Source organism: Thunnus albacares, chromosome 13 (genome assembly GCF_914725855.1).
Source record: "Thunnus albacares chromosome 13, fThuAlb1.1, whole genome shotgun sequence".
In the NCBI taxonomy this organism is placed as follows: domain Eukaryota; kingdom Metazoa; phylum Chordata; class Actinopteri; order Scombriformes; family Scombridae; genus Thunnus; species Thunnus albacares.
Genome location: NC_058118.1, coordinates 31,371,818 through 31,511,817, shown reverse-complemented (window position 1 = coordinate 31,511,817; position 140,000 = coordinate 31,371,818). Strand labels below are relative to the sequence as shown.

Below are 140,000 nucleotides of genomic sequence, written 5' to 3'. Positions count from 1 at the left end.
AACTGTTAAAATATTAAAGTACATTTTAAAGAGGAAGGGAGTCAATGCATCTGTTACTGATAATATTCCACAAACATCCGCTTTACAACAAACAAACAAACAAACATCTTTTTCTCAGAGCATCAAACTGAACAGTTGATCAGATAAGAAGATGCTGACGGTTATTAACAGAATGAAACTAAGATGTTTATCTTCAGATCTTCTCAGTAAAGAAAACAGAATCTGGATTTTAGTTTCTGACGAGACTCGAAGGATCTGAAACATAAAGTTGAAGCTGTTTAAGCAGCAACATTAACAGAGTCTGTCTGTGTTTGTGTCTTCAGTCATTGAACGCAGCAGCAGCATGAAGGTTGTTGGTCGAGCAGGTGAGAACATCACTCTGCCGTGTAAATATGACATAAAGGATAACGGAGCGTCGGAAGTTTGCTGGGGTCGAGGAGAAATACCATATTCAAAATGCAACAAGCAGATCATCTCCACAGACGGACATAAAGTGATAGACTCAACCAGAGTTTCCAGCAGGTATCAGTTACTGGGACGACTGGAGGATGGAGATGTTTCTCTGACGATCCTGAACACCACAGAAGAAGATGCTGGACTGTACGGATGCAGAGTGGAGATATATGGGTGGTTCAATGATGATAAACATCACATCGATCTGATCATTGAGAAAGGTAAGAAATGATTTCAGAAACGATCAGTTTACTCTCCAGGCAGAATATTTGTGTGAGATCCATCAACTGTCTCTGACTCGAGACCAGAACAACCTGTAGAGCAGCAGCCTCACACTAACCTGATATAACAGCTACATGACTGTCATGTTTTACTGGTTTTAATACTGTTGTTCATCGTCTGTGATGTTAAAACAGATTCACACGGTCAGAGAAATAAAAAGTGCGTCCTGGTTTTAGTTCAGTTATAAAGTACCAAAAACTGCAGTTCCTCAAATGGTCAGTTGAAGCCTTTGTGTATTAAAAGCTCATTACACAAAGATAATAACTCGACAGCAGTTTTACAGATGTCTCTTTTATAATGGAGGTCTGTGGGGAAAATAATGTTATGGCTGCAGTACTGCAACTGACCACCAGGACAAACTGCCAGTAAGGCTGAGTGGAGGAGCCCTATCAGATCCATTAATACATCCACTGTTAATATTCAGCACCATAATCAATCATTTTGAGAATTTCATAAGAAAATTATCTGATTCCAGTTTCTTAAATGTGAATATTTTCTGGTTTCTTTAGTCTCTATGACAGTAAACTGAATATCTTTGTGTTGTGGACAAAACAAGACATTTGATGACATCATCTTTAGGAAACACTGATCAACACTTTTTCACATTTTCTGACATTTTGGAGACTAAAAAAGTAATTATTAATCGAGAAAATACCCGACATTTCAATCAACAATGAAAATAATCATTAGTTGCAGCCATAAATGAACAGCACCATATCTGCTTGGTAAATCATGATGGCGCCTAATTTTACATTATTTCGATTAAATCTTGTTCCATCATCTGCTTACATCACTGGAGTCTTTATTTCCATACATCCAGTCAAATCTTTAATAAAGGATATCATGTCGTTCTGTCATCGGCAGACGGTCACACTGAGCCTGACTGCATCCTGCATCACAACACAAGAGCCACATTAGCTTCCTGCTAAAGTCTCCTTCTTGTTAACTTAAAAACATGAACACATGTCTTGTCCTTGTTGAAGGAGCCACAAACATTATTCACCAGGGGAAAGTGCATGGCTAATGTCAGTTAGCAGGCTAGGTAGCTAATTAGCTGCTCAGCTGCAGCATATTAAACTGCATGTAAACATACCTGCAGATGTCATTTCAGACCTGTTAGCTGCAGGTTTGGTTGTTGCTTAAAATCCCTGTTAGTGTCCATGACTCGTAGCTACAGCAGTTTGTTTACTTTGTGTCCGTTCATATGATGTTACACCGGTAGCCTGACAGCTGCTGTCAATCAAACACAGACACCGACACGCCCTCCCCAGTCCAGATGTTCCAGATGTTGGATGACGTAATGTAATGTGACTGATTTCAGATCCAGCTCTTCAGTCGACAACGTCAACAACAACAAAGGAAAAGACGAGTACAGAACAGACGACAGACACTTACCCAACAAGTACGACTCCAACACACACACACACACACACACACACACACACACACACACACACACACACACACACACACACACACAATGATTTACATATTAAACTGTATTTACTCTCTTTGTTGGCCAAAGTTACTTTCACACAGTAATTAGTAAGTAAATATGTAATTATTGTTTAATCCTCTAAAGTAATTTTTATAGACAGTTTAAGACATAAACATGCTGATAGGCTCACTGCACTGAAAATAAAATGTCCTCTTTCAGCTTTATTGTACATTTGTAATAATAATAATAATAAATGTATTTATATATCACTTATTAAAATTAGCAGTTACACAGTTGTTTACAAAACAGACATAAAATACCAAATACATTCATTCATTCTCACATATATAACAATGAAAACAAATATAAATAAATCAATAAATAAAGATTATTTGTACTAGTTTGTTTAAAAAATGTTTTGATGATATATGATTAATAGTTTATACTGATTAAATATATCTATGTTTTACTACATGTTTGTCCATCCACATCTGGAAATATCAATATTTATCTTATATTTATGTGGTTTGGTTACATTTTTTAGCTCCATTTTGTTGATATTATAAATTCCATCTAATGTTTTTATAGAAATTGTACATTTTAGTGGCCTAATATCTTTTATACAGTGAAACAAACATCGAAAGGTTGAATTCTGGTCTTGATAAATAAATCAGTAAAATCTTTTAACTTTTGCACAGCAAGTCAACATATTATAACTTAATCTGAAGAATCTTGACAAATCTAATTTAATCTAATATATTTTATAATAGTGACTTTATTCCATTATTTATTCTAATCTATTACATCTTATAGGGTTTAATGTTTAATAACAGTTCAGTTGTTTGTACTGAACATTAATTCAAAATAAAGTTTAATCATGTTTGACTGATGGTGACTCTTCACGTCCTCCGCTCTTCATCTTCATCATTAATCTTTAAATCCAAACCAGAAACCCTGAAATAAAGTCCAGTCAGATGTTTTTCCTTCATGAACTTCATGACATCATGCTGCTGCTGACACAGCTGCTTTCATTTCCTCATCCTGCAGGTCATGTTACTTCTACAGAGAGCGTCTCAACTTCACCCCCGGACAGCACCGAGGCCGAGGTGAGAGAGACATAAAGACTTCCTGTGTGAAAGAGCAACATGTGACTGTGAGAACATCGCTGTAGTTTATACGCTTTGTGTCATAAAACACAGACACATTTCTACAAGAACAAATATATCAAAAAATGTGTTCCAGAGCATTTAGCTGCATTAGAGGCAGGTAATGAGACGAAAGACATTTACATGTTAGCGTGAATTGAAAATATAAAAGGACCGAGCATAGAACCCTGAGGAACCCCACAAGTTATTACTGACACAGTTAATGGGTTGACGGTGTTGCTCTGTCTGCTTTATAAGCTGATGATATGTCAGATGTGTTTACAGACTGTTTGATTAATTCTGCTTTAACACAAAAGTAAAAGTAGAAAAACTGCAGTGTAAAATAAATATACTAGAGTACGTCCAAAGTTTTACATATTTGAAGTATTATCAGCTGAATTTACTGATGGTATTGAAAGAAAAAGTACCTTTACTGTAGGTCCATTCAGTACACAGAATGCTCTTTTTCACACTGTTATATTATTATGTATATTCTATTATTATTATCATTGATTCATTCATGTGGAAGCATTGTTACTGCTGGAGGACGTTCTTTTAACTACTTTATATCCTGTTTCATAGTTTAATCTGTAACAATAAATCACATTTTATGTGTTTTATATGTAAAATGTTTAATCTCAATCTGTAGCCACTAACAGAAACTAGCTGTCACAGAAATGTAGAGGTATGAAGTAGCAATAAGTATAAATACATCCAAATTTAATCAAAACTCTGAACCAAAACAGACATGTAGCTAAATGCTAATGTGTATGTGTGTGCGTACGTGTGAATTTTTATAGCTGCTGATGACTCAGCAGGTGTTGAAACAACATGAACCAAAAGTCTAGCGGTTATCAGACTGTTTGAAACAAACTGTGTTGTAACGTCGTTCATTGTAAATGTCTCACAGTTTATAGCAAAAAGGAATAAAACCTTCTACTAGTGTAGAAAATACAGCGTGATCTCGGCCAAACTTCCACCCAGAGTCTCGACTCTTAGACACTGGTTCCACAAATATGTTTTATCCTCTAAATAGTACAATACCCAGGAGCCTCAGCTGTCGTTGCTATGGAGATGAAGCCAGTTAGACGTGCTAATCAGAGCAAATAACAAATTCAAAATGTTGCATTGTTGAATTGGGGAATAAAACACGTTGCCGTAGTTACCAAATTAATCAAAAACTGACCCAGAAATCAAAATTTCATCAGCAGGTTGTATAATTAGTTTTCTCAACATCACAATCATTAGCTTCAGCTCACCGTTACGTTAACGAATAGTTGTATTATTACAGTGCTGTGTATTAACAATATAACTCCATGTGCAGTAAGTTTGGGTTAAAATTACATCAAACATTAGCTGAGTTGTGGCGTCCATGTTTGTTTGGTTTCCAGGTTCTTACACATCATTAAGCCCCAGACGGTTATATTGATATAGATCGATATATATCCGAGTTTCCCAGTTAACATTACAACATGAATTTTGATGTGTTGACACTATTTACAAGTTGGGAACTCGCAATTCAATAACTCAGATATAATGATAATAATATTTTATAGCAAAACAAATGTTACAAAGTGCTTCATAAGGCAGTAAAAAAACAGATAAATGAAGCCAAAGTTGTGCTAATAAAAAAGTATATGTAGTATATAATATGATGGTATGAAAATTATGTGATTAGAGGTACAAGTAACACATTTTAGCTCTGTGATTGGATGCTTTTTTTTTGCCAAAATGCAGCTTGGGAGTCGTAGTTAAACCCTAAAATTGTTTATGTTCACAGTTTGTAGATTTTATGAAAGAACCAGAAATGTTCTAACACAGTTTTTAATCTTTTATACTGATGTTTTAACCAGGAGAGTTTCATGTATGTAAAGACGTTTTTGACCTCCTGAAGTGACAGTCAGTGTGTTTCTGTTGTCATCAGCCTCAGCAGATGAGCAGCAGTACGACTGTGGTTCTGGTGTCTGTTCTGTTCGCGTTGATCGCTTTGGTCACAGCAGGTGTTATCATCATCATCGGTAAGTCATGTTTTCACAGCCACAACAACAGAACTGACTCTGTGTTTGAGGGAAAATGTTCCTTAGTTTTAACCCTGAGAGGAAGCAGTGGTCAGTCGGCCATGATGGAAGTCATGTGAGCCGTTGACGTCTGTGACTTCTTCATTTTAGAGATTCTTTCGAATGAATGAATCATAAAAATGTTATTTTCTGACCGGAGCTGTGAGATCACTTCAGCATCTGTTCTACAATCACATGTTGATTTTAATTTCTGGGAACAAGTTGATTTGTATTTATAAGAAGTTTAATAATCCTTCAACATGTTCAGCCTTTCAAGAAAACAACACTTTTAGGTCTCAATAATGAATTCTTTCTGTAGTGTGTGATGTTACATAAATGCAACTGAATTAAAGGACAATTCTGGTGATTTTCTATATTTTTCTTCATGTTTGGATCCAAACCAACAATGAACTGATCTACTAACAGGTATTGCGTGTGTATCAGAGGGATTATACTGAAGTTCTCTGAGAAATCCATAGTGTAGCACAAAGTCAGAGGTTTTGATCTGCAGCAGAACAAGCTGGCGAAGCTGTAAACAGAACCGTGTTCCTGCACATGCTCAGTAGCGTCTGCCTTACACAGAACTACTCTCTGGAGACTGAAAACATGATGCTGTTATTAGTGTTTGGAGCTGTTTCTAATCAAACTAACGTGACCGAACTCTTCATGATGAAGGAACATGTGACCCAGTGCAGCGGTGTGACTCACTGATGTGTTTTTAATCAGATATATCAGCTTTGATACACACACAATACTTGTTAGTAGATCAGTTCATTGTTGTTTGGATCTAAACGTGAGATTTATTGTTTTATATTTGAGTTCTATAAAGAGAAAGAAATGTCCTTTTATGCCTTCTGCTCATTTTCATGATAAGTCGTCCTTTAGAAGGGATTAATCATTTACTCATGCTTTATAGATCATTCATAAGCCATTAATAAAGGCAACTTTTGGGTTGCCAGGTTGTGGAAAATCCTCTTTCAGCATCAAAAGAGCTAAAAAGTATGAATGAATCCAGTTTATGATATTTTGGGTTTTGTTGTTGTTGTTTCCTTTGTTTCTATCAGTTGTGTGACATATAAAACAGAACAGAGTCTGTCAGGAATCATGTTGGTTTAATCCAGTATATCAGTGTTTGACTTGATTCTTTATTAATGTTTTTATTTCTGATGTTTTTCTGTCTCTGCAGCGAGAAGATGGAACCGACTCAAAATGTAAGTTTCATTAATGACTCACTCACATCGGCTCATTTAAACTTCTTTTATTTTTAATTGGTCAACTTTTTCTGAATTTCATCTCCAATTAATCCACACTGGATCTCTGAAAAAGTGAAACTATAAACTACAGACAGCTGCTGCTGGAGCGTTTTAAACCTGAATTAGAGTCCAATAAAAGATCTGAATTGATCTCTTTGGTTTAGAAGTTTGTGGTAAATAAAACGTCGTTGGAACAAACTGCAGTTATGCACCTCTGATGACAAATCATGACTCAGTGGAGACTCGATGAGTCAGCAGGGAGACCTCAGAGTCGGGAACCTCATGAGGTCTCACCTAGAAAACGTTTGACACACTTCTGATCATCATTATCGTCATCTTCATCCTTCTTCACATTCACACTGTGATGTGTTCAAACTGAAACTCAGCAATGAGAAAAAGACCCGAAACCACAAACCACACGACAGATTTCAGGATGTAAAACTGAATATTTAACATTTTCTTGTAACTCCCAGTTCAACCAGTTTAAACCTTATTGTTGTTAATCACTATAAAACAAATGTACAGGTGGAAGAAGAATTCAGATCCTTTACTTAAGTAAAAGTACCAATACAACAATATAAAGTATTATTATTATTAGCATTGCAGTACAAGTACATAAGTATTATGAGCTTGATGTAGTTAAAGTATTGCAGTAAAAGTACATAAGTATTATGTGCTTGATGTAGTTAAAGTATTGCAGTAAAAGTACATAAGTATTATGAGCTTGATGTAGTTAAAGTATTGCAGTAAAAGTACATAAGTATTATGAGCTTGATGTAGTTAAAGTATTGCAGTAAAAGTACATAAGTATTATGAGCTTGATGTAGTTAAAGTATTGCAGTAAAAGTACATAAGTATTATGAGCTTGATGTAGTTAAAGTATTGCAGTAAAAGTACATAAGTATTATGAGCTTGATGTAGTTAAAGTATTGCAGTAAAAGTACATAAGAATTATGAACTTGATGTAGTTAAAGTATTGCAGTAAAAGTACATAAGTATTATGAGCTTGATGTAGTTAAAGTATTGCAGTAAAAGTACATAAGTATTATGAGCTTGATGTAGTTAAAGTATTGCAGTAAAAGTACATAAGTATTATGAGCTTGATGTGGTTAAAGTATTGCAGTAAAAGTACATAAGTATTATGAGCTTGATGTAGTTAAAGTATTGCAGTAAAAGTACATAAGTATTATGAGCTTGATGTAGTTAAAGTATTGCAGTAAAAGTAGTGGTTTGGTCCCTCTGACTGATATATTATTATATATGACATCATTAGATTATTAATAGTGAAGCATCAGTGTTAGAGCAGCATGTTACTGTTGTAGCTGCTGGAGGTGGAGCTAGTTTACACTACTTTATATACAGTTAGCTAGTTTAGTCCAGTGGTTCCCAACCTAGGGGTCGGGCCCCTCCAAAGGGTCAGCAGATAAATCTGAGGGGTGGTGAGATGATTAATGGGAGAGGAAAGAAGAAAAAACAAAGTTCTGATACACAAATCTGTTTTCAGTTTTTTGGACTTTTTCTCTAATCTTTGATTTTTGCTGAAATATTGAATCATTTGAACATTTATTGAAATGAAAGCATGTGAGAAGTTTAGAGGGAAAAATCACTATTTGGTGGAGCTGTTAACAACTCATAGACATGTGAAATGTGACCCCGACTACACACTGCTTTTTGTAAGACGTCAAAAGACAAAAAGGTTGGAAACCACTGGTTTCCAAAGTTTTCAGTTTTGAGTTTTTCTTTCCTCAGAAACAGAAACTAATTGACGGATATGAAAGCGTTGAGAGGAAACCGCTGACTGATGTAACGCTCAGAGCGCTCAGGGTGTTCGGACTCGCCCTGCAGCTGTTGCGACACTTAGTCCAAATGTCATATCTTAAATGTCACATCTGAAGCAGAAGGTCATGTGATCAACTGGTGAGATGCATCTTAGAAAAACTGCATCTTAGATCAAACCACAGTGTAATTATAATCAACCAGCATAATGAGACCAGATCACTAAGTTATAACTATGAATACATGTGTTGTATTAATGAGACATTTCAGATTTTTAATTTTTTTAAGCTTAATTAGCATCATAACTACTTATATTGAACTGAGCCTCAACAAAACAGACAATGATCAGAAAAAGATCATAACAATTAATTTGTCTTGATGATGTTATTTTGCACTAATTACTGCACATTTTCAATTAATTCCCACTAATTGATACCTTCTTCAACTGAAGTCTTTAAGTCAGACCAGCAGATCAGCTGAAACTGCAAAAATTTGTACAATTCAACAAACATGAAGAGATGATTGAAGAGAATCCTGATAATAAAAATCATATTAAAGGGAGTTTAAGTGTCTTTAGTTCTTCAGTTAAAGATCCTTGTGGAGAACAGAGCAGTTGGTCCAGACGGTCAGATGATGCAGAAGAAGTTCATCTTACTTTCTTCTGCTATGAAATTCTGCATCTACAGATTTTGAGGAAACTTTTTCTTTTTAAGGATCCGACAGACAGAAAAACATTTTGGTGATCAGCTGAGATTCATGTGAGGAAACAGGAGGAAAACATCAAACTGATTCTATGATTAATGTGGGGAAAGACGCCCCCTTGTGGTTTTGGAGAATCTGCCTCACAGTTAGATTGTTATATGAAGTCTGAGTTTGTTGATGTGTAAAAACAAATAAAAGACAAAAAAAACAACAGAAACATTTATCATGTTTCACTGAAAACACATAAAATCAACTCGTCCTCTGAAAAATAAACCCGACTGTGAACTAAAACCAGCTTTCAGATTAAATAAAATACTTCCAAACTGTAGCTGAAGAACTCTTTAAAACGTAGAAATAGTGACAGAATTGAAAGTTTGGTTTGTTTAAAACTAAAACTCATCAAACCAGATGATTTAAATGAACTTTGCCCTTTAAAAAAAAAGATGTAATTTGAGTGTAAAAGAGAAACCAGTCCGATGAGATAATATTCAGTATGTAAATTATTAAATCTAAAATGTTTTTGTATTTGCTGCAAGTGTTTTATTTAATATTCTACCAACACATGACCCTCAAAACTCTGCTGGTTTCCCTCATCTTCCCCTGCTATCAATCAATCAATCAATCAATCAATCAATCAACCAAAGAAAGTCTTGAATAAGTGAACAGATGACTGATGTGAGTTCTTTGTGTCTTTCAGCCCTCAGCCGCAGCAGGTCTTCAGTTCGGTCCAGTTCAGGTCTACTTCAACCACCCTGCAGCTCCAGAGTCGAGGTTCTGCGGTGGAGAACATCTACCAGATAGACGGCGACGGCGACGGCGGCGGCGACTACGAGCTCTGTCCCTGAGACCTGAGAAGATGAAGAGCTGAGGACAAACACAAACTCTGTAAAGGGTCGAGCAGGACGTCCGGCAGGTATCAGCTCTGTGACGCTGAGCTGAAAACATTCTGCGACCAGAAGAAGAGCTTTGCTGCGAGAAACGTCCAATCAGAGAGCTTCAGACCGCGTTCAGGTCATGTGATGATGGATATTAGAGAAGATAATGATGATGATGATGATAAAAACCTGCAAGCGTTCAGGTGATGAAGGCGACTGTTTGATGACAGAGTTGTTTATTAAATTTGGGTTTAACTTAATATCACATTAAGTGTTTCTGTGTTATTATTCAAAGACAGATCAGTCATGTGATCATGATGTTTTCATTGTATCAGTCTCAATTCATCTTTAAGATCTGTTTCTGCTTGATATAAATAATATTTAAAAGCTCAGAATCTTTTTTTCTCTCAGTTATGTCTTCATGTTAAGAGTGTCGAGTCATTACTGGTGTAAATATAACGAGAATTAAATGAAGCTGCAACTTAAAGCAGCTTCTGTCTGTTTGTCTCCATCTAGCAGCAGAAACCTGAATCACAGTCTGATGATTTAAACATCACAGCTCAAATAACAATAATAATAATAATAATAATAATAATAATAATAATAATAATAATCAAAATAAAATTATAAAATAACTATTAAGACAGAACAGCACTGATGTAGATCAGTAACAAATATAGAATATTACAGAGATACAACAAGCTAATAAAACTAATATGTGCACACATGGATAAATATCTCCATATAACATTAATATATATGTATATATAACACACACACATTGATTTCATCAGGAAAAATTCATGAATTTCAGACTATGAATGTGTTTCTATAAGAAACTCTGAGCTGCATTTAAAGTGATTTCCAGTCAACAAGCTGCTTTTCTTTACTGTTTAAACTGTATTTAATCAACTGTTTTCAAAGCTGCAACACACAGAATAATATTCAGTCAATAAAACACAAGCTGATCTTTGTGTCATTTATCTGTGTTTTAGCACTAATAGCAGGATTTCAGGAACTTGAATGATTATCATGATAATACTGTTAATCATGATATTTTGACCTGTGATAGTCATAGTGTGATATCAGCACATCCTCAGTCCAAGTCCTGCTTTAAAGGTAAGTAATACAATTTTAAAATCAGCTGTAAAATGTCAATGAAACCAGTGAAATGATGCTGACGGCTGAAACGTGTTTTCTGAAGACATTAAAACAGAAACACAGTTTTAAAAAGTCCAGGTTCAGGTTTGGATTTGAGGTTTCATTTAGAGACAATAAGTAAAAGTTCTTCTCTGTGGCGTCGATAACAAACTGTCTGAGTGTTCGGAGCCTCCAAACAACAACAAAATGTTATCAGGAGTAAAAAATGAACCGATTACATCAATAAAACACACAGTTAGTTCAAAAATGTCAAAATATCAATCTGTATACTTTTTCTTTTAACCTTCAATTCATTTTTAAATAAATATAAATAAAGATAATAATATTTACATAAAGATAATTCAAGATCAAATAACTTCAGATGCTTTATTTCATTTGTTATAAATGATTAAATGTTTGTGAAATATGGAATAATTAGAAGAGTAAACCAAATGAAGTTTTAATTGAAAAGTATAAAACTTTATATTTCTTTTTACTCTACTAAGAAGTTTTGACTGTTTTTCAGGTTTCAGGTCTCTGTAGTTTAAAGTGATTTATATATAATATATATAATATAATATATATAAAGTATAAATACAGTATAAACTGTATATGACAACATTTCAGAAAAAATCAAACTTTGTCTCCTCCAGGCTGTGAAAACAAAAAGACAATAAAGACTAAATCTATTGAGAAAGAAAAGTGAATATAAATCTATTGTAGATGTGTGACACATGTTTTTAAACTAAGGGGTCAGTGTTTGTTATCAACTGGATGTGATGTCATGTCGTTGTCATTTTGGGCATACATGTTGGTGAAGAGATCCTGCTCCTAGTTCAGGGTTGCCAACTCTCACGCTTCACGCTGCCCAAACTATTCTCACACCAAAACATCGCCACAGCAACAGAGATGAACAGTCACAGTCTTTTTGCTAAAGAGTGATGCTTAAACTACGCGGATTATTTTTGTACAGTTATACACAGCGCTGTAACGGAGACTAAACGCACATAAACGCCGTTTAACCACCTCCTAAACTCTGAAACAGCGTTTACACAGAAAGCTGTTAAAGGCTCAGAGCGGCTTTCTACCGCAGCTTCTGTTGTATCTTCTGGGAGCGCTCGTTTTGTTTTCCGTTTGAACTTTGTATCCTTGTATGAGACACGGAGACAGCTGTTACTGTTAACGAGGGGTGACCAACAACCCACCGCCCGCTCCTGCTGCGCGGGTCTTTTAATCAAACAAACCCTCCGTGCTGAAGCCAGCAGGCAGACGAATGAATCAGAGTTCAGAGGATCATATATGACATTAACTGACGCGCAGCATCAAATAATAATGTCAGAAAAAGCAGCACAAAGTAAGAAGCTAGAAAAACTCTTCAGCAAAAAGTGGAGCTAAAGTTCTTTTAAATTGACATCAGTGATTTAAGCGTCCAGTTTATCTATCTGTTGCTGCTTTAGCCTGACTGTTACTTTACAGTAACGTTAATGTTAATGTAACGTTAGCTTGATAGTTTAGATAGATGGGCTGATGATGCATCCCCGCTGTGTGTTTTGTCCACAATGTCTGTAATTAACATCATACAAGTTAAAGTTCTGCTTCATGCTCACTCAGATTTTTAAAGGAAGGCTTTTTATATTTTCAGAGTGAGTGAAGGAATCAGGAGAGAGGAGACAGAAGTGAGGAAGAGTTGCAGGATGTAATAATGTTGAAAGGAAAACAAGCAGAAAGTAAAGAACTTTCAAAAAGATTGAAAGAAAAAGTTTAAGGATGAAAGAGAAACACAGAGGCCACGCAGGCGTCATCTGATAGACACCAACACATTCAAAGCAGGAAAACTGGTGAGGAAATTACAGCTGTATCTAGATGAATTACTGTTCTGGTAAATATTTTAAAGGCACAATCTGTTATTGGAATGTAGAGACATCCCACTAACAGAAGTCAAAGAACAAGATTGAAACCTGCTATAAAATGACTTTTCATTCAGGCTGAATGAAATGATTGGACGGGATTATTACAGGCCTGCAACCGTCACACATACTGGACTTTCATTTGATTTATTGATGGCTGTCGGGATGTACAGAGAATTTCAACAACTATAACAAAAATGCTTCTAAAATACATTAGATACCCTAGCTTTAAGGTAAGCCTATAATTCAGATTGTATTGGCTGCGTTACATATTGTATGTCATGATATGACAAATTAGTTGGCAGATTTACTTCATCTAAGTGTCCTGCCATGAAAAAAATAGTGAAGAACACTGATGTACATATTTGGCTGAGTGACTGTGTGTGTGTGTAAACCCTTGTTATTGCCTTTTAACTTGTGAACATTCAAATAAACGTTGTAGTTTTGATATCGGGAACAACACATCTTTGACTTTCATTAGTGAATGAACCTGTGTGCCCTTTATTGGATTAGTGTTTGTCTACTACTGTGGTGTAGTCAGGCTGTATCCTTAAATCTGAGACCTCCCGCTCCCACCACATGTGTAAACTGCATACTGTTTTACACCCTGATGGTCAACTGAGTCCAAATACGTGCACGTGATTAAGTGTGTGCACGTAGTCCTGATTAAGCCCATGGCATCAAAATCTCCCTCCAGCAGGGACCCAAAGTTGGCAACCCTGTCCTAGTGTAACCGGTGGTTTCTAGCGTTGTGTTATAAGGAAGAGGCTCAGACCAGGGTGTCTTTGGAGGCGACCGTTTATTCCGGCAACTGACGACAGAAGTAGATCAACAACAAAAGGGGAGAGGTAAAGGCGGGGGACATCATTTATGGGGGGGGGGGGGGGGGGGGGGGGGGCAACCACAACAGTGAACATAGGGGTACAATGAACTGAGTCTTAAATGTTCCACCTGTTGACCCTGGAGGAATAGCACGTCAGGATTTAACTATTTACAGATTTTGTGTAATTCTAATACATATGCTGCACAGTTGACCCTGTTACACTAGTCTGGTTGAACTTTTGAACTTGTTTCTATCTGAGGGCTGCTTGCTGACCTCTGAGGTTAGCTAGAGATATCTTTGTCTTAACCCGACTGTTTTAGAGACTGTGTGGATCATGAGGTACCTCGACAAGCTAAAGTTGAAGGACGTCCATGTTTGAAGGTTTTGATCGACCGTGAGGTCTGTTAGATCGTATGACTATTGTGACGACTCCTCCGCTCCACTCGCTGCTCCTGTGTTTTGGTTTGTTTGTTTGTTTCAGGGCGGAGGATCGTCATTGACTTCATGAGCCACACCTGGGCCCGGTGTGGTCTGGTGTATAAAGCATGGCCTTCCACGGAGCTTCCTGCTCTCTTCTCCTCACCACTTCCTCTCCCAGCGCGGCGCGGCACGGCTGTTTGTCTTTTGTTGCTGACACACACACACACACACACACACACACACACACACACACACACACACACATCCATACATGCCTACACTACTGATTACTGACTTCCACATTTTTCCGTTTTCATTTGTTATTTTTGTGAATAAATTTACAGAGCTGCCTGAAAGTTTGTGAACGCTTTAGAATTTTCTGTATTTCTGCATAAATATGACCTAAAACGTGATCAGATATTTACACAAGTCCTAAAACTAGATAAAGTGAACCCAATTAAACACATGAGGAAAAAATGTTTTCATCTTTTTCTTTTAATGTCACATATTTTTGTGTAGCAACAGTATGTGAACCTCAAGGATTATCATTTCACTTGAAGGGGAAATTAGAGTCGGGTGTTTCAATCAATGGGATGACAATCCAGTGTGAGTCTGGGAGGCCCTGCCTTATTTAAAGAAGAGAAATCTGGGTCTTCACTGTCACTTTCTGAGGACCTTAGAAGAAGAGTTGTTGATGCTCACCAGGCTGGAAAGGGTTACAAAACCATTTCTAAAGAGTTTGGACTCCACTAGCCGACTGTCAGGCAGATCGTGTATAAACTGAGGACATCCAACACCACTGTTACCCTCCCCAGAAGTGGTAAACCAACAAAGATCACACCAAGAGCAGGCATGTAATAGTCCAGGAGGCCATAAGGGACCCCAGGGTAACGTCTAGGAAACTAAAGGTCTCTCTTGCAGTGACTACAGTCGATGTTAATGAGTCCATCATCAGGAGAACATTGAACATCAGTGGTGTTCATGGCAGAGTTGCAAGGAGAAACCCACTACTCTCCAAACAGAACATTGGTGCCGTCTGCGGTTCACTCAAGACCACGTGGAGCCAGAAGGTGATTGGAACAATGTTCTGTGGATGGATGACACCAAAATCAAACTTTTCGGCTTGAATGAGAAGCGTTATGTTTGGTGATGAGCAAACACTGCATTCCAGCGTAAGAACCTGAACCCATCTGTGAAACATGGTGGTGGTGGTATCATGGTTTGGGCTGCTTTGCTGCCTCTGAACCAGGACAGCTTGCAATCATTGATGGAGCTGTGAGTTCTGAGTCGTACCAGCAAATTCTGCAGGAAAATGTCAAGATATCTGTCTGTGAACTGAAACTCAACAGAAAGTGAGTCATGCAGTCGACTTCCTCTGGATTTCCACAACAATAAGATCCTGACTGATGTTACAAAGTCCACCTCAGTAGATGTGCTGCTGACAAACCTCATCAGGGGGAAACTGCTTCCCTCTGCTCGCCTCTGGATAACCACAAGACCTGCAGCAGCCAATCAGATCCCTCCTTGGTGTGTTGACATGGTGACAGAGGTCAGAGGGTTCACTGATCCACAGAAGGAGGAGTACTTCAGGAAGAGATTCAGAGATGAGAAGCAGGCCAGCACCATCATCTCCCACATCAAAACATCACGAAGCCTCCACATCATGTGCCACATCCCAGTCTTCTGCTGGATCACTGCTACAGTTCTGGAGGATGTGTTGAAAAGCAGAGAGGGAGGAGAGCTGCCCAAGACCCTGACTGAGATGTACATCCACTTCCTGGTGGTTCAGTCCAAGCTGAAGAATGTCAAGTATGATGGAGGAGCTGAGACAGATCCACACTGGAATGAAAAGAGCAGGAAGATGATTGAGTTTCTGGGAAAACTGGCTTTTGAGCAGCTGCAGAAAGGCAACCTGATCTTCTATGAATCAGACCTGACAGAGTGTGGCATCAATGTCAGAGCAGCCTCAGTGTACTCAGGAGTGTTCATACAGATCTTTAAAGAGGAGAGAGGGCTGTACCAGGACAAGGTGTTCTGCTTTGTCCATCTGAGTGTTCAGGAGTTTCTGGCTGCCCTTCATGTCCATCTGACATTCATCATGTCTGGAGTCAATCTGCTGGCAGAAGAACAAACAACATCCCAGAAGTCTGAAACTAAACAAAAATACACCAAGCCACATTTCTACCAGAGTGCTGTGGACGAGGCCTTAAAGAGTCCAAATGGGCACCTGGACTTGTTCCTCCGCTTTCTCCTGGGTCTTTCACTGCAGACCAATCAGACTCTCCTACGAGGTCTGCTGACACAGACAGGAAGTAGCTCACTGACCAGTCAGGAAACAGTCAAGTACATCAAGAAGAAGATCAGTGAGAATCTGTCTGCAGAGAGAAGCATCAATCTGTTCCACTGCCTGAATGAACTTAATGATCATTCTTTAGTGGAGGAGATCCAACAGTCCCTGAGATCAGGAAGTCTCTCCACAGATGAACTGTCTCCTGCTCAGTGGTCAGCTCTGGTCTTCATCTTACTGTCATCAGAAAAAGATCTGGACGTGTTTGACCTGAAGAAATACTCTGCTTCAGAGGAGGCTCTTCTGAGGCTGCTGCCAGTGGTCAAAGCCTCCAACAAAGCTCTGTAAGTGCACAGATAGTTATTTATTGATTGATTTATTGATTTATTAAAAAGATATTCAAAGAAATATATTCAAGATGGGAGAAAAATACGTTTTTAAGTATGTTTCCACATTTGTTCTCCAGACTAAGTGGTTGTAACCTCTCAGAGAGAAGCTGTGCAGCTCTGTCCTCAGTTCTCAGCTCCCAGTCCTCCAGTCTGAAAGAGCTAGACATGAGTAACAACAACCTGCAGAGTTCAGGAGTGAAGCACCTGGCGGCTGGACTGGAGAGTCCACACTGTGCACTGGAAACTCTCAGGTTAGAATTCATCAACCTGCACAACTGATCACCATTTAAACTGTGATTTATATGACTTATATTTAGACCCTGTGAATAACTTTCTATTTATATATTTTCATTAGTTTTTTTCTGTCTCCTGAAATACCAGAGAGGATTTTTAGATTCAAAAACTGAATGAAGAACTGTGTAATTGGCCCAAAGTAACACATACAGACAGTAATTCAGTTAACAGTGTTTTGGTAACAGTTATAATTTCTTTTAATTTCAGAGCAGTATCTGTGCTGGGATGATAGTGATTTTTAGGCACAATGGTGATATGACAGTGCATGCCAGCTGTTATGTGGTTAACTACCATTTGATTCTTCTTTTGTTTCATACAACCTTTAAACTCTGGATGATTCCTGAAACTGTGTGAAGTATAGTCAGTGAGTATGAGTGAAGGAGTCAGAAATGTTTTCTTACTGTTCCACAACCTTCAGTCCTTATATGCCGCATTAGTTGGGATTCCTGATCTGTATTCAACTGCGAGCATCTGAGATGGAGTCATTTACCTCTGTGATATGTTGGAGGTTTGATCTTCTTACAAACTGTAGTCAGAGCTGTCACCTGCAGCTCTTCATCTTAGCAGCTCATTGTGGCTGCTTCTTCTTTTACTATTCTTTATTTAGACCTATTTTAGCAGTGAAGAGCTAGCAGACGCTAACATCATGTTGACTAAGGTTACAGAAAGCTGGAACTGCCTCACAATACAAACCTTACTGTGGTTTGCCATTTGAATTTAGAAGTAGTGACTGGAAGTATTAAGTTTAACTTTAAAGATTACAGAAACATACTAGTGATGAAAGTAATAAAGACACTACCTTCCAGTCCTGCAGTGATCTCAGATCATGTGACATATATGTTGTTTTGTGTGTCTGCAGCCTGTCAGGATGTCTGATCACAGAAGAAGGCTGTGCTTCTCTGACCTCAGCTCTGAGCTCCAACCCCTCCCATTTGAGAGAGCTGGACTTGAGCTACAATCATCCAGGAGACTCGGGAGAGAAGCTGCTGTCTGCTGGACTGGAGGATCCACACTGGAGACTGGATACTCTCAGGTATGGATAGACAGGTGGACTCTCTCAGGTATGGACCAACTCAGTCTCACAGAAATTCATGAAATAGTCATGTAATGTCATCTATCTGTTCGTGTACATTGACACGATTTTTCCATTTATTTCGTGACAGTCAGCACACCTTTCAAACTAATGTATTTCAATTGGAAGCAGGTTTTGTTACTGCAGCAGGTTTTTTTCTGTCAGTTGGGACTCGGGAGCTCAGAGGCTGTATTGTTTGTTTCTCATTTGTTATTCATTTTTAAATTATAACCGCTACATCACTCAACATTTAATTAAAAGATTTTTTCCTTGTTTTTATTTTTTTACTCTAATATTACCAGTCTGGTGGGACCGGGGTATTTTCCTCACTGTCGATTTTAATATCTTTAACATTTCTCAACACTAAACAAGAAGGTGTCCTTGATAACTCAACAATATGAAAGGTTATAACCATCCGTTTTTATTATTTCAGCTTTGATTGTGAGAAATCAAGTTTTCTTGTCAGTTTTGGACGATAGTGGAAGCAGTTACAATAGCCTACCCATGATCCTCAGCGACCGTTACTATGGTGAAGACGCCAGCTAAAGCCATGACATAAATTATATTCAGTATAACATTATACAGTACTGAAGATTGGTGGTTACAATCAGGAACAACATACTGTACTGTACATTGAAATGTAAAGAATATATTTGAATTTGAAGCTTTGTGATTGGCTGATTTCATGAGGCAATGTAGTTTGGGACTTGTTGTTGACTAAAGCTTTGTCATGTAGCTACACAGTCCTCTAGAGTTTTTATTTCAACGCAGTTGTTATTTGTTTGTACCGATGAACTGATCAGCTGGGAGAGTTTCAGGCCCATTAACTGTTGGAAATGTTTAAACAGGACGTCATGAAACAGTTCATCTAGGAAAATAAATGAGATTACTTTTTCTACTTTTTCTACTTTTACTGTTTTTGTGTGACGATTGTTATCACAGCTCTTTGTTGATAAAAAAAAGAAAGCTTTTTTAAGAAAAGAATGAGATTACTTCCCAGTGGCCCAGAGTATCTCCTCCAACTTTGCATATTGAATTTATTTGTAAGCCTACTTTTCAAGTTATCATTATTATTATTATTATTATTATTATTATTATTATTATTATTATTATTATTATTATTTGTGAGCCAATGGGCTATCTATAGGAACGTGTGAATTTTGTGATGATTAATATATATATATTCTTGATCAAAAAATTCATACACATAGACACACACGCACACAGATATATATATACACTATATTGCCAAAAGTATTGGCTCACCTGCCTGGACTCGCATATGAACTTAAGTGACATCCCATTCTTAATCCATGATGAGTGTGATGAGTGAATGAGTGTGCAGGAGGTCTGGCTGCTTGTTGTGACAGTTTCTTCAGTTGGTTTTTAAGCTGAGTCGTATATTGAGTAATAAGCTTAAAGTAACTAGAATAACAAGTGTTAACATGTCAGCTTTGTAGACTATATTTTATATGTGTAAGTCATGTTTTTGATACATGCATTAATACTTTCTGATGTGAACCTACACTTTTAGATCTGTGAATGTTTTTAGTGGTCAGTCTTTCTAGTATTCAGCACTGATCTGTTCCTGTATCACATTATAAGCTTTGTGGTACTTTATATATTTCTGTATACTAAGAAAATACACGGGAAACACGTGTAAATCATGTGATTTGTTGTCTGTTTCTGATGAGAATATAAATCTGTTGTCACAATAGAACAATACTATAGATTTGAATTTAACTTTGTTGGTAAAATGACACATTGTGAACCACTGCACGGCTAAAATGAGCTCTTCTTTGTTTAGAAACAATATGTATATGCTAAATGTCTTTAAAGAAGCAGCCTTTTCACCACTCAGGGGTTTTTGTGTTTGAAAGCAAATTGTTTTATTGGCATATAAAACTGTCCCCCACCCGTCTGATTTCATCAGCTGGGGAACAATGATATAGTTTGATGTGGTTTGTTGTGAGATTCCATGTTGGTTTTTCTCCTGTCCTCCCCAATATTTTGAGTCACCAGCCGCCACTGATATAACTATATATATATTATATATGTTCAGACACGGCGCTAGAGTAAACCAATAGGACGGGCATTTGATTTTCATGAGGGGGCACAATGCATTGTATATTTGTTTAACCTGTTATCAAACAAGTTGAACACAGCTTTGGACGGAGGATACACAGACCCCCGGTCCTTATGAAAGAAAACTGAATAGTAGGTTATCATTTTATAAATCTTTTGTTTATATGTTGCAAATGTTTTTAAACTAAGGGGTCAGTGGTTGTTGTCTACTGAATGTGATGTAATGTCATTGTCATTTTGGTATACATGCTGGTGAAGAAATCCTGCTCCTAGTCTAGTTGAACTCTTGAACTTGTTTCTATCTGAGGGCTGCTTGCTGACCTCTGGGGTTAGCTAGAGATATCTTTGTCTTAAGCCTGCTGTTTTAGAGACTGTGTGGATCATGAGGTATCTAGACAAGCTGAAGTTGAAGGATGTCCATGTTTGAAGTTATTGATTGACCATGAGGTCTCTGTTAGATCGTATGACCATACTTGTTTGTAAGAAGGTGTAACAGTTTGTGGAAGTGTCTATTAGGGACCAGACTGTTTTAGTTTTCATTCTGGAGAGGTATAAAGCTGTCTGGTTTGGGTTAACAATCTTTAGAGAAAGGGCCGGCTGAACAACATGCTTTCTCTCCAAAAATACAAGATGATTGTATTTTTGTTTGTGTTTGGACATTTGTATAATTGTTACTGATGGTGTGATGGATTGTACAGCGTCTACAACTGCGTCAACAAGTAACAATGTTTAATGCTTTCTTTATGTCTCTGTGTGGTTCTTGAGCAACGATAAAACATTTCCACAACATCCTCCCACCAGTTAAAAAAGAACAAATTTAGTCTTTGCAAACAGAAATGATGTCTGTGTTAATTTGCATATAGAGCGAGGAAGTGAGATCCGAATAAGAAGTGGTCACTCAAGACGCATGTTAATACCAGGCGTAAACAGACATACTTGGAGCTGTCCACTTTTGATCGGATCACCTGAGACGGATGTTAATACCAGGTGTAAACAGGGACTAAGATGCAAGGAAAAGAAGCAAGTGAGGGAAACGTGGATGCAATTTAAGAGACTTGAGATGCAACCAAGGAAACAAAGCGAGGAGAGAGGAAACGAAAACATTTGTTTTTAGAGACATGAGACGTCCTTTCCTCTGAAGTGTCACATGAAGCGACGTCCGTTTCTGATGACGGCGGGAGCTGATCAGCTGTGATCAGCTGCCACCGTCATCAGAAACGGCTGATCAGCTGTCAGTCAGTTTTAACAGCTGTAGAAACTTCTGATTAATACTAATAAATGTTCACAGTTATCACTGCAGCAGCTGTTTCCTCTCTGCAGCTGTTACCTGTTTAACAAACATAAATAACAACCTGCATTCTGCATTTATACTGTGTCCTGCTCAGAGGCACAGGAATCATTTCTACTCACAGAATGCGTTTATATTATTTATTGATTATTTGCATCTGTATTGTTTGATATTCTGATAGTGAATTCATTATTTAATAACCCAGAATATGATCAGAGTGTCTTTTGAACACTGGAAAATATGTATTTGGCTAAATGTTTCAGGGAAAATGGAAATGATGTAACTCATATCAAACCCGACGCTCAGGAATTTTCAGCCTCACATGTGACTGAATGTAAATGAGGATAAATGATGTAAAATATAAATGTGTTGAACTGTTATTATGGATCAAATTAAAGTCAGGGAGAGTCTGTCTGTCAGCAAGAAACAGTTTAATGGAGGAAATAACATCATGAAAAGACAAATCTTTCTAATAAGAGACTTGAGATGTATGTGGGTGCTTTTCATTAAGCTAACTCTATGCTTCCTCGCGTCCTCTCTCCTCCATGACCCGGAAATCGATCTCTCTCCGCCATCATGGAGGATCTTCCGATCCCTTAAATGCACCCGGAGGAGACGAGGAGCGAGGAGAGAGGAGGCTCCTGGAGGAGCTTAGAGCCAGGAAACACAGGTGTATCCTAGTGGAAGTGTTTTAACGGACGGCAACACTCCTTTGATCCAAAGTGTGTATTGATTGGTCAGCTGATCTGACGGGACAGTAAACAGTCAGCTGTTGTTGTAATACAGCAGATCAGCAGATCTGTGGAGAAGGAATGAAAGCACAACAGCAGCTGATCATAGCCTATTTATTTATAAAATAAAGATGACTGAATCATGAATCAATCATTAAAACTTTCTACTATTTCTCTTCATGAGGCAAAAGGCTTCTCCTTTCTTCTTCTGTGATTCAGAGCGTCTCAGCTCCTTCAGGAAAACATGACGTCACACAGCTGCGTCTCCTATAAAACCATCCTGAGCCTGAAAAGCACGTCAGACTTTCACAAACTAAATAAGCAACATTTTATTTAAACATATTCTGCAGGCTGCAGCTGTTTCTATTGTTCCTTTATGTGGGTTCTGTTCTTTCAGTAATTAGCAGGTTTAAATTGTCTGTTTGTGTCTCATTCTGTGACAAACAGACGCTGCTATAGATCTATAATCAAATGATTAAACACTGGAGCAGTTATCAGCTGTTAATGTTTTCAGGAGAGAAAGTAACATGTAGATTCCAACATGTGGCCAGTTTATCCCAGTAACTCCAGTCTGTAAACCTGCTGGGATGTGTTGGGAGATGTTTGGACCAGCCGCTCATCTCAGCTGCTAGCAGCCCGACTCCTGAGATGATCGGCCGGTCAACATGTGGTCATCCCGGGGAGAACATGATCCATGAACTGATCTGCAGCTCTTTGCTGATTCACCGCTGGCTCTAATGTCTCCGCAGCATTTAGATATATGATATAATTCCTTCTGGAAGATAAATGTTGGTCTCACAGATGAAATCTAACAATTGTAGCTGCAACATTAGTTTGTCTGAATGTAAAGTGAAGCTTCATGTTTTTACTGGACAGAACAGCAGCGCTGCCTCTGGAGCTCCACATGTACACATATCACCACATTTACACACATATACATGGATTCAAATGAACAGATTCATTTCATTTATTTTATTAAGCTACATAACAGTTTAGATTTTTATTATAGCTACATTACAGACTGAATAACATCATTTACTGCATCTCTCTGTCAGTGAGGTTTTTGTTTTGTGAGATAAAAAGTGTTAGTGGAGCTTTGAGTTGAGATTATTTTGTCACAGTACAGTCAGGTAGGTGTGTTGAAGCTGAGCTGCTGCTGTTCCAGCTGCAGAATGATCTACTGCGTCCTCTCGTCCTCACAAGTTTGTACTACTGAGTCCAACTTGCCAAGTCTGAACTAGCAAGTACACAAGTCCCAACTTGGTGTATTTGGTGTTGAGAATATATCAAGTACGTCATATATAAGATATATGCACATATTTTTTCCAGCTGGCTGAGGAGACTATTATGCATGCAAGCATAGATTGTACTAAATATGATCAATAAAGACAATATATGAAGGAAGAACTCAGGAAGACTGGACTTCAGGAGCTCAGTGTTCAAACTTTAATGAACCTGCCAAGTGGGTGCAGCAGTAGTTTTCTTTGAGTTTATTAGACAGAGAGAGACAGAAAGAAAGGTAAATAAACGTGCTAGCTAGCTAACGTAGCTAATGTTACTGATGCGTCATCATCGTCTCGTCAATGCTAAAGCTAATTAGCATATGTAGTCTAGTTAATGTGGTCAATATTATTACAAAATTCATGTGTTTTGGTGAAAGTTTCAGTGAGTGAGTTCATACTTTGAGCTGATAATTTAAAATGATTGAGACAACACAACATCTTCTGTCACTATTCAGGCTGCTGTCATTTGTTGGAACTTAAAGATGTGTGTTATTTAATGTTTGTGTTGGTTAAAGGACTATTTGAACCTTTGATGGGTAACTGTTAGTGTATATCAGTAAACTGAGGAGGGTGTTGTGCTCTTGCTTGTTTCTTTTTGAAGGTGTAGAGAGCAGCGTTGGTGCCACAGTAGTAGTAGTGTCGTCTCCCTCCTTAATGATATGTACCTTTGGTTTTATTTCAGCTTCATAACACTACATTGTACTAAGCAGCTGTTGGCTCATTAGTTTGTTATTCACATGCACTAAAATTCAGCAGAATGCAGGAAATCAAGTCTTTGTAAGTAAAGTTTTCCTAGTGGGGACCCCCAGACCCCCCGCTGATAAACTGGTCTGACTGGAGCTATATTTCCCAGCCTGAATGATTTTGCCAGTCCAGCCCTGCTGTATAATGTTATACTGAATATAGTTTATGTCACAGCTTTAGCGTCTTCACCATAGTAACGGTGGCTGAGGATCATGGGTAGGCTAATGTAGCCGCTTCCGCTATCGTCCAAAACTGACAAGAAAACTTGGTCACAACCTTTCATATTGTTGAGTTATCAAGGACGCCTTCATGTTTTATGTTGAGAAATGTTAAAGATATTAAAATCAACAGTGAGGAAAATACTCATACGCAGCACGTCCTCTCCAGTCCCACCAGACTGCTAATATTAGAATAAAAACATGAAAACAAGGATCAAATCTCTTGATTAAATGTTGAGTGATGTAGCGCTAATAGTTTAAAAATGAAGAACAAATGAGAAAAAACAATCCAGCCTCTGAGCTCCCGAGTCCCAACTGACAGAAAAAAACCTGCTGCAGGAACGAAACCTGCTTCCACCTGAAATACATTAGTTTGAAAATCCTGCTGACTGTCACCAAAAAAAAGGAAAAATCGTGTCAATGAACACGAAGAGATTAAATTTAGTGAATATTTCACTGATTACTGTGAGACTGAGACAGACAGGAGGACACTCTCAGGTGAGGACAGACAGGTGGACTCTCTCAGGTGAGGACAGACAGGTGGACACTCTCAGGTGAGGACAGACAGGTGGACTCTCTCAAGTACAGACAGACAGGTGGACACTCTCAGGTGAGGACAGACAGGTGGACACTCTCAGGTGAGGACAGACAGGTGGACACTCTCAAGTACAGACAGACAGGTGGACACTCTCAGGTGAGGACAGACAGGTGGACAGTAAATCAGCTCAAACTCTTGAGACTGCAGCTGATTGTCAGCTGTAACCATCATGCAGGAATGTTCCACCTGTGTGAGAGGAAATAACTTGTCAGTCGTCCAAAGATTGTTGAGGAAAGACAAACAGAAACAGGCGGTTTATCATTTTCATGTTAGTGTGAATCAGTTTAAACAGTCCTGTCATCTGTTCACAATACAAACTGCTGAGTCTGACAAGAAAAAGTCTCATTGTTGACATGATTTGACTTTGAGACGCCTGTTTCTGATTGGCTGAATGTAGCTGCTGTCGATAGTCGTGATGCGACGTGATGTGATGGACGGTTGTGTTGCCTAGCAACAGCAAAGCAGCTCAGTGTGATGAGGATCAGAGCTGCTTTTTCTAGAGTGATGTCATGTCCATGTTTGCATGCTGAAAGAGAACGTGCTGCTCTGACCCCCCTCCTCCTTTCAGGCTGCAGCCTGCTGGAGTCCGATGGTTGACACCAGGTCTGAGGAAGTGTAAGTGTGTTTTTCATTTCATTCATCAAAACAAAGCTCATTCACATCCTACTGAGGATGAAGATGATGTCATCATCAAACAGATGATAGATCAATAACTGCAGCTGTATTGTGTCTCGTTCTCTCCATCAGATTTCTGTCGACTCACACTGGATCCAAACACAGTAAACAGAAACCTCAAACTGTCTGACAACAACAGGAAGGTGACACATGTGGAGGAGGATCAGTCATATCCTGATCATCCAGACAGATTTGATGTCTGTCAGCTGCTGTGTAGAAATGATCTGACTGGTCGCTGTTACTGGGAGGTCGAGTGGAGAAGAGGAGTTAATATATCAGTGAGTTACAGAGGAATCAGCAGGAAAGGAAACAGTGATGACTGTTGGTTTGGATATAATGATCAGTCCTGGAGTCTGGACTGCTCTGATGTTGGTTACTATGTCCATCACAATAACAGATCAACATCCATCTCCTCCTCCTCCTCTTCCTCCTCCTCCTCCTCCTCTGTCTCTAACAGAGTAGCAGTGTATGTGGACTGTCCTGCTGGCACTCTGTCCTTCTACAGAGTCTCTTCTGACACACTGATCCACCTCCACACCTTCAACACCACATTCACTCAGCCTCTGTGTGCTGGGTTTGGGTTCTACTGGTCTAACTGGTCTGATTCCTCAGTGTCTCTGTGTGGTCTGGAGGAGGAAGAGTCTCCTCCTGTTAGAGAAACTATCTCACTGCTGACCAGATAGTTCAGTCTGTACAGGATCACACACAGCTGATGGTATTTAGTACCAACATGATCTCTCACTGCTTGTAAATGTAAACATGGTTTCCACATGATTGACAGTTTGTTTGTAAAATGAATCAAATGATAAACTGAGTCCAGTTGTTGTTGTTTTCTGTTGTTAGTGTATTAGAAAGGCTTGAACTGTAATGGGATAATGGGAATGGGATCTTCACAATGTTTAGTTGTAGTTCTTCTAGTAGTTTCATAGTAACTGTGTTACCTGATTCCTTCACTTATTTAGAGATCACATGACAAATGATGGTCAGAACAACAGGCCTCCTATTGGCTGGTTAAATGAACACCTCTAATGGTGAAGGCTGAGGCTCAGCAGCTGGAGTGTGGCTGCTTTTATGCTGCGTTCATATCATATTGGAATGATGCTAATTATGAGATTCTGACTTGTAAATAGAATTCAGGTCAACATTCAAGTGGCAATTATGAAGTGGAAAAGCTGAAAGCTCTGATATTTACTGGATATGGTGGATTATTGTCAATAACAGTATTTTTGAGCCTCATTCCACCAACTTTGTAATCATGCAGCCGTCTTGTAAAAGAAGAGTAAGATCTGTTGAGAAATGTGTTGAGTGGATCACAGACATCTGAGTGTGCAGCTTGTTCTGCTCTGTGATATTTACTGACAAAGATCTCAAACATTGCTCAGTGAATTAATGGAGCATCGTGCTGCTGTCAGGGTGGATGTTCTCTCTCTGTTTGGGTCTGTTCAGGTCCAACACAGTCTGGATCAGGTCTAATTATCCTCAGCTCTGTTTCACATCAAGACTCTTTATTTGTAACATTCATTGGTGCATGTTGGCTTCAGGAAGGTTCTCCATGGGTCAGTCTCAGACCTCCAGTCTGATAAATGTTTTCCATCCTTACAAGAAGAAAAAACAGCAGAAAACACTGAAGACTGTTTTTACATGAAAAGAATCAAATGTAAAGATTTGGAATATATTTGCACAAAGAATCTTTTTCCAGCATCTTCAGTCTGTTCTGTTCTATATAAATTATTAGTCACCTTTGGCTGCCACTCAGAGTTAAACTGACTTGTAATTGACATGAAACACAGTTGTAAATTCCTCCACATGTGCATCACGAGGCCATCTAGTGGACTGATAGTAGAACAACAGCAGCTGATTGCAGCTTTCGTGGAAATCAAATGAATTTTCTTAAACTGTGGTGGTGTGTTTTTGTATTTCAGGATTGTATTGATTAGTTTTTATGTTGAAAGTGTTTCTTTATTTTTCTTTGTCTTTTAACATCTTGGGACCATGTTGGAAATACGTGTTTTCACTGTGACATGTTATCACTTTCTGTTTTGTGTCTATAATCCATGAATAAATAAATAAATCATAACATAAACATAAACATAACTTTGCTTCAACAGTTATTTATATGTACAGGTGAGAGTGTTGAAGGTTTTACAGCATTTATAAATGAATTTAAATTAGATGTGAAATCATTGAGAAGAAAGAAAACTGTTTTCTCTGCATTGTAATATTGTAATAAGATGACATGTTAACATGTTTGTTTGTTATATTGAAGGTACTTTTGTTCTTCTTCAGTCTCTCATTGCTCCCACATGTCTACACTTATTATCAATCTGATTGTACGGTGGCTGTTTTAGGACATTTCACACTCAGTTTATCAGATTCAGATTAGATCAACTTTCACTGGACTAAAGTGGACGTTTTCTTTCTTTTCTTTTCTTTATTGAACTCTCGAGTTTAGACTAAACCCCTTAAAGAAGATCTGTTGATGTCAAAAGACACACTGCAGATTGTGTTTTAAAATTGCACTGCGCTGCCGAATCTGCATAAACAGCCTCAGCTGCACCTCCTCCAGGCTGTGAGAACAAATGGACAATAAAGACTAAATCAATCTGATAAGGATTTATACAGTCTGTCAATGTTTGACTTTAGCTGTTCCAGGTTCTTTATTCCAAAGGTCAGCGCTGTGCTGGGATCATATTTCTTTACAGTCACTTCGAGTTAAAGTTGAATTCAAAGTTGAGACTGTTTGTGAAGCAACTGACATTTGAAATCTTCCTGCTGTGAGTTACATGTTTGTTCTTCCTACGTTTTGTTTCCTGGTTGAAGCTGCTGATTCATTTCACCTTCACTCATCAGCTTGATGAAAATGATTTTCAGCATCTAAAGGTAACGTAAGCAACAGGTTTCATCATGTTTGTGTCAGCGGGGGTTAAAATGATGTGACACCAGTAGAGATGGTGCTAGTAGTGATTTATTATGTTGCTTTGTTGAATACTGGTGGAAGGTTTGAAACCTCGTTAATCCTCTTTGACTCTAATTAGCTTTGCTAACAAGATGCTGTTTAGACATCAGAAACATCAGAGGAAACTCTGGAAAAGCTTCATTAGTCAAAATTCAGCCTGTTGACACACTAAGTGACCAGAAAAATAGAAACACCTGAATAATACAATGAAATACAACAGTGATGCAATAAGTGTTAAGTTTTGTTGAGGTTCATTGGTTCTGTGGTTGTTGTTTTGGACTTAATTACTTTGAAAGATGTTTCCAATATTTAGTCGACCTCATTTTCATATATAGAGGAGAGAAACTTATTACAAACACCTGGACAATATAAGACAATCCAGTACAATTGTTAAACAGGCCAGCAGCACTTGGACTATTGTAATTAATTATAATTATATTATAATTGTTTTGTTGGCTGCTACTGCTGGACGTGTTAATTAGGATCAATCAGATCACATGAGTGTCTGCAGTGTCAGCAGCTTCCTGTGCTGAGCCTTTACTAAATATTACTGCATTCATCCTGCATTTTTCCATCATTTCTCAGTGGAAATCTTGTTGTATTGTTGAGTTTACATTTAATCAAGAATCAGACTAGTAGTTTCCACCAGTTAATGTGAATATCTGTTAATCATTAACCTGATATAATGAGCAGGTTTAATGGTCATGTAAGGACACGCAGACACACCTGTATTATACAACCTGTTGACTCACCTTTAATGTTATAAAGTTTTATCAACTAGAACTTTTGGACTATTTATGATCTGATCAGTCACGTCAGAGGTGGTCTGTGACTTCCAGGAAGCCAAGTGTGTGAGAGAAGCTGCTGTTCTCTTTCTTTTAACTGTTCTTCTGTCCTCACTAAGTGTTTAGTTACACAACACACTTCCAGTAAAGGTTGAAGACAGCAGTTTGCCTTTGGAGCTTTTAATGGAGGAAAAATGTGAAATCAAAATTAAACAAATCCAATAATATTATAAATCAGAAAAGATGAGATACAATAAACAAGAGTGATAACAAAGGTGTTTGTCAGTAGTTAATATAGAAGACAGATACCACAAGATTAAAATTAAAAAGAGCAAAATACATAACAGTTAACCCAACAGTAAAAAATGACTCAGAGGGTTTTATTAGCAGCTCATTAGCCTCAGACAGCTCGTATGCTGCTAGCTTGGAAAGCATCTATGATGTAAAGAGAATCTACAGATGATGCAGCAACAAGAACATTTAGAGGGAGAATAGAAGATGCCTGTCAGTGTTTGCTCTGCTCAGTTTGAATGAAATGCTGGATGTTAGCATGTCACTTAAACTAGCTGCTATAGAACTGTGTCAGCGTGGGTCGCTGCTAACACACAACACCCAACTGAGACCATGTGCTGGTTGAAGAATAGTGACATCACAAACCTCACAAGTGACCTTCAATCAGCTTGTTTCAACAACTGTTGTATTTGACTGCAGTTGAGTTTCCTCCATCACTGCGTGTATTTCACAGCATCAGAGACAATAATGCAGGTCTTAGTGAATGTTACCTCTGTGCCACACATTGTTCCACGTCTGCACTATTTTAACACTAATTCCAACAGTCAACCTTTCACTGTCTGTTGTTACTCTGAAAAATTACCTGCATATAACATGTAATATGTGCATCAATAATAATAAATGAGACTCAAATAAATACACAGCTGACACTGAGTGTTAAAGGCTCAATGTATGATGCTGCTGCTTTTCATAAATGAATGAAATAGATTATTAATAATATGCTGTTTAGTTGTGTTTAATGTTGAGCAGTAAAAGTAAACCATGTTTTAATAGATGTTCTGCAGTGAATTTATTGTTCATCAAACAGTAAAATGTGCTGCAGTTATATTAGGAACACTGTCACTAGCTAGCAAGTCAACAACAGCTCACCAACCTGACAGATACACATTTTATCAGCTTTCAACACGTCACTAACTGCACTTAAACACAGTCATGTGATTATGTTCTGACAGTTTGACATCAAATGAACTCAAACGGTTTCAAACAGTCTTGAGTTTGTTTGTGTAAAACATTTTATTCATTGTCAGAGAAGTTTAGTGTCAGTATGAAGGGTCGCCCCATTCAGTCACCTTTAAACTGGTGCATGTTTTAATAACCAGTATCATGCTGGTAGTGAGGGAGACTTTGTTTCACAGGTGGTTTGGTTAGTGATTAACAGGTAATAAAAGTCAGAAAATATTATTAGTAGCAGTTTCTCTCTCTGTGTTTCCTCTGCAGATGAAGCTACAAAGACTCTGTGACTGGATGTGGATCTGAATTCACCTGGTGAGTATTTTTATTTCTTCTGCCACACAGCTGACTCCACCAGCAGCTCATCTCCATTAAATGTGCTCTATAGTGGTAAATGAAAAGCCAACAGAGAACTGGAACCTTCTGAAAATAAAACATGAAACATTAAACCTCAGTGGAAATGAAGAATAATGTCTTACTTTGATGCCATCTGGTGGTTGAATCAAGAATGACGCCGTTGTAACTGCAGTGCTGGTGTGATGTGCAGCTTGTTGTAATGAATGAGCTTGTTGTTGTGTTTGTGTGAAGGTGTTTCTCTGCTATGGATCAGTGTGAGGACAGAGAGGAGGGAGTCCCTCCCTCTAAAAGGCGGAGGGAACATGACAGCCAGACCAAAGCTCAGAGGTGAGATGAGGATCTCTAACTGTCCATCACTGTTCTCCACTCACATCACTCCACCATCATTATTCACACTCAAAGCTCTGTGTGTGTTGTGTTGAAGAACAAAGAAGCAGCACAGACCAGACTCTGCTGGACCTGGTCCTGGACCTGGACCTGGACCTGGACCTGGACCTTGGAGGTATTGTTACAACAAAGAAATAATCTACCAAACAGAAATTTCCTTACTTTTTGTGCTAAATTTATATGGATTAAAATGAACAGATTTTTATTATAGCTACATTACAGACTGAATAACATCATTTACTGCATCTCTCTGTCAGTCAGGTTTTTGTTTTGTGAGATAAAAAGTGTTAGTGGAGCTTTGAGTTGAGATTATTTTGTCACAGTACAGTCAGGTAGGTGTGTTGAAGCTGAGCTGCTGCTGTTCCAGCTGCAGAATGATCTACTGCGTCCTCTCGTCCTCACAAGTTTGTACTACTGAGTCCAACTTGCCAAGTCTGAACTAGCAAGTACACAAGTCCCAACTGATACATCCTGTCAGCCGAGGGGTTTCCTATCTGTGCAGCCGAACATAGCAGCTCCTCCGCGGACTGTTTCACCCTGACGGTCCCGGTGTTTCCTCCGCAGGCTGCACTTCACTCAGCTGCCCGACAGACCCGCTGCTTCTTCCCGCTTTAACCTGAATAACAAACCGGGGCTCGGTGCTCCGGTTGGATCCACATGGAGAGCCGAGGCTAACGTTAGCTGAGAGGCTAGCGGAGCGTTAGCCGCAGCATGTTAGGAAGCACAGCCAGCTAGCACAGCCAGCTAGCACAGCCAGCTAGCACAGCCAGCTAGCCTCAGAGAAACAGAGAAACAGAGAGCGTAGTTGGCAGTTACACGTTTCTTTTGGCATTAAGTGCATTTAGTGGCTAAATGATTTAGCAGCAAGATGGACGGTGGATAAAGAGGAAGGGTGGAGCAGAGAGAGAGAAAGAAAAGTAAATCAACGTGCTAGCTAGCTAACGTAGCTAATGTTAAGCTGAAATTATAGTTGCCGAGTCCGCAAGAGTCCGCTGGGGTCCATGTGACGTAAATTTCGTCATCAGAGCGTGGGCTGAGTGTGGACATCCGCGTACCTGCAATTTGTTGTGTCCGCGCAGTGATAACGTTGTGTTCCTGTAGACGGCGATCTACTGCGCATGTGGAACGCATCCTCCGAGCTGACGCCAGAACTAACTAATTAATTACATTAACTACCTGGCTGTGGCGTAAATGAAGCCTTACTGATGCGTCATCATCGTCTCGTCAATGTTAAAGCTAATTAGCATATGTAGTCTAGTTAATGTGGTCAATATTATTATAAAATTCATGTCTTTTGGTGAAAGTTTCAGTGAGTGAGTTCATACTTTGAGCTGATAATTTAAAATGATTGAGACAACACAACGTCTTCTGTCACTATTCAGGCTGCTGTCATTTGTTGGAACTTAAAGATGTGTGTTATTTAATGTTTGTGTTGGTTAAAGGACTATTTGAACCTTTGATGGGTAACTGTTAGTGTATATCAGTAAACTGAGGAGGGTGTTGTGCTCTTGCTTGTTTCTTGTTGAAGGTGTAGAGAGCAGCGTTGGTGCCACAGTAGTAGTAGTGTCGTCTCCCTCCTTAATGATATGTACCTTTGGTTTTATTTCAGCTTCATAACACTACATTGTACTAAGCAGCTGTTGGCTCATTAGTTTGTTATTCACATGCACTAAAATTCAGCAGAATGCAGGAAATCAAGTCTTTGTAAGTAAAGTTTTCCTAGTGGGGACCCCCAGACCCCCCGCTGATAAACTGGTCTGACTGGAGCTATATTTCCCAGCCTGAATGATTTTCCCAGTCCGGCCCTGCTGTATAATGTTATACTGAATATAGTTTATGTCACAGCTTTAGCGTCTTCACCACAGTAACGGTCGCTGAGGATCATGGGTAGGCTAATGTAGCCGCTTCCGCTATCGTCCAAAACTGACAAGAAAACTTGGTCACAACCTTTCATATTGTTGAGTTATCAAGGACGCCTTCATGTTTTATGTTGAGAAATGTTAAAGATATTAAAATCAACAGTGAGGAAAATACTCATACGCAGCGCGTCCTCTCCGGTCCCACCAGACTGCTAATATTAGAATAAAAACATGAAAACAAGGATCAAATCTCTTGATTAAATGTTGAGTGATGTAGCGGTTATAGTTTAAAAATGAAGAACAAATGAGAAAAAACAATCCAGCCTCTGAGCTCCCGAGTCCCAACTGACAGAAAAAAACCTGCTGCAGGAACGAAACCTGCTTCCACCTGAAATACATTAGTTTGAAAATCCTGCTGACTGTCACCAAAAAAAGGGAAAAATGGTGTCAATGAACACGAAGAGATTAAATTTAGTGAATATTTCACTGATTACTGTGAGACTGAGACAGACAGGTGGACTCTCTCAGGTGAGGACAGACAAGTGGACTCTCTCAGGTGAGGACAGACAAGTGGACACTCTCAGGTGAGGACAGACAAGTGGACTCTCTCAGGTGAGGACAGACAGGTGGACACTCTCAGGTGAGGACAGACAGGTGGACTCTCTCAGGTGAGGACAGACAAGTGGACACTCTCAGGTGAGGACAGACAAGTGGACTCTCTCAGGTGAGGACAGACAGGTGGACACTCTCAGGTGAGGACGGACAGGTGGACGCTCTCAGGTGAGGACAGACAGGTGGACACTCTCAGGTGAGGACAGACAGGTGGACACTCTCAGGTGAGGACAGACAGGTGGACAGTAAATCAGCTCAAACTCTTGAGACTGCAGCTGATTGTCAGCTGTAACCATCATGCAGGAATGTTCCACCTGTGTGAGAGGAAATAACTTGTCAGTCGTCCAAAGATTGTTGAGGAAAGACAAACAGAAACAGGCGGTTTATCATTTTCATGTTAGTGTGAATCAGTTTAAACAGTCCTGTCATCTGTTCACAATACAAACTGCTGAGTCTGACAAGAAAAAGTCTCATTGTTGACATGATTTGACTTTGAGACGCCTGTTTCTGATTGGCTGAATGTAGCTGCTCTCGATAGTCGTCGTGCCATGTGATGTGATGGACGGTTGTGTTGCCTAGCAACAGCAAAGCAGCTCAGTGTGATGAGGATCAGAGCTGCTTTTTCTAGAGTGATGTCATGTCCATGTTTGCATGCTGAAAGAGAACGTGCTGCTCTGACCCCCCTCCTCCTTTCAGGCTGCAGCCTGCTGGAGTCCGATACTTGACACCAGGTCTGAGGAAGTGTAAGTGTGTTTTTCATTTCATTCATCAAAACAAAGCTCATTCACATCCTACTGAGGATGAAGATGATGTCATCATCAAACAGATGATAGATCAATAACTGCAGCTGTATTGTGTCTCGTTCTCTCCATCAGATTTCTGTCGACTCACACTGGATCCAAACACAGTAAACAGAAAACTCAAACTGTCTGACAACAACAGGAAGGTGACACATGTGAAGGAGGTTCAGCCATATCCTGATCATCCAGACAGATTTGATTACTGGTCTCAGCTTATGTGTAGAAATGATCTGACTGGTCGCTGTTACTGGGAGGTCGAGTGGAGAGGAAGAGTTAATATATCAGTGAGTTACAGAGAAATCAGCAGGAAAGGAAACAGTATTGAGTGTTGGTTTGGAGAGAATGATCAGTCCTGGAGTCTGAACTGCTCTGATGGTGGTCGTTACTCTGCCTGTCACAATAAGATAATAACATCCATCTCCTCCTCCTCCTCCTCCTCCTCCTCCTCCTCTGTCTCTAACAGAGTAGCAGTGTATGTGGACTGTCCTGCTGGCACTCTGTCCTTCTACAGAGTCTCCTCTGACACACTGATCCACCTCCACACCTTCAACACCACATTCACTCAGCCTCTGTATGCTGGGTTTAGGTTTGGGTTCTGGCCTGGTTCCTCAGTGTCTCTGTGTGATCTGGAGGAGGAAGAGTCTCCTCCTGTTAGATAAACTTTCTCACTGCTGACCAGATAGTTCAGTCTGTACAGGATCACACACAGCTGATGGTATTTAGTACCAACATGATCTCTCACTGCTTGTAAATGTAAACATGGTTTCCACATGATTGACAGTTTGTTTGTAAAATGAATCAAATGATAAACTGAGTCCAGTTGTTGTTGTTTTCTGTTGTTAGTGTATTAGAAAGGCTTGAACTGTAATGGGATAATGGGAATGGGATCTTCACAATGTTTAGTTGTAGTTCTTCTAGTAGTTTCATAGTAACTGTGTTACCTGATTCCTTCACTTATTTAGAGATCACATGACAAATGATGGTCAGAACAACAGGCCTCCTATTGGCTGGTTAAATGAACACCTCTAATGGTGAAGGCTGAGGCTCAGCAGCTGGAGTGTGGCTGCTTTTATGCTGCGTTCATATCATATTGGAATGATGCTAATTATGAGATTCTGACTTGTAAATAAAATTCAGGTCAACATTCAAGTAGTAATTATGAAGTGGAAAAGCTGAAAGCTCTGATATTTACTGGATATGGTGGATTATTGTCAATAACAGTATTTTTGAGCCTCATTCCACCAACTTTGTAATCATGCAGCCGTCTTGATTTGTTGTGTGACATGAACGCTGGCGAGTTGTAAACATGGGAATCTTTCCCGCCTCTACCATCCATCCCATATGATGTGAACACAGCATTAGAGATGAGAAGTCCAGGAGCTGTTGTGTGTTTCTGACATACAGGAAGTATTTAGTTTTTCTCTGGAGTGTTTATTTAGTTCCTGTGTAGAGAATAAAGTTCATGATGATCAGTAGCTGATGTTAGTTTTCTCCATTTATTTTTGTGTGTGTGCATGTTAATTCATATCTAATTTCATATAGTAGATTGAAGGTATTTGACAGTTTCAGGACTGTTTAAAGTGTCAGTACACCATCCTGCACTGTTCAGGAATTTGTGAAATGATGTTCAGAAATCATTCAAAGGCTTTTGGCTCTTTGTACATCCATGAAGATGTTTGTGAATGTGTTTTTGTAAATGATGATGATGTCTGAATAAAATGTGTAAATGTCGGTAGATTCAAAGCTAAAAACTATGTGAACCTCAGCACTCAAGTTCCCACACATATAAGTTACAGCTGCTCATTTTCTCAGCTGGTCTCAGACCTCTCAGGAGGTTTTATTCACTTCAGTTTGGGACTCTTCATTCATATCATATCTTTCACCACACTGCAATTTTTCCTCCTTATTATTCAGTTTTGTCTTATTTCTATCTACTATGTTTCTATTGAATTACTTTACATTTTGAAACATTTAGTCCTTCATGTTTAATAAAATCTACTAAATATAGTATATAATTGTATAATTACATGAATAAAATCTAAATAATGATACATATTATTTATGTTGTTGTATTGTGGGTATTTCTAAAATCCTGGCTACAGCCCTGAATATATACACCAAAATAATGTCTTACAAACAAACAATGGAGCAAAATGAATACGTAACCATGGAAACAATCCAAAAGAAGAATCCAGTTGGATGCATGGACAGGTGTTTACTCCTGAGAGAGACAGTCACATTATATCCAGTTTAAAATGTGTAAAAGAAGAGTAAGATCTGTTGAGAAATGTGTTGAGCGGATCACAGACATCTGAGTGTGCAGCTTGTGATATTTACTGACAAAGATCTCAAACATTGCTCAGTGAATTAATGGAGTATCATGCTGCTGTCAGGGTGGATGTTCTCTCTCTGTTTGGGTCTGTTCAGGTCCAACACAGTCTGGATCAGGTCTAATTATCCTCAGCTCTGTTTCACATCAGGACTCTTTATTTTTAACATTCATTGATACATGTTGGCTTCAGGAAGGTTCTCCATGGGTCAGTCTCAGACCTCCAGTCTGATAAATGTTTTCCATCCTTACAAGAAGAAAAAACAGCAGAAAACACTGAAGACTGTTTTTACATGAAAAGAATCAAATGTAAAGATTTGGAATATATTTGCACAAAGAATAATTTTTCAGCATCTTCAGTCTGTTCTGTTCTATATAAATTATTAGTCACCTTTGGCTGCCACTCAGAGTTAAATTGACTTGTAATTGACATGAAACACAGTTGTAAATTCCTCCACATGTGCATCACGAGGCCATCTAGTGGACTGATAGTAGAACAACAGCAGCTGATTGCAGCTTTCGTGGAAATCAAATGAATTTTCTTAAACTGTGGTGTTGTGTTTTTGTATTTCAGGATTGTATTGATTAGTTTTTATGTTGAAAGTGTTTCTTTATTTTTCTTTGTCTTTTAACATCTTGGGACCATGTTGGAAATACGTGTTTTCACTGTGACATGTTATCACTTTCTGTTTTGTGTCTATAATCCATGAATAAATAAATAAATCATATCATAAACATAAACATAACTTTGCTTCAACAGATATTTATATGTACAGGTGAGAGTGTTGAAGGTTTTACAGCATTTATAAATGAGTTTAAATTAGATGTGAAATCATTGAGAACAAAGAAAACTGTTTTCTCTGCATTGTAATATTGTAATAAGATGACATGTTAACATGTTTGTTTGTTTGTTATATTGAAGGTATTTGTGTTCTTCAGTCTCTCATTGCTCCCACATGTCTACACTTATTATCAATCTGATTGTACGGTGGCTGTTTTAGGACATTTCACACTCAGTTTATCAGATTCAGATTAGATCAACTTTCACTGGACTAAAGTGGACGTTTTCTTTCTTTGCTTTTCTTTATTGAACACTCGAGTTTAGACTAAAGCCCTTAAAGAAGATCTGTTGATGTCAAAAGTCACACTGCAGATTGTGTTTTAAAATTGCACTGCGCTGCCGAATCTGCATAAACAGCCTCAGCTGCACCTCCTCCAGGCTGTGAGAACAAATGGACAATAAAGACTAAATCAATCTGATGAGGATTTATACAGTCTGTCAATGTTTGACTTTAGCTGTTCCAGGTTCTTTATTCCAAAGGTCAGCGCTGTGCTGGGATCATATTTCTTTACAGTCACTTCGAGTTAAAGTTGAATTCAAAGTTGAGACTGTTTGTGAAGCAACTGACATTTGAAATCTTCCTGCTGTGAGTTACATGTTTGTTCTTCCTACGTTTGGTTTCCTGGTTGAAGCTGCTGATTAATTTCACCTTCACTCATCAGCTTGATGAAAATGATTTTCAGCATCTAAAGGTAACGTAAGCAACAGGTTTCATCATGTTTGTGTCAGCGGGGGTTAAAATGATGTGACACCAGTAGAGATGGTGCTAGTAGTGATTTATTATGTTGCTTTGTTGAATACTGGTGGAAGGTTTGAAACCTCGTTAATCCTCTTTGACTCTAATTAGCTTTGCTAACAAGATGCTGTTTAGACAACAGAAACATCAGAGGAAACTCTGGAAAAGCTTCATTAGTCAAAATTCAGCCTGTTGACACACTAAGTGACCAGAAAAATAGAAACACCCGAATAATACAATGAAATACAACAGTGATGCAATAAGTGTTAAGTTTTGTTGAGGTTCATTGGTTCTGTGGTTGTTGTTTTGGACTTAATTACTTTGAAAGATGTTTCCAATATTTAGTCGACCTCATTTTCATATATAGAGGAGAGAAACTTATTACAAACACCTGGACAATATAAGACAATCCAGTACAGTTGTTAAACAGGCCAGCAGCACTTGGACTATTGTAATTAATTATAATTATATTATAATTGTTTTGTTGGCTGCTACTGCTGGACGTGTTAATTAGGATCAATCAGATCAAATGAGTGTCTGCAGTGTCAGCAGCTTCCTGTGCTGAGCCTTTACTAAATATTACTGCATTCATCCTGCATTTTTCCATCATTTCTCAGTGGAAATCTTGTTGTATTGTTGAGTTTACATTTAATCAAGAATCAGACTAGTAGTTTCCACCAGTTAATGTGAATATCTGTTAATCATTAACCTGATATAATGAGCAGGTTTAATGGTCATGTAAGGACACACAGACACACCTGTATTATACAACCTGTTGACTCACCTTTAACGTTATAAAGTTTTATCAACTGGAACTTTTGGACTATTTATGATCTGATCAGTCACTTCAGAGGTGGTCTGTGACTTCCAGGAAGCCAAGTGTGTGAGAGAAGCTGCTGTTCTCTTTCTTTTAACTGTTCTTCTGTCCTCACTAAGTGTTTAGTTACACAACACACTTCCAGTAAAGGCTGAAGACAGCAGTTTGCCTTTGGAGCTTTAATGGAGGAAAAATGTGAAATCAAAATTAAACAAATCCAATAATATTATAAATCAGAAAAAGATGAGATACAATAAACAAGACTGCAGTTGAGTTTCCTCCATCACTGCGTGTATTTCACAGCATCAGAGACAATAATGCAGGTCTTAATGAATGTTACCCCTGTGCCACACATTGTTCCACGTCTGCACTATTTTAACACTAATTCCAACAGTCATGACTCAAATAAGTACACAGCTGACACTGAGTGTTAAAGGCTCAATGTATGATGCTGCTGCTTTTCATAAATGAATGAAATAGATTATTAATAATATGCTGTTTAGTTGTGTTTAATGTTGAGCAGTAAAAGTAAACCATGTTTTAATAGATGTTCTGCAGTGAATTTATTGTTCATCAAACAGTAAAATGTGCTGCAGTTATATTAGGAACACTGTCACTAGCTAGCAAGTCAACAACAGCTCACCAACCTGACAGATACACATTTTATCAGCTTTCAACACGTCACTAACTGCACTTAAATACAGTCATGTGATTATGTTCTGACAGTTTGACATCAAATGAACTCAAACGGTTTCAAATAGTCTTGAGTTTGTTTGTGTAAAACATTTTATTCATTGTCAGAGAAGTTTAATGTCAGTATGAAGGGTCGCCCCATTCAGTCACCTTTAAACTGGTGCATGTTTTAATAACCAGTATCATGCTGGTAGTGAGGGAGACTTTGTTTCAAAGGTGGTATGGTTAGTGATTAACAGCTAATAAAAGTCATTAAATGATATTCTCTGGAATCTTTCTAAACTATATCACAGACAAACTGTTGAAAACATCTTTTCATTGATGATATTCAGTATTTTAACCAAGCTAAGAGATGCAGCAATAGAAACTAAAGTTTATGTTGCTGCCAAACCTTCATTCAGTATTTTTATACTATATCAATGTAAAATCAATGTCACATTATATAAACTAGTTTTTCTCTGGAGTGTTTATTTAGTTCCTGTGTAGAGAATAAAGTTCATGATGATCAGTAGCTGATGTTAGTTTTCTCCATTTATTTTTGTGTGTGTGCATGTTAATTCATATCTAATTTCATATAGTAGATTGAAGGTATTTGACAGTTTCAGGACTGTTTAAAGTGTCAGTTTAATGTGTTTAGCTCACATTCAGTCTGACAGCTGTTGTTCATTGACTGTTTCTGAATAAGTTGTGCATCATCAGCACTCAGCTGTCATGTGTGATTAAAGCCAGCAGGTGTCACTGTTTATTCCTTTGGTTCATACTGACAGAGATACGATGATAAATGCTGATGAATATTAGCGCCCTCTGTTGGTCAGAGTTACAAACTACAACACCATCCTGCACTGTTCAGGAATTTGTGAAATGATGTTCAGAAATCATTCAAAGCCTTTTGGCTCTTTGTACATCCATGAAGATGTTTGTGAATGTGTTTTTGTAAATGATGATGATGTCTGAATAAAATGTGTAAATGTCAGTAGATTCAAAGCTAAAAACTATGTGAACCTCTACGGCAAGCTGTTTTAACATTTAATGGAACCACACTCCTATCTGTAATCACATTTTAGAATAAGTGTCTGTGATGTTCAGTCTGTGTGACGTCACGTCTCGTTCTCTCCTACAAAACCATAAAAAAGTAAAAACATCTGGTCAGACGGGTCGGGCGGGTTCATCAGAAACCTTTCGTCTCACTGAGAGACGTCCTCGTCCAATCAGAGCAGCTGAATCAGTTTCTCAGTCAGACAAACACAGGTAAGATTTGATCTTTCTCTTGTTTTTATCAGTTTTTATGTTTTTACACCCTCATAGAAAGTAAAGATGAGTGTAGATTCAGTTCAGATTCAACCTGAAGGTCAAACATGAGCTGAACAGCTTCACATGTTCTATGTTTCATATTATTATTTATTGTGTATTTGTTTTGTTCAGTGTGCTGTATGATTATAATTGGATTGTTGTGTAAAAGGTAACTGAAAATGTCCAGTGAGGTTTATATTTGTTTCTTTAAGTTATTGAGTTGAGACTAATGCACATGAGAAATAAATATAATGAAAATGTAATTAAAATACAGGAAATAATAATATAATAGAGTAAAATATAAAATAGATTTTAAAAAAAAGGACAAATAAAATCCATGAGGTTAAGAAACATGAATACAATTAACTAAGTGATTAAAGTGAATAAATGAGGTGTAAGTGCTGTTCTGGGGTCAGTTAATGATGCAGATGTACAGAGTGTGTTTGATGTGTGTGTTTGAACCGCAGATACTTTGTGTGTTTCTGTGTGTCAGGATGAGCCGGCCGGTGTTGCGGCAGCCTCAGGCTCTGGTTTCCTCTGACGCAGCTGAGTGGGCCTCAGGGATCTGTGACTGCTGCCACGACATGAGAGACTGTACGCTGAGCAGTTTACTGTCAACAGTCAGGGAGTCTTTTTACTGGAGCACAAAATATCAGGACACAAGTTACAGTTTGTTTCTGATTGGTTCCCTGAACAGTTCAACACTGAGTCCACATGATGAACTTTACCAATACACAGATATATTGTGTTTATGTAGTTTAATGGTTGATAGTGTATAAATGTGTATATTGTGTTTATGTAGTTTAATGGTTGATAGTGTATAAATGTGTATATTGTGTTGATGTAGTTTTAATGGTTGATAGTGTATAAATGTGTATATTGTGTTTATATGTAGTTTAATGGTTGATAGTGTATAAATGTGTATATTGTGTTGATGTAGTTTTAATGGTTGATAGTGTATAAATGTGTATATTGTGTTTATATGTAGTTTAATGGTTGATAGTGTATAAATGTGTATATTGTGTTGATGTAGTTTTAATGGCTGATAGTGTATAAATGTGTATATTGTGTTTATGTAGTTTAATGGTTGATAGTGTATAAATGTGTATATTGTGTTTATATATAGTTTAATGGTTGATAGTATATAAATGTGTATATTGTGTTTATATGTAGTTTAATGGTTGATAGTGTATAAATGTGTATATTGTGTTTATATGTAGTTTAATGGTTGATAGTGTATAAATGTGTATATTGTGTTTATGTAGTTTAATGGTTGATAGTGTATAAATGTGTATATTGTGTTTATGTAGTTTAATGGTTGATAGTATATAAATGTGTATATTGTGTTTATATGTAGTTTAATGGTTGATAGTGTATAAATGTGTATATTGTGTTTATATGTAGTTTAATGGTTGATAGTGTATAAATGTGTATATTGTGTTTATATGTAGTTTAATGGTTGATAGTGTATAAATGTGTATATAGTGTAAATACAGTCAGATGTGTAGCTCTCTATAGAACGTACTACAGTGTATCTACAGGAACGAGTCATAGAAACGCAGCAGGAAGCTTTGGTCTTGATTTTTGGTTGAATATAGATGTATTTCAGTATGAATACATGTTAGTGTTTGAACATAAACTGAGGATGTAAACATGTCAAATGTTTTGTTGCTTGTTTGTGTTTGAGTGAGAAGAGTATTGAGGACATTTGAAGGCTGTAGTCACTGAACGCTTTCTGTGTGAAAACTATGCAAATGTGTCACAGTTTGATCCAGAATTGTTGCTGTTGAAGAGTTTGAACATGTGGACTCAGTATTGATCCCTGCAGGGAACCGATCAGAAACAAACTGTTAAAGACGAACATGTGAGATGGATTTCATCACTGAAAGTCTGAAAATAGAAAATGAAATTGAAGATTAAATGGAAAATGTTAAATGAAGTTCTGCTCGGCCTGAAGCTCGCAGATATCTCACTTCAGTAAAAATACTTGTTTCCATGATGTAAAACATATACACAAATACAAAACTGACTTTAACTGACTTATAGTCTATTGTAGGTCAATAAAATGATCATAGGATGTTTTCTGTGTTGTTGTTTGTTGTGTGTTCTTCCTGATGTTGTTTGTTGTTCTGTTGCAGGCTGTTTTGCATTCTGGTGTTTTCCCTGCTTCGCCTGCAAAACCAGCAGAGAGTTGGGTGAGAGTCTCTGTCTCCCCATGCTGGACGTCTTCGGCTGCATCCCGCCCATCACCATGTCCATGAGGGTCTCCGTACGCCATCGCTACGGCATCCAGGTGAGGACACAAGTCTTCATCTCTACTGTCAGAATGTGTGGAAACATGTTTATCTCTGTCTTTGTTGTTGTTGTTGTTGTTGTTGTTGTTGTTGATGACGAAATGGTCTGTGTGGTGTCTGCAGGGCAGCTTGTGTAACGACTGTGTGTGCTCCACCTTCTGCCTGTCCTGCGTCTGGTGTCAGATGTCCAGAGAGATGAAGAAGAGGAAGCTCCCCGCTGTGCTGGGTGACATCATCCATAGCTGATGACATCATCGCTGTGACATCACTGCTCCCAAACAGACTCACGACTTAAAGGACCAGTGTTTAGGATTCAGGTTGCAAAAAATTCTACAGACTGCACCTTTAAAAGGCTGAACGTCAGATTCTTCTCTGTAACTAATCAATAATCAATACCAATAATCAGAAGTGAAGTGTGTTAATTAACAGGTTGTTTATCTTGAATGAGTAAACATGTTTACTGAATGTCTTTTATCATACATGTTGTAATTTCTCTGTTTTCTGTCATATTTATCAAATATTTGTTTTTATACTTTTTGATTTGACATCACTGCAGTTATTTTTTCTACACTAGTTACATATTTTAATTATCTTTATACACAATAAAACACTCACAAAAAACATCTGATTTACTCAGAATATTTTTAATGAAGAAAAAAAATGAAGAAACGAATAAAGTAGAGAAAAACAAGAAAAAGTGAGCAAAAGTTGTCATTGGTTTACATTTGTATATAATCTCACCTTAAAGTTCTGGAGCTCTCGGTTATATCACGTGATCTTCCTCAGCACGTGGAGTTGCCCTGTTTATAAATGAAGATGTTCAAATATCTGAATTTATCAACGTTTCCAAGGATTTCTCGTCTACGTTGAGTTAAAAGTCAAAGTTCAGAGTTCGTTCTTTACCTTTGAAACATGATTTCTGCTGCCAGGAACAAACTCTGAACTGAACACTGGAAACTTTTCGCCGGTTTTTGATTTAAGTGTGGACGAAATATGACATTAATAGATCCAATCTTATCAAAGTTTAACCTTCATTTCCTGTTTTTGTCAAAGATATCAACACTATACGGAGGTTGTCATTATTTTCATTGACAAAAACGCTGCTGAGACTCTTGAACGGATGCAATGTTTTTTTTATTGTAGTATATATTGTTGTTATTTATTTATTTAATTTTGCTCTCATATTATCTGTTTTATTCATTTTCATACCATTTTGTGGTTTGTGTTACATCAACTTCTGTTGTTTTTTCACGTATTTTTATTCATAATACTGCAAATTTAGTCTGTGTGTGTGTATTTTCTATGTTGTAACGGACAATACACACAAAAAATAACAATAAGCATATAAATCATGTATGTGAGGGTATTAGAAATAAAATAAATAGAGTGATATAAAATCAGGAGATGAAGGGAGGAAACACAGCTGCCGGACTGCTACTTTACTTCCTGTTTATGCATCACAACTGTATTTTCACCTTGTTTAACATATTAACTGAATAGTTGTGTTTGTGTTTGTATTGTTTGTGTTTACTGTTGTAACAGTTTTGATGCTGCTCCCTCTCTCGGTAAAGAGATTTTAATCTCAGTGAGACTTTTACCTGCTTAAATAAGGATATTTACTGTTATATATCTTCTTTATTATATATATTTAAGCTGTTTTTATCCTCCGGGCCGCCAGCGGCGCTGTTCAGTTTCCGGTCAGAGGAAAACAAGGAGAAGAAGAAGAAGAAGAAGCTCGAACACGTGCGGTATCTGTGCATGTTGTGACCGGGTAACGTGAATATTAGATCAGACAACAACTTACCGAGTATTGATTATTATTATAAGTTCGATCAGAAATGACGAAGACGAAGAAGGAGAAGGTGTCTGCTGACGGGGAGGAAGCAGCAGCAGCCGGCGGCAGCGAGAAGTCTTACCAGGAGCTGATCGCCTTCATGAACCCCATCGCTCAGCCGCTGGCCTCCAAAAAACTCAGCAAGAAACTCTACAAATGCGTCAAAAAGGGTAAAATAAACCGTAAACACATAAAATCAAACGTTAGCTGCTAAACAGCGCCGATATGAGCCGGTTTACTTCAGTTTATTGTGTTTTTTATGGAGAAAATGCCAAACTCGGTTAAAAAAAACAAAGTTAAACTCTCTTACATGTCAGCAGATGTTACGAGACTTCTAGGTAGTTAATTGAGATCTTTTACTAATCTTAATGATAGTATAATTAATTCGGCTTATATCTTGTTATTGAGATGTTTGCTGTTTGGAAATATTTAGTAATTTTGTAAGAAATCGTTTGAATGGATCAAGTTTGAGCCTCGTGCTGCCAGCTGATAGAAATATAGAAGAAATATCCTGAAATATGTTTCATTAGTTCGTTTTTTAATACTTATAAAAACAAAAAGATGTTTGATTCTTGTTAGGATTGAGTCCAGTTTTGCTGCTGTGTGTCGATTCCTTCAGCTTCTGATGTTTTTATGGCGAAATCACAAAACTCCCTTTTAAAAAACCGGGAGATTTAAGACTTTCTCGCATATCCGCAGATGTTAAACACTCTGTAAGTCGAGATATGAGATGTTGTTAGAATCTATAGACTCTGCTGATTGATCCGGCGGATATTCTGTCAATGGAAATACACACAATTTGGAGATTTTTGGCTGTTTTGTGCCTTTTTAATGGAGTCCACAGTCCACAGTTTGGATGAATGGATGATGGTTGATCAGCCTCGTGCTCGCAGCTGTAACGATCCTTCATCACGTTTAATGAGTCTTCAGCTTTATATATAAATAATATATGATTCCTGCTCACTTTTAATTCACTTTGCTCAGGTTTAAACACACTCTGATGTATCAGCAGATGTTACAGCGATCATAGAAATGTCAACAGAAATCATGCAACAGCCTTTATGTTTTATCGATCATAGTTAAAGCTTTAAAGATGAGAAGCTGTGATATTAGACTGAAGTCTGGATCTGTATGTTTTTGTCACTTCAGCCTCTAAAGTGAAGAACATCCGCAGAGGAGTGAAAGAAGTTCAGAAGTTCATCAACAAAGGAGAGAAAGGGTGAGTCGGCCATGTTTGAGCTTCACTTTAAAGGACCGTTCTGTCACTTTATGACCGTACGTCACTGATGTAAACAACCGTGTGTCTCTGCAGTATTGTGGTGTTGGCCGGCGACACGCTGCCCATCGACGTTTACTGCCACCTGCCGGTCATGTGTGAGGACAGAAACCTGCCGTACGCCTACATCCCCTCTAAAGTGGTGAGTCTGAGACCCGCTGACATCTTACCTGTGATCAATACAATAAATAAAAGCTGGGAAACAGTTTTTATAAAGTCTTGAAGCAGAAGCACGACGTCTTATCCTGGAAATAACAACATGGCCGACTGAGTTCAGCTGCTCAGAAATACCGTCAGTTTGCACGTGAAGTGAACATCAAATGTTCTCAGGATGTATTTATGAAACACAGAGTTTCATGCAGTAGAAATAGTTTGAGTTGTTTGTTTGCATGTCTGCAGGTTTTCACCACAGAGTTAATATGTGTGTATGAATGAATGGAGGAGAATGTCACTGCTTCAAAGATATAAGAACCATGTTCGCTAATATTAATATTAACAGAATTGTCACTTCTGTTTGTCTGATATTTGTTTGCTTTTTGGCAAATTGTCACCATGAAAAGTCACGTTGAATGAACTGTTAGCACGTTTGTTAGCATGTCTGTTAGCACGTCTGTTAGCACTCTGTTGGCACGTCTGTTAGCATGTCTGGTAGCACACCTGTTAGCACGTCTGATAGCACATCTGTTAGCACGCCTGTTAGCATGTCTGGTAGCACACCTGTTAGCACGTCTGGTAGCGCGTCTGTTGGAGTGTCTGTTAGTACGTCTGTTAGCGTGTCTGTTAGAGTGTCTGTTAGCACACCTGTTAGCACGTCTGTTAGCACACCTGTTAGCACGCCTGGTAGCACACCTGTTAGTACACCTGTTAGCACGTCTGTTAGCACGTCTGTTAGCTCGTCCGTTAGCACTGCTGTACAGACAGACATCATGACATCACTGTTGATCCTCTAGAAACCTAAAACATGAAGTTTGTCAGGAAGGTCTGAACATGTTTCTGAGTTTCTGATTAAGATCAATTGGACGTTAATTCTCGACGGACTGATCTGGTGTCGTCTTTACACGTGACGGCTGCTAATCTGTTTACATGTTACATGTCCAACCTCTCAGCCAATCAGAGGCTTCTCTGAGCTCAGGGTCACATTATGAACCTTTTTCATGTCTCTGTTCAGGATCTGGGTTCGTCCGCCGGCTCCAAGAGGCCGACCTGCGTGATCCTGATCAAACCTCACGAGGACTACCAGGAGGCCTACGACGAGTGTGTGGAGGAGGTGTCCAGCCTGCCCAAACCCCTGTGAGGCCTCAGCCAATCACAGAGCAGCTCTGTTAAACGTCACAAAGGAACAGTCCGGCGTTTTTTTTCCTCAGAGCTCGACCCTGAACTGTCCTGAGTTTGTTTAGTCGGATCAAATATTCTGATGGTGTTTCAGTAAAAGTGTGAAAGTGAATTAACACAGTTTGGTCTGTGAGGCGCCGCCGGACCAGCCAATCAGAGAAGAGAACAGAGTTTCTCTTCACTTTAAACTGAAACCTACTGACATGAGGCGGGAAACGCTGGAAATGTGGAGAAAAATAAAGTTTAAAATGAGGTGAAACTTTCTTTTACAGGTCTGTAAATGATTCATCTGGAAGTTTCCTGGAAAGAATCATTTATTTCAGTGCTGATTGAAGGAAAAATACAGAGATCAATTATCATTATGACGATTAGTGAACATGCAGACAAACACAGTTCAACGTTTATGAAGATTAAAATTTCCAGTAAAAAAATTATGATAAATATTTGCTTCAGTTTAAATAAAGTGAACAACTAATCAAACTAAATAAAACAGTTTAACTTTAATTAGTTCTGATTTTTTTTTCAATTTCCTCCAAGAAACTTTCAGGAAATGATCAATAAATAACAGACGTGTAAAATAAAGTGTTTTCTAAATATTTTCCTGCTTTCATCTGTAAAATGACACCAAACCATTAATCGATCATGTTTGTGTTTTTTTGTTCTTGAAGGGTTTTTGGTGTTTTAAATGTCTTTTTTTTTATTATAGATATAAAAGCAGCTGAGTATCAGCTCGTTTCTTATAAATATTTGTTATAATTTGTTGAAAATGAGAACTTTTGTGATTCAGATTCTTTTTTTAATTAAAAGAAATGTGACTCAACTTTTGTCTGATGTGTTTTTTTTTCAGCTGTGAAACAAAATCTACATAAAACAAGATCAATATTTCTCCTCTGTGTCTCAGCTCACAAATATAAAACAGCACCAGTCAAACCTTAACGAACTACGAACTATGAAATGACACAAAGAATCATGTAGTAAAAACTATAATCATCTCATTTGAATCCCAAAAAGATCATAAATATAAATATATATCCAAAAACAGGAAATACAAAAATACTTTACCTGCTTTGCTGGTGACTCTGATGATTCTATGTGTTATATTTTACTTTTGATGTCGTCAATTTTGTTCTACAATGTAGAAAATAAGCCACTAAAATTAAAGAATAAAGCCCTGAATGATAAAGTCCAGACTTGTGACTGTATAGTTTCATCTTTTAATTAGATTCTATGAATAAAGTCACAACTTGCAAAGTAACTGCAGCTGTTAAAGAAACGAGGAGTAAAAGTATAAAGTGACATAAAAACAGAAATATTTAACTTAAAATTATACTTCAGTAAATGTGCTGTCAGTTTATGATTCAGTTTCAGTTCTCAGACTTTATTATTTTTTATTGTTATTAAAGTCTTTTATCATATTTCATTTCTTTCTATTTCTTTTACTCTTTCATCCCCAGAACTTTATTCAGTAAGTAAATAAAACACATTCAGAACAGGACTGAAGTAAAGGGATTATAATCACAGCCAACAGATAAGACATATATTTTTAAAAATAATTATTTAGAAATACATTTTTAATAAAACTAATAATCAATCAATCAATTTTTATTTATATAGTGCCAAATCACAACAGAAGTCATCTCAAGGCACTTTTCACATAGAGCAGGTCAAGACCGTACTCTTTAATTTACAGAGACCCAACAATTCCCCCATGAGCAGCACTTGGCGACAGCGGGAAGGAAAAACTCCCCTTTAACGGGTAGAAACCTCAAGCAGACCCCGGCTCTTGGTGGGCGGCCATCTGCTTTGACCGGTTGGGTTGAGAGAGAGAAAGAGAGAGGGAAAGGGGGAGGGGGGACAGAAGAAAAACAATCACAACAACAACAACAACAAGCACAAGCAGCAACAGCCAGGGAAGGATGCCATCAGGACTGTGAAGGACCACGAAGGACCCCAGCAGTCTAGGCCTACAGCAGCATAACTAAGGGCTGATCCAAGGCGAGCCTGGTCGGCCCTAACTATAAGCTTTATCAAAAAGGAAAGTTATAGTAAGGTAAATTATAGTAACTGATAGAATAACTGAGACGTTCCTCTGTGCTGCAGTGAGATGCTGCAGCCACACGGGGGCAGCAGCGCGTCACAGAGACACATTACAGAGTTTCTACAAACTGAACTTTGACCTCTGACCACACAGAGCAGATATGAACACATGAACACAGAGCTGCAGCTTTATGGGAACACTGCTAACGAACTTATTAATCATCTTCAGTTACAGTAATTAAAGCTCTACGTTTGTAACTGATATCTAAACTGTGTCTCAAGAAGCTTCCTGGTTAAATGAATAAAATACATAAAATCAATGTGATGGCAGAGATTGATCCCACACTCAGGAGATTAAAATGTATATCAGAGTAAAGCTTTATCTGTCTTATTGTTGATTCCTGGAACTCTGAAATAACAAACACTTAAACATCAGAAGATACAGTAACTGATTAATAACTTGTGCAGAGTTACTGGTTATTGATGGATTAAATCTAATAAATCACTGGTCTAACAATGACTGTGAGGGGTTCATATGATGATTAAAGGCATAAGAGAGAGAATAAAGATCTCTAATATCTCAAAATTTGGTTAATTCTTTCATATTTTCTCTTTGCTATTGTGAAATACAGGATATTTTCCTATTTTCATTTCTGCAAGGCTTCACACATACAGCAGATAGTGATTTAATTTAAGGGTCACAGACTCAGAAGGTTCAGAAACACAAATTAACTTCAACTGGACTGTTTGACAGATGAAGCTACTCAGTTTATTTGAATTTAAGGTGCTTATTTTTCTTCCTTAATGGCAAAGAAAATAAAGCTCTGAATAAAACCTTTAACTGAGAAATAAAAGGTTTGAGGGTTGTTGTAAGTTTTAGTTGCAACTACAAGCTGTCAGAAGTTAACAGGTTGCTCTTGATCTCCAAAAAATGTTTGTTTATGCCAAGAAAGATGAAATGAACGTCTCCCCCTCCTTCAGTCCCTTAACCAGTGATTCTGTGACATAAAAAAGGTCACAGAAGGGCTCTGAAGAGGCTCTGGGTGGTTTCAAGGGTCCAAAACTGGTTATAAGGGATCTTTTAGGGAGTTCAAGTAGTTCCTGGGGAGGGTCCAGCACTGGTTCTTGGTGTTAACTTGAAGGGTACCTTTAAGGTATCCCTGCAGTATTTAAGGGGGTGTTTAAGGGGGCTTTTTTTAATGAATACCAGAACTTGTTAAAGAGCTGGAATAGTGGAAAACCATAAAACTGATCTCTGGGATGATCAGGATGATGGTAAAATGACTCATTTCTATCTCCTCGCCATTTTAAGCTGTTTTAAATGTTGAAATTCACAACTTCTGTAGTCACAGTTTGCATCGCAGCCAGATGACGTGCAAAGCAGGACGCTGGAAGTGTTGCTGGTTGTTTAGCAGATAAATAGTCTTTACAGCCTTCCAGCAACGGCAGACAATCTCAGCCGCAGGATTTTCTACTGTTTCATCTTCCATCTGCGAATGAAGTTTTAAAACATGTTTTCTTTCTGTTACAAAGCTAAAGGAATATAATATATCTGTGTTAAAGCTAAGCTAGTGACCTCTGGCTACTTGTTGAAGTCTCAACTGTGCAACAGCAGGTTCTTCCCTTCATTGAGGATCAAGTAAATATCTTCAGAAACAACCTGCTGGAGGACAGATGGGGAATCTGGGCTGTAAGGAAAGATGGATTTGGAGAAATCTAACTGTTGGTTAATAAAATGTCACAGATATGTTTAAAATAGAGTTGGTACTTGGTAAAATTAGTCAAAAAGGCCACAATACTGGATGTTTAAAGATGATTTAAGAGCTCCTCAACAAGGTTTAAAGGTCAAGTCTTTAAGGCATCCAAGGAGTCCAGTGGGTGGTCATAAGACTCAGAGGTTCTTGTGTGTCTTCAGGGGTTTTTAAAGGGGTATGAGGATTATTTAAGGTCGTTCCAGATATGTTTAAGTTGAACTGTAGCACTCAAGTTTGATCTCAAGATGGTTTTTTGTTATCTCGGCTGGTCCAGGTGTGTTTAAGGGTTGCAGTGTTACTGGATTATTGGTTTGAGGGGTCACTGAGGGGGTTTGGGGTTCCTTTAAAGAGTTCTTGGGGATTTCAGGATCCTTAGAGATGTTAAAAAAGCCATTAAATGGGTTTCAAGTTTAGTTGAGTGTTCCTTTAAGGGTTCCTAGAAAATCTAAGGACATTGGGGTCTCTATGGGGTCTTTGACTCTTAAAGAGGATTCAAAGATCATTGAGGTGATGTCAGAGTCCTTAAATTGTCCTTGTCCTGGTCTTTGAGGAGTCCTTGAGGTGGTCTTGGGGTTTCAGCAGTTTTTAAGGAGGTAATGAGGAGTCCTTTAGAGATCTCAGAGCTTCTGGAGGGTTTACAGGATTAAGAACTCCTTAGCAGGGGTTAGAATGTTTTTTTTACCCAGAAAAGTATAATAAAATACTTAAAATTACATCTACTCATTCTCCCTCATTAAGAATTAGAGAATCTATAAATATGTACATTTATTTAATTTCTAAAGTTTTCCGGTTGGACACCAGACGTCTCCTCCTTCACTGTAAAGTTCATTCTCAGTGTTTGTTCACTGGAGGCTTCAAGTTTCCACATCACACTTGTATAAGTTGAATATTGGACCAGAATTGGCTTCCAAACTAGTTGTGATGCAAGAAATCCTGCTCGTAGGCCGACCCCTTAAAATCTGACTTTCAGTGAGCTCGGAGACTTTTCAGCAGATACATGAAAACAAACTCTGCACATACATCATTCTGCACTGAGAAGCTCAAACATTCAACTGAAAGAACAAGAAAAACACATTTTTGAATGGAGAGAAACTCTAAACTTTGCCTTAGAGACACCAGAAACACCCCAGATACCCTTCTGAACCTGAACCTAACTGTGACCCCATGTTTGGCCCCTGGCCCTCAGAGAGTCTGGACACATCGCTTTAGTTCACATGGTGTATTTTGGGGACCTCCAGGGGTGCTTGAAGAGGTTTCAGGGGGACTTTGATATGTTGATATTCAGTCTGCAGCTGAGCATGTTTGTGAACTGTCAGAGCAGGTGGAGAGAAGGCTGAGCAGGAATCCCTCAGCCTGAGGACATGAAAAGAGGAAGAAGGAGGAGGGTTTTTCTAACAGGTCTCTGTCTGTAAACCTGCTCTGACTCGTCGTCTTAATCTGTCTGCGCTCTGATGTTCATAAACTCCTGTCAGCACCGAGCCCAAGGCAACGCAAACTTTCCACTGCAGACACACAGACTGTGGAAAGAGCAGGAAAGTTCCACAAGAGAACTTGAAGAAGGAGGTGTAGCAGAATCTTGATCATGTTTTTACTGTTGAAGCATCCTGAAGTCCATCTGTGAGACAGTTTTGAAGGTTTCTTTGTGGAGTCCTTCAGCGTTGTCCAGAGGTCTCCTGGGGGGTTATCAAGGATCATTCATGAATCTTATGAGTTTATATGAGACTTTGTGATGGTCTCCAACATCTTTTAATATGTTTAACAGCTGTGGAAGATGCTGTAGAGGTCACAGAAAGAGTTCTGATGAGATTGTAGGTGGTTCCAGGGGTCCTTAATGGGGTATAAGGGGGTTCCAGTAGTCCTTGGGGAAGATATTCTTGCAGTCTTTAAGGGGGAATCAGTGTTAATTAGAGGAAAAGCTTTCCGTGAATTCTTGAATTGGATTTCAGTGCTCCTCAAGGAGGTTTACAGATCAGGTCTTTAAAAGCCTCAGGGGTCTTTAAAGGGGCACGAGGATTCTTCTAGGAAACCCGGTTCTGAATAAATAAATAATAATAATAATACGTTTATTTAGTATAGCACCTTTCACAGAAATGAAATTCACAAAGTGCTTCACAGTAACAGGAGTTGAAAATAAGACCATAAAATTAAACATAGTGTAAAAAAAATATGCCACAAGTTAGAATAAAATAATATAAAAATAAATAAATAAATAAAAATAAAAATAAAAAACACAATCAAACAAACAACTCAAGAAGACACAACAGTTTTTTGGACTCTTTGTGTTTTTGTTCTTTTGACTTCCTTGGTTTTTGTTCTCCTTCTGATGCCTTCAGACTTTTTCTGTTTTTAGTAAAGGGGAGTTTTTCCTTACCGCTGTCGCCAAGTGCTTGCTCATGGGGGAATTGTTGGGTCTCTGTAAATTAAAGAGTACGGTCTTGACCTGCTCTATGTGAAAAGTGCCTTGAGATGACTTCTGTTGTGATATGGCGCTATATAAATAAAGATTGATTGATTGATTGATTGATAGTTGGACTCTTTCATTTGTGTTGCATTTGTTTCCTGGTTTTGGTTTTCTCTGTTCCCTCGTGTGTTCCTCCTGTGTTTTGAAAAATTTCCTCCTTGTGTCTGGTCACTTTACTTCCTGTGTTTGATTATTTCATGTGTCTCACCTGTGTTTCATTTGCAATCACTCCCTGTGTGTTTATAGTCCAGTTTTCAGTCCTGTTCCCAGTGTCTCTTGTGATTTTTGAGTTCTTTCATTAAATATTCAGCATCGTATCCAACCTGCCTGCCATCTCTGCATTTGGGTCCACCTGCTCCACTCACCCACCTTTGTAACAGCTGGATTGTTGGGTTTTGACGGTCACAAGATGCCTGATGAGTCGATTTAAACAGATGTCGTACCTTCACGCTGCTGGGCTGCGTCCATATTCTAGTTTATGGCTGTTCTGAAACACTGACAAGATTAATTTAAACAGTGAACAAACCTTTTATCAATCATTGCTTGTAAATCTGGCCCATGGTTGACCCCTGCTTTAACCCCTGGTTGGTCTCTGATTGGGTATCGTAGCTCCTGTAGACGGTTGTGGGAGTTCTTGGCAGGTTTTAAGGGTGTTCAGTATAATTCTGGGGTCTCTGGGGTGTCAGGGGTTGATCAGCTATCAGGTTCCAGGAGACTTCAGGCATTTTTGAAATAAACTGCAGTTCTTGGAGAGGTTCATTAAGTTCATGAAGACGTTCTGGGGATCCAGCCGACCTTGATAAAAGATTCATGTGATCAAAGGAGTGTAATGTGTCTGTCTGACGGTTCTGCAACTTGACAAGATAAACTCAACTAAATCGGATTTATATTTGACCACAAACTGGTTAAGTAGGAAAAGAGGAAAAAAACCTGCAGGTGAGCTGATCTCACGTGACGGGACGCTGCTGTTAAACATTAACGGACGCGACAGGAAACATACGGGTCGTCCTTATTAAAGCTGTCAGGATACCAGCATGAGGAGCCGACCCCCCTCTCACCTGTAACACACACACACACACACACACACACACACACACACAGAGAGAGTTGTGTTTCCACTACTTCAGATGGCATCACTTACATTCATTTTCCTGGAGACTTATCTCACATTTCACCCCACAATTAATGATTTACTTTATGAGAACTTTTGGGCTTTTTGTCCTCAAAATGTGGGCGAGTCCCCACAATGTGTTAAAAGATTTATGTCCCCATAACATGAGTTAACGCACAGCTTCTGCACTGTAAAAAATATCTGTCTCAACACATCATTCAGACAACGTTAACAGGAAGTCAGCTCAAATCTAAAACGCTGCGTCCACAGCAGGAGTTTCATCTCTGTCCACATTAAAAACATCAAAACAAGGTCATTCTCCTTCCATACCGGGCATGTGCGGAGGACAGATGAGCAAGTCAGGCACAGAAAACCAGTGAAGAAGAAACAGTATACTGTTGCTGTTTTTCTGTAGCAGCTTCCAACAGTCTGAGCAGTGAAAGGTGGTAGATAACTACGTTTAACAAGCTGTCAAAGTAGCAACATGAAGCCGTAAAAACTGTAAAAATGAACATTGTGGAGTTGGAAATATAAACCTTTCAGCTCAGTTTTTTAAAGTAAGTTTTAAGAAGTGATGCTGCAGCTTCAGATGATGTAAGAGGAACAGTTTCAGTTTATATTTCAGCGTTGAAAACAGCAGAAAAACAAAAACACGTCTGTAAAATACTTGAAAGAAGCTGATTTGTTCTGACGACAGGTGTAATAATCCTCCTCCTCCTCCTCCTCCTCCTCCTCCTCCTCCTCTCAGCGCTGTCTTGTTTTAAAGTTTCATAGTGTGTGTGTGTGTGTGTGTGTCGGTGACGTTATGCAAATGTGAGGCAGCCCGGCGGTTAGCGGGTCGACCACACACACACACCGCAGCCTGCTGACGAGCCCCTGAGCAACCTGACGAGTCTCAACAATCACAGTTATGATCACAGTTGTGCATCAGGACAGTAAGAACAGATATGAACATAGTTTATAAACCACTGGATGAGTTTATAGATACTTCTACTATCTTTTTATTGTCATCTTGAGGAGAAAAAACAAACTGTAACAAAAAGTCGTCGTTGTTGATTTTTGATATCAAATATTTTTGAAAGAAACCTTTTATGAAAACACAAATATTAAGACGAATAAGAGAATTTGCTAGTCAGTCTCCAATGTAAAGTTCATGTCAAGATACAGAAACTTTATAACGGTTATTAAACTGTAGATTAAACCGTCCGACACTTTTTAAAGTTGTTGAATTCGCACACAAAGAGTCATAATACAGTAATTAAGTCTATAAAACTCATTCGGCATGATGAGTCCTGTTGTTTTCTACTGTATATTTGTACTTTACTTAAAGCTGAGTGCAGGACTTTTGTCTCCTTCTGACAGTGAGAGTAAAGGGCGGCGCTGGGCTGTGATTGGCTGTGACAGGCATGCATCACGCTCTCGTGTACACACAGAGAGGAACCGGTAAAGATGGATATGTTTTCACTGGGATTTGTCCCAGTTTACCTGATGGCCGTAACCTGCTGTTAGCTGTAAACCCTCATGAAACTATCAGAATTTGATCCGTTCGGTCTGATAACATTTGGAAAGTCTAGAAGCGTCGCGGCGTCGACGGCCAGCGCGGGAACGTCGCCCGGTGATTGGTTTAATCAGCTTTATGTGAACTTGTTTGACTTGAATGTAACAGATGTTCATTTATATGTAAAAGTTCCACAATTCAGGTTTAATTAAGATTCTGAATCTGTAACTTTAATAAAACAAAAGATGTCAGACCGGATCAGCGTCGACTCATTTATCATCGTTTATTAACGAGGTCTGTTTCTAATCACACGAGGCGTTTAAAGACTCAGACGCTGTTGTGTTGTTTTGAGTTTGAGGGAAACTGAGAGAAAGAGGAAAAGTTCTTATGGGGGCGACTGATACAAGACATGCTGAGACAAGACACACACACACACACACACACACAGAAAGATGTAATCAGGACGTTATGGCAGTTATGGTGGTAACCACGGTAACAATAATAATAAACTGTCCTGCACTGATACAGTGGTCCCTGTTACACCTGGACAATGTGTTGCTGTTGTCAGATGATAAACTCATAACTACTAAATAAAATTTGTGTATAATTTTCAAAAGATGAAATATTGTTTTGATCCATCAGAAGCTCCAGATGAATTCAGTCACTTCTGATCGGTTCCCTGCAGGGATCAATACTGAGTCCACATAGTTTATTTTTATTTTTTTTACGTGAAGCTGATATGAAGCTTCAGTCGTCTGACTGAGTTAAACCAAGTGATTTATAATCTTCCATCATAACAGTTCAGTTCATATTTCCCTCGTTGTTGTTAATATTCTCTCAGCACTGATGACGACTGAGGAAGACGCTTCATATTAGCTTCAGATAAACTTTTACCTCCATCACTTCCATTGTAAGGTCATTATGAAGGATCTTCTAACGGTCAGTATGAACAGGAGGAATGATTACAGCAAGAAAAACAGCTTTAATGTTCATCTGATGACTGACTGTTGCTTTAAGACAGACCAGAAAACTTGTGAACTCGTCCTTTAATATAACTGAACTCAGCGCTGCTACAAGAAACAGGCTGATGGAAAAAAACCTCTCAGTCACACACACACACACACACACACACACACACACACACACACACACACACAGACACACACACAGTCACACACACACACACACACACACAGACACACACACACACACACACACACACACACACAGACACAGACACACACACACACACACACACACACACACACACAGACACAGACACACACACACACACACACACACACACACACACACACATTAAAGACTGCTGACTGACTGTATTATCAGTCGTATCAGGATCTGATAGTTTTCATCAAACTGTTTATGAAACAACACGAGGAGGAGGGCTGTAAGTGTGCCGACTGTTTACACACACACACACACACACACACACGCACACACACACACACACACACACACACACACACACACACACACACAGACTGATGATAGATGATCACAGTAATTATTATTAAACCCCAGGATTTACATCTCAGACTGGGTGGTATTATGCACATGATGTCTGTGTTTAGTTAATTAACAATATTTTAACTCGTCTTCTGATTTCCAAGTTTCAACTCTGAAAACAGGAAATAATGAATCTGATCATTTTATTGATTTGTTAATGGATCTGTCCTCCTCTCCTCCGTCTGTGTCTCACCGAGCTCATCGGTTCCTACTGAGCATCTTTAAAAACAAGTTTCATGTTTAAAAAGACTCAAACAAACAAGAAGAAACAGCTCAAATCCACACGACATCCTTTTTATTATATCATATATTATATATACTAGGGGTGTGCCCGAATACGATCATGTTATTATTACAAATAGTGGGGCTTTTTACAAATATTTGTTTCATACAATTATTTTTAAAATTATTTGTTTTCAGGAAAAAAAAACATGTCAGATAAGAAAAGTGCAAAACAAGAATCACCTTTGAAGTTCTTCTACATGTTACAGGCTGTGCTGTCTGTGTGTTACAGGTGTATAAACAGGTAGAGGTCTGTCAGCGCAGTCGTCTCTGATCTGATCAGTTTGTTTATTCATGAACACTTAATTTTCTAAAATTAAAAGCGTCATAAAAACAAAAACACGATTTTTAAGCCTCTTTCCACTTTTATTCGAATACAAATATAATTACTCGGCCTTCTGCACATCCCTAATATATTTATATATATTTATAAAACAATAAAAGATGAAACATTACAGGCAGGGTGAATACTTCTCACTTTTTACTTTTGTTCAAGTAAGATTTTGAATTCAGGACTTTTACTTATAAAGGAGGATTTTTTTCAGTGTAAACATCAATGCCTGAGTGTAGTATTAAGTTATTCTATATCGCTGTATCACTATCAGTGTACAGTACACATTTAACACATATTACAGTTATAATATGGTATCTTTTACTTCAGTAAAAGTGTTATTTATGATAATGGATATTATTATTACTCCAGTGTTCATCATTCGGGATGTTTTTACCTGCAGAGGTCTCCTCCTCTCCAGAACAAACCGACCCGGAGATTACAGGTAAAAACACTGAATAAAGCTGTTTCACCTAAAAAAATCAATATTTCTCCGACGATGTTTGGTGACCACCGGACTTCCTGGAGGGGCTGTTAGCCGAGCTGCTGCTAACGTTTGTCCAGTTTATTTCTCTGATAACTTAAGATCCAGACGTCCAATGACTAAAATCCTTCTTCCGGCTAAAAGATATAGTTAAAAACCACCTAAATTTATCATGAAAATGTGGCTTAAAACTGAATAAAAGTCCATTTATAACAGTTTGTGTGGAACAACCACAACGCCGATGTATTATCTTGTATGTGTGTAAGTTACTCTTTGGTAGACGCCATTGTAGCGGACAAACACAGCGCCGCCGTACGCATCTGGTGCGTGTTTACTCTTTGGTAGAGGAGGTATGACGTCATCGACAGGCGACCAAATGAAACGGTCCGTTACTTTGATTAAATTACAGATTTCTCTGAGTTTGAACATTGTTGGAAACATTTGGGATAATGTAAGTACACAACTCAACAACATATATAACATAGGTCTTTAATGTGGAATAATTACAGATTATAGCTTTAAATACATTTTATATCTAATCGACTTGAATGCAGTTTTACTTTTACTTAAAGTGTCTGTAATCTATATTTCTCTGCTCCTCAGTCTGATCTATGTGTAGTAACGTGTTGGTTGTGATTCGTAGTGATGAACCTACAGAGACTCTGCAGCTCCTCTCGGCTTTACGGAGCTTTATAGTGAGTTTCAGCTCGTTGTTTATCTGTCCGGCTGCAACTTTTACTGTTCTGGTTCACTCTCAGCGTCTCATAGTGTCGTTTTCAGAGTAAAAGCTGTAAAAAGCCGCTGAACACTACCTGCTAACAGTTAGCTGTAGACTAGCTGGTGAACATAGTGGAGCATTTAGCAGCTAAAGAGCCAGATATTTCCCTCAGGAGTTGGTGGAGAACAAAAACAGAGCTAAAAGAGAGTGAATATTGGACTCACATTCACCAGGTGGACAGAAACACGACTCCACATGAATGATAATGTTGCTCCGTAACTGCTGGATGTGGAAATAAAGCAACTGTTTGGTAACATGTTCAACATGTCAACTTAAAGCTGATGATGAGTCATTTTTGTGTTCACTGCTTGTTTGAAAATCAGTTAATGAAGGTTTAAGTCAAATGTTTCGGTGCTTCTTCGGCAGGAAAGTGAAGAAAACGAAGTTTAAAGTTTATGTGGATAAAAACATGAAATGTAACTTTAAGTCAGTTTGAGTCAGTTTAACAGGAAACAACAAACTGCGTTCAAATTTATTAGAGAAAAAGACATTTCTGTTCACTGCAGTTCATCACACACACACACACACACACACACACACACACACAGACACACACACACACACACACAGACAAACACACACTCTTCAGTGTTTATTGTGACAATACAGGTCATCAGTTCCAGCTGTCTGTGATGACAGACACATTCATCATGTGGAGTGTAAACAAATGGCACACTTACGCTGCTTTGACCTCTTCCATTAATATCACACACACACACACACACACACACACACACACACACACACACAAAAACACTTCATGCTGTGTTGTAAACAGTCAGACTCTATCAGATGTCTTTAAGCAGTATTGATCAGCTGATTGATGGTATCAGTCAGTCAGAGTGTGCCGTCTGTTTACAGCCACACGCACATGAATGGACGACATGATGGCTAAACACACAGCATGGAGACACACACACACACACACACACACACACACACACACACACACACACACAAGTGGTGGAAAGTAACTAAATACATTTACTGTAGTACAGTTTGAGGTACTTGTACTTTACTTGAGTATTTCCATGTGATGCTACTTTCTACATGTCAGAGGGAAATATTGTACTTTCTACTCCACTACATTTATTTGACAGCTTTAGTTACTTTTCAGATGAAGATTTGACACAATGGATAATATAACAAGCTTTTAAAATACAACACATAGTTAAAGATGAAACCAGTGGTTTCCAACCTTTTTGTCTTTTGACGTCTTACAAAAAGCAGTGTGTAGTCGGGGTCACATTTCACATGTCTATGAGTTGTTAACAGCTCCACCAAATAGTGATTTTTCCCTCTAAACTTCTCACATGCTTTCATTTCAATAAATGTTCAAATGATCCAATATTTCAGCAAAAATCAAAGATTAGAGAAAAAGTCCAAAAACTGAAAACAGATTTGTGTATCAGAACTTTGTTTTTTCTTCTTTCCTCTCCCATTAATCATCTCACCACCCCTCAGATTTATCTGCTGACCCTTTGGAGGGGCCCGACCCCTAGGTTGGGAACCACTGGACTAAACTAGCTAACTGTATATAAAGTAGTGTAAACTAGCTCCACCTCCAGCAGCTACAACAGTAACATGCTGCTCTAACACTGATGCTTCACTATTAATAATCTAATGATGTCATATATAATAATATATCAGTCAGAGGGACCAAACCACTACTTTTACTGCAATACTTTAACTACATCAAGCTCATAATACTTATGTACTTTTACTGCAATACTTTAACTACATCAAGCTCATAATACTTATGTACTTTTACTGCAATACTTTAACTACATCAAGCTCATAATACTTATGTACTTTTACTGCAATACTTTAACTACATCAAGCTCATAATACTTATGTACTTTTACTGTAGTTTGATTTTTCATGCAGGAGTATTTGTATATGTTCTGATGTCAGTTTGAATATTTACACTTACGGCTCTAAATACTGCGATACCCATGAGCCTCAGCTGCTGTTGCCATGGAGAAGAAGAAGCCAGTCAGAGAAAATAAATACATTTAACAGACTGCAAAACTCTTAGTTTCCGTCAGCACATGTGACAGAATCGAAGCTCTGTGATTGGATGTTTCTTTCTGAAATGCAGCTTCAGCTTCTTAAACTCAGTTGTTCATGTTTTGTTTCCTGTTGATCAGACTGACGTTTATTTGATCTAATCATCATATTTTGCCGCCAGACAAACTCAACTGAATTTGCTCTGATCCACTTTTCCTCTGGCTGCCTTCTTCTCCATAGCAACAGCAGCTAAGGATCATGGGTATTGTAGTATTTTTTTTAGTTGTCCACCAGAATTACAGAAAAAAACCTGATTTGTCAGAAACAAACTATAAATACGTAAAATAAGTGTCAGAACATAAACATATATGATGTGAAAGTTATTCACATCAAGGAGATCAATTAAAGAAAAAATATGAAAACAGAAAGAGTAAAAACACGTCACATCTCAACCTGGACCAGCAGTCCTGAACGTGAGAGCAAAATATCTGCTGATGAAGACCATGCGATATGGTCGAAACACCCAGAACAAGCGAGTAAAAAGCACCTTGATTTGAGATTGTTAACAGTCGCTTCGTTCCCACAGAACATCAAACAGACGTCACTTCACTGTCTGTGGGAAATCAGAGCGCTGACTCTCAGTCGACATCTCTGCTGACTCACTGTAAATAAAACCAACATGACTCAGCAACTTCACAAACAGCGACTGTTTGTTTGTTTGTTTGTTTGTTCGAAGGTGCTGATGTCATCTCTGTCGTCGTGGGAACGAGAGAGAAGAAGTTTACTTTTATTGTTCACTTCTTTATTTGACAAATGAAACTATAAATGTTTTTTTAAATAATAAACTAGTTGATTGTTTTATGTTTTACAAACTTTTGTGTGTGAAAAAAAATTACAAAATTAAGATTAAAAAAAAAGATTTTATTAGTTATTTGGTTTTATTGTTAAAATTTGTGTGGCACAATCCTTTAAAACTGATTTAATGTAGAAAGTCTTTATGTGTTCATTGTGGAAGTAAATCTGATAAATAAATTTGTGAAGATGAAACAAAAAACATTTGATTCAGTTTTAAAAATCTCTTTTTTTTTTAATCCAAACACAAACATTCAGTTCACATTTACACTTCAGAAACATTCATTTTAAGAAAATATAAAAAAAAAAGATAAATACAAACATTCACACGTTCTTTACAGCGAGCTCAGAGCGACCTGGCTGCTCTGAACTCAAACATCCACCTGAAGACATTTTCACCGACTTTAAAAACAGATTCTCATCAGTTTCGCTGCTGCAGGACCAGACAGTCGAGGGGCAGAGCGTCGCTGAAGCCGCCGCTCAGCAGAGGCTGGCACTGGGCCTGCAGCTCCGGCTGCGAGCAGGACGCCGTCTGCAGGTCGGCGTAGAGCGGCGGGGAGAAGTGAGGAGGGGATGACTGGGAGGAGGAGGAGGAGGAGAGGAGGGCAGGAGGAGGAGAGCATGAGGAGTGATGGAGGGAGGTGTAGAGGGGAGGAGAGGAGCTGCAGGCGTCCCACTGCGGCACCACGGCGCCGGGCGAGTACGACGAAACAAATCCCGCAGAAGGAGGAGCAGGAGGAGCAGGAGGAGGAGGAGGAGGAGGGGAGGTGTAGTCCGGTACCTGCATGTACAGCGAGGCAGTGTGAGGAGGAAGAAGAGGAGCAGGATGAGGAGGAGGAGGAGGAGGAGGAAGAGGGGGGAGGAGGAGGGAGTCCTGGAGGTGACACAGGAAGCTGCTGAGGCCGGGGACGGCGTCTGACAGAGAAGGGAGCTCAGTGTCGCTGCTGCAGTGCATGCTGGGAAGTTTGGGGCTGGGCTCTGACGAGGAGGAGGAGGACGAGGAGTCAGGCGAGGAGGAGGAGGAGGAGGAGGAGGAGGAAGGCTTCTTGCCAGCAGTCCCGTTATCTGCCTTCCTCTTTCTCTTGCGGCGGAAGTTTCCGTTGTCGAACATCTTCTCACAGTTTGGGTCCAGAGTCCAGTAGTTTCCTTTACCTGCAGGGAGGAAGAGGAGGAGGAGGAAGGTTACAACACTGTAAAAAATACAGCTGACTTGCTGTGAAACCTTTCAGCCAATCAAAGCCCATTTCCTGTCTGGTACAGTTTAATCTCACCTGGGTCGCTCTCGTCTCGGGGAACTTTCTGGAAGCAGTCGTTGAGCGACAGGTTGTGGCGGATGGAGTTCTGCCAGCCGGCCTTGTTGCGGCTGTAGAAGGGGAAGTTGTCGGAGACGTACTGGTAGATCTGGCTGAGCGTCAGGCGCTGCTCGGGCGCGCTCTGGATCGCCATGGCGATGAGGGCGGAGTAGGAGTACGGCGGGCGGACCATGCGCATCACGTCGTCCGGGCAGGGCAGGGGGAACCAGGAGCCACCGGGGAGCAGGGGTCTCTGGAGGCCGTAGAGCTGAGGGAAGAAAGCTGCCGCCGCGGCCCCGGGCAGGGGCCCCGAGTCGAGGCCGCTGAAGCACAGAGAGGGGTCGCTGGGAGGTGGGAGCCACGACGACGACGAGGGCTCAGGAGGAGCCGGAGGGCTGTACAGGCTGAAGTCAGACGGATCCAGACCCAGAGACAGCAGCTCCTGCTGGGGGAGGGAACGTCCACACAGGGGGGGCGACAAACCCTGCTCCGGGACGAAGGACGCCATGATGGAAACTTTGCTTCTGTCTGTCTTCACTCTGCTGTCTCTGTAAACATATGTGTGTGTGTGTGTTTATATAATAAATGTGTGTGTGTGCTGCTGTCGTCCTGCCTGCACCTGTCCTGCTCTGTACACCTGCTGCTGCTCACCTGAGACACTTATACTCTGCTGCCCCGCCCACAGACGAGCTGATTGGCTGCTGTGTGGAGGGGGGGGTTGATTTGAATAAGAGCAGGTTGAATTCTTCCCCTCAGGCAGATCAGAGCCTGAGGATTTAACGCTGAGGTATGTCAACACACACACACACACACACACACACACACACACACACACACAGTTTGACAAATGAGTCTTTTTACAGTTTCAGACGTTACAGCGTCGTGTCTGAAAGTCTCTGATTGTTAAAAACTGAAAATAAAACAGAAACAGTCTGAGCTCCTGCTTGTGTTTATTACAGCCACTTTATGAAAGAACGAACATTTTAATATGAATATTATGGCGTTAATTCTCCAGTCAGTGCCATTAAACCACTGCAGACACACAACGAGATGACGTCATTAAAAGAGTCGAAGCTCAAACGATGGAAAACGTGATGGAAATATGACGTTTCTGTTAGTTTCATGTATTGATGTGAGGAAGGTTACAGTCTCCTCATCATCATCGCTCCACACACATCTGATGTTTTCAGCTCTTCAGTGACGTTTAAGTCACATGATTCACGACGTCATCATTTATTCACTCAGTCTGTTTACATCTGAGCTGCTGTTACACCTCAGACAGGAAACACTTTTACAGATATTTTGACTTTTCATCATTTCCACTCAGGTTTTTTAATGTAAACATTTAAAATGTGAATAAAGTCAGCTGGAAGAAAACATGTTTGTGTGTTTGTGCTTCTGTAAACTTGGTTTAAATGTGACTTAAATAAAGAGTTTCCCTTTGTAATCAAACAAAAATGTTCCTGAACAGTCAGTTTATTTTTGGGTATTTCACTGTTTCTGTTGTTGGTGATGCAGAAACTGAAACTTTAATTTCTAAAGAAAGTCAAGTGATTTAAGGTTTTATGTACATAAAATGATTTGTACACACTTTACTTTTACAGGAGACACTAATGGATCAAACACAGTCTTCTCAGTTCTGCAGATTTGTAGATTAAATGTTTAAATCTGCGGATTCAGACGTTGTGACTCAGATTCCTTCAGAGCTGAAAGTGAAACACAAACAGGAGAAACTATCAGCTGCTGTTTGTGGTGTCGCCCAAAACCATTGTTCTTAAATGACCCCCCACCCCCCCCCCCCCACCAACACCCTCCGACACCCTCCAACCCCCCACAGACACACACACACAGTCAGCATGTCTACACTCACATTAACTATTCAGTCCTGATCAAACTAAAGTAAAACTCCAGTTATAGAAATTCTCATGTAATTTCTATGATCATAAACAGGCTGCTCACTGATTCTACAAAACAAGATCATTTGTGTTATATCTTATATATTTTATATTATAATAAAAGAATCCATTTAAATACAGGACATTTTAAATTAGTACAATATCTCCCTCTGAACTGTATTGGAGTGGAAGTATAAAGTAGTATCACATGGAAATACTCAAGTAAAGTACAAGTACCTCAAAAAATGTACCTAAAGGATCTTACACTCTGGTCCTTTAAGTACAGTACTTGAGTAACTGTACTTTAGTATAAACGCCTTCATGGCACAAGACTATTTTCAGGTGTTTGAGCAAATAAGAGACCAGCAGGTAGAATAATAGACGGAGTCAAAATACATAGAAATGTCAATTTCGGATCCAAATCTTTTCAGTGTATGGAGGATCAGCTGATCAGATGATGTAACAGTTGATATTGGGATTATCTCTTGATCAACAACACTTCTTGAGTAAAGATAAATGTTGATGAATAAAGAGATTAAAATCAGAGGAGTCTGAGGAACACGAGTCAACAACATTAAAACATTAGAAAGTTGAACATAATCTGACGACTGAATGGAATTTACAACCAGAACCAGGACCAGGAGACTTTTCACCTCGATCTGGATCTCAGTAAACCGTGACACACAGCCACATGTGCTCACATTATGTCATTTAATTTTGTAAATTTATAATATATAAAGTATAATTATGGATAGTTTTCATATGTACATCTGTCAAATGTAAATACTAAGAAAATACATAGTAAACACATATAAATCATGTGATATATTGTCTGTTTTTGATGAGAACATAAATCTGTTGTCACAATAGAACAATATTATAAATTTGAATTTAACTTTGTTGGTAAAATGACGCATCTGAACCAGTCCACGGCTAAAATGAGCTCTTCTTTGTTTAGAAACAATATGTATATACTAAATGTCTTTAAAGAAGCAGCCTTTACACCACTCAGGGGTTTTTGTTTTTCAAAGCAAATTGTTTTATTATCATATAAAACTGTCCCCCACCCCTCTGATTTCATCAGGTAGAGACAATCATATAGTTTGATGCAGTTTGTTGGTTTTCCTCCCCAATGTTTTGAGTCACCAGCTGCCACTGACATCATGTTGTATTACGTTTTCTTATCATGTTTCAGTGTCTAAACTTTTACTTTATGTTGAACTACGTACGTAATGTTTTAGTGTCTAAACTCCTTTGTTACGTTGTTTTATTGTTTCCTACAATATGTTGCATAATGTTGTTTAAGTATCTAAACTCACATTTTAGTGTCTCAACTTTTACGTTATGTTGCATTATGTTACATTTCAGTGTGAAAACATGACAGTTTGTGACACAGTCATGTGCGGTCACATGATGTGATTTAATTTAGCATATTTATTATATTTAATGTATCATAGTGTATAGTTTTCATGTGAACATTTGTAAAACTCTTTCAAGGCCTTAGTGTCTAACAAAACAGCTGTAAAATGTTAATCAGTGAGCTTTAGAGATGATGGTAGGTGGATGTTTGAAGTTTGAACAGATCCAAGCTAGCAGTTTCCCCCCACCTCCAGTCTTTATGCTAAGCTAGGCTAACCACACCCTTACTCAAGCTGAAAGCACAGTGTCCCGAAGAATTCAGTCCATAACGGATGATTCCTCATTTCATGACTGGAACCCCAAAACTGAATCTGGTTACGTTCCAGTGACGGCGCCCTCTAGTGGCACTATAAAACACTTCTATGAGAGTTCATTGACCAACATATTTTTATCAGTGTGACCTTTATGTAGAGACATGGAAACCTTAGATGCCGGGCGCAGAAACTGAAGAAAGTGAGAAGTTTAAAAATGCTGGAATTGGACATAAAAAGTAAAAAAAAGACAAATTAGTGAATTTAATTCTGGATTTTTAAGAGTTTTTCATTCTTGATGTTCTTTTCTGGTTCTGTCTGTGTCTGAAGCAGACAGACAGATCTTCTCCTTATCTGTTCACTCACTGCCAGCGAGGGGACTCAACCTCAGGTGAATCACACCTGTATGTGTGTGTGTGTGTGTGTGTGTGTGTGTGTGTGTGTGTGTGTGTGTGATGACGGTTGGCGGCGGCAGCAGTAATCTTCGCCCCGCGGTGCCTTCGTGGACGACGCAGACAAAACAACACAGACAGTCTGAGCTCTAACTGACTGATGACTGGGATTATACATGGTGGGGGGGGGGTCTTGTGTGAGGGCTCATGGGAAAAAAGTTACTTAACACCTTTAACTGTCAAATCAATCCAGCAGAAGTAACCAGTAGTGTTGACTACTAATATTCAGTATGAACTAGAATAACATATATTTCTCTGCTCCTCAGACTGATCTATACAGTGAGTAACGTGTTGGTTGTGGTTCGTAGTGATGAACCTACAGAGAATTATCAGAGACTCTGCAGCTCCTCTCGGCTTTACGGAGCTTTATACTGAGTTTCAGCTCATTGTTTATCTGTCCGGTTGCAACTTTACTGTTCTGGTTCACTCTCAGCGTCTCATAGCGTCGTTTTCAGAAAAAAAAGCTGTAAAAAGCTGCTGTACACTACCTGCTCAGTACCAAACAGACACAGTTAGCTGTAGACTAGCTGGTGAACATAGTGGAGCATTTAGCAGTTAAAGAGCCAGATATTTCCCTCAGGAGCTGGTAGAGAGTAAAAACAGAGCTAAAAGAGAGTGAATATTGGACTTACATTCACCAGGTGGACAGAAACACGACTCCACATGAATGATAATGTTGCTCCGTAACTGCTGGATGTGGAAATAAGCAACTGTTTGCTAACATGTTCAACATATCAACTTAAAGATGATGATGAGTCAGAGTTGTTTCTGATGAAAATCTGTTAATGCAGGTTTAAATATTAGAGCTTCAGTGACTCAACCCCTGAATAAATCTCTTTAATGGATTTGTCTGCTGATTTTCTATATTTTTCTTCATGTTTGGATCCAAACCAACAATGAACTGATCTCCTAACAAGTGTTCTGTGTGTATCAAAGCCTGATGTATCTGATTCCAGAATATATTAAACACTGGGTGATATGTTCCTTCATACTGTCTCTCCTGTCAGTAGAGGAGACGCTGGTATGTGTCTGTTTAAACAGGAGTTTAACCGACTTCAGAAACACAGTTACTCTGCTGTCCTCCGCTTCCATCATCTCATTCATTTTCAAAGAGCCAATGAGGAAACTCCAACACCAATAGTGTAAGTTCATCACTCATTCACAGACAACCATGGTTACAGGGCCGGTCTGTGGCCAAAAAGAGGGACTTTGGCACTAAAAAGACTGTAACGTTGAAAGATATCTACTTGATTTGACTCATTTGGAGCTTTGAAGCTTCATATTAGCTTCAGATAAACTTTTAAATATATTTTTGCACAGAAGGAGGACTGTGGATTTTGTCCCCCATCACTTCCATTGTAAGGTCATTATGAAGGGATCTTCAAATGGTCAGTATGAACAGGAGGAATGATTACAGCAAGAAAAACAGCTTTAATGTTCATTTGGGCACCAAATTGTGAACCGTCTTTTAAAATAAAGACAGTTTGTCAGAGAGAAAATGCAGTATAACAAGTTTACTAGAGAAACCAGGACGCTGCTGACGTTTTCATGTATTTTAATGTGGACAAACCAGGTGAATATGACACGTTTACAGTGAATTGAAAATGTCTGAATACTCAAAGTGAAGTGAAGATTAATCTGCATGATTAAAATCCAAAATGTCCACATAAATACAGACTGAGACAGAGCACTGGGCTTTATTATCAGCTGAAGACAGAACCAGCACAGTTTGAATGTACAGTATACTTAAATGTTGTAGAAATACAGCATTTATCCAGCACAGTGTACCGAAAGAGATGTCATACAGAAGTTAAAGTAAAGTAAAGGTGTCTGAAAGGTTAAATGTTGGCACAGACACAAAGCTACAGACCGCAGATTGTAGAGTTAAAAAAAACAAGCAAATTAAGAAAAACGTGCAAAAAAAACCCTGATATTTTTCACTCATCTGTCACAGAAGAGCGACATTCCTGTTTATGGGAGAATTAATAACAGCAGGGGCCAGATGCATAAACGACGCGTACACAAAAAAACACACAAAAACACATGTACACGCTACTTCCTGCACATCAACTGGTCTCTATAAACACCTCATGCTGACCTCAGACCAGCATACACATGTTCTTCTAAAGTGATCTGATCAGGTCAAGATGAAATATAAGCTGAAAATCTTTTAATAAAACATTGTTTAGGTAAATAAGCAACATATAACAGATGTTATGTGTTTACGCAGCGATCTGTAAAACACCAATAAAAGGCAAATTTTACGAATTTAACATCGATTCCTTTTATTTTATCCTTAGTCATGACACTCTGTAAAGTCGCTTTAGATATGAACTACTAACTGACCAGTGATAAGACTGATATCTCTGCTGCTGATGGATTAATATGGACGTTGGTGAACAGACGGGTGGAGCAGGTGGTGGTCTCAGAGGGTCTGAACCAGCTTGGACCCCTGAAAAACCTCAAAATGAAATTTTAGGAGGGTCACACCAATGGGAATAATTATTTTCTATTCATCTCCACAGTAAGTGTTCATCTCTATGCATCTATCAAAATCTTCTTGATAATAACACTATAAAAATATATTGCAGTCAAAGCATTTATGGCATTTGAGATGGCGGTGAAGATAACAGAAACAGGGATTTATTGATCTTGTATGTTCGTGGATCAAAACATATCAGGTATGGAGTTAATCTGTAGATGAGACGAAACTTTTCTATGTGTGATTTCAGTTTTTGAGCCACAACAAAGGCCAAAATGTGGCCTACAGCAGACTAGATAAGCCTTGTTTTTAGCCAAGATGATTGCTGGAAACGCCTTGTGCTACGTCATAACGCATATCGTACAACAGCGAGGACTGCTGAAAAGACAAAGGTCTAAGTTTTACAATGGGCTCATAAAGAAGGCATCATAAAATAGGTTTCTGAGGAGGAGAACATCCAGTCATATGTATCAGGTTGATAGGTCCAGTAGTCTGTGGACACACACACACACACAACTAAATGCGTGATCCCTTCCAGACGTACATCTGGTGGAGATAATACATGTCAATAAAAATGACACAACAATAAAAAGTCCCTGAACGGTCGTCATATAACAGAACAAATAAATGGACTAATAACTAAACACATCCGCGCTGGTTCTTGTGTGGTTACTTGGATCTACGGCCGACCGCACCGAGTCACATGACGTTTCACACACTGGACATATTGATATGAAAACAGCTGATTAAAGGCGTCTTCATCCATTTATGGATGATCGTGAGATAGGAAATGAGGCTACTGGTTCCACATTGACTGAGTTTTATAAAACAGACACACAGCTTGATAAATCTGAGGAAAACAATGCATTGTTTAAAAAATTACAATACCAGCACCAATACCAGTACCACCAGTACCCTTAAAGTGATACCGATACCAACAGAGTACTTCATTCAATACCTTTTATTTTCTGCTTCACTAACACACAAACCTGCCTACTAGAACCTGCCCAAAGCAATATTTGTTTCAATAAAATCCAAAGTAAGTTTAATGTCAGCCTGGTAACCATCACCTGACGTAATCGACAGTTGCAGCGTGTCCTCGAGGAGAAGACAACGCTGGTGTCGAAGTCATTGTGAACATGCATTTACTTTCATCAGACACAACAGGTGTGTAGTATAACTATACTTTTGAACTTTTTAGCGGCATCTCGACACTCTGAACTGTCAACTCTGTCAAACACAACCACTGACTGTTTGGGTTGTAGCTGCGTTAGTTGACCAATCACACGTTGCATTAAATAGAAGAAGGCTTGTGGTGATTGGCTGCAAGCAAAACCATACAAATAGTCATTTTTTTCCAGACCTGAGTACAAAAAGGATTGAATGCAGGTTGGAAGAGTTTGGTACTGGATTATTTCGGTCGATACCTTGAAGGTATCGAGTATTGATACTCTGCCTGGAGCACGCGCAGTTTTAGTCTTGAAGCTACAGAGTTTTATGCATCTGACCCCCAAACGTTTAACTCTGCCTGTTGGTTTCTGTCTGGTTTAGTTTGTGGTCGGTCTTAACCGGTGTGATCCAGTCTGAACCGGCGTGATCCGGTCTGATCAGTTGTGTCCGGCCATGTAGTACCCGGCCGGGTCAGACAGCAGACACTGGTTCTGCTGGCCGGAGCCGCGGTTTTTGGCGTCGATGAGAAGCAGAGGAGACTGGGAGTAATGGCCGATGATGTCACCCACTGATGGGAAGAACTGCACACACACACACACACCAGTTACTACCACTGTATTATTGGAGTATTCCTGACCAATCAGCAGCCTCCTCAGCTTTGCGTTGAAGTCAGAATATCAAGTTTACCTCTTGGACTTTGAGTCCGGTTCCTAACAGGAACTGCTGGTTGTGCTGTCGGATCTGGATGTTGTAGACCTTGTCCTGGTAGAAGACCATCAGAGTGAAGGGCTGATTGGCCAGCTGCCGGGTGCTGTCCCTCACCAGGTACGCCCCGTCCTCCACAGAGACACACAGACACATATCATAGTCAAGTCAGAAAGTCACAAACTGGAGGCTCTAATGAAACACACAAACCCGTCTACCTTATTACACATATATACTGATCAGCCTTAACATTAAAACCATTGTGTAGGTCTCCCTTGTGCCAACAAAACAGCTCTGACCCCTCGATGCAGGACTCTGAGGACTTTCTGAAGGTTCCTCTGGTATCTGGCACCAAAACGTGAGCAACAGATCCTTTAAGTCCTGTATGTTGTGAGGTGGAGCCTCCAGGGATCGGACTTGTTTCTCCAGCACATCCTACAGATGCTCGATGGGATTGAGATCTGGGGAATTTGGAGGCAACACCTTTAACTCTTTGTCATGTTCCTCAACAGTTTTTGCAGTTCTCAGGAAGCGTTATCCTGATGGAAGAGGCCACTCAGGGGGTAGCGTTCCCATGAAGGGGTGAACTGGGTCTGCAGCAGTGTTTAGGTAGGTGGTTCATTTTAAAGTAACATCCACATGTTTGGCAGGACCCAAAGCTTCCCAGCAGAACATCACTCAGAGCGTCACACTGCCCCTGTTGGCCTTCTTCCCATAATGCATCCTGGTGCCATCTCTTCTCCGGGTAAACGATGCACACACACCCTGCCGTCAACATAATGGTCACCTTCTTCCATCGCTCCATGGTCCAGTTCTGATGCTCAGGTGTCCATTGCAGGCGGTGGATGGTGGTCAGCATGGGCATTGGTTCACTGGTTGTCCTTCCTTGGATCACTTTTGGTAGGTACTGACCAGTGAATACTGGGAAGATCCCACAAGTCCTGCTCTGACCCATCTAACCTAACCATCACAATCTGGTCCTGGTCAAAGTTGCTCAGATCTACATGTTTGCCCATTTTTCCTGCTTCCAACACATCAATTTCCATAACTGACTGTTGGCCTGCTGCCTAATAAATCCCACCGCTGGACAAGTGACATTTTAACGAGGTAATGTGTGTGTGTGTGTGTGTGTGTGTGTGTGTTACCTTGTTGACTCGTTTCAGACATCCTTCTGCCTGACCTCTGGTCACTCTACCCACATACCAGCAAGGGTCCAGATCCTACACACACACACACGTAACTATAAGTTATGACCACAATATAAAAATATATATATAAAAAGTATAAAATACATCATCGAAAAGTACAATCAATACAATACAACACTCTGGGATTAATAAAGTATCTGTCTATCTGTTTATTATGAGCAAAATGTGTTAAAAGTAAAAGTGCTTAATACTTATTACAGAGTATTATATCATTCTAACTACTAGCGTTACATTTTCATGAAATGATGGTATGTTTTGTGTTATGTAATGTCAACATGTATATATAGATTACATATAACATTTATAGACAGCTGTTTAAATAAAAAGAATAAACAAATATAATAATCACTGTTGCAGTTTGAAACAATCAGATAAGATCAAACTAAATAAAAAACAAAAAGCTTCATGACGTTTACATTATTAAATTAATATCAGGTGAACGTAGCAGAAACTACAATATTCTCTCTGAAATGAAGAGAAGTGAATATGAAAGTAGCATCAAATGGAAATACTACAGTATTACAACAGTACAGTTTGTTCAGAGTTGTTCTGCAGTACTTCAGTGTCAGAACAGAGACAACAGCTCCACCTGCTGGTCAGAGTGAGGAACATGTTGTTCTTCCTCTACAGCTTCAACTGATGAACTGATTAATGACGCTGATGTTTGACAGCGTTCACTATCTGACTGACTACTCTACAGCAGGAAAGATCACATGATCGATTCACATGATTAATGACAGAACATTAAATGGCAACAGGTTGATAACTGATTGATCTTTTCAGCCCTTTTTTAAGCAAAAATAAATGTTTTAAGCCAAATATTCTGTGGCAGCAGCTTCTAATGTGAATGTTTCTAGTTTGTTTTTGTTTTTTTACATATTTTTTAAATGTAAGATAAAAAAACATCTAAAAAATAAATAAATATATATATTCACTTAATTATTTTTATTTTATTTTATTTCACTTAAACCATATTTTTTGTTTTTTTCCAAATATTTGTTCACATTTATATATATATTCACTTCTTATAACTTATGTAATAACGAGAAAAGTTTATTTTAATGAGATATGCTCATTTTGTGAAATGAAGAGAAAGTTTTGTGACAACAGAAAGTGGTTTGTTGTCATTACAAGAAACGTTTCTTGTATAATTTACAAGACGCGAAAACATGAAAAATATTTTATTATTACGAGAAAAGTCTCATTAAAACAAGAAATGAAAACTAATAATCGTGGCAGCAACACGCTGCGTATCTGAGTGTGTGTGTGTGTGTGTGTGTGTGTGTGTGTGTGTGTGTGTGTGTGTTACCTGTGTTGTAGGTTGAGGAGGACGAAACGGCGACCTGTCTGATCTAACAATGCTGCTTCTGTGATCGGCCATCACTACACACACACACACACACACACACACACACACACACACATTCATTACATTCATTTACTGGACATTTATTCTTCCCCCTAAATTAAAGGACCAGTTCACAGTTTATCAAGTGTGATGATTACAGCGAGGAAAACCTCTTTCACTGCTCATATGGACACCTGACTGCTGGTTTAACACACTGGAAATAATATGGAGACTTGATTTGTGTCCCCACAACATGAGGAATACCTGGTACACACACAGTCAGTATGTATGGAAGCAAATCTCACAGGACTAATCATTGCTGTAATGATTTCTATTAAAGACAGAAAGCTGCTGAAATACACTTCATACTGAATCTATCAGCTTTTATATGAGAATAAATAAATGAAGAGGGAAGTGTTAATGAATAAGTTGAATTTAATGAAAATAACTGGTTCTGTTCTACAGTAGCTGTGTGTTAAACTGTGATGTTTTCTATTGTTTTGATGCTGCCAGCAGGGGGCGACGCTCAGTGACACTATGAGAAGCGTAGTCGCTTCCTGTTGGCCCGCATGAACTCACATAGTCAACCACCACAGACCAGTTCACTTCCTGTCAGTCACTTTGTAAAAGCTGCTCCTTCATTTAAGTCTCTGAACTTTACAAAGCAGCAGAATGTGTTGAAATCAGTTTATTAAGAGGAGTTTATGGATGTTTGTGTTCTTACCAGACTGCAGTTTGTGAGGCAGAGAGTCTGTAGAGGGAACACTGGGAACACTGGGAGGCAAACTGCTTAAAAAAAACACAACAAACAGTTATTTTATTACAGACGTGGTGAGAAGACGTCCTCACATCCTAACTCTTTGATTTCTGCTGAAATATTAAATCATTTGAACATTTATTGAAATGAAAGCATGTGAGAAGTTGTAAATATTCAAACTGACATCAGAACATATATGATGGTTTCAATATAAAAATACTCCTGCATGAAAAATCAAACTACAGTAAAAGTACATAAGTATTATGAGCTTGATGTAGTTAAAGTATTGCAGTAAAAGTACATAAGTATTATGAGCTTGATGTAGTTAAAGTATTGCAGTAAAAGTACATAAGTATTATGAGCTTGATGTAGTTAAAGTATTGCAGTAAAAGTACATAAGTATTATGAGCTTGATGTAGTTAAAGTATTGCAGTAAAAGTACATAAGTATTATGAGCTTGATGTAGTTAAAGTATTGCAGTAAAAGTAGTGGTTTGGTCCCTCTGACTGATATATTATTATATATGACATCATTAGATTATTAATAGTGAAGCATCAGTGTTAGAGCAGCATGTTACTGTTGTAGCTGCTGGAGGTGGAGCTAGTTTACACTACTTTATATACAGTTAGCTAGTTTAGTCCAGTGGTTCCCAACCTAGGGGTCGGGCCCCTCCAAAGGGTCAGCAGATAAATCTGAGGGGTGGTGAGATGATTAATGGGAGAGGAAAGAAGAAAAAACAAAGTTCTGATACACAAATCTGTTTTCAGTTTTTGGACTTTTTCTCTAATCTTTGATTTTTGCTGAAATATTGGATCATTTGAACATTTATTGAAATGAAAGCATGTGAGAAGTTTAGAGGGAAAAATCACTATTTGGTGGAGCTGTTAACAACTCATAGACATGTGAAATGTGACCCCGACTACACACTGCTTTTTGTAAGACGTCAAAAGACAAAAAGGTTGGAAACCACTGGTTTCATCTTTAACTATGTGTTGTATTTTAAAAGCTTGTTATATTATCCATTGTGTCAAATCTTCATCTGAAAAGTAACTAAAGCTGTCAAATAAATGTAGTGGAGTAGAAAGTACAATATTTCCCTCTGACATGTAGAAAGTAGTATCACATGGAAATACTCAACTATGTGTGTTTGTCATAAAAATCTAGATAAAAGTTCATATTTGTGGATTATTCTTTGTCCCTGTCTGACGTTAATTTGGGGGATATAATCAGTTCCCATAATGCTTTGGGGAATGTAAGCAACAACTTGTGTTATTTTTACACCATATTTGTTCACATTTAGTCAAATAGTCTCTATTAAAGTAGTGTGAATCAGCTGTTAGCAGTTTGTCTGCAGTGTAACATGTTCTGCAGCCTCATTTTCTCTGTTTGTGTTTATGGAGGTTTATTAGTGATGACATCAGAGATAATGATATCTTCAGGAAGTGTCAGTCACACTATCTCTGTGCTCAGAGTTCTGAGAAGCAGGATGAGTTTTGACCTGTGGAGGCTTCTCACAGTCTGAAAAGCTCTGTTTCATTATGTGTGTGTGTGTGTTCACACCTGTCTCCGTGGCGTTGCGGCAGCCCAGGGAGTCCAGGACGCGGGGGAAGACTTTTGTTGTGCAGGGGGAAGGTGTTGTGTTTGGGTGCTGGAGGAGGAAAAGTAGAATTTAAAAGGAAAACACTGAATATATTCTAGTAAATCTTGTTTTGTTTAACTGAATAAAAAGCAGATGAAGAAATCTCACCGTCATCGTGTGTTTGCTGAAGACAGAAGAAGAAGAAAAAGGATGAGAGCTCATTCTGGATCAACTCACCGTCACAACGAAACTGTCAGAGTTTAACTTACCTCTCGTCTGTCGAACCTGCAAAAACCACAAAGAAAAATAACTTGAATGAGCTGTGTGACCATCTCACAGAGCGGAAGATGAACTCGGCTTTAATGGAAGTGAAAGTGCTGACCTGCCAGGAAAAGGTCTGACGGAGGAGTTGCTCCTGCCGACGGAGGAGGAGGAGGGAGGAGGAGCAGGAGGTTTGGACCAGGCGGGAATTTCTGGAGCGTCCATCTGAGGCCTGAAACAAACAAACAAACAACACCGTCAAACAGGAAACACTCGAACCAACAGATCTGTGATTATTCTGTGTGACATTCAACAAGTTTCTCAGAGTTTATCTCTGAAGTTCAACTGAAACTGTGGAGTTCAGAGCTGCAGAGTCATGAACAGACAGAAAAACACTTCATCAGTTTACATATGAGACAGAAATCAACTAAAGTAAAATATAGAATGCAAAGCTAGCTAGCAAGCTACTCCTGAAATATGTTTTATATCATTGATGACTGAAATTCCAACATTTAAAGACTCAGCAGGAATTATTGATCATATTTCTTTATAAAAGCTGTTAAAAAGTAAAATCTTTGACATAAATTTTTTATTGTGCAGATTGTGTGTGTGTGTGTGTGTTTACCTCCATGGCTGTGCGCCCGGCTGTAACACACATACAGAAATAAAATAAGTAAAGTTATAATGATGTAAACACGAGCAGCTGAGCTGAACACCAACATGCTCATAATGACGAGTTCCAGGTTATTAAATAAATAAAGTTTCTTTCAGACTCACCTTGTCCACTGTGTTGCGATGAGGTCCTGCGAAGAGGAAACAACGACGTTATGATTAAAACATCACACATGAAGCAGATAAATAACCCATCACGGTCTGTCACTTTTAATTTATGTTTATTCATTTATTCTGTTTTATCATTTTTATTATTAAAGTATTATTGTTTTGTTTTTTTTTAAAATCTTTTTTCCCTCAAAGTTACATTATTGTCACCTATCAAAGTTTGTTTCTGGGTTGTGGGATATATGGAAGCCTCGAAACCCAACATCTAAGCTGACAAAGAAACAACTACTAGCTCAGTGTTCCAACATCCGCAAATGGCAACTGCTATCACAACTAGAGATCGATGAGGTACAACGAACATGCTACGGCAGGGGGAGCCAGGACGACAGGTCAGAGGGGAGATATCATCATCCTCCCCACTCTCCGAGATTGGGTACCAATCCCCAACAAACCCTTACGACCTTAACACAAGGGCGACTGACCTAAGAATGACTATCATGACTAAGCTGGACACCCGGCACTCCCGTAGCCGATTACCAAGGTGACAAAGTATCCTCTGAAAGTCAGCGCTACGTACTATCCCTACTAGGACCGTAACTGAGACCAATCAGCTGATATACACCACAGCAACAGTGATCCTAGAGATGCTTGGCTACAAGATGAACATCATGAGCCACAACATTACCCTCCATGGAGAAGGAGGCTGGAGGCCAAGTTAGTCAACTCTCAGAGCTACAGAAAGGTGTGGGGACGAAAGGGATACCCAGGAAGTACAACAAGCTGTCTATACCTGAGGCACTGGAGACTGCCAAGCAAAGGCTCACAGCTCTGGCTAACCGCCTGAAGAGACACACAGGAGAAGCAGAATAATAAATAGGATGTTCTCCACCGAACCATCCAAAGTGTACTCTCAGTGGCAAGGTAATAACACGAGAACAGATCCACCCAGGGCTGAGACTGAACAATACTGGAAGAGCATATGGGAGAAGGAGGCATCACATAACACCAATGCTCAGTGGCTAGTGGATCTAAGAGCAGACCACAGCAATCTCCCAGAACAAGATCCAGTAACCATTACAATGGCTGACATCCAAGAACGAGTGTCAGGTATGAAGAGCTGGACAGCACCGGGCCCAGACATGATCCACACCTACTGGCTAAGGAAACTGACTGCACTCCTTGCAGCACAAATAAACCAGCTGCTGATGGATGGGACGCACCCAGAGTTGTTAACCCAAAGGCGGACAGTCCTGATCATGAAGGACCCCCAGAAGGGCGCAATCCCATCCAACTACCAGCCAATAACCTGCCTCTGTACAACATGGAAGATAAATAGGCACATGGCCCAATACATGAGCAGGGCCCAGAAAGGACACCTAATCACCCAGTCACCCAAGACTGCAAGACCAAGCAGACCAACCTGTGCACCGCCTGGATTGACTACAAGAAGGCCTATGACTCAATGCCACACACATGGATACTGGAATGCTTGGAAATGTACAACATCAACAGGACACTAAGAGCCTTCATCAAGAACTCAATGGGGCTGTGAGAAACGACTCTGGAGGCCAACTCAAAGCCAGTTGCACAAGTTACCATCAAGTGCGGCATTTACCAAGGTGATGCACTATCCCCGCTGCTGTCCTGCATAGGCCTGAAACCCCTCAGCCATATCATCTCAAAGAGTGGCTACGGGTACCGATTCCGAAGTGGAACAACCATCAGTCACGTCCTCAACATGGATGAGATCAAGCTGTATGCCAGGAATGAGCGAGACCTCGACTCACTGATCCACCTCACCAGGATCTACAGCAACGACATGGAGATGTCATTTGGACTAGATAAGTGTGGTCGGATGGTATTGAAGAGAGGGGAGGTGATCAGGACCGAGGGGGTTGAATTACCAGAAGGCAGCATTGCAGATGTTCAGGACAGCTACAAATACCTTGGGATCTTGCAGGCAAATGGGAACCTTATTGTAGTTTGTACCTATATGTAGTTTTAATGGTTGATAGTGTATAAATGTGTATATAGTGTAAATACAGTCAGATGTGTAGCTCTCTATAGAACGTACTACAGTGTATCTACAGGAACGAGTCATAGAAATGCAGCAGGAAAGCTTTCAGTGGGCTTTATTTCTGACAGCATGTTTTTTGGTTGAATATAGATGTATTTCAGTATGAATACATGTTAGTGTTTGAACATAAACTGAGGATGTAAACATGTCAAATGTTTTGTTGCTTGTTTGTGTTTGAGTGAGAAAAGTATTGAGGACGTTTGAAGGCTGTAGTCACTGAACGCTTTCTGTGTGAAAACTATGCAAATGTGTCACAGTTTGATCCAGAATTGTTGCTGTTGAAGAGTTTGAACATGTGGACTCAGTATTGATCCCTGTAGGCAACCGATCAGAAACAAACTGTAACTTGGGAAGCCCAAAAGACAAATGTGATGAAAAAAGAATAATTGAGAAAATTAAAAGATGAAACATTTCTGTTGACTTCTATTATATTAGGGTTTGTGTCTGCAGGTTGATTAACGTTGATGGAAAGAAAGAAATCGATCTGAATACTGATTGATTATCTGGTTCAGGTTCAGGTGAGGGAGGTTACCTCTGACGGGGGACGGGTTGGATCCAGAATCTCTGCCTGGTTTGTTGCCACGGAAGATCTGCGGTGGCCCCGGAGGAACTGAACACAACACAACCAGAGCGACCAATCAGAGCACTGCCACATGACCTGAACATACTGACCTCCTGAAAACATTTCAGTTTTCTTACAGCGTCTCTACAAACTAGAGCTGCAATGATTAGTCGACTGACTGAAAATAAGTCAGCAACTATTTTGATAATCAATTAATCACTTCAGTCATTTTTCAAGCCAAAATATCATAAATATCATGTTTCCAGTTTCTCAAATGTGAGACTTTGCTGCTTCTTTTTGACCTCACATGACAGTAAACTGAATATTTTTGGGTTTTAGACAAAAGCAGATGTCACCTTTGAGAACTGTGAAGCATTTTTCACAGTTTTCTGATATTTTATACAAAATAATCTGCAGATTAATTGATGATGGAAACAATTGTTAGTTGCAGCCCTGATAGACAGAATAAAATGGTTACTCACTCTTCCCTGATGGTCGTCCACCTAAGTGAGGCGAGTGGTCTCTTCTGGAGGACGGCGACTCTCCCGGCTACAAAAAGAAAGTTCAAATGAATGTTTGTTTACATCCACTGCTGCTGCTGTGTGAATATCAGCAGATAAACAGTCGGTGCCATTAAACAGTCGCAGAAGAAGAAGAAACAACGAGACGACGTCATTAAAACAGCGACAGTCAAAGCTCAAACGATGGAAAACGTGATGGAAATATGACGTTTCTGTTAGTTTCATGTATTGATGTGAGGAAGGTTACAGTCTCCTCATCATCATCGCTCCACACAGATCTGATGTTTTCAGCTCTTCAGTGACGTTTCAGTCACGTGATTCATGTACGTCATCATTTATTCACTCAGTCTGTTTACATTTAGTTTTTATCCACACAGCTGCTGTTACACCTCAGACAACAGAAACACTTTTCACACAGATTTAGAGATTTTTTTCTAAATTTCAAACATATCAACTTAAAGACGTGTCTTTGCTGCCCTCAAGCGAACAGAAAACATCAGTTACTGCAGGTTTAAAGCTGCACGCTGGTGACACCAAGAGGATTTGGATAAAACACTTAAAGGGAACATATTCTGCTTTTTGTGGTTTTCTGTTATTTTTTTTCCTGTTCTGATGTTGGATGTTAATCATGGTCAGAGTTTCAAAACTTAAGGTGAACGTATGTAGAAATGCTGCCTGCAAGTCAAAACTCAGGGCTTCAACCTGCTCTGAACGCGTCATTTGCAACATTTTTTCTACCTTGCTGATGAGCTGAATCCCACATGATCATAAATGGCCGTCTGTTCTGTAGACTTGGTTGCTAAGACTGTTGCTAAGGTGGTTGCTAAATTGTTTCCAGACATGTTTCTCGTATTTTAGATGTGATTAAGCTCCAACATGTATGGATGGATGTGAAAAGTTGATATTTTTTACTATAGTTTGTTTACGTAGCCTCTGGAGCCGGAGGAAGCTTCCTGAAGCTGACCAATCAGAACAGAGTGGGCTCATCAGGAGGCGGGGCCTTAAAGAGACAGGAGCTAAAACGGCCTGTTTCAGACAGAGGCTGAACTGAGGGGCTGCATAAAGGACCAGTAGAAGATAAATAAGGAGTTTTTAACTGGAAATCATGCAAAGATATTCCAGTAGAGAATTCAGAATATAAATATAGAGGCTGGAAATGTAGACAATATGAGTCCCTTTAAACATGTTCACTGACTCACCAGCCGAGGTGATGGAGCTGAGAGAGTGGCGACCGGGGGGCGGGGACAAAGAGCAGGGGGCGGGCCTCTGGACGACACATGATTATCCCTGTTATCTACACACACACACACACACACACACACATACACACACACAGAGTTATTAGTCAACATTGTCACAATCGGAAGTCTCACTCATATCTGATTGATTTTTTTTTTTTTGGTTTTATCTCATCATAACTCTTCCAAATAAGGTCATGTGAAGAAATTTCGAAAATTCCCCCACAGTCGGTTACCATGACAACCGTCTTTATCAAGAACATGTCATGATGACATTAAAATAAACACACATTTACATCAGTCTTTCTTCCAGCGATTTAATATTTTACTTTCACAACGTTGGAGGACACAAAGAGTGTTTATTGTGTTTATTTGTCAGGATTCCATTAGCGGTGCCCTAAAGCACAGCTAGTGTTCCTGAAGTCCACATCAATATACGTTATAGTCTGTGTGATCAGATGTGGCTGAGTCGTGACCTGCGTTACCTATATAATCGCTGTCTCCGATGGGCAGGGTGGGGCACAGTTTATGAGCCATGTCCTCTGGAGGTTCAGAGGGAGGAGGCTCGTAATCGTTAGACACGTCAAATTCCTCGTTTGGGGACTCGTAGTCTCCCCCGCTGCCGTCCTCATCGCCGCTGTACGGACTCTCATAGTCGTCGTCGAATTCTTCATCATCCTGACAGAGAAAAGGACAGAAACACACTCAACCCACAACATCACATGACAAACATATCTGATGTTTTTTATCAGCAGCACAGCTGCAAAGTAGCAGATCAGACCACAGAGCCTCTTCAACTGTATTAACTTAAAATAATGAATTTTATCCATTTTAATCTTTATAATACAAACATTCAGCGGTGGCATCACATCCCATTGACCAACATCGTAGCAACCGACTATTAATGTCATAACAAAAACCTGAAACACACAAACCACCAAGCAACACCAGACTAGCTTTAAAACTGCCCAACTTTAGCTCCTAGCTTTGGTTTTGCAGCATATTTTATACACTACCTGCCCAGCAGCAAACAGCAGACACACAGTTAGCTACTAGCTGGTGAACATAGAGGTGTATTAACGGCTAAAGAGTCAGACCTCAGGAGTTGGTAGAGAGCAAAAACAAAGCTAAAAGACAGTGAATAATAGACTCAGGTGGACAGAAACATGTTGCTCTGTCTGCTGGATGTTTGCTAACATGTTAGCCACAACAACTTTACAAGCTGACAACACACTTGTCCCAAAAGTGGCCAATAATCATTAATAAAACTTTAACCAACTGGTTTTAGTCACCTAAACTCAACCAAACCTGAATCACAGAGGTGTCAGATCAGAAAACGCTCTCAAGATTATTTTTTTAATCATTTGTGAGGTTTTTGAAGGTGTTTTTACCCTGTTCTGTTGTTTTGGTCGGATGATCTGTGTGTTACATCTATCATGTGAATTGAAAGTACAAAAGACCAAGAACAGAACCCTGATGAGCCCCAGCTATTAGCCAGTAGCCACGCCTACCTTATAAGATGAAAATATGTCAGATGGCTGTCATACTGCACACAATTGCCCCAAATAAACCAGTTAAAGCAACCTTAACACCACAGCAGCCACTTAGCAACCTCACCCATATTCTGACAACCAATATCAACAAACTTGGAACTGTGTTGCAACATCCAACCAAACACTTCAAACACCTCGGCAACCAGCTGACGTCATATTAGCTTTTTCATTGTTTTGAATGAAAGATGGAAGAAAAACATGTTTTTCTGGTTCATATGCAGATGGAAAAGAGACAGAAAGAGAAGAATAACAAACTCAGACTTACAAACTCGTCGTCACCCCAGCCCTGAACCTCAGCGGCTGTTTCTGCAGAGAAGAAAGCAGCTCAACTCACATCAACAAGTCACGACAGTAACAATTTACTCCCTTTTTATCATTAATAATAAGTATATAAAGTTAATAAATGGTTTACCACACACTATAATGTAGTTATAAACATATATAAGTGTTTATTAATGTACAGTATTTATTATTACTTCATTGACACTTCTGGAGGAGTTATAGGTGTTGACTATTATATTAATTTATTAACCATTAACAGACTGATTATTCATGATAAATAGAGTAAAGTATCACATTTTTCTAGCTAATAACTGAATATAGTCGTATTTACAGAGTATATTTACTGAATTTGTTCACTCCAGTTGCTGATTACTGCAAAGCATCAGTCCAACAATTTGGAAAATCTGATTTTTTTTTTTTAATCATCTGAGTCAGATGAGCTGGTTTATTATAAATTAATCAAAATAAAATTTGAAAGACGTCCTACCTGGTTCATGATATTTAGGCATTGTGGTTCTGTGATGGAAAGAAAGAAACAAAGAAAGTTCAGTAAACTCGATCAGGATTTTAGCCACAACTACTGTCTAAGTTGATAATATGTCGTTGATGTTGTGTTTTTGTGCTGCTTTGGCCCAAAAGTGCCTAAAGTCAACCAAACCTGTGTCATAGAGGTGTCAGATCAGGAAACACTCTTAATATTTGCTTTTGTGATGTCATTTGTGAGGTTTTTGGGGACATTGTCAAGCTGCTCTGTTGTTTGGGCAGATGACTTGTGTGTTGTTAGCATATGAACTGAAACTATAAAGGACCAAGAATGGAACCCTGAGGGACGCCACAAGTCATTTTGACACTGCTGATGGATGATTATGTTTTCTTTGTGGGTAACAGGTCTATTTTCTTTCTGGCAGAGAGTTAGATGACAACACTGATATCAGTTTCCTACAGCCAGCAGGCCTTTAGCTTAGCTTAGTATTAAGACTGGAAACAGGTGGACACAGCTAGCCTGATTCTGTCAAAAGGTAACAAAATCCACCTACCAGGCTAACAAAGTTCATCACATGACTCAGTGAAACCATAACATGTTGTTTTAAATCTAATAGAGATATAAATGTGTTAATCGGTGAGTTTTAAAGGACATAGCAGGTGGATTTGTTACCTTTGCTCAAACATGAAAGAGGAACTCTCAGCAAGAAAGAAAATAACTCTACACCTCAATGTTGAACCACAGCATTCTTTAAATAATTCACTTCCTTGATATGATGCTTCGTTAGAAACTGATACGTACTTTTTACCAAACAGGCCTCTCCTCTCCTCCTTCTTGCTGATCTCACTTCTGATCTTAGAGATCATCCTGAGAAGACAAACAGACACCTGGAGGGTTAAAAACAATAAACTCTTACTTTTCGTCACTACAGATAAAACACTGCTGTCTTTCTCCAAGCATAGAGAGTGCTGAACTTATGTGCAGTTCTGAGGTGCTGCTTTATAATTCATCTCCACTACATTTCATTACATTTAGTTTAGTTTAGTTTAGTTTAGTTTCTGATTACCTTTTCATATAAAACATGATCTGCTTCTAAAATGCAGTGTTCACAGCATCTCCTTCTTATGGAGACGTTACAGCCTGTAGTTGAGTCTTATTTTCTTTTACTTTTTAAAAAAAAACAGAGTAAAAGAATAAGAATATTTCATATTTTCAACACAAATTCTTTCGTGTCGGTCATTTCCTAAAACAAAGTTTAATTTTTTTTATGATTCTAGAGTAGTGACCTGCGTTATTCCTGCAGGTTTCAGGGTTTGGACTCCTTTGTAGAACCTTTTCAAACAAACTGAGTGTAAAGTTCCTACAGAACTAGTAGTTTTTTCCTTTTTTTTTTGGTTATAGACAGCTGTGTCTTCATAGGATCTTTGATTTTGCAGATTAAACTGCCAACTCAACCAGCTACAACAGTTAAAGTCTATTTACATGTCCATGTATCAGTAACAATAATCCTATAATATATGTGTTTATATTGCAGCGATATTCTGCATTACTTTTACTTGATTTGTTGCAGCTGAATCAAAATCATTAAGAACTGTTCATAAAACTCTTAGAAACGAGTCACAGGATCAAGAAATTAAATTAATCTCCATGGAAACACTTTAGTCTCTGCAGACCGGACGTGATGACAATGAAATGAAAACGACACAGTACGTTTGACAAACGTCTGGAGGATTCAGCAGCAGACTGCAGCCTGACAGGCGAATCTCAGGGTTTATATGAAACCTTGATATTAATTAAAGCTGAGCCGAATGAGTGCATGAACATCTGTTGTCATTTTGGCAGCTGGATAGTCAGAGCAGAGATGACTCTTCACTCGATTCAGGTTTCAGAGACAACAGACAATTTAAATATCAGCTGTGGGCGGTGTTACAGTAACAGAGACTCACGGAGCGTGAAGTTTGGGGAATTTCTGAAGGTCGTTGTCGCTCAGATTCTACAGACAGAAACAGAAACAGAGACGTCTTGTTAAAGTGCTTTTATGTCAACATTTGTCAAATCTTAGACTCTAAAGGAGGAAAATCAAGAGGCTCGCTGACATGGCTCCTTTCCTTCTCTAACTTATTCTTTCCTTTCCCTCACTTTGTTTCCTTTCCTTCCTTCTCCATACATCCTTCTTATTTTCCATCTCCTTATCTCCTCTTTTCCTTCTTTTACTAATTTTTCCTTTCTCATCCCTCCTTTTCTTTTTTACTTCCTCCTTTCCTTCCCTACATCCTTCTGTCCACTCTATCGCTTCCTTTCCTTCCCCGGCTCCTCTCTTATTTTTCATCACCACTTTCCTTCCTTTTCTACAACCTCCTGATCTCTTCCTTTCCTTTCCTTCCTCCATCTTTTCTCCTGTCTCTCAGTCTGATGGTTCATAAGAACATTTCACTGATATTAAACATGTTTTTTTTTAAATGATGAATCTTGTTTTTGAATCCAAACTCACCACAAATCTGGCTCCGCTGATGGCGTTCTTCAGCACAGCTTTATCACAGCCGGACAGACTCATCTGACACACAAAACAAGAAGAACTCAACATTTTCAACTCGCCGCTCACATCCATTAACAACATCTCTCTTCATTACGTCTCCTTAAACATTAATTTCTAGGAGTTTCTGAGCTTCTATATTCAGTAACACTGAGGAGATCGTTTGAAATGAGAATACAGAACGAATCCAGCAGCTCCTCACATTTCACAACTTTATATAAAACAAATTAATAAATATCTCACAAACAAAAACAAGAGAGGACGCGATGGGTCATCACATCATCATAATGTAACTAGAGCTGCAACAATCAGTCCATTAATCAGTTAGACGATAAACAGAAAGTTCATCTCTAATTATTTTGATAATTGTTTTTTCAGTCAAATTGTCCAAAATGTGCTGGTTTCAGTTTCTCGAATGTGATGATTTGATTCTTGTTTACATGTGAATATTAGACTGACAAAGACATTTGAAGACGTCGCCTTCGACCATCATTTTTCACTATTTTCTGACATTTTATATAAAAACTATTAATTGGGGAAAATGATCAGCAGATTAATCAATAATGAAAATAATCATCAGCCCTAAATGTAACTGTAAATGTCAACTTTAACCGAAAAACATAACTGATGTCATCATTGGTCAAACAAGTAAGTAGGCAGAGAAATTCACCCACATGTTTCTGCAAAAGTCAGATTATTATAATAATAACAGTAACTGTGTGTAAACCAGCGATGGAAGAAGTCAATCAGATCCTTTACGGCAGTAAAAGTACCGATACACCAATATATAAACATACTCCAAAGGGTCAGCAGATAAATCTGAGGGGTCATGAGATGATTAATGGGAAAGAAGAAAAAAAATGTTGGACTTTTTCTCTAATCTTTGATTTTGGTGAAATATTGGATGTATGTTTGCTCTCATCCTGCCAACATATTTAACAACTGAAGACTCTGAGAATAAACTTCTCTATGAAATAACCATAGAAAAATGTTAAATTATTTCTAATAACGTCACCTGAATTATTATTATTTTAAGGAAAGTTACTGTTAATTTGCCTATTTTAACTTTTCCTTTCTTACAAATTGCAGCTTTTATCCCGAGTACAATCTTTTCACAAAGCCTTCAAGATGACTGACAGAGTTTGTTGGTCTGCTGTCCCCTTTAAAAGACTCTAAAGGTGTTCTGTTGGATTCAGTCAGGGGTCTTTAAAAACTCTTGCAGTGTGTTTGGGATCATTGTCATGTTGGAAAACTCCTCTCCTGCCAACTTTCTTGAGACCAGGAGTCATCTCTTCATTCAGTATTTGGGTATATTCATAGTGTCATCTATAAACGTCACGGTCGGCACCATGTGGTCCTGACCAGGTCCACATCAAACATGCTGGACCCTTCGGATCCAGACTAATTCACTTTGGTTTAATCTGACCACAGAATGTGCCGCCAGGATTCATCAGGCTTCTTTTCACCTTCTTTGGTTAATCTTGTAGTTTTGTGAGTAACGGTTTTCTTCTTGGACGTCGTCCGTAGAGGTTCGACTTCCTGTAGTGTCACTGAAACAGCAGCTTCCACAGATAATCCTTGTGCCAAGTCAGGAGCTCTTCCCCGTCTGTTTTTCAGTGAAAGGCTGCGTAAATAGTGCATTATGTGTGGCGCCACTCTTCTGTTATTGGTAGTATGGATCCTCCTGAACCTCCTCACCACCGCTGCAGCTGTGTTTGGGCTTCTGTTCAGCAGCCTACTGATGATCTTGAAACCTTCTCCCGTCTTTATGAAGTCTCACAATCTGGTTTCTCACTTGTTCAGGCAGTTCCTCATCATGTGGAGCCATGTTGCATTAGACTCAACCCAAAACTGAGAAGGCTGTGAATGTTCACAGGTTCTTTTATAACCTTGTTCAGGCAATTAGTCTGAACTGGAAGTCACAGCTGAACTCAGTTTTGTTGCATTGAGGTTGTACTTTGTATTTTCAATTCACTCGATCAAACCTGTTTGTTTTTAATTATAAATAAGATCAAATACCCGACAATCCACTATAAAAATACTGCAATGATTGTCAGATGAAGTGTACTCAGTTATATAGTGTATATATACGTCGTCACTCAGACTAACTGTGGCTTGTTTTTTGGGCGACTTGGGAGGAGAGTCTCAAATATTCACATTTTAAATTTGAGCATAAAGAAACAGAATATTTGAAAGTCTAAATATCTCTTAGAAAATGTTTAAACGTCCGAGTTTAGACACTAAAACGTTCACTACATTTTATTTTCACCATTTTCTGGAGGTTTCGGTTAAAATTTGCGCTTCATTTGGATGAAACCTGACTATAAACATCTGGAACACGACCAAAAGTTTAATCTTTCACAACGAGTGGGTTTTATTTTTAGAGTCTTATCATGTTTTGTTTGTGAGATCTTCATTGATAAAAGTGACGTGTGACTGCAGCTTCCAGATAAACGTTGTGCAATAGAGGAATAAAACAGCATGTAAAGGAAACACTCAGGTAAAGTGCAAGTATCTTAAAATGGTGTAATGTCTTCAATGCACACACACTTGTGCTTAGCTTCCTCCATTTTCCTCTCCGTCATCAAACGGCACACGTTCACACGTCAAGAGTTCACCAGAACAGATTTACATCACTACTTGTGAATAAACCCACTTCAAACTAATTTTACTGCGAGATGTTTGTGTTTTAAGTACAGAAATCATCTTAACTGCTGACTGATGGAGTTCAACCTGCAGCAAAGTTTCTGTTAAATGATTTCTGTGGACAGAAAAAGAAAGACATGTTCGGGGGTCTCACCCTCTTCAGGTAGTCCGCCAGCTGCTGCGGGCTCCACCCCATCACCTCCGCCCGCGACGGCACTCGGTCGGAGCTCATCCTGCGTTCCTCCTCACCTCCCTACAGTCACGATGTCCGTCCAGCCGATGTCCCACCGAAGACTTCTGCTCTAACAGGATGACACCACCATCTGAGAGAGAGCGACGGCCACCTCGGAGTATAGTTTCCTCTCAGCGTCTCAGGGTTTTATCTTTTATTATTACCCCCCTCCCCTGGTTCTGCCGTCTTGTCCTTTCAGCTGGGCGTCCACCGACCGTCCAGCCGTCCTTCAGGCTGCAGCAGCTTCGACGCTCTGATAGACGGGCCTCGTTTCTCAACTTCCTGCAACATGTAAAACTAAACTTTACTCAAAAGAAGAAAAAAAAAGGGAAGAAAACAGAATAACTGCCTTCAGATGGTTTTACTTCCTCAAATCTACTCACCCGCTGTCTGACTCTCTGAAAGACTTTCGGGGTGAAGAAACCGGAGAGAAGAAAGCAAATTTCAAGCAGACGTGTCAAAACTGGAACCAAAATGGCTTCCTTCTTTCTTTCTCTCTCTCCTGCACTTGTTCCGTTTGTCTACGTCTCTGTAGGTCGTCCTCCTCTCCCTCCCTCCATCTCTCAGAGGAAGTGACTGTGCAGAGGGGAGGATGAGGGGAGGATGAGGAGGGGGGAGGGAGGGCAGGGGGGGGGAGGGGGGGGGGGGATGAAGACAGCAGTCTGACCACAGAACGGAACAGTTGCACCCACTCGCTGCAGCTCAGCGGCTGCCGAGAAACACGACGACACGCTAAAAAAACCACCAGCGGTGACAGAAACAAACTGACTCAGGACCAGTACAGAGCTCAGTCTGGTCACCACTGAGTCTGACTCACTGACTGCAGGTCAGTTCACCAAAACAGTCTCTACTTTCTGCAACTTTATACTTATACTGCACTACACTCTAAAGGTAAATATTGTCCATTTATTTATTTTGAGTTGTGCAGATGCATGATTACGGATGTTGGTCCAACCGTTTGTTTCAACTATTCATCTTCTCCTGAGGATAAATCCTGCTGACTTTAATAAAGAATATCTGTTGTCAAATCAATGAGGAGTTGAGTCACTGCACACTTTCTCACAAACCAGGTTTCCATCTAAATGTAGATAAACTTTCACTGAATTTCCAGAATATCGTCACAAGGAGTTTCACTGGAGGGTCAACTTGTGTTTCTATCTTTTCTAACAAGGAAAAGCGCTGCCCTAAAACTACACGTTGTCCGATTTAAGTCATTGAGGAGAGTTTGTTCTTTCTTGTTGAGAGACGGAACTCAAATTACACCTTTGGAGAAAGTTATCAGCGTTTTATCAGCAGCTGTAGTGCAGAAAAGTTTATTAACGTTGTTTTTAACCCTCTGTGTGTCTGTTTGTTTACACCTCAAAAGAGAAGAAAAACCCTTTTTTTTTAATGCACAAAGTGAAAATGTCCTGAGATGAAGAAACCTGCTGACTGTCGTCATATAAACGAGGAGTTGTGGAGATTTCCAGACAAATGTCGCTCAAATAATTTTAACCAAATTTCCAGAAAACCGTTAACGTAGCGTGAACTCTTGTTTCCAGAGAGACGGAGACGATGGCGGAAGCTCTCGTCGTCTATTAGCTTTGTGTTTATTGAAGACATTTAAACCAGCGGTGGAAGTACTTTTACTCAAGTACCGTTTTAAGATACTTACACTTTACTTGAGTATATATTTCTACTGCATCACACTTATCTGTAGTTACACTTTATAAATGAAGATTTCACAAACAATGTAGTGAACGTTTGTTTCCATCCACTGCAGATAAACAGTCGGTGTCTTTAAACCGCTGCAGAAGAAGAAGAAGAAACAACGAGATGATGGAAATATGACGTTTCTGTTAGTTTCATGTGTTGATGTGAGGAAGGTTACAGTCTCTGATCTGATGTTTTCATCTCTTCAGTGACGTTTCAGTCACATGATTCATGACGTCATCATTTATTCACTCAATTTTCTCTGTTTTTTTTTTTTATGCACAAAGTGAAAATCTAAATAAACTAAAGTAACGTGGATGGAAACACGCCTACAGACATGGCAGCAGCAAGGCTCTGGGGATTATAATGTTGGTTGGTCAGGTGAAATATCTTTACTGGATGGATTATTATGACGCATTCATGTCAACCAGAAGATGAATCCTCAACAGCCTCCATTGACCAGGATATGTACAGTATTTAGCTTTAACTCTTCTTTATGCAAGATGCAAGTTACAAACAATGTTGGAAGTTGATGCATCTCCGTCCTTCATTTCACTTCCTGCTCGCACACTGTGATTGGCTGCTGTTTGACTGATTCAGGGAATAATAAATAAGCAGTTGAGTCACTGCGCGCTTTCTGTTAGCATCGTTTTAGCCGTGCTAGCAGTGCGGCTCTAGACTGAAACATCTCTAATGGATTGCTGTGAAATTTGGTCCAAATGTTCATGTTCCTCTGACATTTCCTCTAGCGCCACCAGCAGGTCAAACTTATCCCTTTTTACTGTTAAGCAGTGGTCACCAGTCAGTCAGCCCTCCAGCGAAAGCTAAAGTTTAACGTAATCGAATCTGTTTTCCGTTCTGAACAGCTGCTGCAACCAGGTCTGGATGAATATATATTGAACATTTAATTAAATTGAAATCGAGACCTTTAAAAAGACACCTGTATGTTGTCTTCTTATTCAACCACAGTTAACACGGCGCTCGTTAGCTAGCAACACAAGAAGCAGCAGCTGATCTTCAGTTCAAAGTTGTCGTTATAACATCAGTGTTACTAAGTACAGATTTACTCAATTAAAACTAGTAGTTGTGTAGAGATGAGTTGTTACTAAATATTTAAAGCTACTAACTGCAGACAAAAATCTGTTGTGTAGCTAACTGATAGCTAACTAGCTAATTAGCATTCAGATAACGCTAACGTTAGCTTGCTAATATGTAACCCATTTAGACTGAAGAGAATCAGAGATGATATGTCCTAAAATGCTCTTTAGTAATTATGTAAACTGGATTTTAAATTAAATTTCACCAAAATAGCATCATAGTACTCAAAGTACTAAACTCTTTTATTTTGGAAGATTTTTAGATGTAATTTATGTTACTTCTTCTGTAACTATGTACATTTACTGCAATACTTTAACTACATCAAGCTCATAATACTTATGTACATTTACTGCAATACTTTAACTACATCAAGCTCATAATACTTATGTACTTTTACTGCAATACTTTAACTACATCAAGCTCATAATACTTATGTACTTTTACTGCAATACTTTAACTACACCAAGCTCATAATACTGATGTACTTTTACTGCAATACTTTAACTACATCAAGCTCATAATACTTATGTACTTTTACTGCAATACTTTAACTACACCAAGCTCATAATACTTATGTACTTTTACTGCAATACTTTAACTACATCAAGCTCATAATACTTATGTACTTTTACTGCAATACTTTAACTACATCAAGCTCATAATACTTATGTACTTTTACTGCAATACTTTAACTACATCAAGCTCATAATACTTATGTACTTTTACTGCAATACTTTAACTACATCAAGCTCATAATACTTATGTACTTTTACTGCAATACTTTAACTACATCAAGCTCATAATACTTATGTACTTTTACTCTCAGAGGATTTTTCATGCAGGACTTTTACTTGTAATGGAGTATTTTTACATTGCTGTATTGGTACTTTTACTGCAGTAAAGTATCTGAGTACTTCTTCCATTACTGATTTTAAGGCTTTTAACTGTTGGTTCATTCATTTAGGGTTTTGTAGTAATTAAATAAGATAAAGAGTCTTTTAATTAACAATTAGAAAAATTAGTTTAAAGTAGTTTTGACAGAAAGTTTCTGTCTCTTTTAGTTTTTCATTCTCTTAGAAAGTAAGCAGGCAATTCAGTTCAATTCAGTTTTATTTATATAGCACTAAATCAAGAAGTCTAGACTGAACTCTTTAATTTACAGAGACCCAACATTCCTCCATGAACAGCAGCAGGAAAATCTCCCCTTTAATGGGAAGAAACCTCAAGCAGAACCGGACTCTAGGTGGGCGCCATTAGTTAAGTTGTTTGAACATAAACCACCGTCTTCCTTCTTAAAGGGGTTTGATTTCGGAAAGTTTGATATGAATGTGAGGTTATTTTAGACTCATTGTGAAGCTAAACTGGCTTTTTTTCATTTGCATTTACATGCTGCAGTGGCGCTGTTACCGACAGCTGTGACCACCGCTTTTGCATGTGGGGGTTTATTCTCCCAGCATGCATCTCTCCTGTCACACTGCATGGCTGTGAGTCATTAGGACGAAGTCCCGCGCTGCTGTTTTGAGATTAACGTGTCGAGCGCCGTCATGTTCAAACGTGTCATCGCACTGAGTCATGTGACCTCACACCATCATGACTGACAGATGAGGAAGGAGACGAGGGGTTTTTCCTGTGACGCTCTGTAAAAAGACGAGTGGCAAACATGCAGCTGACAGAGGTGGAAGAAGTACTGAGATACTTTACTTCACTAAAAGTACCAATACAACAATGTAAAAGTACTCCACTACAAGTAAAAGTCCTCCTATGGTAGAAGTACATAAGTATTATGAGCTTGATGTAGTTAAAGTATTGCAGTAAAAGTACATAAGTATTATGAGCTTGATGTAGTTAAAGTATTGCAGTAAAAGTACATAAGTATTACGAGCTTGATGTAGTTAAAGTATTGCAGTAAAAGTACATAAGTATTATGAGCTTGATGTAGTTAAAGTATTGCAGTAAAAGTACATAAGTATTATGAGCTTGATGTAGTTAAAGTATTGCAGTAAAAGTACATAAGTATTATGAGCTTGATGTAGTTAAAGTATTGCAGTAAAAGTAGTGGTTTGGTCCCTCTGACTGATATATTATTATATATGACATCATTAGATTATTAATAGTGAAGCATCAGTGTTAGAGCAGCATGTTACTGTTGTAGCTGCTGGAGGTGGAGCTAGTTTACACTACTTTATATACAGTTAGCTAGTTTAGTCCAGTGGTTCCCAACCTAGGGGTCGGGCCCCTCCAAAGGGTCAGCAGATAAATCTGAGGGGTGGTGAGATGATTAATGGGAGAGGAAAGAAGAAAAAACAAAGTTCTGATACACAAATCTGTTTTCAGTTTTTGGACTTTTTCTCTAATCTTTGATTTTTGCTGAAATATTGGATCATTTGAACATTTATTGAAATGAAAGCATGTGAGAAGTTTAGAGGGAAAAATCACTATTTGGTGGAGCTGTTAACAACTCATAGACATGTGAAATGTGACCCCGACTACACACTGCTTTTTGTAAGACGTCAAAAGACAAAAAGGTTGGAAACCACTGGTTTCATCTTTAACAATGTGTTGTATTTTAAAAGCTTGTTATATTATCCATTGTGTCAAATCTTCATCTGAAAAGTAACTAAAGCTGTCAGATAAATGTAGTGGAGTAGAAAGTATAAAGTAGCATCACATGGAAATACTCAAGTAAAGTACAAGTACCTCTAAACTGTACATCAGTACAGAACTTGAGTAAATGTTACTTTCCACCACTGTCTTAAACCACACTTCTTCTAATCGTACGGTTAAAAACTGAGGAATTTTAAGTGAAGCAATTGTTTAGATTAAAGGTGATATTGGGGATATTTACGGGATAAATTAATGTGATTTGTTGGTACAGTTTAGGGGTTGAAAAACAAAGTCATACGATCACTGTAATGATGTCAGTTTTCAGACAGTTATATAACAGTAATATGGATCATTATAAATGACGACAGATTCTGCTGAAGTTTCTCCCAGTTCTTCAAATAAAACTTCTACTTTTGCTGTTGTTCTCTTAGCTGAATACTGCAAATACTGAGCAGAAAAATCCCCAAATATTACTCAATGGAGTCTGGTTCTTATTAGGTTTCATTTCTCCAGAAAACTGACGGATCATCTCTCTCGGTTGTTTTTACTGAAACTAATGTGGGAGATTAAGGAGGAGCTGTTTTCAGGGAGTTTAATTCACATGAACAGGTACTAACATCCAGATATGTGAACTTGAACCAAATAAAAGTCACAAATCTGCTGACGTTTGAAGTTGACTTGACAAAATAAAAAAATTCCATCAACTCAACTTTGACTTTAACACAAAATGTTTTGACTTCACCTGAACTTTAGCCCAATGCAACATAATAGCAGCCATGCTAGCAGCTCTGTGGAGCTGGAATGCTAACGTCGGCATGCTAATAGGCTCACAATGACAATGCTAACATGTTACGCAGGTATAAAGTTTACCATGTTCACCATCTTAGTTTAGCATCTTAGCATGCTAACATTAGCTCATTGGCAGTAAACAAAGTGCAACTGAGGCTGATGGGAATGTCGTTAGCTTTCTAATCTATTTAATCATAAACCAAAGTGTTGAACAAATTAAATGATAGTGTCAGATTAAAAGTTTCAGCAGTTATTAGGATTCATCCTCATTTCAGTCTACAGCTACACTGCTAACACAGCTAAAAATGATGTTAAAAGAAAGCGCGCGATGACTCAGCAAATATTCCTCAAATCAATCCAACAGCAGCCAATCACAGAGCAGAAGAGAAATGAAGGACGGAGACGCATCAACTTCCAACTTTGTATTTTGAAGCTGTGCAAAGACGAGTAAAAGGTACATACGTATCCCGGTAAATTGAGGCTAACGCTAAAGCTACATGGTCAGCTACGGTTTAAGCTAACGTTAAGTAGTTCACTTTACAAACATGAAAACGAGTCCCCGACACAGTCAGCACGTTAACGAAATCTTTTATCGAATCTCCACTACATGTCAGATACTTTCTGCTTTAGCTTTTGCATGTAATAGTTGATGTTTCATATATTTGTATATTGTTCACATTTGGAGTTAATAAAGATGTTTTTGCTTTGAAGTTAAATTGTCTTTTTTTTTGGTGATCAGTGTCTGAAAATCCACATTAAATCCTCGTTTTTAAACAATGAATCATGAAAACTTCCAGGAGCGGTGAACACTGAATACTGCAATACTAATACTACTATTAATACTACAAAGATCTCAGTACTTCTTCCACCACTGCACACATTTAACCAAACAGGTTCAAACATTATTATGACACGTAGGTTTTTGTTCATAATCTGGACATCACTGTGCTGTATCATTATATAACAGTACTGTATGTTTATATAACAGTACTGTATGTTTATTACTGTACTGTATCATTATATAACAGTACTGTATGTTTATATAACAGTACTGTATGTTTATTACTGTACTGTATCATTATATAACAGTACTGTATCAAGATGTCACTGTACTGTATGTTTATTACTGTACTGTATCATTATATAACAGTACTGTATGTTTATATAACAGTACTGTATGTTTATTACTGTACTGTATCATGATATAACAGTACTGTATCATATTACTGTACTGTATCATTATATCATTGTATCTGTTATTACCGTACCATACCACGATATAACAGTACTGTATGTTTATATAACAGTACTGTATGTTTATATAACAGTACTGTATCTTTACTACTGTACTGTATCATGATATAATAGTATTGTATCTTTATTACTGTACTGTATCATGATGTCACTGTACTGTTATGTTTATTACTGTACCATATCGTGATATAACAGTATTGTATGTTTATTATTGTACTGTATCATTATATCATTGTATCTATTATTACTGTACCATATAATTATATATCAGTACCGTATCATGATATAACAGTACTGTATGATGATATAACAGTATTGTATCTTTATTACTGTACTGTATCATGATGTCACTGTACTGTATGTTTATTACTGTACCATATCGTGATATAACAGTATTGTATGTTTATTATTGTACTGTATCATTATATCATTGTATCTATTATTACTGTACCATATAATTATATATCAGTACCGTATCATGATATAACAGTACTGTATGATGATATAACAGTATTGTATCTTTATTACTGTACTGTATCATGATGTCACTGTACTGTATGTTTATTACTGTACTGTATCATGATGTCACTGTACTGTATGTTTATTACTGTACTGTATCGTGATATAACAGTACTGTATGTTTATTATTGTACTGTATCATTATATCATTGTATCTATTATTACTGTACCATATAATTATATATCAGTACTGTATCATGATATAACAGTATTGTATCATGATGTCAACAGTACTGTATGTTTATTATTGTACTGTATCATGATATAACAGTACTGTATGTTTATTATTGTACTGTATCATGATATAACAGTACTGTATGTTTATTATTGTACTGTATCATTATATTTCTTCTGGCTCACCATCACACTAGTGAGCGGTTAAATCAAACATCACTGTCATATACATATTTAAGCAGCCTGTATGTACTGTACACAGACGTGTAAACACTGTATGTTTGTATATAATGTAACTTATTACATTACCCATTCAATATTTATTCACCTTCGCACTACTTGTATCCTTCTTTACACTTTACAGAGAGTGTTTTAACTGTATACAGATGTAATATGTTGTAGCATGTCTGTTGTTCCTGTTTTGTTCAGCTTTGTTGTCCTTGTGTATCTTCCTGAACGTCGTTGTTTAAGTACATTAAGATTCACTACAAGACGGAGTCAAAGTCCTCGTAGTTTAAACAAACTCAGCCAATAAAACTGACTGATTTATTATTTTAATAAGTTTTATTGTCCTCGTGTAGAACTAAATCAACACATTCATATTATATCTAATTCATTTATACACTGGTTCCTTTCATTTAAATCTGTTTACTGTTTGTCTTTATGTTTTATCTTGTTATTGTGTGTTTGTCTCGACGCCTCGTTGTAAACATTTCATCTTACAGGACGATTAATATAAACTTGCTTTACTTAGTTTTTTTAATAATATTTAAACATGTGTTGTGTTTCTTGTGAGTTTGATGTGAAGCAGCCTCGTGTTGTGTAACGTGTGGTTGTTTGTTTCGTCCTCCAGTGACTGATGACAGCACTGCACTTTGACAAAGGCCGGTCATTAATCGGCGAAGCGTTCGGAGGAGGAAAGAGAGCGAACTTCCTCTTCTTCTTCCTGTTGATCAAACTCAGTTTCAGGCTGCTGCACAAGAAACAAACCCTCAGGAGGGGACGAGCCGAGAGCAGCTCCGACCCCAAACTTTACATTTTAATAACTTAAAAAACAAACAACTCTTGTCTGACTGGATCTCATATAAACGAACCCGGACGCTCTCACGATACGGCCACAAGTATGTGGACAGACGTCTCCCGACACGGCTGATCATTCACGAGACAAACGATTAGAAACAAAATGATGTTTATTAAAATCAATCATTTCCTCAAACAAACTGTAACCAGATAGACGACAAAACAAACCTCAAACATATCAAAAATAAAAAGTTAACAAGTTACAATTAAATTGTTGATATTTAAAGTTGTTTTAACTTCCTGTTGGTTTAATTTAACTCATTAAACAACAAGAATCTGATTCTTTATATCAAAAACTCATTTTTAACTTGTTAAAATGTATTTTTGTTGTTCTGAACGTGTTTCTAATGAAAACAAACAAACAAACAAACAATAAAAAGTTCTTAAACTTAAAGGAAACTTGTGTCGTTTTTGGTCTTATTCTTCAGCAGCTGAACATTTAAAAATCAATAAACTATTGATCAGAAACGTCACGTGTGCTGCAGAGCTACTTCCTGTTTCCCCCCCTGCATCATGCTCAGATCATAACGAACACATCAAAGCGTCTTGTGTCTCTGACAGGAAGCTGCTGAATTAAAAAAAGGTTTTCATGATTAACAGGAAGTGGTGGGTAAAAACTACCAAAATAACAACGTGGTGGTAAAAAGGACCCGGCGGTCTCTGCAGCAGGACGCCGCCGCCGCCGCTGCTGCTTTCATGTCGAGTCTCGTTCTGCTCGCAGACTCCGGCCGAACGAGGGGAGGCGGAGTTAAAAATAACGTTTCCTGTCCTGATGTGTGGTTGCGTTCGCCGCCGCCGCCGCCGAGCGTCAGTGACTCTTCTTAGACGAGCCGAAGCCGGAGAAACCCATCACAGCCGCCATCTCGTCGTCCTCCTCGAAGTCCACGTCCTCCTCCGCCCGCCGCTTCCTCTCCTTCTGCTTCTCCTTCTTGTACGCCTTCGCCTTCTCCTCCTGACACACACACACACATACACACACACACACACACACAGATGATGGTGTAACAAATTAATCACATCAGAGAATGATGCATTATGGGTTGTTTGTAGCATTAATGTCGCTACGCTAGCAAGTTTCTTCCAGTCTGTTTAAACTGAACACAGCGAGGAGCGACTCCTACGTCATGTGACCAGCGGGGGGGGGCGTGTCCTCCCTTCTCACCTCCTCACGCAGCTCCTTCATGCGCTCCTCGAAGTCGTACTCCTTCTGCTTCTCCTCCATCTTCTTCTTGTTCACCTCGAAACGTTTCTTCACCTGATCAAGAGACGAGCGCTCCACACGCATCGACATGCCCAGGTTCCTCTGGTCTGCACGCACACACACACACACACACACAGTTAAACACGCACACACACACACACACACAGTTTAACACGCACACACACACACAGTTAAACACACGCACACACACACACACACACACACACACACACACACAGTTAAACACACACACACACACAGTTAAACACACACACACACACACACACACATAGTTAAACACACGCGCGCGCACACACACACAGTTAAACACACACACACGCGCACACACACACACACACACACACACACACACACACACAGTTAAACACACGCGCACACACACACACACACACACAGTTAAACACACGCGCACACACACACACACACACACACACAGTTAAACACACACACACACACACACACAGTTAAACACACACACACACACACAGTTAAACACACACACACACACACACACAGTTAAACACACACACACAGTTAAACACACACACACACACAGTTAAACACACACACACACACACACACACACACACACAGTTAAACACACACACACAGTTAAACACACACACACACACACAGTTAAACACACACACACACACACACACACACACACATACAGTTAAACACACACACACAGTTAAACACACACACACAGTTAAACACACACACACACACACACACACACACACACACAGTTAAACACACACACACACACACACACACAGTTAAACACACACACACACACACACAGTTAAACACACACACACACAGTTAAACACACACACACACACACACACAGTTAAACACACACACACACACACACACAGTTAAACACACACACACACAGTTAAACACACACACACACACACACACACACAGTTAAACACACACACACACACAGTTAAACACGTGCGCGCACACACACACACGCGCACACACACACACACAGTTAAACACACACACACACACACAGTCAGGTGATCTTTGGCGGCTTCAGACTCACGTTTCTTGCCGTTGATGTGATCCAGGAAGTTGATGGAGTCTTTGACGACGCAGTCGCAGACGTTGCAGTAATAACTGACACAGAAGAAGAATCATTATCGCCACATGATTCAGTTACATCACATCAATATTAATATTACAGGAGAATAAAAGTTACAGAAGGAGGTTCCAGCTGACGGTTCATATGTTCAACAAAATAAAAGCATCAAACATTAAACTTTAAGGAGTTTTGTTTACAGGATCTTGTTGTTTGTGTTCATATATTTGTAGATAAGCGGCGTCTTGTTTAACAGGAAGATGAAAGCGTTCGTACCCTCCCATCTCAGCCTGAGGAGTGGTCTTTGTGATGACGATGGTCTTCCCCAGTTTGGACTCCAGGTCCACTTTATAGTCTCTGTGGCGCAGGAGGTCCCGCTTGACCGGCGGCGCCACTTTCCCTGAAAGACACGTTCATTTATCCGTTAATACGAATATGAATATTGATCACTGGTTCATCATTTCACAAACTGATGAGATGATCCAGAACAAACTGCTGGACGACTCAGGACCGACGTTTGTGTTTTCTTTGTGTGAGAGAAAGTAAAAGGACCAGTTCCCAGTGTTCCCAGTGTTCCCAGTGTTCCCAGTGTGTTAAAGCAGCAGTCAGGTGTCTGTAATCATTCCTCCTGTTCATACTGGATATTAAAAACATCCTTCAAATGTGCTTTGAGTGCATTTAAAAGACTCATCTGGACGCTGAAGCTTCATATTAGCTCCATCACTTCCATTGTAAGGTCATTATGAAGGGATCTTCTAATGGTCAGTGTGAACAGGAGGAATTATTACAGCAAGAAAAACAGCTTTAATGTTCATTTGACTGACTGCTGGTTTAATGACACACTTGAAAAAACAAAAAAGTGTGAACTCCTCCTTTAAATCTACAACTCAGAAGCGGAAAACAAACATGAAGTTGAACCCGAGTCGACCTCTCGGTTTGATCTGTTTTAATATTTATTTATCTTCTCACCATCTCTCCTCTCTCGGTCTCTCTCCTCCGTCAGCCGTTTCTGAGCGAGGTGTTCATACTCTTCTTTGTCCCACTTCCGACGGAAGTCAGTTTTACTCGACTGGGGGGAAAAAAGAAGACGAAGAAGAAGAAGAAGGAGACGAGTCAGCAGAAGAAGAAGAAGAAGAAGAATTCTCACGTACACATGAAAACAGCAGCATGTTGTCAGTTCATATTCAGCAACGTCTTAGTTTAAAACATCTATAATCAATATTCTGATAATCCAACTATAAGAGCTGCAACTATTGATTAAAGTCTCTTCCTGTCAAAAACATGTTTTTCTTCTGGTTCCTTCGGTCGATGTCGTTCTCTGTTTGCGGTTTGTTTTCACTTTGATCTGCTGAAGGTTGAACACGTGGGAACTAACGCGCAGGATCGATGACGTCACAGCTAGTTCGGAACCAATCGTGGTTCGATACTCAGCTGACACTGGTGTGAATGTGGAGACGTACGTGAAGCCAAACACTGAGGATGAACTTTACTGTGAAGGAGGAAACGTCTGGTGTCAAACGTTAAAATATATTTACAGAAGAAGAAGAAGAGACGTCGTTTTGAGGACTTTAACTTGGTAACTACACCTCTCTTTGTTTCACCGTATCAGACTTATTGTTCCAAACAGACTAGTTTTATATGTCTGTTATAATATTTCATGCTGATCAACATTCAGAATGTGAGAAGCTGCAACCAGCTTTTAAAAAAAAAAAAACATCTAAAACTATGACTCGATTATGAAACAGTGCTGCTGATGATGATGATGATGATGACGGTTGCAGCTCCGTCACTCACAGACACTCACTTTACAGCCGACACAAATACAATCACACAACAGATTCATCAATAACACACGGCTCTATACGTCAGGACAGCTGTACGGTCTTATCATGTTTGTTGTGACGGTGTCTTTTTGTCACATTTAGGGTTTTGTCTGAATGAGGTCACGATAACTCCCTTTGTTTAGATGATATATTGCCACTGATGAAATGATAATATAACAGCGTGAATTTATCAAAATGCTGAAACGTTCTGGAAACAACCTGTTGAAACAGGCAGACAAGATTCTCAGAAAAAAAAAACAGCTGTTTTATTTCTGATGAAAAGCTTAAAAATGTTGAATTACAACCACAGAGAGTTTCCAGGAGATGTGAAAGCGTCTGACACAGAACATCTGCTACATGTGTGGAAGAAAGAAGCTACAGAGGACTAAAGAAGTTTTTCCTTCTTAAAAAACAACAATTACTCAATTATTTAAGTAGTTGGCAGGTTGCATCTTGAGCTTTAGGGAACAGAATGATTCATCGATTGATGGAGGAAATAGTGGACAGATTAATCAATAATAAAAATAATGGACAGATTAATCGATTATGAAATTTATCGACGGATTAATCAATAATGCTTCTGTGTTTGTTGCTTTTGTTGTGAAATGACAAAACTTAAAGACGCTTTTATTCTGAAGAATTCTGGCCGGAAGTCTGATTGTTTTGGCAGCTAGCGGAACAGAAGCTAATGTTTAGCAGCGTTTATTCTCTTCTAATGATGCAGCAGAGACATAAACTGTCACTCAGACCGATACTTTAGGAAACACAAAGTTAACATTAACACCGCCGAGGTTAAAACTAAACCGGAAACCTTTACGTTATTGTCCGTTAGCAGGCTAGCTGTCGTTAGCCGCTAGCTGACGCGCCGGTTGCGAGCGTTTAAAAACGGTTTTAAAATGCTTCAAACCGATTTAGTCTGAGTCACCAACAGCTGTGATAAACACACAAACAAATGCCAAAGCGGGAGTCTCTTAGCTGGGAAGTAAATATTGTATTTTTAAAGACAAAACAAGCTCAGATAAGAAACTCACCCCACTTCCAGACGCCATCTTTGTCTTCTTCTTCTTTGTGTTTATTGACGGATCGAAAACCAACTTTAAAGGAGCAAACCGCCTCCTGCTGTACGGAGGCTGTTAGTTCATCTGAGAACTGATGGGTCCATAGACAAACAAACAAAACAAACAAACAAACAACCCCCCCTTCTGTCCAAAAATGTCCAAAAGTTTACTAATCCAATAATACTACATTATTAATGTAATATTGTATATTCATAAATCTAACTTCTTTAATCACAAACATTGATTTTTTTTTTAGTCTTTGAAACTGATTTAAAGCAGCAAATAAAAACAATCAATCAAACTTTATTTGTATGACACTTTTATTGCAGATCAAAGAGCTTCACAGATGACTGACAGCTGATAATAAGACAGTAAAACTATCAGACACTGATGTACATGAGAAATAAATATCATGAAAATGTAATAAAATAAAAATAGATTATAAGACTATAACTGTAATAAAAATAGAGTGAAATAAACATTTAATTAAAAAAGTTAAAACAATAAAACATGCTTCAGTCTTTCAACGTTTGACCTTCTGTAGAACTAAAGTACATCAGACTCAGAACGCAGAGAACGAGTTTGATCCTACAAACATCCAATTAAATTTAAAAAATTAAAATTTATTCACAGAATGGAATAATAATAGTAGTGAAATTGGATATAAAACTATTGACTGTACAAAGGAAACATGTACGGAGGCCTGGAGTGGTCATAGAGAAATAAATATATATATATATATATATGGAGGCCACTTTTAACATAAAGCACTTATTGAGGTGATGTTGAATGACTTGTGAGCGTCAGTTTACCGTTGGTGCACTTTTAACTCACCTAATCCAGATCATGCCTGCCATCATCAGACCTGTAGACTTTACCGTGATGTAACCACGTAAAGCCAATTAGCTGTTACTAAGGCTCCACGAACACACGCTGACTGATCCTCTAATCTAGTCAACTAATCAGTATTTATCAGCTGAGACACAATAATAGTGACTGAATCACTGATAAAGTACATGAACACAGTACATATATACACGTATCTCGTGCGCAATAACATTTACAGCACTGTACGACGATATGTTTTCTCCATATGACCGCTCCGGGCTTCCGTAACAGTGGAGGTTGGATGTAGAAGCTAAAGTCTAGTTTGATGAGACAGATAGTTGATGTATATTTGGGGCTTTATTAATTACGTTAGTGACGTCACAGTGATAATGGCGACTGGAGGGGGTTTTTTAGACCGGAAGCGGCGCAGGTGAGGCGGGCGGTGGCGGTGGCGGCGGTAGGCCCCGCCCCCTGCAGGTGCGGCTCATTAAAAAAGCTGTGAAAGCGGAATAATGGCGTCTGTCCGTCTGAAGTGAAGGCGCCAAAACTCAAAACTGCAAACATGTCCAGCAGCAGAGTGGAAACAGCAGCGCAGAGCCCGCTGCTCTCCTCCAGGTGTGTAACAGCAGCCAGAGAGGGGGTTTTAATTCAGGTACCGTTCAGACAGGAAACCCGGGAAATACCCGCAAATACACCTGCTGACACGTCTCTGAAGTACTGGAGCATCTGTAAAATACTCCGAGAGTCTCTCCCTGTCGATCCACATAAACACACGTTTGACTGTTTCTGGCTTTTTTAAAAGTACTTGTATGTTTCTAGAAGGATAACAAAGCAGCAGGTTTGTGTGATTCTGCTCAACTTTAACATTTAGTGCTTGTTGTCAGAATATTATTAAAATGATTCAGATAAAATGACGCGTTTAAAAGATAAACAGGTTGAAGACTCATGGGAAATGTAGTTAACGAGTAACTGGTGACAAAATTACAAACAAACGTCATTAAACTCCTTAATTCTTTCTGAATTATTAATATTTTGAAACATTTAGTTTTCAGACTTCAGTATTTTACAGGAAAATTAACATAAAAATACACAATTTTGGCTTTTTCAGAAAAACAAATGGATTTTGATTAACTTTGTGTTTTTAATGGAAATGTAACCAGTTAATTTATTTAACTGGCTGCAAATCAAACTTCCCTTTGAGGAAAATAAAGAGAAAAATCTGAATTTATTTACTTTTCTCTCAAATTTATCTTGAACCCTTTTGGATTTAAAAGACTCTTGAGTTTTATATTAAGTGATGTTTAAGGTGTTTCCAAGTGGGTTTTTTGGGTTTTTTTTTGCTCAACCTGTCCTGCAGACAGTGGTGGAAAATAACTACATATAAACTATATTTACTCAACTACTGTACTGAAGTACAGTTTGAGGTACTCGTACTTTACTTGAGTATTTCCATGTGATGCTACTTTCTACATTTCAGAGGGAAATATTGTACTTTCTACTCCACTACATTTATTTGACAGCTTTAGTTACTTTTCAGATGAAGATTTGACACAATGGATAATATAACAAGCTTTTAAAATACAACACATTGTTAAAGATGAAACCAGTGGTTTCCAACCTTTTTGTCTTTTGACGTCTTATAAAAAGCAGTGTGTAGTCGGGGTCACATTTCACATGTCTATGAGTTGTTAACAGCTCCACCAAATAGTGATTTTTCCCTCTAAACTTCTCACATGCTTTCATTTCAATAAATGTTCAAATGATCCAATATTTCAGCAAAAATCAAAGATTAGAGAAAAAGTCCAAAAACTGAAAACAGATTTGTGTATCAGAACTTTGTTTTTTCTTCTTTCCTCTCCCATTAATCATCTCACCACCCCTCAGATTTATCTGCTGACCCTTTGGAGGGGCCCGACCCCTAGGTTGGGAACCACTGGACTAAACTAGCTAACTGTATATAAAGTAGTGTAAACTAGCTCCACCTCCAGCAGCTACAACAGTAACATGCTGCTCTAACACTGATGCTTCACTATTAATAATCTAATGATGTCATATATAATAATATATCAGTCAGAGGGACCAAACCACTACTTTTACTGCAATACTTTAACTACATCAAGCTCATAATACTTATGTACTTTTACTGCAATACTTTAACTACATCAAGCTCATAATACTTATGTACTTTTACTGCAATACTTTAACTACATCAAGCTCATAATACTTATGTACTTTTACTGCAATACTTTAACTACATCAAGCTCATAATACTTATGTACTTTTACTGCAATACTTTAACTACATCAAGCTCATAATACTTATGTACTTTTACTGCAATACTTTAACTACATCAAGCTCATAATACTTATGTACTTTTACTGCAGTAAAGTACTTTTTCATCGCTGTTTATTTATATCGTGACTTTAATCGTGTGTTTGTGTTCTTCAGCTTCTGTTTCAGTCCGCGGTCGTGTGTTTGTGCGAAGGGCTGGTCGGCGGCCATGTGGAACGGCCTCCCCGACCCGCTGCTGGCCGGATGCTCCGCCCCCGAGCCGTGGCTCCTCCCCGGCTGCAGCTCCGTCTACGACAGTCTGGTCAGGTGAGAAACACACCAGTTCAACCATCAAGACGTCTCTAACATACAAACGCTTCTCATTATTGATGAATCTTCATATAAAATGTTGTGATATCTTTAAACGCTGCATGTTTCACTGATCATAACTATTGATCATCTCTCTTATTGTTCCTGACGTTGTAACTCTTCTGCTTTTGTTGACTGAGTGTTTTTTTTTTTTTTTACTTTTGCATGTGAGGTCGTTTATTCTGCTCTGATAATTAATAAATGTTTGTTGTTCTGGTTGCAGTAACGCGTCTCCGCTCCCGTCGCCTCCTGCTGCCAGCGGCGGCCTGCGAGGAGCAGAGCGAGCCGCCGGCAACAAACCTCGCAGGTTCAACAACAACAACAACAACAACTTATTATAACTTAACATCAAATTATTTTACTGTTCTGACGTGAGCGGAAACGGATGTCCAGTGATGTGACATCAGCAGAAACAAAGAAAACGTTTAGTTTAGAGACGTGGCGTTCCTGCTCTTCTCTTCTTGATGAGTCAGACTGACACCGACAGTTAGCTTAGCTTAGCATAAAGACTGGAAACAGAGGGAAACAGCTAGCATACCAACAGTCAACAGTCCGGCACATATTTACATACATGTTTACTACTGAGGTCATAGATGCTGAACTGGAGTTCATTATGTTGAAAATGGTGTTCCTGATATTTTGTCCACTCCATTAACATACATGAAAGGGACAAAATAATAGGAACACTTTTAATATAAAGTGTCGGAGCATCATCGAAGGTTTTCTTCTGTTGTTTGAACACAAGCAGCCGGTGTAAAGACTTTTAAAACTATAATAACCTGTTTTTTTTTTTTTTTTATATATACACATGAACGACCAGCTGTTGGTGTTTGTTTCCTTCAGGTCGTCCATCTTGGAGCGCTGCATCCTCAAAGTGTCCACCAGCAGCGTTGCCGTGGGGACGGACGATCAGGACAAGAGGTCTGACACGTTCTAGATCATATAACAGCGAGAGGACTCGGTTCATTATTTTTTAGCTCTTGTTCGACCTCTGACCTCTGACCCCCGCAGGCCTCCTCTCGGCCGCTGCTACCCCCGCCTCCCGGACCCGGCCAACACCGAGACCAACGCCGCGGTTCTGAAGCGGCGGCAGAAACAGATCCAGTACGGAAAAAACACCAGCGGCTACCAGAACTACCTGCAGCAAGTCCCCAAGTGAGTGTCTGAAACCAATAGAATAATCAATAACTAATCAGCACTTAATCAATAAACCCTCCTCTTCTTCCTCAGACACCTGAGGGATCCGAAGCTCCACCCTTCCACTCCCAACAAGTACAGGAAGTACAGCCGGCGCTCCTGGGACATGCAGGTGCGTCTGTGGAGGCGAGCGCTGCACCTGTGGGACCCGCCCACCGACGCCCAGCCGGACGCCGCCGCCGCCGACGCTCCGGACCCGGTGGAGCAACTGTAGGTGTACCCACAATTCACCTGTCACCTTCCGTTCCTGCTCGCTTTTATTTATGTTCAGAGGTCAGAGTTCTGTGAGACTGGTTCCCAGTACAGGCTGCTCACTTCTGCCCCCTAATGGCCAAAAATCAGCCACTGCAGCTTTAAATGTTTTCAGCTTGTTTGTTGTTAAAGTGAGATGAAATGTGGTTGTGGCAGGCAGAGCCAGCTGGCGAAGATGACCTCTGACCTGTGCGAGGACAGAGGAGACAAGCAGAGAGAGAAGGAGACTCCGGCAGCCTCTAAGGCCTCCTCTGTGTCTCCGCTGTCACGTGCCGACACGTCGCTGGAGCTGCCGGGACCCTGGAGCGTCCCGCTGTCACCGGTAAACGTTTTATTATTTAAACGACGAGATCTCAACCGAAACCCGTTCTGCAGGTTTGGAAGCTCTCAGGTTGTTGTTAAGACACCAGTTTACTGGGTTTGATCCAAGCGGGAACCTCCGGGGCTGAAACATGAAAAAACTGCAGTTCCTTGAACGACCACTTGAGGCTCCAACAGCGAGTCAATCCCCATAGACCCCCATGTTAAAATGCCCAACTTTACAGCAGAAATAAACATGTTTACAGCCTGGTACAAACAACGGTTTTGGTCTCTGTAGCTAATTTCCTCTTTCATGACGACTGTACGGGGGGTGAATTTTTTTATAACTCACCTGTTTAAGTTTTATTAAGCCGTAAAGTTCTGCATAATGAAGGACATGGCTGCTTTGAGTGACAGGTCCGCCAGCCGCTAGGTGGCTTGTTTCAGCCGTTCGGCCCGCCTCTTTGCCCATTTTTGATTGGCTGGGAGTTAGGCAGCGTCACGCACTGCCAAGATGGCGACGGCCGGAGCGGCTCACTTTGAGCTTCAAAACCGCTCTTCAGAAACCAACGGGTGTCGTCACGGTAACTACGTCCATATTTTTTATACAGTCTATGGTTTGAACTAATTCAGTTACAGAAATATAATAACATTTATTTGACAGCTTTAGTTACTTTTCAGATGAAGATTTCAATAAATATTCAAATTATCCAATATTTCAGCAAAAATCAAAGATTAAAGGAAAAAGTCCCCGCAGGTTGAAGCCCTGATTTTTGACTTGCAGGCAGCATTTTGTTAAACATCCGACACCAGAACATTTAAATAACAGAAAACCTCTAAAAGCAGAATATGAACTCTTTAGAGGGAAACCATGTGACTAACGGGGACAATCATGTTTGAAACTGTTCCTGTATTGCGAGCGCAGGCTGCAGGTTAATAATTTAATTTGGAGCGATGGCGCCGCATTAACGTCCGTCCAGTAAAAGTGTTTCTGCCGCTGACGGGTTGTTGTTCTAAGTGTCTGAATACATCATGGAAGAGACCATACAGAGAAATAAAATGTCTTTCTCACTGTTTCTAACCAAGTCTCATTCTGAAATCTCGTGATCAGATTACATTGCGACCCGTTTGCGGCTGCGGTGCTCGCACTCAGTACTGGACCCGTCCCCATCAGACACTGTAGACACAATAAGATGGAAACAGGATCCAGGTCGAGGTTTCCCTTTTAATGAGTCATTAAGCTGCTTTAAGAGAAACTCAGTGGTTTAACTCAGTGATGTCACAGCGTACTCCACGGTGTGTCGGTACACTGTGACATCACCGTCTGCTGCACCTGTAGCCACACCCGCTCCGATGCCGACGGCTTGTTTTTATAGATTAGCTAACAGCTTGTTTCTGACGGCAGCCATGTTGGAAATCTGAGCTCAGAACTGCTCAGAAATCCAACCAGTCGTCCGACGGACTGATAGTTGATCAGGTGATTGATAAGACAAAAACAGGCTGCCTGGCTTTATACTGTCACACTGCGTTGCCATGGTGAAGTGTTGGTGAAGTATTAATGTGTCTATCTGATGTTTTTTTTTATCGTCCCGTTCTCTTCCTGCAGGAACCCGACCGGTCCCATCGGCCTCCTCGCTCCCCTCCCGGCCTCAGCTACTCCTTCAGGAGTCAGCTGACCACCGCCAACAACATGACCGACTGGCTCCGCCTCCTGCTGGAGGCCGACCACGCCCGCGGTGAGACGGTGAAAACAACATGTCCGTGACACTGGAGACACAGAGTTTTATTGAATTAAATGGAGAAACATGACGTTTGATTTATAAGAAATAATATAATAGAAGTTATTATAATACTGACGAGAAGGTAGAAAACATCAGAAACGGCGCGTTCAGGGCAGGTCGACACCTTTTTATTATTATCTCTAAATACTAAAACTAAACTCAGATCCATCCGACCCTGAAAACAACATTCTTCATGTTCAAAGTCAACTTGATGGTTCGTTTTGGTTTGATGTTCTTTAACCTCCAACATGTTGGTCCGTCTCTCAACACTTTCCTCCTTCCTGTCTGGCTCTCAGCTGGAAGCTCATTGGTTCATACTGAAGATCGTTTAGTTGTTTGGTCCATAAAATGTCAGAAAATGTGGATCAATGTTTCCTAAAGTCCAAGATGATGTTTAAATGTCTCAAAGATCTTCAGTTTACTGTCACAGAGACTAAAGAAACCAGAAAATATTCACATTTAAGAAGCTGGAACCAGAATTTGGACTTAGTCTTTATGTAACACTTTTCACAACAGATGTTACAAAGTGCTTCACAAGGTGATAAAACAAGTCAGATTAAATAAAAGTAAATCCAGTAAAATAATTGAGACTAATAGATGACTTTACTAATCGTTGTGTAGTTTGTAACTAACAAACAGGAAATGGAGCGTTTGTTGGTGTGTTTTCAGCGGCGGACATGTTTTTTTAATGAGTAATATAAAGATATATCTGGTTGGTTTTGTCTCTGTGTGTGAGATTCGATGACCAGCAGCAGAAGTTTTAACCTTCCTGGTTTTTTGTTTTTCGTCGGCAGATTTCGGCTGTGACGACCAGCAGGTCCCGATGGTTTCTGATCAGCTCTTATGGAATCCATATTGATCATCAGCGGATCTCCATAATAAGCTCCGTTAAACCAGCAAGGTTCAGACGTCCGTCAACATCTTCAACACCTTCGTCATCACCTTGAAGGAAGCTCGATGTGACGTCTGGACCTTTTAACGTCGCCCCCCCCCCTCCCTCCCCGCCCCGAGCGAGTCGACGCTTCCGGTATACGTTTTTTGTCTTTTTAAGATCACTGAGGATTTACTATAACGACAGCAGGGATGCGATTTGGTCCGGGAACCCCTCGAACTGCTGAGAGGACCCGCCCTCCTCCTCCTCTCCTTCAAGCACCCTGGAGGTGTTGAGATTTCCCGGCTGCTCTTGAAGGCGTCGTGGCGTTGAGCAGAGGGAGGACAGCTGGGACGTTTTTGGACCGGAGCGATAGTTTAGACACTTTGTTTCTGTTGAACTGCATCCGATGCAGCACTTCTTCTCACCTGCGTCACGTCTCTGCACCGCTGGAAAAGCTGCTCGTTTTTTGTACTTGAAGTCACTTATTTTGTCTTTTTGAATCTCATTTATTTATTTATTTTTGCTGAACATTTGGTCACTTTATCGCCTGTCTGTAGGCTGTTGTTGTTGTTGTTGTTATCTTTGGTCCACCTTCACCTTCGTACTCTGCTGTCCATCTCCTCCTCCTCCTCTTCCTCCTCTTCCTCCTCTTCCTCTGCACCGCCATGTTTTTTCTAAAAAAAAAAAACAAAAAAAAAACACACCTTGTTTATCGGAGGGAAAAAGGCTGTCGCTTTCTGTTGTTGTGAGTTTTTTCTTTTTTTTTTACTTTTTTTTTTTTGTGTTTCTCAATTTGTCGTTTTGTGCTGCTTTGAAAGCAAAGCTGAAAGATGTAAAAATCATTAATAAAGATGTAAATAAAGTGTTATAAATTCAGATTCTTCCTCCACAGTTTCTAAAAGTGTATTCGTCCAACGGTCAATCCAACCATATCCATATAAAACACAACAAACGACAGAACGAGGTAATAAAAAAAAAAAATACATAAGCAGGATTTATGACATCACAACTTTAAATATATTCACAGATCTGGACTTTAAATGAGGGAAGAACAGATTTTCAACAAGGTACCTGAACTGTTTTGTGGTCATAACATGTCAGACACAATTAATTATATGAAGCAGAGGATGTTTGTGTTTGACCCTTTAAATTGTCCATTAAATTACTTTTTAAGGGACGTGTTCATGTTACTCACATAAAGCCTGTGTTAAAGCAGCAGTCAGGTGTCTGTAATCATTCCTCCTGTTCATACTGGATATTAAAAGATCCTTCAAATGTGCTTTAATGGAAGTGATGGAGGATAAAATCCACAGTTTGTCATTTAAAAGTCTGTGTGAAGCTTCTATTCAGCTTCATCAGTCTGAGTTCGTCATATCAAGTGGATATCTGACACATTTACAGTCTTTTTACCATCAAATTCCCTCTTTGTGTTTCCTCGGACAGTGTTTCCCTGTTGAGCTGCAGGTGGAAGTATAGTAACAAAAAGAGGAACTTTGGCACTAAAAAGACTGTAACGTTGAAAGATATCTACTTGATTTGACTCATTTTGGACGCTGAAGCTTCATATTAGCTTCAGATAAACTTTGAAATACATTTTGTCCTCCATCACTTCCATTGTAAGGTCATTATGAAGGGATCTTCTAATGGTCAGTATGAACAGGAGGAATGATTACAGCAAGAAAAAACAGCTTTAATGTTCATTTAGACTCCTGACTGTTGCTTTAAGAGTGAGTGTATCCTTTAAATTATTACATTTACCACTAAATTCACATTATGTTTCCAACTTTCTGAGATTCTTGTCCTGCATTTACAGGCTTTTAAAGACCTAAATGAGTCAGTGATGTTGATGTGGGCTGTTTGGATGCTTCTGGTGTCTCCTCCGTCCACATGGTGTGCTGCTGCTGCTGCTGCTGCTGCTGCAGCCTCTCAGCATCAGTCTGAACTGTCTGACGGTCAATAATCACTTTCAGTGTGTTTGTCCTTTAAACTGCGATGCTTGTACATCGTTTCTCCTGCTCAACACACCGTCTGCAGATGGAATAATAACCGCAGGAATGACAGACAGACAGATCAGACCGCAGACCTGCTGCTGTAAACAAGCTGCTCTGATCGGGCTTCAAACTACAACTCCCATCATCCCTCAGCATTTTGGGGCTAATTCTGACACTTGCTGAATTATATTTATTTAAGAGAGATTGTTGTTTTTATAATATGCAGTTGTTTGTGCTGCTGATATAATAAAATAGCGTTAAGTGTAAATAAACAGCAGGTGCCGGAGCTCGGTGATGAGGTGTAGCACCGCCCCTCCTCCTCCTGCCTGGCACCGTAAATGTTATTTATGAATGCCTGCCGCTCACGGGCGTGTGCACGCAGAAATCTGTATTATTATGCTTTAATAATTAGGAGACATTGGACATTGATTACAGCCGATGTTTAGGTTGGTCCCGGAGCCCGCAGCGCCCGCTCCGTGCGGTTAGATCCAGACTTTAATTCATTGTGGTGGGTTTGGTGCTGACAGCGGCGGCGGCGGGCGGAGCGGTGCGTCCTGCTCTTTAATAACACTGGGTCAATACACCGAGCACCGCCGCTGTCTGCCAGCCTGCTGCAGCATCACCCCGTCACCCGGAGGTGCTGTCCGACACGGTAAGCATGCCGCCCGGCTGTGAGTGCGCAAAAAATGCCCGCTTGTTTTGTGGTTCCGTGTGTGGAAGCTAGCGGGTCCATCCCGCAGCATCCCGCCGTGTTTTCCTCCTCACACGCTGCTCAGAGAAGCTCGCAGGCCGGCCACACGCTCATCATCACCCCGTTATTATCACCGATGTTGTATTACAAGAGTCTCCGTGTGAGCTGGCCTGTGAGGCGGTCGGGTTTATTCATAAATCCGCTCTGAGCAGCGGTCCGGAGGAGGGGCGGTGCAGCAGAACATCCCGGCTGATATTTACTGTTTGTGAAATCACGGCGGCTAACGCTGCTAGCTCGGTCAGCTAGCTCGGTCAGTTAGCCGCCGTTAGCTCGCTGCTGCTGCTGCTGCTGCTGCTGCCCCGGGATGCTGCCAGGCGGCCGGTGTAGCTGCCTGTTGGCCCCGCAGCCCCGCGGAGCCGACCGGCCCGAAACACTGGACCCCGTGAGGCCGAGGAGGAGGCTCAATATTCAGCCAGCTAGTTTGGTTTCAGCGACCAAAATGGCTGAATTGATTGTGCCGACCTTGAGAGTAATAACGAGATGACATATTATTTATAGCTAGCTAACTGTTGGGTGATGTAACTATTATTCCACATCTGAACTACGAGCTGTTTTATTCACGAAGCTGCTGTCAGATTCTCATAATGACAAACTCACATTTATTCTGCGCCCAACCGGGGAAACCGCTATTTAGGCGTGTTAGCATCCCTCATTGAAAACAATGGGATGTGTTAGCCACAAGCTAGCAGCGGCAGCAGCAGCAGCAGCAGCAGCAGCCGGAGATGCCCAGCGGCCTGAGGCACCCAGAGAGGCGGCTCTGGTCGGGCTGCATAGCGGCCTCAGGCGGCCGGAGAGGCGGCTGTGGTCGGGCTGCATAGCGGCCTCAGGCGGCCGGAGAGGCGGCTCTGGTCGGGCTGCATAGCGGCCTCAGGCGGCCGGAGAGGCGGCTCTGCTGCACAGCGGCCTCCACATCACCCCCAAACAGCATCACTTCACCACAACAAATGTCATGCTAGCCAAACAGGAACACTAAGATGTTTTTTTTAGCTCTAAAACCAGAATATGAAGCGTTTGTGGCATCTGACCTTATTTATAGGAGCCAAAATTCTCCATCAATATGTCTAAATAAGTATGTCATACTAGACATTACAAGTACATTTACTCAATTACTGTACTGAAGTATGATTTTGAGGTACTTGTACATGACTCGAGTATTTCCATTTGATGCTACTCCACTACATTTCAGAGGGAAATATTGTACTTTGTATTATTTTTTTTTCTGGATACGATTAATCAATTATCAAACTAGAATCAGATTATTTTTCGACAGATTAATGGACTAAATGTTTCATCTGGATACTGTCAGGAAGCGTAACGCCGTCTGTAGCATCACAGTGTTGGACGCTGGTTTATAAGTGAGGTGAAGCTGCTACACAGAACTGCAACCAATGATTATTGTCCCAATTAGTGGTTTAGTCTGTAAAATGTCAGAAATGGTGAAAAATATCGATCAATGTTTCCTAAAGTCCAAGACGACGTCTTTAAATGTTTTGTTTTATCCACAAAGATCTTCAGTTTACTGTCACAGAGACGAAAGAAACCAGAAAATATTCACATTTAACAAGCTGGAACCTGATCATTTTAATATTTTTTCTTCAAAAATGACTCAAAATGATAAATTGATTATCAAAATAGTTGGTGAATAAATTCTGTCCGTCGATTAATCGTTGCAGCTCGATTAGTGCTGTAAATACAACACATAGTTAAAGATGAAACCAGTGGTTTCCAACCTTTTTGGCTTCTGACGTCTTACAAAAAGCAGTGTGTAGTCGGGGTCACATTTCACATGTCTATGAGTTGTTAACAGCTCCACCAAATAGTGATTTTTCCCTCTAAACTTCTCACATGCTTTCATTTCAATAAATGTTCAAATGATCCAATATTTCAGCAAAAATCAAAGATTAGAGAAAAAGTCCAAAAACTGAAAACAGATTTGTGTATCAGAACTTTGTTTTTTCTTCTTTCCTCTCCCATTAATCATCTCACCACCCCTCAGATTTATCTGCTGACCCTTTGGAGGGGCCCGACCCCTAGGTTGGGAACCAATGGACTAAACTAGCTAACTGTATATAAAGTAGTGTAAACTAGCTCCACCTCCAGCAGCTACAACAGTAACATGCTGCTCTAACACTGATGCTTCACTATTAATAATCTAATGATGTCATATATAATAATATATCAGTCAGAGGGACCAAACCACTACTTTTACTGCAATACTTTAACTACATCAAGCTCATAATACTTATGTACTTTTACTGCAATACTTTAACTACATCAAGCTCATAATACTTATGTACTTTTACTGCAATACTTTAACTACATCAAACTCATAATACTTATGTACTTTTACTGCAATACTTTAACTACATCAAGCTCATAATACTTATGTACTTTTACTGCAATACTTTAACTACATCAAGCTCATAATACTTATGTACTTTTACTGCAATACTTTAACTACATCAAGCTCATAATACTTATGTACTTTTACTGCAATACTTTAACTACATCAAGCTCATAATACTTATGTACTTTTACTGCAATACTTTAACTACATCAAGCTCATATTACTTATGTACTTTTACTGCAATACTTTAACTACATCAAGCTCATAATACTTATGTTACTTCTATTATTTTTGACTCTTTTCGGGCGTTTTTCAGTATTTTCTGACATTATTTAGACAAAATGACTAATCGATTAATCAAGAACATAATCTATAGATGAATTGATCATGATATAATCGTTGTTGAAGTGTTGGTTGGATGATAATTTTTAACTATTTTCTGATTTTATGATGACTAAACAATTATCAGATGAATCAAGACAATTGTGAAATTGTTAATTGTAGGATTTTTCATTGTATCACAGATCTGTTTCCCTTTTTTATTACAAATATTTCAACAATATTCAGTTTTTTTAGAGTCTCCAGATGACCCAGTCTGCTCTAATTAACTAAACGATGAGATCTGGTTTTATTTCCTGATCTGAAGGCTTCTGTGGGTCAAAGTGTTCCTGAATTATTAGTTTGTGTTCAATCAGATCAGAGCTGAAACTAACTGGTCATGTTGTATCCCAGCAGAGGGATACTGGTCCCAGTGAGTGAGCGAGAGGAACGAGGGGTCAACAGGGGCCCGGCTCCTTGTGTTTAAGAAACTCAAACAGGGGCTACGGAAGCCTGTAGGGGACTATATTGAAATGTGTATTAAAATAAAAATGGAGACTCTTTAATAATTAAAATGTGATATAAACAATTTAACCTGATTTTTCCATTTATGCATCAATATTTAAGTCACAATTATAATTAAAATGTAATTTTCTAAGAATTTGTAAATAAAACCAGATCTTGATATTTGATTCTCAAAGACTGAACCAGTCTGTTACATTTATATTTACATGTAAATAAACAATTGGATTTTTGCTTTATTATTTTGATTTTTACTCATTAATAACATACTGTACATCTGTGGAAAATGATAATGCTATTATGGAATTAGATTTTAATTTAGTCCCCTTTAGGCTTCCATACATTAACGGACAAAACAGGCAACAAGGCTGCAACGATTAATCGGTCGACATAAAATGAGTCGACGTCTGTTTTTTACAGTCTGGTTCATCGTTGGTCGTCCGGCTCGTTAAAGCTTCAGTCAGAGTGAGACGTCTTCTCTCTGGAGGATCAATCAACGTCTTCGACTGTCGTTCACATCAGATCGATCAATAGATTTACACCAAGAAACATAAAGATCAATTCAGGCTACAGCTGTTTATTTCAGTCTATCTGATCGGTATTGACAGATAATCAATCAGGACTGGTGCCAGAAAAACTTGATCTGTTGACTGTTACTGATCTACATCAGTATCAGGACTGTTACTGATCTACATCTGTATCAGGACTGTTACTGATCTACATCTGTATCAGGACTGCTACTGATCTACATCAGTATCAGGACTGTTACTGATCTACATCTGTATCAGGACTGCTACTGATCTACATCTGTATCAGGACTGCTACTGATCTACATCTGTATCAGGACTGGTCCTGATCTACATCTGTATCAGGACTGTTACTGATCTACATCTGTATCAGGACTGTTACTGATCTACATCAGTATCAGGACTGTTACTGATCTACATCTGTATCAGGACTGTTACTGATCTACATCTGTATCAGGACTGCTACTGATCTACATCAGTATCAGGACTGTTACTGATCTACATCTGTATCAGGACTGCTACTGATCTACATCAGTATCAGGACTGCTACTGATCTACATCTGTATCAGGACTGCTACTGATCTACATCTGTATCAGGACTGCTACTGATCTACATCTGTATCAGGACTGGTCCTGATCTACATCTGTATCAGGACTGTTACTGATCTACATCTGTATCAGGACTGTTACTGATCTACATCTGTATCAGGACTGTTACTGATCTACATCTGTATCAGGACTGTTACTGATCTACATCTGTATCAGGACTGCTACTGATCTACATCTGTATCAGGACTGCTACTGATCTACATCTGTATCAGGACTGTTACTGATCTACATCTGTATCAGGACTGCTACTGATCTACATCAGTATCAGGACTGTTACTGATCTACATCTGTATCAGGACTGTTACTGATCTACATCTGTATCAGGACTGCTACTGATCTACATCAGTATCAGGACTGTTACTGATCTACATCAGTATCAGGACTGTTACTGATCTACATCTGTATCAGGACTGTTACTGATCTACATCTGTATCAGGACTGTTACTGATCTACATCTGTATCAGGACTGCTACTGATCTACATCAGTATCAGGACTGCTACTGATCTACATCTGTATCAGGACTGCTACTGATCTACATCTGTATCAGGACTGCTACTGATCTACATCAGTATCAGGTCTGCTACTGATCTACATCTGTATCAGGACTGCTACTGATCTACATCAGTATCAGGACTGTTACTGATCTACATCAGTATCAGGACTGCTACTGATCTACGTCTGTATCAGGACTGTTACTGATCTACGTCTGTATCAGGACTGTTACTGATCTACATCAGTATCAGGACTGTTACTGATCTACATCTGTATCAGGACTGTTACTGATCTACATCTGTATCAGGACTGTTACTGATCTACATCAGTATCAGGACTGCTACTGATCTACATCAGTATCAGGACTGTTACTGATCTACATCTGTATCAGGACTGTTACTGATCTACATCTGTATCAGGACTGTTACTGATCTACATCAGTATCAGGACTGCTACTGATCTACATCAGTATCAGGACTGTTACTGATCTACATCTGTATCAGGACTGTTACTGATCTACATCTGTATCAGGACTGCTAATGATCTACATCAGTATCAGGACTGTTACTGATCTACATCAGTATCAGGACTGTTACTGATCTACATCTGTATCAGGACTGTTACTGATCTACATCTGTATCAGGACTGCTAATGATCTACATCTGTATCAGGACTGTTACTGATCTACATCAGTATCAGGACTGCTACTGATCTACATCAGTATCAGGACTGTTACTGATCTACATCTGTATCAGGACTGTTACTGATCTACATCTGTATCAGGACTGTTACTGATCTACATCAGTATCAGGACTGTTACTGATCTACATCTGTATCAGGACTGTTACTGATCTACATCTGTATCAGGACTGTTACTGATCTACATCAGTATCAGGACTGTTACTGATCTACATCAGTATCAGGACTGCTACTGATCTACGTCTGTATCAGGACTGTTACTGATCTACGTCTGTATCAGGACTGTTACTGATCTACATCAGTATCAGGACTGTTACTGATCTACATCTGTATCAGGACTGTTACTGATCTACATCTGTATCAGGACTGTTACTGATCTACATCAGTATCAGGACTGCTACTGATCTACATCAGTATCAGGACTGTTACTGATCTACATCTGTATCAGGACTGTTACTGATCTACATCTGTATCAGGACTGTTACTGATCTACATCAGTATCAGGACTGCTACTGATCTACATCAGTATCAGGACTGTTACTGATCTACATCTGTATCAGGACTGTTACTGATCTACATCTGTATCAGGACTGCTAATGATCTACATCAGTATCAGGACTGTTACTGATCTACATCAGTATCAGGACTGGTTCAGGTGATAGTATATAATAATATGATGCTAAAATTAATAAATAGCTTAATTCTGATATTTATCAATAATCTATTTGCATCAGATTGGAATAAAAAATACATTTAAAAACAGTTTAAACTTGTTTATATTGATTATTAGTTTCAACTGTGTGAAACTAATAATCAACGGTCGTATCAAAGTGTCAGGTCGGCTGTTAATCAGCTTGTTAAACACACATCGTAGAGAAACATTAAGATATAAAATACTTAACTTTGAATAATAATTTGTGTCTGATACAGTTTTTCCACAAAGAAAAGTTCAGTTATCTTGTTAAAACCCTTTAAAGGTGCAACATGTAGGATCCAGCGGTTCATACTCCGAACCAGCTGGGGGCAGCACATCACATCGTTACGCTACGTTAGCGCCGAATCAGTAGCTCTGTTAGCTACGGCTTTGACTAAGCGTGCTAGCAATATCAGTTCAGTGCTAACGTTGAGCTAAACCCGAAGAGGAAGTAGCTACTTCTTCTTCCTCTCATGTTGGACTGAGGGCAGACTGGTCGCTACAGTGACTCACTGTCGCCTCTGGAGGTACGACGTGGTATAACGAGACAGGACGGGCTGGCGCTAGCTGGTTAGCATGCTAACCTCAGCAGTTAAACACAAAACACAGACGTCTCAGTGTTTGTGCTCTGGAGGCTTTAAGTTTCCACGTCACACTTTGTGTAAGTTGTGTTTTGAACCAGAAGTGGCTTCCAAGCTAGTTGTGATGTCACACATCCTGCTCGTAGGCCCCGCCCCTTAAAAATCTGATTTTCAGTGAACTCAGAAACTTGATGAACGTTAAAACAAACTGCAGAGAGAAGCTCCAACATGCAGCTCAGAGTCCGTCTGTGTGAACGTAACCGTGTGTTTCTCTCCCTCCTCTCCAGGTGGGTTGCCGGGGGCAACAGCTGACCGATGATGCCCTTGTGAGAGTGGGCGGGGCTACCTGGCCCTGAGGTGTAAGGAGGAGGAGGAGTCTCCAACCCCTCGGCCCCTCCCCTTCCCCCCCCCCCCCCCCTCCCGTGACAGACCCGACGGACGGACGGTCAGACGGGCGTGGCTCTCCCCTCCCTCCTCTTCCTCCCCCTCCACTCCCCGTCTCCTCCCCGCCCCCCTCCCCCGTCTCCCCCCTCGGCCCCGCCCCCTGCCACCATGCTGTGGTCACGCTGCTGGTGGAGAGCCTGAGGAAGCAGACTCTGGAAGGCGACCCTGCTCAGCCGGGGGACTTCTACCTGGTGAGTCAGGTGGTTTGACTCTGACGGCCATTTTTAAAGGTTTTTTTCAGGTTATTGATTAGAGCAGTGACCTCTGACCTCTGACCTCTGTTAGCTCGGTGTTATTTCTTCTGATCCAGAGACAGAAATGAGGAGTTTGTCACCGTCATGGCGTCATGGCTACCGATGCAGCTTCAGCTCTCCAGTGTTTTAAGATGAAATACATGATGATGATGATGATGATGATGATGATGATGTTAGACGGTTTGGACATTTTGGACGTCTTTGTCTTCTTGTCTTTCAGTCCCTGCTGGACCCGAAAACCCTCGCAGAGTGCTGGCCCCCAGATGGCTTGATGCCTGGTGAGTCACCTCCCTGACGTCCTTTTTAGCTCCTACATTTCCCAGAATGCCCCTCGGCGGGTGTCTTGAACATTAACATATTATTATTATTACTTCCTGCAACCTGCAGCTGTTTTTGTTGTAACTGTCTGGCTGGTAACCCTGATGACATCACTATGACGTCATCAGTGGGACGAACCATTAGGAGGAAACTGATGTTCCTTTAAATGCAGCAAACAGGCGTCACATGACCTGTCAGCTGACTCTGTGTGTGTGTGTGTGTGTGTGTGTGTGTGTGTGTGTGTGTGTGTGTGTGTGTGTCCTCAGAGAGCAGCTACTGGCAGCTCTGCCCTCCCTCCAAGTCCGGCCTGCAGGGGGGGTTGCTGAGCTCTAGTTTCCCCCCCGGCCCCGTGCCCCTGGTGCCCCCAGATGCTCACCTGCAGGAGGGGGGCGACCCCCTGGACGGCCCCCCCTCCCAGCCGCAGCAGCAGCACCGGCCCCTGGCGCCCAGCACCTCAGCGTCCGAGCTGTCCCTCCCCGGAGCGGCGGCGGCGGCGGCGGCAGCGGGGGCGGCCCCTCCCGGTCCCGGTCCCCCTCCCCCTCCTCCCCCGCCCCCCAAACGCCACTGCCGCTCGCTGTCGGTGCCCGAGGACCTGTCGCGCTGCCGCTACACCTGGCGGCCCAGCGCCTCGCGGGTCTGGACTCCCGTCAGTCGCCAGCAGTGCCACGGAGGAGCGGGGGGAGGGGTCACGGGTGGGGGGGCGGGTCCAGGAGGAGGAGGGGGTATAGGGGCGGGTGCGGCGGGGGGAGGAGCCTGTCCCCTCCGCGCTCCCAGCTCCTCTCTGAACTCGTCGCTGCACTCCTCGTCCAGCCCCACCTTCTTCAGCCTGGCGCTGTCTCCGGACTCGCCGCTGCCCTGGAGCTTCCCCTGGGACCCCAGCGAGGCGGCGGCGGGGGGAGGAGCCTGCTGCTGCTTCTTCCCCTCGCCGTCCTCCTGCTCCTCCTCGCCCTCCCCGCTCCACCCGCCTCCCCCTCCTCAGAGGCGTTTCTCCCTCTCGCCCGTGCTCATCAGAGACTCGGCGGCCTCCTCCACCTCCTTCCTGCCTCCGCCTCCCGTGCCGAGCCAAGCGGCGCCGCCTCCCCCGGGCTGCTCCGCCTCCGCCGTCGCTCCGGCAGCGGTGGCGGCGGCGGGGGGGGGGGGGCCCGGTGCCCGCTTCGCCCTCCTCGGCCTGCAGCACGCCGTCGTCCCTGCGCCGCAGCCTGCCGCCGCAGCTGCCGCGCTGCCACTCGCAGCCCTGCGACCTGCTGCTGCTCAAACCGGGACTGAAGAGACGCCGCGACCCCGACCGGCCCTGCGCCCGCCCCGTCCTGGACTTCACCAAGATGACTCAGGTACCGTCAATAAACCCTTCATCACTTCATTAGCTGATTGTTTTATCTGAGATGTTTGATGGTTTCCTGTCGTCCCCCCGCAGACCCGCAGCATCGACCCGCAGTGTTTGGAGCGCGGCGGCGGCGGCAGGCTGGCGTGCGGCGGTGACGTCTGCATGGGCATGGAGTCCTTCATGAGCGACTTCCGAGGCTCCTGCTCGCCGGCCGAGTGCCTGGGCAGGACCAGCATCGGGCCGCTGAGCGAGAGCGACGAGGAGTGCCGCGAGGACGACGACGATGAAGAGGAGGACGAGGACGGGGAGGAGGACGTGGACGAGCGCGAGGCGGCGGCGCAGCAGCAGGCGGCGGTGTTTGAGCGGGATTGTACAGAACTCGACTTGAACTTGATAGAAGAAAACTGACGTATTTGTAAACTGAAGGCTGTTCTTTGTTTTCAGGTTTTTAGTTGCGTTTTTTTTATTTGGAATCGATCTGAAGCCCCGCCCCCCCCCCTCCTCTACTTCCTGGACGACACCGTCTCAACACTCCCGGGCCCTGCGCGCCTCCTTGCCACCAATCAGCAAGGCTCTCAGGAACAACACCTTCTCTCATTGGATGAGCTGGGGTAAAACAACGACAGTGATGATGTGACTACCGCCGACCGACTCGGCGCCTGTGACGAGAGGAAACCTCCGCTGTCCCCGGGGGTGTCCCCTCGCCGTCCCCCCCGCTTACCGGCGTCCAGGCGTCTTCCAACACACAACAACAGCCGCCGAGTCTCTTGTTAACACGCTTCAGTCTGACGAGGAGCTCGCCGCACAGCAGCAGCAGCAGCAGCAGCAGCAGCGTTTCCACCTGACGCATCGTCACGCCAACAGAACGCACGCCGACACGCCTGATCACACACACACACACACACACACACACACACACACACACACACACACACACACACTTTAGAAAAAGCAAACGAGACCAGATTATGTCATCGTAGATCGTTACAGTTTGTGTTTCTTCTCTTTATTTGATCAGTTTTAATAAAACAGACGATGAATCAGTTCAGCTGCTCTTCTTCTTCTTCTTCAGCTCATTTAAACGATCAACAGAAAAATAATCAATAATGAAAATATATCACTTTATCCCGCTTGTTTTTCATAGACTGATGATGAAGAGGCCGGTGGTCTTCCTCACTCTTCGTCTGGTGTGGTCGAGGTAGTTACGGGTGGAGCCGCTCAAACACAAACTAGTTTCTGCAGAAGAGCTGAAAACATCAGTCTGATATTAATTAGATTGATTAGATATTATTATTATTATTATTATTATTATTATTATTATTATTATCTGGGGTTAACTGGCTCTCCGAAGCAGTTATGTGCTTCACTTCTTACCCGGTTTCATCGCCATGGTAACAGCTCCGGAGCGTATAAAAGCATCAACTACTGATCATCCAATCAGAGGAGATCCTGTTCATGTTACGTGGACCAGCAGCTGCAGCGTCGCCTCGTGTTCAGATCGGGTTTAAACCCGGGTTGACTTAACCGCCAGCGCCGCCGCCGCTTGGCGTGACGGCGTCCGTCGGGCTCCGTGAAGCCAGATGTTGACGTGGCTTCGTGGTTCAGGCTGCTGGTTCTGGTTTTCCTGTAAACACACAGCGATAGTTTGTGTCTGACGTCTTTAAATATAAATAAATAAAAATATGTCGACATGGAAGCTCTGATGTGATATTTATCATATTTTATCAGGATTAAACTTTATTTACAACAATAAAGATACATAAACACACACACATGTTTCTAGATGAACCTGCGTGTCGGTGTCATGTGACCTGGGCGTGGCGATGTGTTCAGGTGTGCTGTGGAGCTGCGGCGGCGGCGGCGGCGTCCTGTCAGGCGACACTGAGGGCAGGTAGCTACTGATGCTGTTGTTCACCTGAGTGTTCACACATTCCTGTCACTGAAAAACACAACACACACACACACTCCTGCTCATCCACCTGTGTGTGTGTGTGTGTGTGTGTGTGTGTGTGTGTGTGTATGTGTGTATCTTCACACCACCTGGTGGTCATGTGACTTGTGTCCAGTCTGAATCTAGATTCGTCCGCACACACAGTTTGTTTGTTTTTTTGTTTTTTTGTTTTTTTTTTTGAACACCTGAGTTTCAGTCCCCATGGTAACGTCTCACCTTGATGACATCATCACTTCAATATAAAAAAACATGTTTAATTCAATAAAATCCAGTCAAACTGCTGATCGGAGACGTGAACGAGCCGCAGGACACCATGTGATCACTGAGTCGAGTTAAATCCATTTGTTTGATCATGTGACCTCCAGTTACTCTGAACGGGCCGTTTCCCAGCAGCCTCTCTGTTTCTGTCGGAGGGATTGTGGTCATCTCACATCCAGAGTTTATCTAAGAGACGCAGCTGCTCAGCGCAGCTCGAGCTACAATAAAGAACTTAATATAAATAATATGATTAATGATCAGCTGAAGCAACTAAATTTAACTCCTTATTCTTCACGAGCTGATCCAAATCAATGTAAATGATTGATTTGGTATAAATGATGTGAGACGATCCTCCAGAGAGAAGATGTCTCACTCTGTTGGAGCTTCTTCTTCTTCTTCTTCTTCTCTTTCCCATCTTTTAGTCGAGTACAGACACACAAACCGAGTCAGTGATGGCTGATACGAGCCGCCGTCCGACACGTTTATGGTTTTAACCTGCTGAGAGTGAAACAGTGAAACATGAGAAGCTGCCAGCTGAAGCTTCTCTACTCTGATCTGCAACATTAAACGCAGATCCTCAATCTGATCAGGTTTATTTTAGCTGATCTCAGTGTTTCGGATCATTATTTCAGTGGGTTTTACAGTGATTTAACTTTTTAAGGATATAATTTTCTCACTAAATGTTCATGAAAACGCTTACAAACCTGAGAAAAAACATGCAGAACATGTTAAAGTTTTCTTCAGTATGACAGTAATCAGTGATAGCTGTAACAGCTGATTTAATTTATTCCAACAAAAACTGAAACTTAATTGACGTCACGTTTAAAGACGATGACCACAAAACCTCTCGGAGGTTAACAGAGAGGATCATGGGACGCGGCCCGATGATGTGGACCCAGTTCTGATAAAAATAAAAGTTTTAGATTCAGTTAATTTCTATTAAAAATCAACCTGCAGTGACATGAAACGAATCCGTCACAGTCCACGTTATCATGTTATTGTTGTGGTGACACGTTAGAACATCTACGAGTGATGTTAGAAACTCAAACCTTAAAGACAATCAACAAGCAAACAGGAATATTGTAAAAAAAAGATCATATTTTAAAAGGGTAATGTGTATTTGGTCATTTCAGTTCAGCAGACAACTGAATTACTGCACAACAACATGTTTGACCCAAAAGTTAAAGGCGTCTGAATGTCGACTGTGATGGATTTCAGTTCAAATCATTCAGTAAAAAGATGAAGGTTGTTTTTGTGCTCAGCTGTTGTTTAATCTGCGAGGCCACGATGCAAAAATCTCAATTTGTGTGATTTTTTTTTTGTTTGTTTTTTCAGATTTCATTTGTCACATTGTTGGGAAAAAATATTTTAGCTCGTCTGAACTGGAAAAAACAAACCCTCCATCCTGCTGGTGATTCTGATTTAGCACTCTCAGAGGAAAACTGTAACCCAACACTTTGGAAAATTTACTTGTTTTCTTTCTTTCTGAGACACTCGGATGGATTCAGTCTTATGTCTCTGTTAAGCTGGAGTTGTGGTTAGCCTAGCTTAGCATAAAGACTGGGACCAAACAAAATGTTGTGAAGTGTTTCAAACCTTCACGCTACCATTTGTGCTCTCACAGCTATCACAATTTGTGACTTTAAGTACCAATGGGGCACGATTGTTGGTAATCATAATAAAGTATGTTATAAAATATGAGTTTCCAGCTCTCAACTTTAAGTTAAAACAGGACAAAACTTTTCATTGTTAAGTTAAACCCTGTAGAGCTGAAACCAGTTGACAGAAAAATGATCTGCAACTATTTTGATAATCGATTGTCATTTTTCACACAACAATGCCAAACATCTGCTGGTTCCAGCTTCTCAAATGTCCAGATTTGCTGCTGTTAATTAGTGAACTTTGGAGGTTTTAGTTGGTGTATTTTTAAAGTTTGGGCGGCGCTTGGCTAGCTGTTTCACCCGGTTCCAGTCTTAATGCTAATCCAGGCTAACCACATCCATCCTGACTCTAATTCTGTACTTGACACACAGACATGAGATTCATATTTGTGCAGACATCTCACTCTCAGAAAGTGAATAAGACTACAGTATTTACCAAAATGTAAGGTTAAAGGCGTCTGGAAGCTAACTTGTTAGCTTCTTGTGCTGTCAGTGAGAAATGCTAACTTGGTGTTTTCACAGTCACCGAAGAAAAAAAATATACACAAAGGCAGTTCAAACAAATTTACAAAATAATTGAAAATGAATAATCACAATTAAAAAATCAATAGTAACAGAGACAATGTCCCTGTAAGACACACATACACATGACGTCCCTGTTACACATGTAACATCAACACACACACACACACACACACACACTGTCCCTGTAAGACATACATACACATGACGTCCCCGTAACATCAACACACACACACACACACACACTGTCCCTGTAAGACATACATACACATGACGTCCCCGTAACACATGTAACATCAACACACACACACACACACACACACACACACACAATGTCCCTGTAAGACATATACACTTACACACAGTGTCCCTATAACACACACGCAGGATGACCCTGTAAAAACACACACACATAAAGTCCCTGTAAGACACATATACACACACACACACACATAAAGTCCCTGTAAGACACATATACACACACACACACACACATAAAGTCCCTGTAAGACACATATACACACACACACACACACACACACATAAAGTCCCTGTAAGACACATATACACACATACACACACACATAAAGTCCCTGTAAGACACATACACACACACACACACACACACACATAAAGTCCCTGTAAGACACACATACACACACACACACAACGTCCCTGTGACACGTCTCCCTCTGGTTCGTTGGTTTGTTTCAGTTGATCGGTCCATAACGCCCAGCATAAGCCTTAACTGAACATATTCTATTATTCTGTAAATCAAAACGTTAAAAAGAAAAAAAAGGAAAAGACAAAACTAACGGAGAAGAAAAGGAACTGTGTACTGTAGCTGTTAAATCTTTAGTCCTTCTGTTCGTTATTTTCTGCTGTTTTTTCTTAATATTTCTAATCTGATGTCTGAGTGCGGCGAGGTGTCGGCGATGAACGCGTTGCGTTTGGGGAAAAAAATAAAAAATAAAAGAAGCTTCAGGACGGAGGCGGAGCAGTCGTGTACAAAGTTAGCGGAGAGACTCGGACATCTCTTGTCTTTTAGAAATGTTTTTTATTGTATGTGTTTTAAAAAAAAAAAAAAAAACAATGACAACATGGCAATTTGAAAACCAGTTTGTGAATAAATTAAGTTTATTGAGAATTATTTTACAAAGAAAGGGAAAAACTGGTGTCCTGTGTTTATTGTCATCATCATTATTATTATTATTCATGTTTTCTGACGAAGGTTTTCATATCATGGGTCTGCGTGAAAACTCTTTTCTGATTGGCCGGCAGGTGTTAAATCAGTTTATTGCACACGTAGTTCAAGTTCAAGTAACCATGGCAACGTTAAAGAGCACAGCTGTCAAAGCTGATGGAGTTTTGAAGAATGAGACGCAGCAGAAGAAGAAGAAGAGATGAAGAAGAACAACACGAGGAAGTGACACCTGAAGAGCTTAAAAATGAGGAAGAGGAGGATGAGATTAATACAAACAAGGCGACAGAATGAACAAACAACAAACTGCTGTTGTTTTTAATGACGAAGTAGAAAAAACACGGTAGCAGGAAGTGTTAGCTAAAGCTGCAGCTAAATAGCACAACCGCTAACGATAGCGACACCGAAGCAAAAAAAAGATACAGTCTTTTAAAAATGTATCTATTTGTTCATTTATTTTGGGATCGGCCTGCCCTTTGGGTGCCCAACCTTTCCAGTACAATAGTATTTACTGTTTCCTGTCAGTTCGGTCGTGGTGATTAATTGATTGATCCGTTGATGGAAAAATAATTGGCAACAATTATTTATTTTAAGGTCAATTATCACATAAAAAACTTGAACCGTTCTCTGGCTGCGATGCTTTAAATGTGATGATTTTCTGCTTTTCTCTGTTTTATTTGATCATAAACTGAATCTGTTTGCAGACGATGTGTTGATCTCCAGGAAGATGTGGTGGATGTTCAATATTCTGACATTTTACAGCCTAAATTAATAATTTAATCAAACTAACAGATTCATCTATAATGAGAATAATCATTAGTTCCAGTCCTGTTTCATTAAACACAACTTAATTTATAGTTTGATATCAATAAAACCAATTCAGAGCTTAAAACTGGATTTTGACAGAAGGCTGAAATGTTCGGACCTGCTGTTGATATTTAATCCAGTCTGATGATCACAGCACTGTTTGAAGGATTTCCCTGGATCTACGTGTGGTAATGTTAAACTGGTTAAACCGGTTAAACAAATAAGAACCAGGAACAACTGGTCGACTAGCAACCGTCTCCAGTTATAAACGTGTCAACATGTACGGAGCCGTCTGAGTATTTCTCATGTGGTGAATTGGTGACATTCATTCTTCATGTTGTGCCGACAGACTCTGCCGGACGGAAAATGTCGACTATTTTAAATCGGTGAGCTGAGCAGCAGTCAGATCCTCAGCTGCTCCACACTTCAGCTACAGAGAGGAAACTGTCACTGAGAGGATCATCACACGGTTTAATATTCAGATCCTGAGAAGCTTTAAATGATCAGATCACACAAATTACAACAGTCAATTCCATCCTTTCAGCGCTTATTAGTTATATAAAATTATATATCTTTTGTGCACAAAAGTGTAAGATTAATTTATTGTTTGCTCAGTTGTGTCCACAAGATAATTAACAAAATAGAAACATTTTTGAGCTCCTTTTACTGTTTCTGCTGCAAATTTTTACAAAAGATTTTTTTAAAGTTAGCAAGAGAAAAGAGTCTCAGGGTCGAAGTGTGAGACAGACTCTGCTGTAATATGAAACTACAGGCTGTTGTCATGGTTACCACGGTAACCACAGTGTCGCCAAGTAAACCAGGACTGAAATCTTAAAGATTATAACTTTTAACTTGCTCCAAACGAAGGGTGGCGCAGTGCGGCTAACGTTAGCTTAACTCTGATCCCGCGCAGTGGATGTTCCAGTCCTGAATGTGACTTTTTCTAACATAACTTGTAATCCCACAAAATAATGGAGTTAGCTAATGATGCTAACTCTTAGCCTTGGAGGAAACACAAGTCTGCTACTGTAGGTAGTAAGCTAGTTAGCCGGGCATGCTAACATGAGTAACTAAGAACAGACAAACAAACTCAGCTTAATTAATTTCTTTAGTATTTTTGGTTTTGGAAAAGTTATTTTGAAAAAGACACGAATCTCTAAACTCTTTATATCCTGGTATCTTTCATATCACTCACACACATATTTTAACATGAAGCTTTGATTGGACGACTGTAATCAGCTGATGATCAAGTTTTAAGTTCAAAACAGTTTATGTCCGTGATCGAATGTAGTTCGAGGACTTATTTTGATGCATAATTAGTATCTCACAATTATAAAAATATTTCTTATAATTTACACAACATAAACATAACAGTATTTCAACATGTTGTAATTATGAGACTTATAATAATGAGATCAGTCATAAATATGTTAATCTATTGTTGTCGGGGACATTAATACACGTTGCTCTAAATAATAAAATGGAAACGTTATTGAAATAGTTTCTAAACATGCAGAATCATAAAGGTCATCAGGCGACATTGTTGGTAAGCAGTCATTAAAACATGAGACTGTTTGTTATATTTTTGACATGAAGTCATAGTTATTAGAAAAAACTAAACACGGTTAGTCGTCTCATGCGTCACGTGACGGACAGGAAACCACAGAGTGACACCAAAATAAAGAAAAGTTGAAACATCACATGAAACAGTTCTAAGTTTATTATAAACAGTTAAAAATCAAAGTGCATCAGATTACAACAACGCCACACTGAGACAACGAAGGTGTTTGAATAGATGAGATGTTTCACTCTGTGTCTGCAGTTCAGTTTTTCTCAGCGGGGCAGCTCTCTGAGGAGGAGGAGCCGCTCCTCTCCGGCCCCCCGCAGGTCGGGGAGGAGGAGGAGGTGGAGGTGGAGGTGGTGGAGGATGTGATGGCCGGGGCCGAGGTGACGCTGATGGGGACGACTCTCTCCTTCCCGTCGCCGGCCGCTTTCTCCCTCGGCGCCTGGATCTGCAGCCGGCCGCCCACCAGCGAGCAGGAGACGGCGTCGGGCTGGACGCCGTCCGGCAGGTCGAACTCCTGCCTGAACTCCTGACACCTGTAGGAGTAGGAGCCCTTCCCGTCGTCCTGCTTCTTCTCCGTCCTGCCGCTCACCCTCAGCTTCCTGCCCACCTGTTTGACTGACAGCTCCTCCGGGGAGAACTCTTTAGTGTCCAGGCTGAGGGCGAAGCTGCTCCCGTTCTGGCCCAGATCCTCGAAGGCGATGGGCTTGAAGACCCCCGTAGAGGAGGAGGAGGTCTGGTCGATCTCCTCGAAGATCTTCTGGTGCAGCCTCTCCATGTACTCCATGCTCTGCCTCATCTCCTGCATGTGGCGGATCATCTCCTGCTCGATGTGGTAGAAGAGCGGCCGGGTCTCGGGCCACAGGCTGCGGACGGGCCAGTGCAGGTCCATGAAAGGCCTCATGGTGACGGGGGACGGCTGGAAGACGCTGGGACACAACATCCTGCTTCTGCTGCTGCTGCTGCTGCTGGTGGTGGTGGTGGTCTGGTTTCAGATCAGTCTGGAGTCTGTCTGTCTGTCTGTCTGATGTTCGGCCTCCCTGCTGTTTATATACACACACACACACCCGCCGGAAAGTTCCAGCAGCATTCCTGCAAGTGTGTGTGTGTGTGTGTGTGTGTGTGTGTGTGTGTGTGTCAGCGTCTAAATGCAGCCCGGCTGGTATTCCTGCGGCCTGCTGTCACATGCCAACACATCTCAGCTTTGTTCTATTTCTGCTGCAGGACTCTGTCATGGTCTTTATAAAGCAGGTTAACCAACACAGACACACTCTCATGTTTCCATCACATCAGAACACATTTCATTCATTCACATTCATTTCCTTGAAGACTCATCCTCACCTTCGTCTTCACCTTAAACCAAGTCTTCGCCCTAACGTTTGATCGTTTACATTATGAGGACTCGATTTTCATCCCCAAACAGGAGACGAGTTCACTTTACAAGAAATAAACAACATGAATTGTCAAGTTTTTGTGTTTTTCGTCTTTCTTTTGATCTTCATCTCAAACCCTTTAAACAGTTTATTAAGAGGATCATCATCTTCGAGCTTGGAGCCCGTCAGTGTTCAATATTAAATATATGAAATATTTCATGTTTCATGTTAACATCTTTATTGGAGTTTGTCTCATGATTTCATTATAATTTGGTTTTTCATTTTCAGTCTTCTGAAGACACTTTTATTTCTTCATAATAACACTTTTTATAACAGTGTTGTCACCAAATGTCCTGTTAAAAAATCACTTTAAAACTCTTATAATTAAAGAATGATGCAATAACGCTTCATAATAATGAGGGTTTTAAAAATCCTCTCATTGTTTCATTGGTTCATTTATATATTTTACATGATTTATTCAGTGATTATTAAATAAAGTCTTATTTTTAACATCCAACACAACGTTTTAAACAATTATTTTATTCTACAAATTATGCACATGACATCTATAACAGAGTTTCAGAAAAAGATCATGATTATAGAAAAAATATAATAATAATAATAATAATAATAATAATAATAATAATAATAATAGGTTTTAAAAAGCAGATATTAACTGTGTGGGAACTAAGTAAAGAGTTAAATCCTCTCCAGACGTGGAGGACAATGTTTTAAAAAGTAATTTACTTTTACATGACATTAAAAGCCTCTGAGCTTCTTTTCTCTCTTAATATTCACTTTTTTAAAAATTGTTTTACAGTTAAACTGTGAGGAAAAAGTGGAAACTTTGCTCAGTAACCTGCAGTTTGTTTGTTGTGTGTTTTATTTAATTAGAATATTCAAGTTTTTAACATTATATATGATACTATATAAAATGCCACAGGAGGGAGACAGAAGAACATAAAACAAGTGAAAAACTAAAGTAGCAACATGAACTAAACTGAGATTTACAGTTGAAGTGCGTTGAGCTGTTGGTAAATGATGTCAGCGGTGTATCAGCCTCCAGCTTTAGTGTTTTGGCAGATTAGAGCTGGTCCGTTTCTGAAAATCGACTCACCGCCATCATTTCTATTTCTTGCCTCCGTTTTTTTTTTCCAGTGAGGCAACACGACTGCTTCTCCCGCCCTTCCGTTCCCAGCCAATCATATCTGTCCTGGATCCATTTCCAGCCAATCAAATGTCAGCTGTCAGGCTCAGAACGGAGTGACGTGTTGAGTTGTTTGTCCGCGTGGGCAGATGGAATGTTTTCAGTTAGCTTGGTTGCTATAAATACAACCAGACGCTCCTCATGAGTTATCATTGGGGGATTAGCTCAAATGGTAGAGCGCTCGCTTAGCATGCGAGAGGTAGCGGGATCGATGCCCGCATCCTCCAGATCATCCTTTTTCTGAAACGACGCAGGTTCTCTTCCGGAAAATAACAGTTTGATCGTTTATTGAAACACGTAAAGACAACTGTCACCACCGCGATGGCAGTTTAGAAAAAAGCCCCTCAGTGACTGTGTATGTTTGGACTGAAACCGACATGTTGAGGTGAGTTTATTTGAGGAGGCGTTGCGAGAGACGGTGTAAAATAGTCTCATTTGCTAATAGATTTACAGGAGAAGTGTCACTGAATATTAACAATCATTCAAAACGTTTCCTCGTTGTGTTGATTAATATATATATATATATATATATATATATATATATATATATATATATATATGTAGGTATGTATCTCTAAATATATTTGCTGTGGCTCATTTAGATAAAGGTCATTTTAGGAGACAGTTGTATGTTGTTAAAAAAAAACTTTACAGACAAATACAGAAAAGTTTAACCTACAACAACATCTGGTACAAATTCACGTTTTACAGAAAATGTAGAAGAAGAATACAGTTATTATAAAGGCCCAGATTATATAGAAACATCAAAATGATGTTTATATTCGTTAACTGTCTTTTTTTCACGCTTTAAGCAAAAGTTGATATATAGTTTTTAACCAAACCACACACACACACACACACACACACACACACACACACACACACACACATATATATATATTAACCAGCAGGTGGCGCTGCGGAGGCTTCAGTTTCTAAAGAACAAGTTCACTGTTTGTTCTGATTACTTTTAGTCTCTCATTATATAAACATAACGTTATAATGTGACGAGCTACAGCTTCATCTAAAATAATCAATACTTAATCAATACTGAACAAATATTTATGTTTTGACTAATTGATTATGTAATCATGTTTATCAGGTTAAACAACCGGTAAATAAAACTGGTCTGTTGCTAATTTACACTCAACACTTTCACACTTCCTGTTGCTCCAGAACACGTGCAGCTAAAATACTTCCTGGAGGTGTTTGTCATGTTGTTGATCTTTGACACATTCAGACAGAGAAGTGACCTGGATGCTTTCAGGGTTTCCTGCAGTAACAGTCTGATCAACATCAAACTCTGCTGTTGAATCATCAGAACAAAAGATGAACAGCTGAGTTAGAAAATATCTCGTTCTTTGATAATAAAAAAAAAAAGAAAGAAAGAAGAAGAAGAAGTTGAAAAAGCCTGTGGACATAAAAACTGGGAGAGAGAGAAGTCAACTACGACTCCCAAGCTGCATTTCAGTCACAATCATCCAATCACAGAGCTTCAGCAAAAAGGAAAAAGCGCGTTATCTTATCAAAACTCCTCGTGCAGTCAACAAAATCACATTTATGTGTCTAAAAGGAAAAGTATATTTAACCGGTAATACTTCTGTATTTTTCTTTTACTTAAGTAGGAGTTCAAATGCAGGACTTTTACTTATGTGTGTGATGCTGAATACTTCTGTAAATCCTGCAGTTTTTCTCTGAACTGACTGTTGACCTTTTTTTTTAAAACGAATATTATTTTGGGAACATGACGGTGAAACAGTATGTCAGTAAACTGTACGGCTCATTCTCTAATTTCCTGTTTTATATAATTATAAACTGAATGATGTCACGTGAAGACGTCTGGAACCTGCTGAGTCTGTTTCACCGTCTTCTGATGTTTTACAGACAAAATAATCGACAGATTCATCAATAATGATAATAAATGTCAGTTAGTTGTAACATTAATCAGTGAAAACACTCGTGTATGGTGGTGGAAAGTAACTGAGTACATTTAACTACTCTAGTAATGAAAATCTGAGGTACTTGAGTACTTCCGTGTTATGCTGCTTAATAATTTTACTGCATTTATCGGACAGCAGGAGTTAAAACACTTCATCAGTTTATCAACTATCATCATATATAAATATTTGAGTAAAGTACTTGGGGTGTTTGCAGGTCGTGGTTTGTGCAGCAGGACGGGACTCGCTCCCAGCAGCCTGACAGGAAAACACCAAATAAGGTCAGAGGAAGTGATGACGGCGCTGGAAGATCTCCACGTGACGTAGAGCAGAAAAAAAAACTGACCCGAGCCGTGACGTGTGTCCGTTGTTTCCGGCTATGGCGGGTGGCTGTGCTCCCGGTCCGCCGCGGACAGACCGCAGTCACCGGACCGGGCTCAGGTCCGGACTCTGCCGGATCGTTCACGCTCCAAAAACCCGCCGCACAAAGAGCGCGGAGAGCGGCGGAGCGTGCTCATGCAACCCGGCCTGCACGCGCACCGCACGGACCAAATATGGGCTTCCTGCCTTCCATATTTGGGGATCTACGTCACGACAGGAGTCTTTATAAAGCCGGGAATCCTCCGCGAGGAGACCTGACAGAGCTCAAGTTCAAGTTCCCGTCAGCAACACGTGAAAACACCAAAAAGCAACCGGAAACAAACATTTGATGTGATTTGACTCTCCTGCTGACTCAGCAGACACAAACACCCCAAAACAATATTTAAACATCTTCATCCTCACCGGGACTGTCCTGGAATCTGCTACCTGTTTATTCCGCGGGGAATCCCGGACCTGAGACCCTCCAGCATTGGCTTCCTCCGAGCATCACCGCCCCCAGCAGCAGCAGCAGCTCCAGCCCGGCCACAGCGCCTCTCCGCCGGGCTCACAGACCGGCTCGACCCCGGCGCAGCAGCAGCAGCAGCAGCAGCCCGGTGCTCCGGAGCTCCAGGAGCGGTCGAGCTCCTCACCCGCCGCCGCTTCTCTTTCTTCCTCCTCCAGAGAGATGGCAGCGACCAAAGCGGAGCTGCTTCTCTCCGCCCTGCAGATCTCCGACCCTCTGGCCGGCTTCCCGCCGCCTCTCTCCCCGCTGGACGGTCACCCGAAGCTGGAGGAGCTGCAGATGCTGCTCCAGACCGCCGCGGCGGGAGGATCGTTCCTGCCCGCGTCGGCAGCGGAGGGAGCCGGTCTGCTGAGCGGAGAGTCCGGGGAGTACGGAGGTGAGGGGGTGAGGGCTGTTACAAGATGTTTAGAGGAGAGCTGAGCCCACCAGAGAACAGAGTCCTTTAACCTCAAATCCACCTTAAACGTTTCATGTGCAGGTAGAGTGAAATATGCATGAAATAAGTCACTTTAATGAGTAAAATAACACTTTAAATGATTAAGAGAAAAGTCCTGACTGTTGCTTCTTCTGCTCCTGAAGTCACGACTGAGGGTTTAATGAGGTGAATTTATAACTGAAGCAGAGATTTGTGTGTTTGCACAGTTTGAGAAGATGAAGTTTGTTTTCACAGAAACATAATTAAACATAATTAAACATGAATAATAATTAAACACTAAACTGACAGCAGCAAAAAACTGTTTGATTTCTAGAAAACTGAGAACAAAACAGTTTAGAGACAAAAGTTTTGCAGGTTGAAGATGAGAGTAAATCAGATAAGAAGTTAAAAACAGTCTGACAGTCAGCTGACTCCCTGCAGCCAATCAGATCAAAGTAACGTCACTCTCAGGTAATCCTCTGTGAGTTTTCTAACCTGCTGTTCTTCTTCTGTGTTTCTGTGTCAGACTGTCTGTCGGAGCTGGTGGACCTGCAGAGCCTCCCCCCGCTCACCCCCCGCCTCACCCCCCTGGCCTACAGCGGCCGCTTCACCTTCGAGCCGTCGGCGTCCGGCGGCGGCAGCGGCGGCGGCCTGTGGCCGGAGTCGCTCCTCAGCCTGCTCACGGGATTGGTCAGCGTGACGACTCCTCCCCCCGCCACCTGCAGCCTGTCTTCCTCCTCTGCGTCGTCAGTGACGTCATCAGTGACATCATCGGCGTCACTGTCCCAGCCGAGCTTCAGCTGCGTCTCCGCTGATGTCAGCTCGGTCTTCTCTGCGACGC

The 140,000-nt window shown here is 40.0% G+C and overlaps 10 protein-coding genes and 1 non-coding gene across 13 annotated transcripts in view; 7 read left to right on the top strand and 4 right to left on the bottom strand.

The window, feature by feature from the left end:
* LOC122995136 (hepatitis A virus cellular receptor 1 homolog) overlaps positions 1 to 10,241 on the top strand; it is a 10,458-nt gene extending 217 nt beyond the window's left edge. Inside the window, exons 2-7 of the mRNA XM_044370164.1 lie at positions 324 to 674; positions 2,057 to 2,137; positions 3,221 to 3,279; positions 5,243 to 5,336; positions 6,562 to 6,586; positions 9,804 to 10,241. Coding sequence (XP_044226099.1) covers positions 324 to 674; positions 2,057 to 2,137; positions 3,221 to 3,279; positions 5,243 to 5,336; positions 6,562 to 6,586; positions 9,804 to 9,951 — 758 coding nt within the window. The 3' untranslated portion in view covers positions 9,952 to 10,241. The remainder of the gene's footprint in view (positions 1 to 323; positions 675 to 2,056; positions 2,138 to 3,220; positions 3,280 to 5,242; positions 5,337 to 6,561; positions 6,587 to 9,803) is intronic.
* A 31,193-nt stretch (positions 10,242 to 41,434) lies between these two features.
* Positions 41,435 to 44,535, top strand: LOC122995146 (cornifelin homolog B-like). Of its 2 annotated transcripts, XM_044370178.1 has the most exons (4): positions 41,435 to 41,597; positions 42,133 to 42,233; positions 43,778 to 43,932; positions 44,057 to 44,535. In XM_044370178.1, exons 2-4 carry the CDS (start codon positions 42,134 to 42,136, stop codon positions 44,177 to 44,179), a joined length of 378 nt encoding a protein of 125 aa, XP_044226113.1. In that variant the 5' UTR covers positions 41,435 to 41,597; position 42,133; the 3' UTR covers positions 44,180 to 44,535. The 2 variants fall into 2 exon arrangements, with proteins under 2 accessions (XP_044226113.1, XP_044226112.1); XM_044370177.1 differs by lacking the exon at positions 41,435 to 41,597 and having other exon boundaries at positions 42,071 to 42,233.
* A 1,073-nt stretch (positions 44,536 to 45,608) lies between these two features.
* On the top strand, positions 45,609 to 49,195 carry nhp2 (NHP2 ribonucleoprotein homolog (yeast)). Its single transcript, XM_044370173.1, has 4 exons — positions 45,609 to 45,937; positions 46,917 to 46,986; positions 47,080 to 47,185; positions 48,212 to 49,195. The coding sequence occupies exons 1-4, from the start codon at positions 45,772 to 45,774 to the stop codon at positions 48,335 to 48,337; spliced, it is 468 nt and encodes a 155-aa protein (XP_044226108.1). The 5' UTR covers positions 45,609 to 45,771; the 3' UTR covers positions 48,338 to 49,195.
* Positions 49,196 to 63,766: 14,571 nt separating this feature from the next.
* foxi3a (forkhead box I3a) lies at positions 63,767 to 65,854 on the bottom strand. Its single transcript, XM_044370151.1, has 2 exons — positions 64,772 to 65,854; positions 63,767 to 64,652 (listed from the first exon to the last, which is right to left on the bottom strand). The coding sequence occupies exons 1-2, from the start codon at positions 65,298 to 65,300 to the stop codon at positions 63,922 to 63,924; spliced, it is 1,260 nt and encodes a 419-aa protein (XP_044226086.1). The 5' UTR covers positions 65,301 to 65,854; the 3' UTR covers positions 63,767 to 63,921.
* Positions 65,855 to 70,347: 4,493 nt separating this feature from the next.
* lcp2a (lymphocyte cytosolic protein 2a) lies at positions 70,348 to 91,834 on the bottom strand. Of its 2 annotated transcripts, none has more exons than XM_044370144.1 (22): positions 91,611 to 91,834; positions 91,150 to 91,524; positions 88,308 to 88,370; positions 87,763 to 87,809; positions 86,618 to 86,683; positions 85,820 to 85,848; positions 85,316 to 85,356; positions 83,983 to 84,175; positions 83,459 to 83,553; positions 82,221 to 82,287; positions 81,709 to 81,786; positions 79,097 to 79,122; positions 78,945 to 78,964; positions 78,441 to 78,551; positions 78,328 to 78,343; positions 78,227 to 78,242; positions 78,040 to 78,127; positions 76,447 to 76,508; positions 75,684 to 75,757; positions 74,312 to 74,386; positions 73,149 to 73,298; positions 70,348 to 73,042 (listed from the first exon to the last, which is right to left on the bottom strand). In XM_044370144.1, the coding sequence occupies exons 2-22, from the start codon at positions 91,225 to 91,227 to the stop codon at positions 72,899 to 72,901; spliced, it is 1,539 nt and encodes a 512-aa protein (XP_044226079.1). In that variant the 5' UTR covers positions 91,228 to 91,524; positions 91,611 to 91,834; the 3' UTR covers positions 70,348 to 72,898. The 2 variants fall into 2 exon arrangements, with proteins under 2 accessions (XP_044226079.1, XP_044226078.1); XM_044370143.1 differs by having other exon boundaries at positions 91,150 to 91,509.
* Positions 91,835 to 100,529: 8,695 nt separating this feature from the next.
* zmat2 (zinc finger, matrin-type 2) lies at positions 100,530 to 105,716 on the bottom strand. Its single transcript, XM_044370171.1, has 6 exons — positions 105,610 to 105,716; positions 103,725 to 103,824; positions 103,032 to 103,155; positions 102,720 to 102,793; positions 101,600 to 101,745; positions 100,530 to 101,389 (listed from the first exon to the last, which is right to left on the bottom strand). Exons 1-6 carry the CDS (start codon positions 105,625 to 105,627, stop codon positions 101,246 to 101,248), a joined length of 606 nt encoding a protein of 201 aa, XP_044226106.1. The 5' UTR covers positions 105,628 to 105,716; the 3' UTR covers positions 100,530 to 101,245.
* A 1,219-nt stretch (positions 105,717 to 106,935) lies between these two features.
* On the top strand, positions 106,936 to 114,384 carry slbp2 (stem-loop binding protein 2). The gene is made up of 9 exons (XM_044370155.1): positions 106,936 to 107,079; positions 108,913 to 109,062; positions 109,328 to 109,411; positions 109,948 to 110,025; positions 110,116 to 110,259; positions 110,335 to 110,511; positions 110,710 to 110,875; positions 112,460 to 112,589; positions 113,429 to 114,384. The coding sequence occupies exons 1-9, from the start codon at positions 107,027 to 107,029 to the stop codon at positions 113,491 to 113,493; spliced, it is 1,047 nt and encodes a 348-aa protein (XP_044226090.1). The 5' UTR covers positions 106,936 to 107,026; the 3' UTR covers positions 113,494 to 114,384.
* Positions 114,385 to 123,417: 9,033 nt separating this feature from the next.
* fam53c (family with sequence similarity 53 member C) lies at positions 123,418 to 126,424 on the top strand. The gene is given in 5 exon segments (XM_044370154.1): positions 123,418 to 123,675; positions 123,959 to 124,016; positions 124,323 to 125,191; positions 125,193 to 125,387; positions 125,471 to 126,424. Coding segments are annotated over 4 exon segments (1,389 nt in total). The 5' UTR covers positions 123,418 to 123,675; positions 123,959 to 124,009; the 3' UTR covers positions 125,789 to 126,424.
* Positions 126,425 to 133,482: 7,058 nt separating this feature from the next.
* Positions 133,483 to 134,378, bottom strand: LOC122995137 (heat shock protein beta-11-like). Its single transcript, XM_044370165.1, has one exon. It carries the CDS (start codon positions 134,285 to 134,287, stop codon positions 133,604 to 133,606), a length of 684 nt encoding a protein of 227 aa, XP_044226100.1. The 5' UTR covers positions 134,288 to 134,378; the 3' UTR covers positions 133,483 to 133,603.
* Positions 134,379 to 136,078: 1,700 nt separating this feature from the next.
* Positions 136,079 to 136,151, top strand: trnaa-agc. Its single transcript has one exon. It is a non-coding gene; the product is annotated as a tRNA-Ala (tRNA).
* LOC122995122 (early growth response protein 1-like) overlaps positions 136,145 to 140,000 on the top strand; it is a 5,277-nt gene continuing 1,421 nt past the window's right edge. The window contains exons 1-3 of the mRNA XM_044370145.1: positions 136,145 to 136,309; positions 138,079 to 139,120; positions 139,686 to 140,000. The exon at positions 139,686 to 140,000 is cut by the window's right edge and continues 1,421 nt beyond it. Coding sequence (XP_044226080.1) covers positions 138,907 to 139,120; positions 139,686 to 140,000 — 529 coding nt within the window. The 5' untranslated portion in view covers positions 136,145 to 136,309; positions 138,079 to 138,906. The remainder of the gene's footprint in view (positions 136,310 to 138,078; positions 139,121 to 139,685) is intronic.

Bases quoted from the DNA above. Each gene is read 5' to 3' on its own strand.
- LOC122995146 (XM_044370177.1), top strand. From the start codon at position 42,086: ATGTGTGTGTTTGAACCGCAGATACTTTGTGTGTTTCTGTGTGTCAGG. The intron at 42,234-43,777 runs GTACGCTGAGCA...GTTCTGTTGCAG, and splicing joins CTGCCACGACATGAGAGACT to GCTGTTTTGCATTCTGGTGT. The intron at 43,933-44,056 runs GTGAGGACACAA...TGGTGTCTGCAG, and splicing joins GCCATCGCTACGGCATCCAG to GGCAGCTTGTGTAACGACTG.
- slbp2 (XM_044370155.1), top strand. From the start codon at position 107,027: ATGTCCAGCAGCAGAGTGGAAACAGCAGCGCAGAGCCCGCTGCTCTCC. The intron at 110,026-110,115 runs GTCTGACACGTT...TGACCCCCGCAG, and splicing joins ACGGACGATCAGGACAAGAG to GCCTCCTCTCGGCCGCTGCT. The intron at 110,876-112,459 runs GTAAACGTTTTA...CTCTTCCTGCAG, and splicing joins GGAGCGTCCCGCTGTCACCG to GAACCCGACCGGTCCCATCG.
- zmat2 (XM_044370171.1), bottom strand. The intron at 103,156-103,724 runs GTGAGAAGATAA...CGTGTCTTTCAG, and splicing joins AGACCGAGAGAGGAGAGATG to GGAAAGTGGCGCCGCCGGTC. The intron at 102,794-103,031 runs GTACGAACGCTT...CTTCTGTGTCAG, and splicing joins CCTCAGGCTGAGATGGGAGG to TTATTACTGCAACGTCTGCG.
- lcp2a (XM_044370144.1), bottom strand. From the start codon at position 91,227: ATGAGCTCCGACCGAGTGCCGTCGCGGGCGGAGGTGATGGGGTGGAGC. The intron at 85,357-85,819 runs GTAGGACGTCTT...TCTTCTCTGCAG, and splicing joins GCCTAAATATCATGAACCAG to AAACAGCCGCTGAGGTTCAG. The intron at 76,509-78,039 runs GTGTGAACACAC...TTTTTTAAGCAG, and splicing joins CCGCAACGCCACGGAGACAG to TTTGCCTCCCAGTGTTCCCA.
- foxi3a (XM_044370151.1), bottom strand. From the start codon at position 65,300: ATGGCGTCCTTCGTCCCGGAGCAGGGTTTGTCGCCCCCCCTGTGTGGA. The intron at 64,653-64,771 runs GTGAGATTAAAC...TCCTCCCTGCAG, and splicing joins CCGAGACGAGAGCGACCCAG to GTAAAGGAAACTACTGGACT.
- LOC122995137 (XM_044370165.1), bottom strand. From the start codon at position 134,287: ATGTTGTGTCCCAGCGTCTTCCAGCCGTCCCCCGTCACCATGAGGCCT.
- nhp2 (XM_044370173.1), top strand. From the start codon at position 45,772: ATGACGAAGACGAAGAAGGAGAAGGTGTCTGCTGACGGGGAGGAAGCA. The intron at 45,938-46,916 runs GTAAAATAAACC...TTGTCACTTCAG, and splicing joins CTACAAATGCGTCAAAAAGG to CCTCTAAAGTGAAGAACATC. The intron at 46,987-47,079 runs GTGAGTCGGCCA...GTGTCTCTGCAG, and splicing joins ATCAACAAAGGAGAGAAAGG to TATTGTGGTGTTGGCCGGCG.